This window comes from Saccopteryx bilineata, chromosome 4 (genome assembly GCF_036850765.1).
Source record: "Saccopteryx bilineata isolate mSacBil1 chromosome 4, mSacBil1_pri_phased_curated, whole genome shotgun sequence".
Classification (NCBI taxonomy): Eukaryota; Metazoa; Chordata; class Mammalia; order Chiroptera; family Emballonuridae; genus Saccopteryx; species Saccopteryx bilineata.
This window is the reverse complement of record NC_089493.1, coordinates 254,296,752-254,440,930: the sequence shown is the minus strand read 5'-3', so window position 1 is coordinate 254,440,930 and position 144,179 is coordinate 254,296,752. Positions and strand designations below refer to the sequence as shown.

The following is a 144,179-nucleotide window of genomic DNA, read 5'->3' as shown; positions in this document are numbered from 1 at the left end:
ACTATATATACTCCACAGTTTTGGAATACCAGCTCATCCTGCTGATTTGCCATTTTTCGGCTCATTGACCTGTGAATAAAGCTGAGGTTTGTCTAGAAAATTTCCTCAGTTTGATTTTTTAAAATTTTAATTTAGACTGCTTATAACTAACTACTGTTTTACATGTGTTCCCTTCTTCCTCATTATTTCAATGGACTTATTTTAATACTTAACAGATTAGGTGCTTAGAATCACAGGCTGTAGTCACCTAAATGTAGTCATAAAACGTTGCTGGGAAAGGTAAGAAAATTCTTTTAGGTCTTAAGTCTACTTTACTGATTTAAGAAGTGAAACATGCCTCTTCTGTTCTCACATGTTCCCACCAGTTTCTAATTGCTACATAATAGCCAACAAACTTGAACTTCTCTTTCAATGGAGTAAGTAGTGTCTTCTTTCTCTAGAAAGATCTTTATGAAACCTTCTAAAACTTCACTTTACCCAGGGGAAATGTTACTTTATTTGGGTAAAATTGAGAAGAACATACATATTTTAGTTCTTATTTCTTACTTGTAAGATTCAAGGAAAAAAAAATCTCAATTGTTTAAAAAGTTTTGTATCATTTTTATTTGACAGTCTATGTAATTTTGAAATATGAGAGAGAAAAAATGCCCCATTACAGTCTTAATCATGCTTTATAGTTTTAATTTTATTTATAATACTTATGGCAATATTTTCATGTAATTATTTTAAATATTTTATTTCCCATGCATCTAGAAGTTTCATGAAGGCAGAAATGTGCCTGTATTATTCACCCCCATGAAATATATTTTTCAGTTAATGCATACATTGATTTGAATAAATGAATGGGTCAGAATGACTAGCCCAATCTATAAAGAGGGAACAGAGAAACCTTTTGTGTTCTCGCTAAACACAAATTGTCCTAGCCATTTACAGGGGCTTAACCCTTAATGCATAGATCAAACATCTGATAACATTTAGAAAGGATTCTGAAAGTTGCTTTTTTGCCAACTTTCAAAAAGTTTGCAGAAATATGGATCCAAGAAGAACAGTGATGGAGTGCAGCCACTGTTGCACACACTCAGGATCTGTTTCCGAGACTTGAGAGAGCCGTGGGACACGCTGAGCAGTTTGGTATAGCATCACAGTGCTCAACACATTAAGAATCGTTGTCAGAGGTTTTGTACATTAGTATATCCTGGAAGCAGGTTGAATGTGGAACTATGTGTCAAGAACTGGGAAGGGACTGGGATTTCAACTTACATACAAATTAGCTTGTCACAGTTTGATAGGGCCGGCAGAAGACACAACACTACTGGATCAGAGACAAAAACACAGTTTATTATACTCAGCAATAGCAGTAACATTACTATGCTAGACACTGAGCTCAGTTCCCACAGGGCACTGTAAGGAGAGTCATAATAAACTCGTTCATACAGTTGGTTAGGCACCCTAAGCTCAGGGAACCTGAATCTTTTATAATGCACAGTGAGCATGCCGGCACTTTGCTCTAGAGGGAGACACTGTATATTGCATGGCTGTTCACTATATAAACATCCTAAGAAATATGGCCAAGAAGAAAGGACAGTCTCTCTTTGGCAAGATGTGCAGAAATGTGAGAGACTCATGAAGAATTGTTTCCCAACACCATGTCTCTGGAAGGTTTTCTCCTGGGACCTTTATTAAGTTAGTAGATATGCAAAGATGTACACAAAGATACCTCCAGTGTTCTGCACGGCTCACACACATGCCAACCTCAGGAAAATGGAATCAGAGTGAAGAACAAGAAAGCCACGTGTCCAGCAAAGAAGAAAGGGCAGGAGATGAATATCACTTTCATCAACTGGCTTGGGTATACCAAACAGGAGTTACAGACTGACACAGCAAACAGGGATGAAAAAAGCCTAAACATGCTGTTCTCATCTCCTGTCAGAAAATATTGTCATTTGGGGCAAGTTAAATTATTTCTTTTTCCTTTCTCCCTATTTGGAGTTTATGAAAGCCAAAATAACCTTTTCTAAACCTACCTTACCTCTGCTTAACAGGCAGCTGCTTTATTTATCCTCAAAGACCAGAGAAGACATAAGAGGAAGAGTTCAGATGTGTCAGAGGTTACCAGGGTGAAAGAAAGAAAAGAAAAGCCATTTGTCACCTGTCACGCAAGGAGCTAGCAGTGCTGACATGGAAATCCTGCAAACCTGGCTTACTCCTGCTTTTGATAATGTACTCAATCTAAAAGCGAACACGATTTCGGAGTCCTGGGGTCCAAGGGAGCCTCAGTCCAGCAGGACAATTATGCCTGCTTTTTTTATTTCTTTTTTTTTTTTTAAACCAATGTCTGCCTTTGTTCTTTAGAGCCAGAGCCCCTCCCACACCACAGGCCCTCAGGGCACACAGATAGTAAGTGTAAAGATGTTTTTTTTTTCAAGGATAATAAAAAGCTCTTGAGGATTTATAAACTGTTTCATCTGTCAGAACCTATTTATGCCGACTTGGCACTTAGAGTGAATTATTCTTATTAAGCAAAAGTTGAGAAAATTGCTTAAGTCTCACCAGAAGGTTCCTGCAGTCTATCAGAAGCTAGGACATTCTGTAAGCTGTAAACTTAAGAGAAAAGGAATTACACGTCTGTAGGGATGTCTGCAGGGAGATAAATGACCCCAAAAGAGAATGGATCTAGCTTTGCTCCTCATGCTGCTGTGCTGGGGAATTTTTCCATTCCCACCCCATAGGGAATTAGGGAGGGCATCAGAAAGGGCTACATTCCAAGGACACGTTCTCCTTTCATTTCTCCAGTGACATTTCTCTCCACACACAGTATGTCCACTGTCGTGTAACACATGCAGATCTGCTCAAGGACTTTTACAGAGTGCAAGGGATTGAGCGGAGCACTCTACATCAGGGGTCCCCAAACTTTTTACACAGGGGGCCAGTTCACTGTCCCTCAGACTGTTGGAGGGCCGGACTATAAAAAAAAACTATGAACAAATCTCTATGCACACTGCACATATCTTATTTTAAAGTAAAAAAACAAAACGGGAACAAATACAATATTTAAAATAAAGAACAAGTAAATTTAAATCAACAAACTGACCAGTATTTCAATGGGAACTATGGGCCTGCTTTTGGCTAATGAGATGGTCAATGTCCAGTTCCATATTTGTCACTGCTAGCTGTAACAAGTGATGTGATGCTCTTCCAGAGCCATGACGCGTGCCTCCTACATCACCAGAAGTAGTACTGTACGTGAGCGACGCCACACTTTGCGGCACCGCCACATACAGTACTCTCACTTTCCACCAATGAAAGAGGTCCCTTCCGAAAGTGCAGCGGGGGCCGGATAAATGGCCTCAGGGGGCCGCATGCGGCCCGCTGGGCCGCCTTAGTTTGGGGATCCCTGCTCTACATGAAGCTCTTCTTTCTAGTAGCAATCCACGAAGTACTGTTATTACCATATTTCCCCATGTATAAGACACACATTTTTTTGAAAAATTTGGGGGTCTAAAAACTGGGTGCGTCTTTTACAGTGGTTGTAGTTTTTTTACTTGCATTTCTCACTTTTTCGTGCTTATTGAGGAGTTGTATGAATTTTATGATGAATAAAACCTGAGTTCAACAACTTTATGTAATACTTTTTTTTTTTCTTTTCAAATTTTGGGCCCCAAAATTAAGGTGTGTCTTATACATGGGAGCTTCTTATACATGGGGCAATATGGTAACTTCCTTGTACAGATGTGGAACTGAGGGGTGGAGATATTGAGGAACCCAGCCTCAGCTGCATGGCGATGGTGATCTGTGATGTAAGCTCAGGCAGCCCAACTTCAGGACAGACCCTCCGCCCCACTCCATGTAATGGCTCCAACAGATGCCTCTCCGACTGGAAATTGCAGGATTGAACACCTGATTCAGCTGGTCACTCCTGAAGTTTATCAGGGAATTTTACTGAGCAACTCTTTTCCTTTTTTAAGATTTTACTTATTCATTTTTAGAGAGATAAGAGAGAGAAAAGGGAGAAGAGTATGAATCATCAACTCCCATATGTGTCTTGACCAGCCAAACCCAGGGTTTTGAACCAGTGACCTCAGCGTTACAGGTTGATGGTTTATCCACTGCACCATCACAGGTAAGGCCTGGGCAACTGTTTTAATAGTGCCACTCGATCCAAACTCCGTTCACCTAATTTACCTATTATAAGTTTCAGTTCTTTTCCAAGGCCTTTGTCTCTTTTACCTTTTCTCTCTTTTTTCTAAATTCAGAAAGCCTTACCAGTTCCAATACTTCATAAATTTGCCAAACACACTCCCATGTAGAGCTTGGCACAAGGTATAGGGGTTCAAGAAATGTTTACTGAATGAGCTCAGAGGCAGACAATTCATATCCAACTGGACTCATTAGTATCAAAACCATTCATTGCTCATATCCTCCTTCAGGAGGTCCATCTTTGTTCCTTCCAGTTGAAAATATAAATTCCCACATTTACATGTTATAACCGTGATGGCGAACCTTTTTATAAAAACTGCCCACTTTTGCAGTGCTGGTCAACCTGGTCCTTCCTGCCCACTAGTGGGCTTCCAGCTTTTATGGTGGACCAATCGCAGTGCTGTATGGTTGCTCCATTACCACCCACCATGAAAGCTGGAATGCCCACTAGTGGGTGGAAGGGACCAGGTGGACTAGCACTGCAAAAGTGAGCGATTTTTATAAAAAGGTTCGCCATCACGGTGTTATAACATCTTCATCAGTCTGGGACCACCAGCATAGCATGCCAAATTCACTTGAGCTAATAGCCTTATTATAAAAACATTTTAGAAGGATAACTTTTTTCCAAAGTTCTTATTTAAGTAATTGATTAACACTCCTAGAAGTGCTGCAATCAAAATATTGATAGTAGTATTCCAAACTTTATTGAAAACGTGTATTAGATTTGCATGTTGTTTCTGTCAAACGAGCATTATTCTAATAGCAATCAGTATCTAAGACATGATGATGATGTCTTTGTATTCCCGATATCATTAGAGCCATTTTTAGAACAATAGAGAAATAAAAAGAAAATTGGGAAAAGAGAAAATGTCTAATAATGTGGAAAAAAGATCCTAAATGATACCTAAGTTGTGTCTGAAAACATTACCACAATCAATCAACAATAGTCATCGATCAATGTTATCCGTAGCTTCTTTTTTTTATTATTTTTTTATTTTTTTTATTTTTCTGAAGCTGGAAACGGGGAGAGACAGTCAGACAGACTCCCGCATGCGCCCGACTGGGATCCACCGGCACGCCCACCAGGGGCAACGCTCTGCCCACCAGGGGGCGATGCTCTGCCCCTCCGGGGCGTCGCTCTGTTGCGACCAGAGCCACTGTAGTGCCTGGAGCAGAGGCCAAGGAGCCATCCCCAGCGCCCGGGCCATCTTTGCTCCAATGGAGCCTCACTGCGGGAGGGGAAGAGAGAGACAGAGAGGAAGGAGAGGGGGAGGGGTGGAGAAGCAGATGGGTGCTTCTCCTGTGTGCCCTGGCCGGGAATTGAACCTGGGACCTCTGCACGCCAGGCCGATGCTCTGCCACTGAGCCAACCGGCCAGGGCCCTATCCGTAGCTTCTATGTCTACTTAGCTACTATCAGCTATATTATATGCTCTGGCTCCTCTTTTTCCAGAAGACTCCTATCAGCTGGTTTTTAGTTCTGTGGCCAGCACTACCACTGGGGACTAAGACCTGACTGCTAAGAATGCCACAGCTGTGGTCACTTTTTTATTTAAGGATACATCTTTCATTCAGTAGCTCATTCCTTCATGATCCCAATTCTTTATCGTGAAAGGTCACATATGCTGAGATTTTCTTCAATAAATCTAGAGTTCAACTCTGTCTACTCCTTAAATTCATCTCTGATCAAATGATCCTATTTGCAGTGAAGCCAAGAAAGAAATTTCACTCCCTTCTATTCATTAGACTTGTAGCACAGAATCCAAAGCGGACTTCAAACTACTAGACACATTTCAGGCAAATATTCTGGGATCTGGGCACTAGAACTGGACTGAAGGGCTCCACAGACGTTGTGCAAGTGGTTTTTGCCTTTCCAAATGTAGAAGCTTTGCTTCCATCTACCCTCCATTCAATTACTAGGCAAAATCCTTCCCAGAATCCCATTTACCTCCTCAGAAGTCATTAGTGACTTTTTTTATACTCAGACAAGTCTAAGCTCCTTCTAGCTTATGTGACCCTCCATAAGTTTGTCTCAGCCTTACTATCTATTGGAGAACAGATGTGGAGGTGGAGATGGACATGCAGAGAGCGTTGGGCCAACTTTAGCAGTTGGTGCCTGTGGGGAAACGGGGACAGCAAGATTGGGCAGAGACAGATGTTAGGCTGTGATATGGTCACAACAAAAGGCTGCTGTCAATCCCATAAGGAGCTGGGACAGCCCTGCAGAACTGTCTTTTCATTAAGGCAAGAAGCCCAGTCTTTCTATCTTAGCATCAATCAATCATTGGCTATGGGTTGCCCCTGAGAAGAGAATGAGACCATGGCACAGATGGCTCTCTTCAGCTGAAGTATATTAGTATTATATAATTCTCGACAGCAAAGACCACGTTTTAAATTTTTGTGTATTACACAATGTATGAGGAGTGCTGTAAAAATGTACAGGACACACACACACACACACACACACACACACTATATAGCACTTATGTGCCAAACACTATTATAGGTAATGAAGTTTCAATGATAAATAAGATAGATAAAAATCCTCATTTCAAGATTACAGTCTGCTTATTAATTAAGAACTGGAAGTCAGTCTGCTACTTATTTTATCTTAACATTTTATTAGTCATTATCTAGAATGCACAATACTTATAAAAAAATCCTAATAGTCAAATCTTACATCTTTCTTACATAGTGAAGCTAGGCTGTGGTAATAAATTAACTTTGAAATCTTAGTGGCATAACACAGCAATTTATTTGTCACACTCCTCACGCCCCGACACGGGTTGGGTGGCTCTCTTCCATCATGGAGCTATACCTTCTGGAACATGTGGCCTCCAAGTTCACTTCATAAGGGAAAGGGTGAACTCAAAGGCACACTGGCTGTTAACCTCAATCCTGCTCCAGCTCATTGGCTATAATTAGGCACATGGCCTTAACCTAACTGCAAATTCTGGGAAATGTAACGGAAAAAATAAATAAGCATTGAACGCGAATGGTCTCTGCCGCAGTAGCCAATGTCTGTTGAGTCATTTCTATGTGACAATACTACTTTAAGTGTTTAAAGGTTCTGCACCTAGTTCTACTTGGTTGGGGTGGGAATACTACAACAATATCAATTCTCATACACCAGCCGGGTGTCCCTCAATTCAATTCAAGTCAAGTCAAGTCAATTCAATTGTGACACTCACTACCTGAAGATATATGGTCACATCCCACAGGTTAAGGGCTCAGTCCTACAAGACTGCCTCTCACACCTGCTACCCCATTTCAGACACCAATTCAAAGTCCAGGTCATCACCTATGCTTCTGACTAACCAGCTACAGACTGAAGGGTCCAACAACCCCCTCCTTGCATTAGATTAATTTGCTAGAGTTTCTCAAAGAAGTCAAAGAAACATTTTACTTACCAGATAAATAGTTTATTATAAAAGGATATAATCCAGGAACAGCCAGATGAAAACAATGAACATGGTGGGTATGGGGGGAAAAGCATGGGGCTCCCATACTCTCTCTAGGTACTTCTGCCTGCTTTACCATGCATTCACCAACCCGGAAACACCAAGCCCATCCGTTCGGGTTTTTACAGAGGCTTCGCTTCATAGGCATGAATCATTAAATCATTGGCTATTGGTGACTGATTCAACCTTTAGCTCCTCTTCTGTCTCTAGAGGTCAGGGGGTGGGACTAAAATGTCCAACCCACTAATCACGTGGTTAGTTCTGTTAGCAACTAGCCCCAATCCTTAAATTTAGTCCAATGATTGCCTCATTATCACAACAAAAGACACCTTTGTTGGCTCTCACCACTTAAAAATTTCCAAGGTTTTTGGCCCTGGCCGGTTGGCTCAGTGGTAGAGCGTCGGCCTGGCGTGCACGGGTCCCGGGTTCGATTCCCGGCCAGGGCACACAGGAGAAGCACCCATCTGCTTCTCCACCCCTCCCCCTCTCCTTCCTCTCTGTCTCTCTCTTCCCCTCCCGCAGCGAGGCTCCATTGGAGCAACGATGGCCCGGGCACTGGGGATGGCTCCTTGGCCTCTGCCCCAGGCGCTAGAGTGGCTCTGGTCGCGACAGAGCGACGCCCCGGAGGGGCAGAGCATCGCCCCCTGGTGGGCGTGCCGGTGGATCCTGGTCGGGCGCATGCGGGAGTCTGTCTGTCTCTCCCGTTTCCAGCTTCGGAAAAATACAAAAAAAAAAAAAAAAAAAATCCAAGATTTTTTTTTAGGAGCTCTATGCTAGAAGTAAAGACTAAAACGAAATATATATTTCTTGTTATAAATCACAGTGTCACAGTGCTTAACACCAATTGCTGACAATCTAATGAGGCAAATACTAATATTAATTCCATTTTATAGGTAAAGAAACTGAGGAACAGAAAAGAGTAATTTACTCAAAATCCTACAAGTAATGAGTAATGGAGGTGGGATTTGGATTTGATCTATAAGCTCCAAAGTCTATATTCTTTCTACCAAGTATACTTTACAAATCAAATTGAGACTCTAAAAGAAGGGCCTATCTTTTTTAAAAGCAAATCTTTGAGAAACACCCATTAGAATAATCTCTTCTTTTCCAGAAAATAGTAATCTTACCTAGTGTAGAAGTATCCCTTTTCCAAATCCTTCTTGTAATACTCAGTTCTCTCAGTGTTCTTTCTGAAAACACTCGGAGTTTAAAATTGTTTGCTTTTTATAACAGTCATTAGTAGTTCAAACCCTGAAATGAGCTCCCTTTGAACAAATAAGCCATACCAAACAGTGCCAAAAACCTTACTATTCAGCTGAAAACGGTCGATGATTAAAATTTTATTGTCCTCCCCCAACCAAAAAAAAAAAAATCCTTATTATGGTAACATGTACAGAGACTATTAAAACATGCATATTCTTTATGAATAGGAGTCCTCAGTGACTCAGGAAAGCAGAGTCCTCTCAAGGGCTCAGATTTTATGTACAAACTTTCATTCTTTCCCAGTCTACCCTGACTCTGCCTATTCTTGTTTCCATGACAACAAGGAGACCATAGATAATTGAGATTGGGTTTGTCTTCATGATGGTTTAAGAAGCTGGTAACTTGAAATGCCTGCACACGGAGGGGAGAGAAGAGCCTCTATTGCCACCTGCTGGGCTCCACATCCCTCAGCCTCTCTAGTCCACCATCTCCGATTCCAAATCTCTTAGCTTTGGGCTTTTTCTTGCAGGCTAAATGCCCTCTGACATTTGTCAATCTTTCTGTTTCAGTTGAGATGGAGCATTGTTATAAAAAAGAAATGAAAACTTAGCCTTCAGCATGGACTACTCTTTAAACTCAGGGTAATTCATAAACAAGGATCATACCTACCCACTTCTCCATAGCACTCAATTGCTTCCAAGTGTTTTTCATTAAACCTAAGTGAAAACACTTCCCAGGATGCAATTTTAAGGGAATATTATTAATCACATGCCTTAATTAGCCTTGCACAGGGTAATAAGCGAATTGGCTGAATACAAATGATTTTCTTCTTCTCAAATATCCTCATTTTACAAAATGGATATTGCTGAATGTTTGGGTTTCCTGAAGGCTACAATGAACTATGCAGGGTGCTTTCCCAACCGTATATTGATTTGCAATGATGGTTGACATTTAATTTCATATGGCTTTGCATTTTAACTATTTGATTACAGAGGAGCTATTGATGTAGACATCTTCAAGGTCTAATGCAGAACTCTGAAATTGTTTTCTGGAGCATTTAAGAGAATAAATAATTTAACAACATAGATTTAATAAATGAACAAGGATCTCCCAGCAGTTAGAAAATTTGTGTGAAGTTTTTATTCTCCTCAAACCCTAATTCCTAGGCATTTACTGCCCCTCAGAGTTTTCTGAAAACCCATTGTTGGGAAAAGGGAGATGCCAACAGTTCCACAAAGAAGTAGAAGACACGCAAACAGACTGTTATTGGTAAAAACAAATTACCAATGGGCGATGGAACTCAGAATGAAAGATTTGTGATTTTAAACATAAATTGCATACTGTGTTCCCGAATGAGCTCCATCTTGTACAAATGTTTGTTCTTCTTAAGAGAAATTTCAATTTGATTTAGTGTAAATCCATATCTTAGCAGAATTATTTATGTTATTTGACATGCTTCATTTTAATAGAATTCATCGAGAAGAAGAAATAAGTAGGAAGAGCCAAAACTTTCTGAAAAAGAAGCAGACTTTTGCTGTACAAGATCAAAATGTACTCTAAAGACAGAACATGTATGCAGTGGGGTGCTGTTGCAGAGACAGGAAAACAGAGCAATAGAATGGGAGGGACATCAACAATGGCCCTATTTTTAAGGCCCTGGCCGGTTGGCTCAGCGGTAGAGCGTCGGCCTGGCGTGTGGGGGACCCGGGTTCGATTCCCGGCCAGGGAACATAGGAGAAGCGCCCATTTGCTTCTCCACACCCCCCCCCCTTCTTCCTCTCTGTCTCTCTCTTCCCCTCCTGCAGCCGAGGCTCCATTGGACCAAAGATGGCCCGGGCGCTGGGGATGGCTCCTTGGCCTCTGCTCCAGGCGCTAGAGTGGCTCTGGTCGCGGCAGAGAGACGCCCCGGAGGGGCAGAGCATCGCCCCCTGGTGGGCAGAGCGTCGCCCCTGGTGAGCATGCCGGGTGGATCCCGGTTGGGCGCATGTGGGAGTCTGTCTGACTGTCTCTCCCCGTTTCCAGCTTCAGAAAAATAAAAAAGAAAAGAAAAAAAACAATGGTCCTATTTTTATATGGGATGAACTAATTAATTAATGGTACTGGCAAACTTCATTGAACATAAAATGTTAGCTCTTTACTATGCACCATATAATAGTAAAATTTCAGATGAATTAAAGACTATATATAGAAATAAAAACTTGTTAGAGGAAATTGATGGGGCTGTATAGTCTCGGTGAGGGAGAAAGCTCTCTGAGCTGGACATCATACTCAGAAAGCACAAAGGGAATTCTAATATATTTTGCCACATTCAGAATTTTTTTTAAGGTTTTATTTCTTGATTTTACAGAGGGAGGGTATAGAGCAAGAAGTATCAACTCATAGTTGCTTCACTTTAGTTGTTCATTGACTGCTGGTTATATGTCTCTTGACTAGGCAAACCCAGGGTTTTGAACCAGTGACCTCAGCATTCCAGGTCAACACTTTATCCACTGTGCAACCACAGGCCAGGCACATTCAGAAGTTTAACTGGGTGTATGGCTCTGCTAAGACACCTCTCTTTCAGATAGAGCATTGCCCACAGTGGAATTTAGGGGAGGCCCACGAAGCTCCCTTTAATCCTCCACCACACTTTATAGTGCAATCTAGAGAGGAGAGGACTGAGCGCCACACACCCCTAAACTTATGTGAGGCCCCACATTCTGGGCTAGACCCACCCACCCTTCCTGACTCACAGTACATAGTGCTCCTAGAATACTGCCTCTCTGCAGGCGTCTGCCTTAATTAGAACTGTGAGCCGTCATTCTCTAAAAGACTATCTGTACTGTCGCATTGGGAATTACAGCCCTGTGTAAACCCTACCAGAAATTCAAGCTTCCCAGAGCCTCGTAGAGACTCTTATCCATGGACAGATCTGTAAATTCTCTAGTCTGACATTACCCAAACTTCCACATATCCCTGACTTCTAGCTACAGAATTTACATAGCCTAATGTAAAATGAAGACGTGCAGCTCCTTGTTCAAAAATTAGTAAGAACTTCTTGATGGTAACAGTAAGACTTTAAACCAAGCCTGGGGCCCTTCTAAATGTGGGGCTTTTGGGTGACTACACAGGTAGTACATCCACAAGGTGCCAAGTTCCCTGCTCTAACCCTTTATGGCCTCATAATCTGTTATCAGCAAAATACCCTGTATCCTCCATTTCTTCTCTAAATGCTCAGAAGAACTCCCTACTCGGAATAAATCTTCGCTGTCCCCAAGGGCACTGTCAGACTCCCACACCCCACACCTCACAATGCCTGGGGATGGGGTAGGTGGGCCCTTTTTTTCCCATTGCCTTCCCTTTTTAGAACTTCTGTGTCTTTTTCAAAAATCCAGTTTCTTTCAAGCTCATGCCATCCACTGATACCACCCAGTGTCTCTTTCGGCTGCAGTCATCTCTGTACCTTCCTATTAGCCAGGATACGACGCCCTGTAGGTAGGTGCTCAGGAAATATGAGAAAGTTAAATGACCTGTACAATCATTTTGAAGGAAGAAAAAAAGATAGAAATCAAATTTAACTTGCCAACTGCATAGCAAGAGCAGTCATACTTTAAGCAAAGCATCCATTTTTTCTGAATCACTCACAATCTTTAGATATTTGCATTCTATATTCTGCGTAACTTTGATCAGAAAACTGACCCAAGTCTGACCTGTTATGAAGCCAGGTTGATCTCTATACCCTAAAACATTTATGGTTATTTCTTTAAAAAGTTGAGAGGAAGGGGAGGCTAAGAAGTCACTTGTGATGACATCAGGAATATGTCATGTCCCTTTTATAGTTTGTTAGTAGAGTAAACAAACAAACAAACAAACAAAAAACCGAGAACACAGTCCCTTTGCCTGTTGACGCCTGTGCCTGTCCTGTGAGAATTTCTAGCCTCATTGCTTCCGAATACTGCCCTCTTCTGGCTAGAGAGTGCATACGGCTGGAGCTGTGAGAAGTGAGCCTGCGTAAGCAGAGAAACGAGCTTGGAATAGAGACAAACACATTGTGTGAGAAAGTGAAACTTAGGAAAAGGCAAGCGTGGAACAAAATGGCAAAAGCAGATTTATACCCCTCCTAACCTTTATGTTCATTCACCCCATTTTTCCTTCAGAGGTTCTCTTATCCAATGCCCTCCCGAACAAAAGCAGGCAAGTCATAGGACCTGTCCAATTTGCTTTGGCAGCTACCACAAGTGGAGGGCTTGGTAGAATGAGCTATCTATTCTGATCTCTTCACTGTCGCCGCCCCTCGCCTTCGTCCTTGCCCCAGCTGGTCCTCTGCCTTGCTGTCCGTGTTGCTCTCCCAGAAACCATACATAAAGTGCCCTCTTTTGAACCCCAGTGGGAGCCTGGCAGGATTGCCCCAGCTGGACACAGGTTTTTCCCTCTAACCACTGGTGCCAAAGGGTTTATGTCATTGCTTTACCACCTTCTGGATCTGCGTTCTTAATCTCTCTGGGAAATAACACGCTGGTGATAGGAGTTGGGCAGAAATTATGTCAAAGAGAGAGGGAAAAATGGCAGCATTAGCTAGAGCAAGTAACTAACACATGAACTTTGATAACTTTTTTAAAAGTTGATTCAACAGTCTAAAGTGTCTGTACTCATCTTTCCCATGGTCAATGTCACTTATCAACATAAAGGATGTAGAGCCGTCCACTAAGTGCTGGGACAGCACACTGGTGTTAGCCAGGGGGGCTGCTTACAGCCAGAGGTGACCACCACAGGCCCTGGCAGACGGCTGGGTGGCCAAAGGACTAACATGTTACATCAATAATGGGCACAGAGGTTAGGAAGCTGTGGTTTAGAAAATGTGCCAGATGGAGGCCAAGTAATGGTCCTTATCAAGGTATCAGGAAATCCTGTGGACAAGCCCCAGGAAGTAGCAGAGAAAAACAAGCCAATTAGTGTGGAAACAAAACATACCCACTGCAATTCTTGGAGTAGACCACCATTCCTGAGGCTTCCTTCCCTGAGGTGTCCTTCAGTGCCCTCACTGCCTCTACCTGTCCCTTTTAGGGCCAGCTCCGACCTCGCTCTGCTAGGAGGTCTACTGAACAATGTCCGTTCTGTCATCTGCTTTGGATGCAGGAGTTAGAGGCTTACACCACTACTTGTCACAGTTACACACAGTCTTGGGATGATGACTGATGTTTAATTGGAGCATGCTTAATCAATGTCCATGTTCTCTGGTTTTCCAGAGTTGTACACCGCTTTGCCAGCCAAATAACCAATATCTAAGCCCCTATCAGATGATGTCAGAAATCCCAGTCCTCTACTCACTTTTCTGAGGATTACCGGAGGCTACGCACCTGCCGTGGCTGTTGGTGGCCATCCGTCGCTCCTAGCTGCTGCTTGGCATGCTCCGTGGCATTTCAAGTGCTCTCTCTATTTGTCCATGTGTAGACATTGACTCCCCTTTAATTTCACAACTCCACCCCACACTCCAGCACAACTAACCATAATGCAGAGTGAAAGGTTGAAGATAATATGCAGAATTAAAATGCAAGAAAGGAACCTTTAAAATTTGGTAACAGCAATCACCACTCCTAAGTCCACGAGCCTTATCTCAGTGTAGAGTTCCCTGCTTGTGGTCTCTCAACTCAGTCCGCTTGCGATGGTTTCAGTTCCTCCTCATTCAGGTGGGAGTTCCCCTTGACTTAGTACTGACTCCAACACTCCAGTTTATTTGTTTGTTTGTTTATTAATTTTTGTGTTTTTCTGAAGTGAGAAGTGGGGAGGCAGAGAGACTGACTCCCGCATGCACCCAACCGGGACCCACCCGGCATGCCCACCAGGGGGCAATGCTCTGCCCATCTGAGGCATTGCTCTGTTGCAAGCAGAGCGATTTTAGCACCTGAGGTGGAGGCCATGGAACCATTCTCAGCGCCCAGGCCAACTTTGCTCCAGTGGAGCCTTAGCTGCAGGAGGGGAAGAGAGAGATAGAGAGAAAGGAAAAGGGGATGGGTGGAGAAGCAGATGGGTGCTTCTTCTGTGTGCCCTGGCCAGGAATCAAACCTGGGACTTCCACATGCTGGGCCAATGCTCTACCACTGAGCCAACTGTCTAGGGCTTCCAATTAATTTTTTAATTGTTTTTTTATTAAGTGAGAAGTGGGGAGGCAGAAAGAAAGACTCCCACATGTGCCCTGACTGGGATCCACCTGGCAAGTCCACTAGGGGGCAATGCTCTGACCTTCTGGGCCATTGCTTCATTGCTCAGCAACTATTTTAGCACCTGAGGTGAGGCCATGGAACCATCCTCAGCTCCCAGTGTCAACCTGCTCATTCGAACCATGGCTGCAGGAGAAGGAGAGAGAGAGAGAAAGAGAGCAGAGAGCAAGAGAGAGAGAGAGAGAGAGAAAAGGAATAGAGGGAGGGATGGAGAAGAAGACAGGTGCTTCTCCTGTGTGCCCTGACTGGGAATCAAACCTGGGGCTCCCACACGCCAGGCCGACGCTCTACAGCTCAGCCAACCGGCCAGGACCCACCAATTTATTTATTTATTTCTCTATCTATTTATTTATTTATTTATACAGAGACAGTGCGAGAGATAGGAATGCAGAGAGATGAGAAGCATCAATCATCAGTTTTTCGCTGTGGTACTTTAGTTGTTCATTGATTGCTTTCTCATATGTGCCTTGACTGTGGGGCTATAGCAGGCCGAGTAACTCCTTGCTCAAGCCAGCAACCTTGGGTCTAAGCTGGTGAGCTTTGCTCAAACCAGATGAGCCCATGCTCAAGCTGGCAACCCCGGGGTCTCGAACCTGGGTCCTCCGAATCCCAGTCTGACGTTCCATCCACTGCGCCACCGCCTGGTCAAGCACCAATTTATTTTTTGACAGGCCCTAGCTAGAGGATGAGAAGCCAGTTTACTCAATTATTCCCCCAAATTGGAGTTCCACTCACTATAAAGTTAGCCATTCACGTTGTTTTGAAAAATTGTCCCTCTCCTCTTTGTTGCAGCTTCCCCTCAGGAGAATAAGCCCAGGACTAAACTTTGCATATTTAAAATGCCTTTTAAAGCATTTCCTCACACAAATAACTACAAAATAATCTCTCTTTCAAAAATTGATACTGCTATTCCTGATATGTGAAAATGGCAGCAATTTTTCAGTTTCACTTTTTTTTTTTTGTCTTATCAATTTGTCTGTTTTGATGGTAAGTATAAACAATTTTCCTCTCCTCCTGGGTTTGTGACCAAATATTGTCAATTTCCCACAAGAGAGAAAGTGGTCCCCTAACAAAAGCCAATGATAGATTTACCATTGAGGTGCATGGCAAGACTACTATGTGCTCCCCTAAATCCCATTCTCCTCTGCATCCTGCTGCTGCAGTGAGAACCAGTGTGCAGTCTCCCCTGCACTTAGGTCCACTCTCTGGCTAAGATTTAGCCAATGAGTGTGAGTGGTTTAGGCCAGGGGCCACCTCCATCGTGGCCATTCACATGCAGGTTTAGATTGAATTCAGACAGATGGTAGAGAAACAGTGGAGCCAAAAACTGGTGGGCCATACCTTTATTCTAGCCTCGCACCCAGCTGGCAAGTAAACATAAACACACAGGGCTCCAAAACCCACTCACACATTCTTCGGTTCCACAACCAGTGGAATCTTCTCTGAGTTTTCCTAGAATCAAAGGCCCCCTCCAGCCTCAGTCTCCTCTGGTTCTCCATCTCCTTCTCTCTACACAAACTCTGCAATAACATGGCTTCCTTCTTCCTCCTTTCTCCTTCTTAAAATTTTTTGGCGTGAAAACCCCTCCTCCTGCACACATCAGCATAACAAAGCCCCTTCCCAAGCAGGAAGGTAATTAGCAGTTTCACTTGGCAGCACAATTCACATGGGCAGCAGCCATTTTTAACAATAAAAGTGAGAAAAATCAAATAACACAAATTTTACAAACTTATTTTCCTAACCAATGGCATGGAGAGCATTTCTTCCAGGACTGGCCTGTACAAACCATGCTATTTTCTTCTTGTGGCTGGGCTGAAAGGAGTGAACCTCCCAGGGCAACTTTTGAGCATCACATATTGAAAGTGGCAGAGTTCATCAGCTTGGGGCCCTGAATGATCTCATGAAGGAGGGACATATCATTAAACTGTTCATGTGCTTCAGACTTTTTTTAAAATGAGAAATAAACTTCTGTGTTATTTAAGCCATTATAGTGTTTTAGGTCTGTTTGTTATAGCAGCTGGCCCACCAAAATACAAACTGTAAGGGGAGACCCATCAGAGATGTCCCGACTAGATGTGGAATGAGCACAGGGCTTTGCATGGTAATAAAGAACACTAATGATCAAGAAAAGGCCCACTCCCCATGCCTTCTTGACTTCCATTTCAACATTTTGTCTAAAATTCCACCAGGTGGGTTTCGTTACTTTGGATAAAGACATACCACTTCTAGGAAACTTCTTTTGAAACAACTGTATCACCTAAAAAGTATAACAAACCATTTTTGTCTTGCATGAACCCCTTAAACATAAATGATTTTCTTGCATTTATTTCTAATGAAATAACTAATGAAGAGTCGAGAAAGACACCAAGGCAGTCAAATGTTGAAGGGCAGCTAGAGGCATATCTGGAGAACAGAGGACTTGAGGTTTTGCTCCAAAAGAAACAGAAGTCTGGGCAGTAGGTGATGGGAAGTGGAAGAGCGGGGTCCTGGAGAAACCTTGAAGAGTGAAGAGGAAGGACAGAGGTACAAAGATGGAAGATGAAGGCATCAAAGGCAAATTTCTTCTTGATAACTTGCTGAAGGCTAGTCCTCAGATCAGGTGCTTTGACCCAGCCTTTCCCTTTAAACAAGTCATTTTAATGGCCCAGCCTACTTTAAAGATGTGTACATGGCCCCTTGGGAAGCCCTGATGAAAATCAGAACTTCGGGATTTACTCACACCATATCTACGCTTTCAGAATTGGGATGTTTTGACTATTTTTCAGTCAGTGCCTTATTCTGGGGATTCCTCTAACGGTGACCACCTACTGTTTCAGCTTCTGCAGGTATTTTTCCTTCTATAGCCAGAACAGCACAGACAGGTAGACAGGGCAAGGCCATGGGGTCATTGACACCAAAAGTCAATCTCCAAATAATTCAACCGCATTTGTTCACTTTTTATTTATAAAGCAAGTGTGTACATAAGACAGAATCCATTTTATGGTTGAAAATATTAACAGAACATTAAATATCTGCATCCAGAATTCATACATGCTGTGCAACAGCTGTGTATTCAGGGGTAGCAAATCTTGGGCTCACTGCCCCTACTGAATGTTGGCTATGGTGTCCCCTCACTAAGGCAAGCAGTAGAAGTGGCCCATGTCCCTTGTGGAGTTGAGAACTCAACTTCCCTATCAATAGAAAGTTTTATTGGTCCTACCCTACACTAAATAGATGCTTCTTTTATTAGTTGTCTGTTGCTGCCATAACAAGTTACTGCAAATTTAGTAATTTAAGCAACAAACATTTATTTTATTTCAGTTCCTGTAAGTCAGAAGTTCAACCCTGGATTCAACATATAAAAACAAGTCGTGGGCAGGGCTGCGTTTCTTTCTGGAGGCTCCGGGGAGAATCTGTTTCCTTACTCATTGAAGTTGCTGGCAGAATCCAGTTCCTTGTGGTTACAGGACTGAGGTTCCGGTTGCCTCACTGGGAGTCTGCTGGGACTGCCTGTGACTGCTAGAGGCTTCTCTCTGGTCCTTTTACAGCAGGGTTCCCCAAACTTTTTTCACAGGGGGTCAGTTCACTGTCCCTCAGACCGTTGGAGGGCCAGACTATAAAAAAAACTATGAACAAATCCCTATGCACACTGCACATATCTTAAAGTAAAAAAAAAAAACGGGAACAAATACAATATTTAAAATAAAGAACAAGTAAATTTAAATCAACAAACTGGCCAGTATTTCAATGGGAACTATGCTCCTCTCACTGACCACCAATGAAAGAGGTGCCTCTTCTGGAAGTGCGGTGGGGGCCGGATAAATGGCCTCAGGGGGCCGCATGCGGCCCGTGGGCCGTAGTTTGGGGACCCCTGTTTTACAGTTTCTTACATCTCAGAACCAACAACAGGGTATTTAATTCTTTTAATGCTGCCATCTCTCTCATCCACCCCTTTTTCTTCCAACGCTTCTTTTAAGGACTCATTACATTAGATTGGGCCCACCCAGATAATCCCAGACTCTCTTCCCATTATAAGGTCTATAACCTTACTGCATGTGCAGATCTCTTTTTATCATGTTAGGCAACATAGTCACAATTTTTGGAGACTAGGGCATCAGCATCTTAGGGGGCCATTATTTTGCCTAACACACTCTCAACTAGAATTATCTGAAAAAAACTTGGCCTGTAGGGTGATTGGTGGGAATCAATGATAGGACCTAGCCACCATGATGCCCAGATCTGGTGCGCTCTTTTTTTTTTTTTTTGTAATCACACCTGTAGTTGGTTTATATACATACTGACTTAATCTCTTGTTTCTAGACGTAGAATTAAAAGGCATTATCAGAGCACCAACACCTTTCCCTGACACCTCCATCCTCCTCTCATACCCAAAAGAGTGGTATTTGAAACTTAAACCATTCAAATTCAACCTTAGTGGGATGTCAAGAGCTAACTTTGCCTGGGCATAGAGAACGTAGGCTTTTCCCTATGAATGTATCTACATAAACCCTTTTAGAACAGAATATTAAAAGAGTTAAGCATAAAGGTGTTTCACCATCAGGTGAATTCATGGTTTTCCTGGTATACATTCTTTCTACAACACTCAATTTGGCCCCCTCTGGAAACTCGACTACTTTTCATTTGTGATGTTTCTTCCAAGTGCAGGAAAATCTCCTTTTTCATTTCTGGTCACTGTGTTCAAAGAGAGTGGGCAGGGCAGACACAGGCACAGCAGTTCATGCGGGCCAGACAGTGAGTCAGTAGGAAAGTAATAAATGATAAAAAAGAAGGCGGACTATCGCCAGAGGAGGGAATGGACCCCTCAGCATTGGGAAAGGAAAGAGCTGAACTTCCTGCCCTGACCTGATACAGGATTAAAGCCATATGAGTTGTTGGTTTAGACAAGAGTGTGAAGAAAAAAATGTTAGTAATGTCAGAAACAGGCAAGTCCAAAAAGACCAAGGGCTGTTTTAGGGTATACAGGACTTTGTATATCTGCTCTCTATCACTTTCCTGTTCACAAATGGGTCTTCTTGATGGTAGAAGCTTCTTTTTTCATGAAGGACTCGGGCCAGTATTCTTGGGAGTGAAGCATTGTTATCTGGGAGCCATTCTTGGACATACTGAGACCCCACTTGGAAACACTTCCCAGGCTGCTTGATAAGACTGCTTGAAGACCTCCCACAGGGAGCTTTAATGGATTTCCATGCTTATTCACAGCAGATCCCTTCTTTCCACTTCCCTTACCAGGACATGCTTGTTTCGTCTCCAGTGGTCCCTTCTGATGGGACATGCCCTTCACCTTTGATGTGAAGTCAATGTACAAATTAGCATCAAAAAGTCCTGGCATTCGGGGCAACACTAGAATCTAGGTAAACACAATAAATTAAAACAAAAACAAAACAAAAGAAAAAACCTGGATTTCTTCCCATAACCTTAGCTAGAGGGAAATTCAATTAAAGTTGGTGCAGCACCAGTAAACAGAGCAGTGAGGGAATTACATTGTTGTTGGTGCCTGTAATAACACTATATCCCAGATCAATAACTGCCTGGGTGAGTGTAAGAGCTCCCAGGACCTTCCTCTATGTAGTACCTGTTCTTCATCATTTAGGAGAGTATGGGAACTATTTCAAGGTTCAAACTCATGGCTCATGGTGGTGCCAACCATTGTTAACAAAATCATTATTATTTTTTTGAAAATACAAAGATCTACACAAATGTGAGCTAACTGAGGGAGAACGGGTAGCAAAGAGTACGTGAGCTCTGTCGTATTAATGGTGAGACTTGGATCATTTGCCTTGTTAATGGTGGGATTTCTTGGATTGATGTCATTACAACTGAGCTTGTTCTAGATTTCTTCTTTTTTTAAAAAAAAAATATTTTTAATTTATTATGTTGACATGGTTTCAAGCATTCCACTCAATATAATACCCTTTACACCCTGCATTGTGCCCCCATGCCCCATGCAAAGTCTCTTTCTACCCCGTTTTACCTTCTTTGCCCCCTCCCCCTAACTCCATCCCCTCTCTTCCTCTAGGAATTGCTACCGTTGTCTGTATCTATGTGTTATGTATATATAATTTGGCTAATCACTTCACCTTCTCTGGTCCTGTTCCCTCTTCCCCCTTCCCTTTGATAGCTGTCTATTTGTTCCCTGTGACCCTACCTCTGTTTCTATTTTGTTCCTCAATTTGTTGTGTTCATTAAATTCCACATATAAATGAGATTATGTGGTATTTGTCTTTCTTTGCCTGACTTATTTCACTTAGCATAATAATGTCCAGGTCAATCCATACCATCACAAAAGGTAAGATTTTATTCTTGTTCAGGGTTGCATAGTATTCCATTTGATAAATGTACTACAGTTTTTTTTATCTATTTTTCCACTGATGGGCCCTTGGGATGTTTCTAGATCTTGGCTATTGTAAGCAATGCTTCAATGAACATGGGGGTGTATATATTCTGTGTTAGTGTTTTGGGATTCTTAGGATATACAGTATTTCTAGAAGTGGGATAGCTGGGTCATAAGGCAGTTTCATTTTTAAGTTTTTGAGGAAACACCATACTGTTTTCCACAGTGGCTGCATGGGTCTGCATTCCCATTATCAGTGCAAGAGGGTTCCCTTTTCTCTACACCCTCACCAGCACTCATTTGTTGATTTGTTAATGGAAGACATTCTGGCAAGTGTGAGGTGATATCTCATTGTGGTTTTAATTTGCATCTCTCTGATGATTAATGATCTTAAGCATTTTTTCATATGCCTATTGGTCATCTGTAAGTCTTCTTTGGAGAAGTGTCTATTCAGGTCCTTTGCCTATTTTTTAATTGCATTGTTTACCTTCCTGGTGTTGAGTTTTAGAAGTTCTTTATCAATTTTGGTTATTAACCCCTTATCAGACAATGGCAAATATGTTCTCCCATAGAATGGGTTGTCTTTTTATTTTATTAATGGTGTCTTTTGCTGTGCAAAAGCTTTTTGGTTTGATATAATTCTATTTGTTTATTTTGTCCTTTATTTCTCTTGCCCAAAGAGATATATCGGTAAAAATATTGCTATGCAAGATGTCTAAGAGTCTACTACTGTCTCTGTTTCCTTCAGGGTTTTTATCTTTTCATGATTTCTATTTAAGTCTTTTATGTATTTTAAGTTTATTTTTGTGAATAGTATAAGTTGGTGGTCTAGTTTCATTTTTTTTGCATGTACCTGTTCAATTTTCCTAACACCATTTATTAAAGACCCTCTTTACTCCATTGTATACTCTTGCTTCCTGTGTCAAATATTGCCCATAAAGGCATGGTTTTATTTCTGGGTTTCTCTGTTCTGTTCCATTGATCTGTATGCCTGTTCTAATGCCAATACCAGGCTGTTTTGATTACAATGGCCTTGTAGTATAACTTGATATCAGGAAGTATGATACCTACACCACTTTGTTCTTCATGTTCAAAATTGCTGAAGCTATTTGGGTTCTTTTTGCTTCCATATAAGTTTTTAGAATATTTGTTCTAGATCTGTGAAGAATGCCATTGGTATTTTAATAAGAATTGCATTGAATCTACACATTGCTTTGGGTAATATGGACATTTTTTTTTCTTAAGTGAGAAGTGGGTAGGCAGAGAGACAGGCTCCCGCATGAGCCCTGACTGGGATCCACACAGCAAGTCCCTTATCAGGTGATGTTCTTCTCATCTGGGGCTGTTGCTCTGCTGCTTGGCAACTGAGCTATTTTAGCAGCCAATGAGGAAGCCATGGAGCCATCCTCAGTGCCTAGGGGCCAACTTGCTCCAAACAAACCATGGCTGTGGGAGAGGAAGAGAGAGAAAGAGAAGGGAGAGGGGGAGGGGTGGAGAAGCAGATGGCCGCTTCTCCTGTGTGCCCTGACTGAGAATCAAACCCAGGATATCCATATGCCAGGCTGATGCTCTACTACTGAGGCAACCAGCTAGGGCCAGTATGGACATTTTAATGATGTTAATTCTTCTTATTCATGAACATGGTATATGCTTCCATGTGTTTGTATCTTCTTTGATTTCTTTTCTCAATCTTCTTTTTATTGTTATTATTATTATTATTAGCTTCCAGGAAAGGCAGAAAGTGAAAAAACAGCAGCCCCTGTGGTGCCGGAGCCCCCAAGCAGAGATGCCAACGGGGCCTGCGGTGCTGTCTGCTCTCAGGCCCCTGCCAAACTGGAAAACACCACTGCTTTTGTACCTCTGTGACTCACCTCGGGGGCCAGCAGTCAGAAAACCCACTGGCTTTAGGTGAGTCCAAGTCAAAAATTCTGTGTAATTCTTATGTTAAAAAACATCATTAACCTCACTGGGTTGCCTGTAAGCTCTCTGTGGTCACTAGACCAGGGACTGAACCCATCTGAGACATCAGCCTCCTTCCTTCTGTCACCACTGCTTCCAAAGCAGGCAGCTACGGCCATACCACCCTGAACACGCCCTATCTCGTCTGATCTGGGAAACTAAGCAGGGCTGGGCCTGGCTAGTACTTGGAGGGAAGCTAACTCAGGATTTAATCCATCGGAACATTTGCTGGCTGCCTGAGGTGAACCTAAGGTGCAGCCCCCAGCCAGCCCTCTGAGGGACCTCAAGCTATTTCACAGTTCCTCATTGAAGTGACAATTCCTACAGAGCTCATCTTTTTCAACCACTTCAAGAACTCATAGGCTTAATAATTCCTACAGATAAAGTAGTTTTATTTTATTTTTGTTATGCTTTGAAAGCAAAGTGCCCAAGAATCTCCTTTTAAAGCCCTGAGTGGCAACTCATTTCAAGGTTGAGAACAGAACTTTTTCTTTATTTCCCTGCTATTTGACTTTGACCCTTAGAAGAATGCAGAAGTGTCTTTTGAAACACCACACTGTTCAAATGTCTGTTTTACCTCAATTTCAGATAAATCCAGACCAGCAGGCATACTGTAAGCATGCTAAGATTCCCATTTGCCTTAGTTACCAAACCTTGTACAAAACTCTCCCCTTTGTCAGGTCATTACGTTAGTCTAGTTAGTATAATAATTAATGATAATATCTAGTCTACAGATGGCAGTGGATAAGATTATCGGTTTGGAATATTCCAACAGTTCTGAGTTTGCTTTCCTGCTCCATTCCTGAACTCTAGTTCAGTATGACCCGGAGTTACTATTTAGACTAAGTATTCATTTCCTCATGTGTAAAATAAGGACAATGACATCTACATATAGGGCTGATGTGAGATGTCTGTAAATTGATGCACAGGAGGCACTAGACCCACAGTGCAATTACTACATATTAGATGCTGTTGTCACTTTTGCTAGCAAAACTAAACCATCCACCATGAGCCATTAAATACCATGTCTTTCACAAGGTGATAATGTTATTGGAGGGAATCGAACGACTTTAAGAAGTTCATCTCTTGCTTCCTTTGGAACAGGCAGGGAAAAAAAAAAAACAAATGATGAGCACCGTTATCTTAACCAAACCTTGTACGATACAGTGATGTACGACCAAAATATTAGGTAGAATATGGCTTGTACATTTTGGAGCTAATTGTGCCATGTACGGTCATGAACACAAGCTTGCAGGAACCCAGTGAACCCAGAATGGCCCTGAAATTCAGCCATACAATGAACAAAGATATCAAGCAAAACTGCTGGGAGTCCAAACGAAGCAACGCCGCCCGGGGGAGCAGAATTTCCTGGGCAGAGCAGCTCCCGGGCCCTGGCCTCTTCCCAGGAGAGCCCTGCCTCTATGAATACACATTCAAGGACTCTAAAACACAGAGCAGTTTCACAACCCACTTACTGTGCCTGGGCCTTGGGTGGGCAGGCACAGAACTTCCTGGCAGGCATTGAGAGCTCAACAATAAAACACCTATAAGCCCCTAGGAGGGCATGGAGAACTCTTGCTGGACTGGTCCTATAGAAGGGAGGGGCCTCCCCGCACTTGATGAATCACGCTGCAGCAATCTTCTGACATATGAGGCTGGTGCTGCGTCTGAAATTCCCATTGCATTTTTCACTTTTAGTGAGAGGATATGAGAGAGATATGGTTACAGGGCTATAAGCCCTCAGCCCTCTTTCGAATGTCTCTCCTGTTCAATGACGTTATAGATAAAAGAAGATTCCAAATCAATAGCTCAATTAAAAACACTTCCCTGGATCAGAGGAAGCAGGGCGTGGCATGCTATTTCAATAAGCAGAGGGATGGGAAGGAATCCAGTTTGTGTTTGTTTTTTTTTTTGGGGGGGGGGAACTAAGGAGTTGCCTGAAATCACCACCCAAAACCTCTGTTCACTGAATAATAGTCCTGGTTGTGAAGTTCAAAGTTGCACTCAGGAACACCGAATGGGAGAAAAATGTCAACAATTTCTTTGAGACAAAAATGCCAGGTCTGCGGAAGGGCAGACCACTTGTAATCCTCCCTGACAAAAGAATGACACGCATGGCCCTCAGCGTGACTATGTACAAGCCTTTGCCCACCCAGCAGCGTTCACATGCATGCCACCAAAGCACTGGGCCCAGGCTGCACGGGCTTTGATCTGTTTCACTTTTTATTGCTCCTCTCCCCGTCAACATTTCGTCCTTCCCACCATACCCTGATCTCTTCTTTCAAAGGGATTTAATTCCTGTAACACTTTGGGATGGAGAAAGGGCTTTACTTGGCAACCTTTGGTTTACAGGATCGCTGGTGAACAATCAGTCTGTCTGGCAGGAAGGTACGCCCACAAATATTGCAGGGAACCAACTGGCTCTGGGCACTGGTCCAAGCAGCTTCATTTAAGGCATCAAGATCATAGAAACCTTTGGCTGGAAAGTTAAAAAAAAAAAAAAAAAAGAAAAAGAAAGAAAGAATAAAGAACCAAAAAGAGAAAAGGAAAAGAAAATGGTAAAATGGATCGGTTTTCATTGTGGAGAACCATATTCTACTTTTTATGGAAAATATTTTCAGGAAATACCTGTTGACTGAGGCTTTTAAACAAATCATATTACTTTTATCCAAAAAAAAAAAAAAAAAGTACTTTTCACTCAAGGGTTGAATCAAGATAGCTATGAACCAGAGTGTTTTTCACTCCTTGGATTTTAAAAAGGGAAAGACATTGTTTTATGTGTTAGGATATGCATTCTTTACTAATTATTAACATCTTTGCTTACACACTATTATCTTGCAAATATAACTTTTGGCCTTCTTTCAGTTGACTCTAAATATAAACTTACAAAGGGAAAAGAAAATGTATTTGTCTTTTCCTCTTCCGTAATCCTGCAGTGGAATGTTTTTAAAGGCCAAAACTGACAGTTGAGAGTGAATTTAAGATAAATTATATCATAAAAATTTATCATTTCTTTAAGGCCATAAACTCAGAGATTCTTTAACTAATTAAAGGGAAGAATGCAAACAGAATAGTTAAACTGACGAAAAGAAGTACCCTTAGGAAAACAACGAAGACAGCTGAAAGATGTATAATCTTCATTGGCAGAGCACAGGAAAAAAGGCATATGGCTTTATTTTAGAGAACCAGTGTGGGATTTAGCTCTAATGAACTTTATTTAAATAGAGCGACTTTAGTACATTAAATTGACTATGTCTCAGAATCTCCCCAAATCGGCCCCTGAAAGTGTAGCCAGGCACTCAAAAATATGTAACATAGTTTTTATCATTTTCACAGCATAAATTTCCTTGTTAGAACCCAGGCAATTCTCATATGAATTCTGTCTAATAGTTCACACAACCATAGCAAATCTCAGATTCCTTAACATGCCCACACCTAATATTCCTTTTTTTTTAATGGCAATTATCACAATTATCATTTTCTATATAGGATATGAAAGAGTGTTTTGAGTGCTTTGAAAACTATTTCAAAAAGAATGGCACTGACTTTCTTCTTACTCATAAGTTTTAATATGGACTACAAATTCCAGGGTATTTATTTATTCTCACTTTAAGATGATTCATCACATCTCTAAAAGTGTTTGCATAGGGCTCTGACTTTGGATCTGAAGGAAGGGTTATTTGAACTCTATGACTACAGTAAGTCCATGGGGTGGAAATGGTAATGGGAATTCTCCTGGCCTAGAGATAAAGGACACGTTCAGAAATGAAAATTACCTGAGGCCAACAGGAAAATTATAAGGGGTGCAGTTATAGGACGTGCCTTTTCCATCTGTAGGCAATAACAAACAGGAGAAGGAACCCACCAGGGCTTTCAAAGTAGTTGTTTCTTTCACTTCTTCCAGACTTGTTATAATTATACTCAAGCAGAGAAGGTGATAAAGATCAGAAGTGAAGGAAATAAATTTTTGATGGCAAACAAGAATTGCTAGGAGAGAGCTCCAATGAGGCAAACAATCCCTTTGTAGACAAATGCTCTCATTTCAATGGGCGATGCTTTCATCTTGAGCTCCTTTCCCATCCATACTGAGTCCTTCTCTGAGCAAGAGCTATGAATGGTTGAATTCTAGAAGCATCTAGAACTTCATTATAACAACTTAAATTCCATTCGGTGGGATGTTAAAAACTCCCTTTGGGTGACATCTCTATTAAGAGAGCTTTGACCTAAATGATATCAAATAACCTCCAAGCTCTGCAAATCTATGGCTACATAGAATGAATGAATTGAATGACACTCCTCTTAACACCAAAGATAATATTCTTTTGAGGAGAGTTAGGGGACCAACTGGGAAAATGACAATGGTAGAAATGAGAGAGTCAGAACTTGTATAGCAAAAATATTTTCTAAACTACTTTATGCTCAAACCGTAAATGAATATGCATAAGGCTCTGTAACGAGGTCACATAAGGTAGTTTATGGAGTTCCAGTTTCATTTAGCTTGTGCAGTGCTTAACAAAGTACTAACGGTAAAAATTTAAAAATCTGGACATTTCATATGTATGCCTAGATTTTCAGTTTCCTTTGTATTTTTGAAAGGTATGACCACACTCTGCTAAATTTCTTAATGATAACAGCAGCTGGAAGTGGCAGCAATTGTCTGCTGTAGAGGGAGCTAGTGCTTTCCAGCTCACCATAGTCTTCACTGTCGCCTTCTTCATACACTGGCCACTTTATTCAATTTGGAAACCTTATTAGTGGACCCTGTAAGCATTTGAGTTTGGTACTCCTGTTCTATAAACTAAGAAGCAAGCCCTGGCTGGTTGACTCAGTAGTAGAGCATCAGCCTGGCGTGCAGGAGTCCCGGGTTTGATTCCCGGCCAGGGCACACAGGAGAAGCACCCATCTGCTTCTCCACCTCTCCCCCTCTCCTTCTTCTCTGTCTCTCTCTTCCCCTCCTGCAGCCAAGGCTCCATTGGAGCAAGGTTGGCCCAGGTGCTGAGGATGGCTCTATGGCCTCTGCTTCAAGATGCTAGAATGGCTCTGGTTGCAACAGAGCAGCCCCCCAGATGCAACAGAGCATCGCCCCCTGGTGGGCATGCTGGGTGGATCCCGGTTGGGCACATGCGGGAGTCTGTCTGACTGCCTCCCCATTTCCAACTTCAGAAAAATACAAAAAAAATAAATAAATAAAAATAAACTCTAAGCATTCATATTTGAAAACATGTCACCAGAGGTCCCCAAAGGTTTTTTAAGCTTCATGGTTTTTAAATATTATGTTTGATAATATATGAATGTAACTTTTAAGAAATATGTAAATTCCAGAGGTTGCCTCTCCTTGCACAGTGTTGCCAGGATCTAGTGTCTTTGTGTCTCAGCATCTGAGAATTTGGGAAGGCATTCCAGAACTATTTTTCCAATTCAGCTGTAGCCAAGACCATAAATATTGTGAACAAGAGAGAAAAGAATATCACTACTCTTATAAGTTTAGAGAGAAAAGTATCCCCTTATGCACTCAAGTATTTTCATCGAAAAACTTACCACTGATGGTCCTGACTTGGGGTTTTTTAGGTTCTGGTCTCCTCAACTCTTTAGGCAACAAGTTGTTTTCATTATGCCATTTTTTCAGACATTGTGGCTCATGGATGGCAATGGATTTGGTTCCATATTCATGACCACAAATGTAGCAAATAATCGTTGGTGGATGCCTAATCATTGTTGGCTGCAAATAACAAAATATATCTGTTAGATAAAGTTTCAAAAATTGTATTGTGAAACTATAAAGTTTGAAAATTATATTTTAAAATTACAATACATTCCAATTATCTAGAAAATAAAATATATATTTTAAAAAATTCCAACAAGTCCAGCAAAGTTTAACTTTTTAGAAATTAAAAGCACAAGTTATTTTATCTGAGTGATTGGGGTGAGGTTATAATGTTGGGTTGGGAGAATAGAAAATAAATATGAGCTAACCAGAATTCTACACATTGGTACTTTATAAAATATATTTTTTATTCAGTAAATATTGTCTTCTGACTATTCTCCATGATGACAGAATACAATGATAAATCAGGTATGAATTATCCTTTCAAAAATATAAGGTTTGAATATGACTGAGAAATAAAATAAGAGTTATTGGAGAGTTTATAACAGTGTTGTATGCCTGCCCACATTCCCTCATGTAAACAACTTTCTACTCCTGTGATTCTCTGCCATTTTTGACCTGGAGTAGGCTCCACCTACAGGCAAGTAGCTAATCAATTACAGATGGAAGTTGGTGTATAAATACCCAGTTTCCTCCCTAGGGTAGATTCCACACAGTCTTCCAGAAGTCCCCAGTGGGATTGTACCACAATTCCTAATTAACACACTATATAGGCTTCCTTCTCTTCCCCATCTTTCCTCTCACTATTTTACTAGGGTTTTCTGGGACCACCTCCCAAATAAACTACTTGAACTCAAATCTTACTCTTAGCATTTGTTTTTGGAAGAATGAAATCAAAGGAACAGTTAAGGATGAAATGCACTAAGGAGCTTCTGCTTCTGTCTGGGATATTGAAAGTTACCAAAAAACATTGCTTCCATTTAAACAATGAGAAAAAATCAGATAACTTACAGAATAAAAATTTTTGAGCCCATTGAAGACTCTTAGTTGCAAGATAAATTTATGAACTGAAGGGACTGCCTAAGTTTAATGGTGGATCAGCAGAACGAAGAAAAGACCTCCCACACTCCAACTTTACATGAGTGTGGACAGCAGTTGTCCACCTCAGAAAGGGCAGGGCAGCTGCCTGTGAACTCCATCCTCCCACCAACAAGGGCTTACACCCAGTAATGGAAGGTGATGGTTAACACTGGAGAGAGACAGGAGCATTGACAGAAACCATCACCAAGTCAAGAATACAGGGCCTGCCTAATCTGAGGGTAGTGCTAGAGAATTACTATATTTCCCCATGTATAAGACAAACCCTCTTTAAAAAAATTTGGGATCCAGCCCTGGCCGGTTGGCTCAGTGGTAGAGCATTGACCCAGTGTGTGGAAGTCCCAGGTTAGATTCCCAGCCAGGGCACTCAGAAGGACCCATATGCTTCTCCAACCCCCCTCTCCTTTCTCTCTCTCTCTCTCTTCCCCTCCACAGCCAAGGCTCCATTGGAGCAAAGTTGGCCTGGGTGCTGAGGATGGCTCCATGGTCTCCACCTCAGGTGCTAGAATGGCTCCAGCTGCAACGGAGCAATGCTCCAGATAGGCAGAGAATCGCTCCCTGGTGGGCATGCCGGGTGGAACCCAGTCGGGAGCATGGAGGAGTCTGTTTCCCTGCCTCCCCGCTTCTAACTTCAGGAAAATCCAAAAAAAAAAAAAAAAAAAAAGAAAAAGAAAAAAAGATATCACACACACACACACACACACACACACACACACACACAGAAATTAGGATCCACCATTGTCAGATCCTAAGTGTAACCCAATCAAAGTATGGCCAAGATTTCAGAATTATCAAGGTTTTAAATAATTATTTTAAAATAATTTTTCTAATCAATACTTAAAAATAATTACTTTAAATATTCTAATACTTAAAAATAATTATTTTTAAATAATTGTAATAACTATGTTAAAAGATGTAGAGGAAAAAGTGGGCAGCATGCATAAATATATATATGGGAAATTAGAGCTAAGAGATAAAAAACAGGTAAAGTTATTTTAGAAAACTGTTAAGCAGAGGAATAACCTATAATTGCACTTCAAGAAAGTTAGTCTGGCTGTGATGTATCTGGAAGGGCTGGCATGGCAGCTTGTCTCCGAGAGCTTGAACATTCACAGCTCTGGGGGTACGGGGCTCATGGGCCCAGTGAACACCAGTGTTTTATGGTAGGTAACCAGGCAGATGGTGATGGGACTTACCGAAAGGGGAAATCAGGAAAGGAAGGTTGGGGAAGGAGCAAAAAAATAGAACCTGTTGCGTTTAACATATTAGTAGAATTTTAAATGTGAGTAAATCCAGCCTAAATAGGAAATAGAGGCCTACAATTCAGGATTAATGAACTTCGGAGCTATTCACACAGAACAGACATCAAAACCCAAGAAAACTGCATGAGAAGAGTATATAGAGATTATTGGGAGAAAAATTATTGGGAGAGTATCTACAATAAGGAGATTGGGCAAGAAATATCACAGCCTAAAGAGATAAAGGTTCAAGTTTAGAGTTAAATAAACAGGGAATATAACCCATGTGCTCCTACTGATCAATGTCACCCCATTAAATTTAATTTCAAAATCAAAAAAATAAAAATTTTTTTAAAAAGAAAGAAACAGGGAATAGAGCCAAAGGCTCCATTCAGAATTCTGCAAATACTTCTGGTTGCCAGAGAGATGGTGTCGAATGCTACTTTGTCAAATGCTACAGAGAGAAATGGCTGTTGAAGAAGATCTTTAGATTTGGTTACCAATAGATTATAAATCAGTGACTTCTGAGAGTTCAGTTCCAGTGGAGCAGTGAGGATTAAAACCAATTTTTTTTTTTTTTTTTTTGTATTTTTCCGAAGCTAGAAACGGGGAGAGACAGACAGACTCCCACATGTGCCCGACCGGGATACACCCGGCACGCCCACCAGGGGGTGATGCTCTGCCCCTCCAAGGGGTCGCTCTGCCACGACCAGAGCCACTCTAGCACCTGGGGCAGAGGCCAAGGAGCCATCCCCAGCGCCTGACCCATCTTTGCTCCAATGGAGCCTTGGCTGCGGGAGGGGAAGAGAGAGACATAGAGGAAGGAGAGGGAGAGGGGTGGAGAAGCAGATGGGTGCTTCTCCTGTGTGCCCTGGCCGGGAATCAAACCCGGGACTTCTGTACGCCAGGCCGACGCTCTATCACTGAGCCAACCGGCCAGGGCTAAAACCAAATTTTTAGGAGTTAAACACCTGGTCAAGGAGAAGAAGAATACAAATCTAAAAAGTTTGCCGAGAGGAAATTTGAGAGATAAGTAGCATTGAAGAAAGATTTGTTTTGTTGTTGTTTTTAGGATAGGAGGGTCTTTGGCAGAAAGACTGCAGGCCTCAGAGGAGGCAGGCAGAGATATAATCAAAGGGGTAACTGGAGAGGAAAGGAAAGAAAGAGGAAATAGATGAAGTTACAGAAAGGTTGTAAAGGAAAAAGGCACTTGTGAAGTTCACATAAGATGAATTTAGTCTTCTAAGGATGGGGCACAGTGATCTTCAGAGAATAAAGAGTCAAATTCTGGGAACTGGAATAGTGAAAAATGTTGGGATTAAGCACCGCAGGGAATGTAACTGATTTGGTTAGGGAAGAACACTCATTCAATATTGAAACAGACCCAGTTAAGTTGAGCTGCGAGGAATTTTAGTGGAGTGAAGTGACCTTCTCTAATATGTTCTTAAGTAGCACTGAGTGGTATGAAAGCAGTAACAAAGTTGGTGGTGTGGTCTTTGGGGAAATAAAACATGGTAAAGTGTGTGTGTGTGTGTGTGTGTGTGTATGTGTGTGTGTATGTGTGTGTGTGTGTGTGTGTGTTACAATCAGCCTGCTTTTAACTAAGACTCTAGTTAGTTAAGACTCTCCACCAGTGTGGAGAGAGCACAGAGGAAGATTAAAATCAGAAAGAAGCACATATATGATATCTGCAAAGCCAAGCAGAAATAACAAATTCTAGATGAGCAAGTCCATACTTAATAATCAAGCAAAATAGAAAGTGCAGTTCTCACTTGAGGATCTAAGTTTGGTTTTTTTATTTTTTGCTTTTTTAAAAAGCACATTATTTGAGGTAGAATGTTTTTATTCTATTATTCTCTACTGTACCATAGCAATAGATCACAATAACTAAATAGTTGTCAGTCCTTCCTTGTTATGAGCCATGTAGCATCTAAAAAGAATGATTTTAAAAATATCAGAGGAATTCAAGACCTAAGAGAAAGGATGAAGCAGAAACAATAATTTTCAAAATATCCAAAAGTTCCTTACTATTTTTACATGTTTATTTACTTGAAACCTTAATTAAATGCAGGGTTTTTCACTTAAAAATGAGAGGTTATTCTTTTTGCTTTGAAAATAATGAATTTATTAAAATTCCATATGGGAAGTATGAACCAAATCCAGTATTTAACCAAGCATACCAGCAAAATAAATGGCATGGGTCATAAATGAAGGCATTCATGTCACACTGTCAGAGGTTTCTTTTGGAAGGAAAAATTAGAAGAAAATAGGCAGACACAGAGGCCAGAAGACGCACACAAAATAACCTAAAGGGATGTGGGAGAAAATTAATACCACAAAAAAGCTAAGATGTTCTATATTACATTTTCCAAAGCATGCTTTGTGCTCTGTACTTGCGGTTGAACTGCAGTTGAACCTACAACATATTCCATACTCCAGGTTTTGGACATCTCACTCCTCAGTGGTGCTCTGGGGAAGGACAGCCAAAGAGAAAAACGCATCCCTGTGGGTCTGAATGGAGATGAGCCCCTCTTTTACTCTTTGTTAATTTCACAATTGTCAGTCTGAAACTTCCAGGGAAAGCAGAACAATCTCCAGCTTGGGGTTATTGCCAGTACCCCAGATGCCAACGTTTGACTCTTCAGTCTCCTTGTCCAGTTTTCAGATGGAAAGGGCTGTGTCGGGGATGGAGAAGAACAGGAAGAGGAGACCATAGCCCTGGCCGAAGGGGCAGAGGCCTTTCTTGGCTCATGCGCTGATGTGACGCAGCCAAACAGAGCAAGGCTGGGGCCCTGGAAGGTCTGCCCAAGGGCCTTGTCTACACCAGGCTTTGCCAGGGCCTGCCAACTCCAGGAAAGTGTAATCAAAGGAAAGCAAAGGAAAAGGGAAGTCAATAAGCCTGAAGTTCCTGCAGAGCAAGAGATTCCATCAACAATTTACCTGTCAACATTACAGATATTTTGGGGGCGAAGCACTACTTTTCTTAACATTGGGGTAAAAGATGTTTTTAAAAGTTCATCTCTGAATTTGCATAAATGCCATTTCAGGTGTAAACTGTTTCGTGGGAAGAAGGAGACCACATGCCTACACACGAGTTTCTTAGGGATCCTCCCAGTGTTGTCTTTCTTGTCTCAGTTCTCTGGGAAAGCCTGTTTAGGCTGGATACAGACAGAGGCACTCGAACACTTCAGGGAGAGCTTTCATGTGTGCGTTTCTTTTAACTTGAATCCACTAACTTTCATATGTTTTTAATCATGTTGCTGGCCACTATTGGAATTATCATTTTAGTTTTCCATGCAGCATTTCTTTTTCCCTTTTTGTTAATGTCTTTTCTGTCTCAGAAACACCTCGTGATCAGTTCTTTAGGCCAGAACTGTGCGATGCAGAGGGAGGTGAACATTTAACAACTTTTCTTCCACTTAGTGTAGATGACCTGTCATCCATCCATTCATTTTCAGAGTTTAAAACAAACAGCTATACTATCACCACGAAAGCAAGGGGGAAAGGATAAGGAGCAAGAAAAGAGGGTGGCTTGGTGAGCAGCCTTAAGAGAGGTATTGCTGGAAGAAGAATGAACATATTTCCATAAAACTAGACTAGGATGCCTGTTTCAAATAGATCTCACTGACCTCCCTGATAGCTCGGGCTGAACGGAAACCACAGTGAACTACACAACTCAGTGGCAAATAGAGCTTATAGAGGAAGTATAACAACTGGTTAGAAGGAAAAGTGTTTTTAACATTAAATATCATTGCATGAATCTTAACAAATGTTATATTGAAACTAAAATGGAAGTCATTACCAGCAGTTTTACAGAAGACCAGAAACACTCTACATTTGGTCATTTTCTTATATTAATCCCACAATAAATACTAAGTAATAATAGTGTGAAATCATAGTTGTGCAATGTTATTTACAAGAAAGTCAGAAAAACATGAGTCAAGGATATAGCATTTTGAAGATTTGATATGAAATAGATATTAGTATGTGATATGTATGGGCAATATGTCCCTTTGAAAATCTAATGACTGCTGATTATCTCCCCAGAAAAATACACATGTATACAGAATTATGGATACAATTTTGCATGATTGGTGGACTCTACAAAACTCATCCATTAACCCCAGGAAGTGAGCTGTTGGGCCTTTAATCAGATCCAAACTTTTTTCCAAATAGGTGCTCCTTTGTGTAAGGAGCCATTTGGCACCATCTAAATGCCTCAAAGGTACTGACTTGAAGCAGGCAGGAACTTATGAAATACACCACTTCTGGCTTTAGGGTAATCTTATGCCTTGCTTTGCCTAAAACAGTACCTATTATACCCACTGTCATTTATTCTCTTAATTGTCCCTGTTTAGTCAATAAATTATATAGTCACTCTACTTTCAACCTTTTCTGAAAAACATTTATAAAATATAAACAATCGAGAGATAAAACAACAAAAAAGCTTAGAAAAAAGAAGCTGTGACCAGCCTTGGCTAGTTTGCTCAGTGGTAGAGCATCTGCCTGGCGTGTGGATGTCCCAGGTTTGATTCCCAGTCAGAGCACACAAGAGAAGTGCCCATCTGCTTCTCCATCCTTCCCACTCTCCTTTCTCTCTATCTCTCCTTCCCCTCCCGCAGCCAAGGCTCCACTGGAACAAGTTGACCTGGGTGCTGAGGATGGCACCATGGCCTCTGCCTCAGGCACTAAAATGGCTCCAGTTGCAATGGAGCAATGGCCCCAGATGGGCAAAGCATCATCCCCTAGTAACTTGCCAGGTGGATCCTGGTCAGGGCACATGTGAGAGTCTGTCTCTCTGCCTCCCCGACTTCTCACTTCAGAAAAATGAAAAAAAAAAAAAAAAAAAGAAGCTGTGATCATAAGACTGCTAATTCATTTAAATATAGAATGAGGCAAAACAACTATAGAAATTATGGTTAGAATAGAGACTATAAGAAAAATCTTGCCTGACCAGGCAATGGCACAGTGGATAGAGCATCGGACTGGAATGCAGAGGATCAGGTTCAAACCCCCAAGGTCACCAGCTTGAGTGCGGGCTCATCTGGTTTGAGGAAGGCTCACCATCTTGAACCCAAAGTCACTGGCTTGAGCAAGGGGTCACTCGGTCTGCTGTAGCCACCCAGTCAAGGCACATATGAAAAAGCAATCAATGAACAACTAAGGTGCTGCAATGAAGAATTGATGCTTCTCATCTCTCTCCCTTCCTGTCTGTCCCTATCTGTCCCTCTCTCTGTCTCTGTCACACATACACACAAAAAAGAAAAACAAATCTTAAATAAAAATGCATATAAAATTGGCATGGGAAGAAAAGGTGCTAAGATTTTAGCGATGATAAGTTCCTCAGAACTTTCGTGGCAAAAAGTCAGTTAAAACAATATAAAATTAAAACATGAAGTTAACTTTTTTCAAGTCCTTTAGTAATTTATTATTTTTTTTACTTTAGTGGGTCCTTTAAAGACTAATATTTTTTAGTGAAGAAATATTTTTCTTGAGAAAACAATCAGTGAATAACAGGTGCTGCAACTATGAATTGATGATTCTCATCTCTTTCCCTGCCTGTCTGTCTTTCTCTCTCACTAAAAACTAAAAAAATATTTTTCTGAATTTCAGCAATATAATCAATTACACTTTGGTTTCTTTTTGTCAAATCTCTGTTATTAGTAACTTGGATATGATGGCCTTCTATGAAAAAATTCTGTATGTCTATTAATTAATTTATATATGTTTGTATACATAGAGATGTACCTGTAATGATATTTACTAATGTCAAACTAATTTGGGTTAATTTATGCTAATTTTATACTTTCTTAAAGGATTGAATTTTTATAATGAACTTATGTCATTTTTATAAGAATAATAAAATAATTTTTAAAAGTAACTCCAAAATCAAAAGATTAGCAGAAATCAGTTCTAAAAGAAAAAAATCAAGTGGAGCCCAAGTAACTTTCTGAAAATTTCTTTAAAAACTAATAAAAGATAAGTCATTTTATATAATTCAGTTTAATTATAGTTAATTAGTAATTAAAATTAGAAATATTAAGGATGCATACAGCTTTGCATAACACAAAAGTAAAATGCAAAATAAAAATACACATATAGTATCTTAAGTTACATTAGTCTAATACACAATTTTATTGTGGCAACTGCATAGTTGAATATACTTCAGTCAAATGCTTGAATAATGCAATTTAATTGAAGTCCTAGAATTCTGTTCCATTACTTTAAAAAGCAGTAATAATGGCCTGGAAAAATAATCTGAGGACAGGATTTAACATGAGTCTATTTCTACCATAAGATTATCTAAATATAGCTCTTCTAAATATTTTAATTTTGTTCAGGCTTGTTTTCTTGGCTTGGTTGCATCAGTCAAAAAATAAATTCACAAATAACTAAATGGGACCATATGGTATCAGCCATCATATATTCAAAGTGGCAGCCAAAAAGATAATTGGGGGTGGCTGGATTGAACCATCCCCAGGGTCCTGTGTTGCCTGTTGTGGCTCGACTGACAAATTACCATAAATTTTCAGCCTCCTATCTGCCCTCCTCCCCTCCGCACTTGACTATGTTCTGTGCAAACTTGGCCTGTCTGTCAGGAATTTCTGTGGTTTTTCATGGCTACAGGACAAAGACAAAATACTTTTTACTGACTTCATTCATGCCCAACCTTAGCCCATGAAACAGGTCTGTTAACCACACCAAACTCAGCGCTATTCCCCAAGCTAGAGACCACAGTCCGCAGCTTTGCTGTCTCCATGACCTTACTCATCTGTTCCTTCCAGCAGCAAGCATTTAAATTGAGCATTGCACCTTCATCAAGCTGGAGGTTATGCGGAACCCCAATCCTTATAGCTTTCCTGAGTGATAAACACAAACATGCAAACTACTAATTAAATTAGAAGGCAAAAGGTGTAAGTGCCACAATAGGGAGACAGAATGCCAAAGGATGCAGAAGTAGGGAAAAAGGAGAATAGTTTTGACCAGAAGCCAGTGAAGAGGGTATTATTTGAAGTGGCTTTGTTGGATGGGTAGAAGTGTTCTGATGTGGGAGGACTCCCTCAAGCAAACAACGTGATCTATTCAACAACTGTTCAATAGTACTATATATAGTACATTGATATAAAAGCTATAAAGTCCATAGTGAAAAGACTGATTAGAGGAAGTGTGAAAGGATCCGTCTTTTCAATATGGGACTGAAACAGGGAGTGGTCAAACCTTAAGGACACAGCCAATGTTGGCACCTTTACTATGTGTCCCACCTTGGTTCTGACCCCCCAATTCTATCCTCATGTCATTAGAAGCTAGCCATTGTTTGGTATTGGGGTAGGAATTTGACCAGGGGTCCCCAAACTTTTTACACAGGGGGCCAGTTCACTGTCCCTCAGACCATTGGAGGGCCAGACTATAAAAAAACTATAAACAAATCCCTAAGCACACTGCACAGATCTTATTTTAAAGTAAAAAAAAACAAAACGGGAACAAATAAAATATTTAAAATAAAGAACAAGTAAATTTTTTTTTTTTTTTTTTTGCATTTTTCTGAAGCTGGAAACAGGGAGAGACAGTCAGACAGACTCCCACATGCGCCCAACCGGGATCCACCCGGCACGCCCACCATGGGGCGATGCTCTGCCCATCCTGGGTGTTGCCATGTTGCGACCAGAGCCACTCTAGCACCTGAGGCAGAGGCCACAGAGCCATCCCCAGTGCCCGGGCCATCTTTGCTCCAATGGAGCCTTGGCTGTGGGAGGGAAAGAGAGAGACAGAGAGGAAGGCACGGCGGAGGGGTGGAGAAGCAAATGGGTGCTTCTCCTGTGTGCCCTGGTCGGAATCGAACCAGGTCCTCCGCACGCTAGGCTGACGCTCTACCGCTGAGCCAACCGGCCAGGGCACAAGTAAATTTAAATCAACCAACTGACCAGTATTTCAATGGGAACTATGCTCTTCTCACTGACTACTAATGAAAGAGGTGCCCCTTCCGAAAGTACGGCGGGGGCCAGATAAATGGCCTCAGGGGGCCGCATGTGGCCTGCGGGCCTTAGTTTGGGGACCCCTGGATTTGACAGACAGATAGAGAAACGAATGCTTTCTCTGTCACGAGAGCTGCATCCACCACAGTAAGGTATCATGCTGTTGTGGGAGTCAGGTAGAGAGAGAGCAATGAAAAGCATGAAGCGTCTTGACCTTGTTGACACCCGAGTGTGAGGATGAGGACTTAATACCTATGATACAGAATTAGATCGAGAAATAAACTGGGGACAATTTATAATCTTCATATACTAATACGTTGATTCTTCCATACTGAAGAATTACAAACTAGTTCTACCTGCACTGAAGGAGACTCAAGTGATTATAACACTCATGCAACTGAAAGCATTGTGAAAAGATGAGGTGTAATACCACCATTCAATGGACCATTACTCCGTAGTAAAAAAAAGAACTGCTGTTACTTGCACCAGCATGGATAAAATTCAGAATCATTATGTCGAACAAAGCCACACACAAAAGAGTACATTACTGCTTGATTCCATTTATATAAAATCCAAACTAAACTGTAATGATTAAAAATCAAATCAGGGTTTGCCTGGAAGCTGGAGGTGAAAGGGGGAAAAAGGGGGATTAGGAAGCTTTGGAGGTGATGAAAATATTCTGTAGCTTGACTATAGTGGTGATTTAACAGGTATATAAAACTGTCAAAACACATTGAGTTGCATGTGGTTAATGGATGCAGTTTAGTGTTTGTATATTATTCCTCAATAAAGCTGATTGAAAACCGCTCGTGCAAACCTAGTTTGGTAAAGTGCTTTTGAATTGCCATGGTCATGCAACGCAGTCAGTTCAAGGTCAGCAGTACACATTGTCAGATGAAATTCCAAAATCAAATTATGCATTTGTGTGGCTTTTGCCAGGAACTAGAGAATATTTTTAAGGGATCTACATTCTAAACCCTTTAACTTGTTTCCCAAGAAATTTTCCAGTAGGTGGGAAAAAAAAGGGAAGAAAACTGAAGAAGAAAAAGAACTAAGGAAAATGAGAAAATGTTTTAATGAGGACTTTCCCCTCCAGGACATTAACATTTTTGCCAGAGCAAGTACATGACACAGCAATGCCATTCACATAGAGCGCTCCATCCAGAGAAGTGCAATTCCGGAGAGGCAGGGCCTGAGCCTGCAGCAGAGGTGGAGAGCTTCGACCAGCAGGCCTGTTACTCTGTGGCCACATGGGGCATAGGTCTGCTGGAAACATAACTGACACCATTTTCTCAACTTTTAGTAAGAAGAATTTCATGGCCCTTTAGTATACGAGTGAGTGTGAGTGTGTGTGTGCGCACTCCTGTGCACACAGGGGTCTCCAAACTTTTTACACAGGGGGCCAGTTCACTGTCCCTCAGACCATTGGAGGGCTGCCAAATACAGTGGTCCTCTCACTGACCATGAATGAAAGAGGTGCCCCTTCCAGAAGTGCAGTGGGGGCTGGATAAATGGCCTCAGGGGGCCGCATTGCGGCCCACGGGCCATAGTTTGGGGACGCCTGAAAGGTCAGTCACTTTCTTTAGTTGATTTCAGAAATATAGAAAGGCTTCCTTTGCCTCAAACTATTCATTCCTTGACCTTCCTCTAGCCCAGTGGTTCTCAACCTTTCTAATGCCGTGACCCCGCAATACAGTTCCTCATGTTGAGGTGACCCCAAACCAAAAAATAATTTTGGTGGCTACTTCATAACTGTAATTTTGCTACAGTTATGATTCGGAATGTAAATACCTGATATGCATTATGTATTTTCCGATGGCTTTAGGCGACCCCGCTGGGGTCGCAACCCACAGGTTGAAAACTGCTGCTCTAGTCGAAAGTGATCATTTTTAGGCTCATTGCCCTCAGGAAGAAAGAGAGCTGAGAGCTTTGGTTCTAGGTCACAAATACAATTATTGTATATATTTGCCCATGTATAAGACACACCCTAATTTTGGGGTTTGAAATTTGAAAAAAAAATGTATTACATAAAAGTTATTGAACTTGTTTTATTCATCATAAAATTCATACAACTCTTCATCCCTGTCAAAACTCCCATCCATTAGCTTGTCCTCATCTGTGTCTGGTGACAAATCACTGTCTTCATATATTGCCTTGTCTTCAGTTCCATCTATGGCATTTGAAATGCCACAACCACTGTATAAGATGCACCCAAATATTTTTTTAAAAGGGTGCGTCTTATACACGGGGAAATACGGTACACATCTGCCACCACCAGGGACGGGAGGGGAGGAGAGGAGGCCTCCCATGTTCACTCATTGGGGGCAGTAGTTACCTGGATTTATCTGCTCTCCATGACACAGTTGGCCCTTTCTTTCCGAGGAGGCCCTTTTAGTGGCCTGTGCCCCAGCAGCCATATCAAGATGTAAAAGATGCCTTTTTATAAATTACCAAATATGCACACAAATGAAGTGCCTGGCTCTTTCCCCCAGTAACATGTTTCCCATGTTATTTGGAAATGAACAAAAAATAGGGAAAGTTTAATGGTCTCTCTTTTTCTTTTCAGTTTGCACTATAACAATTCCTGCATCAAAACAGTCATATGCCCTGTGTTCATTTGGGAAAATTCATTCATCTAAGAGTCAAAGAGAAATCAAGGAACCCAGTAGTGAGAAAGCTTCTTGAGAGGAAACAGTTTTTGTTGACTTGAACCATGACTTTGAGTAAACTAGATAAAAGTGCTCCCCCTTCACACACTTCCAAACCACCTGTGGTCTCTAATCTGTACGGTACGAGTCACAGGGATACAACATTTGAAAATGGTGGTCACGGAAGAGAGACACACACGACAACCCTTCCCCCATGTCAGGGCTCGACCTGGAACCGGCCCTGCGTATTAATAGCATTTCCTGTTTCTCACACAGAGCATGCCTGGTAACCAGCACAGTAAGGCCAGTCTGTAAATATCTGGGTTGAACCCGATATTTTTCAACTTCACAGAAGCCAGCAAAGCAATGGGATTCTAAATACTGATACGCGAGTTGCACTGGGAACAGGAAGAACTCGGAGACATCTGCTGAAAACACAGCTAGGAGGGATGCGAAGATGGAGACGTGCTCTGGCCGGAAAGCAGCCAGAAGAAAGGGCTGTCTCTCAGGGCAACGGCAGTCCAGATGCGACACGGGAAGAGTGACCTGGTTCCAGGCAACATGCCGGGCACTGTGCTGGTCAGAACCGGGAACCGGCCCCCACAGTGGGCATGACCACACTTAACTCACCACCTTTATTTGGGAACCATTTCGTGCTTTTCCTCAGCTTTTTCTCTGGGACAGGGAGTCAGCTACACAGATCCCTGTCTGGCATTCACAGAGCCCGTTCCACCTCGAATCAGTCAAGAAACAGAGCTGAGTGAGGAAAGGGACCTATGAGCAGAGGAAGCATTTTCCTGACTTCTCTGCCCATGGATATATTTGAACTCACACTGATTCATTCTGAAAACTACTCTCCAGATGTGGAGCCACTCCAGGATCCTGGACTTTTCTGTGGCTCCATAAAGTCCTTAGAAGGTTTGGCTGCCAAGTGTCTGATCCCCAAGAATGGCCTCGTTGTTTTGGAGACTCCCACGGGTGACCCAAATAGGGATCAGCAGCTGGGGTGAGTTACCCTATGCCCAGGTATGAAGGGTGAGTGCTCGTGGTCTCTGCACACAACTACCGTGCAACTATGTGGGTCCCTTCATGGGTCGTCCTTCTAACCCAGGGTGTCCTCTTCAGAGCATCTCACCCAGGCTACTCACCAGAACTACTTGCCCTTTGCCTGACACTCTAGGATGTAAACTTATGAACCAACAGCCATTTTAGTCAATAGGCAGGCATATTTCTTTTGGCCAGCTCAATGTTCTTAAAAGTTTTATATGTGAATACCTTCAGGTGGGACTTCCTCTCCAGAATACCACAGGCTCACCACTCCCTATTGCCTGACACAAACCGGCCCAGGCCTGAAAACTTGAACTTGGGACTCTACACAGTCTTCTTCCCCAATCTCTCTTCCCACTCATCTCCCCATAAAAAGTATCTGCCTTATATTTCATTTGTAAGAAATGTCCAAATGTATGGCTAATTTGCATAAATGTGCCTATGGCCAAAACAGATGTATTAGCTATCTAGGGAATCTTTAGCTGGGATCTCCTACAGAGTCAGTGCTTTGAGTCAAAAAGACTGGATCTCTGACTGAGGAATTAAAACAGTTTCCCAGGTACTAGGAAAGGTACTTTATTTTATCTCTTTTTTTAAAAAAATATTTTTCCCCATTGATTTGAGAGAAGAGGTATTTTAGGAAAAAAAGTATGCAGTGAGACATTAGAGATCATCACAATGACAGGAGGCTTGAAACCCATCCGTAGGCAGCAGGACCACCTACTTTAAAGGATGAGACTGATTTTCAAGGCCACATACACACAGTGTCCATTTAGTCCTCCAGTCACTTACTTGCCTCCCTGACTCCTAGCTGGATCCCAGGCTGCCAGGGTCTAAGGGAAACGTGTGACTGTGCAGCTGTTGGAATGGGTGTCATCCCACTGATAGTGTTCTTGCCGTGTGGCAAAATTAAAGAAAGTGGGCCTTAGCTGCTGTTTTGGATTTTCCACGCTCCCAATCCATTCCATTAGGCCAAATAATTGAAATGTCTGTGGTAAGGGCACAGGGGATATCATAGAATGCAGAAATGTTTAGATGGGGAAATAGAGGAAAAATGTATCTCCCCATGCTCGAGGTAGAACGAGTAAAACTGCTTGTAGAAATCCTTGTGAATATTCCACTATTGAAAATGTTTGACCAAACAGCAACTAAGAATTACCCAGTGCCTTCTAAGTGCTGGGCCTTGTACTAAGCACTTAACATGCTTTATCTCAATAATTCTCCTAATAATCCTCTGGGTAAGACTCAGTACAACCCACTTTATAAACCAGAAAACTGAGGCACAGAGCTGTTAGTAAGGGGTGAAGCTGATTTTCACAGTTTTCTAGCAACTGTGAAGGGGGCAGGAAGGGGCTGACAAGTGATGACCTCTCAGGTACCAGCTCAGGTCCTTTGCGACATTTCTTCATTTTAACCTCACACAGTGGGACTGCTGAGGCGCGGGGGGGGGGGGGTATGTGATTTGTTCAAAGATATGTGGTTACACTGGGTATCTTTTACCTCAGGGGTCCCCAAACTTTTTACACAGGGGGCCAGTTCACTGTCCTTCAGACCGTTGGAGGGCCACCACATATAGTGCTCCTCTCACTGACCACCAATGAAAGAGGTGTCCCTTTCGGAAGTGCGGCAGGGGGCAGGATAAATGGCCTCAGGAGGCCGCATGTGGCCTGCAGGCCATAGTTTGGGACGCCTGTTTTACCTGATTCCAGGTCTGTCTGATGCCATCCAGCTGCTTCTAGAAACAGGGGTAAGGTAATCAATGGTCTGCAGAGTGTCATGCTCTACCTTATGTGTTCACAGAGTCAGCACTGGGTGGGAATTTTGAAACCAGCAAAATTCCTACACTGCTGTTACCTCAAAAATTCATTCCGTTGGGTTCAATACTGCCCTCTACCCATTCTCTTTCAAAAGGCAAATAATTCTGTTAGAGATTTTGCTATGAAGGAGTTTATCAGATCCTCCCAACCCCCTTCCAACCATTAAAAGGGATTGAGGTGGGGGTGGAGTAGGTACAGAGGTGAAGAAAGAAATAAGAGATCAGAGTATCAGGCCAGATCACCAAAGACTCATTCCCAAAGTCAGAATTTTGTCTGCAGCCATTTAAAGCACGATTTCAACATACTTGACTGAAAATGAATGTATACATTTTCATTCTTCCAAGCATATTCTGTATATGCAGAAAAAGTATAAATGACATTTTAATGTATATGAGTAAATGTATATAGTTTAATCTCAAACTCAACAATTGCAGAGTTTGATTGTCTAGAAACCACCGGTATTTCACATGTACTTCTGCTGTTTTCAAACAATACTCAAATGTCACATCTGGAAGGATCATTCTTTGAAATAAAATTGTTTTTGGAAATCACAAGATGCCACGTAAAAGAATTTTTCCAATCTAACCTATTGGCCAACTATTAGAGTCTGTTACCTCTGATTTGGAGTTTTGTTTTGCTTTTTTTAACAATAAGAAAGACTTGGCCATTCATTTGGAAATGCTATTAATAATTAAGGACCTTCATATACCTGATTTTTAAAAATAAGCTACTGAGGCCCTGGCCGGTTGGCTCAGCGGTAGAGCGTCGGCCTGGCGTGCGGGGGACCCGGGTTCGATTCCCGGCCAGGGCACATAGGAGAAGCACCCATTTGCTTCTCCACCCCCACCCCCTCCTTCCTCTCTGTCTCTCTCTTCCCCTCCCGCAGCCAAGGCTCCATTGGAGCAAAGATGGCCCGGGCGCTGGGGATGGCTCCTTGGCTTCTGCCCCAGGCACTGGAGTGGCTCTGGTCTCTACAGAGCGACGCCCCGGAGGGGCAGAGCATCACCCCCTGGTGGGCAAAGCATCGCCCCCTGGTGGGCAGAGCGTTGCCCCTGGTGGGCGTGCCGGGTGGATCCCGATCGGGCGCATGCGGGAGTCTGTCTGACTGTCTCTCCCCGTTTCCAGCTTCAGAAAAATACAAAAAAAAAAAAAAAAAAAATAAGCTACTGATATTTTGAATATCTGATTACATTTTAGTTATTTTATTGCTCATCCTGAGATACAAAGGTGGAAAATATAAGTTAAAAAACAAATTCCAAATAAGATTCTCTGTGTCTGAAAGAAATACAGTTGCTGAGCTCAAGTTATTTTGTCTTTTCTCATTTTAGAGAAAAGAAATATTTTTTCTGACCACTTGGAAGGATATTAATTGGAAAGTAAGGTGTTTAAATAAATCTCTTTGCAAATTCTTATAAGAATGAGTTTTCTTGAAAAAAAAATGGCCAGAGGATGCCCCTGGTATTTGGTTCCATTTGGCAACAGGCATGACCCTCCTGATCAGATGGTTTCCCGGTCTCAGGATGAAACACAATAACAAGGGAACAATGTGGGCAAGACAGGAAAACCCACAAATTGAGAAGACCACTCAAGTCTCCCAGCTACTACAGTTAAGAGAGAGAAAAGGCAAGCCTGGGACTTAGAAGGTGGGTATATCCAATGCCTGGTTTGTTTACAGCTTATATGCCAAAGGGCCTCCAGCTCAGGGGAAAGGCTCAGGAAAGAAAATTTCCAATAATTAAAAAAAAAATAAAAAAAAGAAAGTTATCACAGGATAGGTCAGAAAGAATTCTAACTGAAGGAGACAGTTTTTGTTTTCCTGTCAGAGTTGTTGACCTCGATCACTCCGTCTCTGCCTGGTCCCTCTGCCCGATTCCCTGAAACGTTAGGCTCAGACCAGTGCTACCTTTATGTTTGCACGTTCTCTGCTAAAACAAAGGTAACCTGGGATGTGCGAGCTCCTTGGGGACTTTAAATGACAGGATCGTGGCATATGAGCTGGTGCTTGGAGAAGGAATATTGATAATATTGAGTTCCGGGATTTATTAGGCCTTTCTTCAATTTGTAAGACATTTCTTTACATATAAGACAGCCTTACAGAGGTAATATTTGAAAGAGACAATAGAAGTGAGAAGGAGGTGAACTACATAATATAAAAGGAAAGCAGGAGATGGCATTTTAAGTCATATCCTCTCAATATTCCAGCTGGTCATAATGCTGAAATTGAGCTTCACGTTTAGTGGTGAGATTCTATTCACAGGACAGTCAACTTTGTTTCAATAGGAATTCCTTCAAGGTGGTATTGCAGTGACTTTGGTGAAGTTCTAAAAATTTTTGGAGATTTTAGTTGTTGACCTTGGAACTTGGATTTCTTAAGAACTATGTATATCCATTCAGTCATGACACAAAGATTTACCAAGCATTTATCACTAGAAAATACATAGGTGGCTATGTATTTGGGGCTGGATGCAGGGAGATGCAGGTGACAGGGAAAAGCAGGTTTATGAAGACATGAAATCATTTAAGTGAAGCTAATTCTTTGAGAGTATGACATGTTGTAGTTTGCTCATTTTAGGCCTGAATAATATCTGAATTCATAATATATGATCCTTTCCTCTCACTGAGGTTATACTCAGTATTTGTCTTTCTGGAAAAGGAGAAAGCCACACGATGGAGCCCCAATATAATGACCACCTACTTTTGCTTTGGTCTTTGGGCTCGCAGAGAGGTAGCTGTATCTTTTATGGTCTCTTCTATCATGGATATGTAATTATAACCTGAGCCTGATTTTTTTTTTTTATCTTTTTATTTTTTATTTTTTATTTATTTATTCATTTTTTTTTATTCTTTATTTATTTATTCATTTTAGAGAGGAGAGAGAGAGAGACAGAGAGAGACAGAGAGGAGAGAGAGATAGGGGGGAGGAGCTGGAAGCATCAACTCCCATATGTGCCTTGACCAGGCAAGCCCAGGGTTTCGAACCGGCGACCTCAGCATTTCCAGGTCGACGCTTTATCCACTGCGCCACCACAGGTCAGGCCCCCTGAGCCTGATTTTTAAAAATAATTCTGTTAGGCTGTAACTTGTACAGGTATTATCCTTCAATTTTTTTTTATTTTATTTTTTTTGTATTTTTCTGAAGCTGGAAATGGGGAGAGACAGTCAGACAGACTCCCGCATGCGCCCGACCGGGATCCACCCGGCATGCCCACCAGGGGCGACGCTCTGCCCACCAGGGGGCGATGCTCTGCCCCTCCGGGGCGTCACTCTGCTGTGACCAGAGCCACTCTAGCGCCTGGGGCAGAGGCCAAGGAGCCATCCCCAGCGCCTGGGCCATCTTTGCTCCAATGGAGCCTTGGCTGCGGGAGGGGAAGAGAGAGACAGAGAAGAAGGGGGGTGGAGAAGCAAATGGGCGCTTCTCCTGTGTGCCCTGGCCGGGAATCGAACCCGGGTCCCCCCCCACGCCAGGCCGACGCTCTACCGCTGAGCCAACCAGCCAGGGCCAATCCTTCAAATTTTTATATTAAGAAGCTGTACAACAATTTTGTGAGTGATACCGGAGCTCTAATATTTGTAACTTCCTCTCCCCTACCCTCAATGTACACATATCCCACCCAATAGACAGGGTGGGGCAAAGTTGGTTTACAGTTATTCACATGGAAAATAATACAATCATTAATAACAACACAAGAATAAACTCTGTTTCGCGTTCTCACAACTGTGAACCTACTGTTGCCTCACCTTGTGCATATACAGATTCTTTGGGGTTGGAGTTTAGAAACAACAGTGCAGGAGAGAACTGGTCTCGTTACCTTAGAGTTGGACTTTGTGCACCTGAGAGCGATGGGATCCTAAAATGCTGCCCTGGTGTGCGGGCATGGTTGGCACCAAGGAAAGATGCAGTGGCACATGGAGCTGGATATTAGTAGTCCAGCTGCCAGCATCATCAGGGAGCAGTTTGTGACATCAAGGCTGGTTTATGTGACATCAGCAGAGCTGAGAGGGGAACTAGGGCCACTGAAGATGATTATAAGGGTGCAAACCCCCCAAAATAATCTTCCTGGATACTCCATCACTTCCAAAGAGTTCCAAGTCATTCTTGTGTTTGGGAGTCATAGAGGCAAAGGGTTCTACCAGTGCTAGCCTTGATTTCAGGAACTCAATTTCACGGAAGGCATGAAGAAACAAAGGATTAAGTAGACTCTTAAAATTAATCTTTTCTCTCTCATTATACCTCTCTCTTTCTCACATGGATAGGCTTGGTAAAGCATGCCTGGCATTTCACTGAGAGGATAAAAGCTAACATAAAAATACTCAAAAAAGTGTCCTTTTTCCCATGTCTCCCAGTGAGCTCCAAATACTTCTTACTCGGTAGGTACACGTGCACACACAAAACTTTTCACAACGTGAGAACTTCCGTCCTGCCCTTCTGAGTCTTTCTGACTGTGTGTGACCTTCCTATTGAGAGTTTTGCCTTTAGAGAATGAGACACTTAGCCATGAAACAGAATTTATAACATGAAATCAACTATGTAATGGAAGCCCTAAAACTCTGGAGCTTTTATTACAAGAGTAACTTCTCAAATATTTTTGGAGGTAATACAAAGAGAAAAGCAATAATATTTTTGATAGTGTAGAAGACATTACTTTAAAAGAAAACACCAGATGGCAGCACCAGATGCTAAAGAGGAATCTGAAGGGACTATTCGCTCAAACTTGAGCATCTAGGATGGATGTCCAAGGTAGATTAAAACTCCATTGAGAGACAATCATTTACAGAAAAGATAGTTTCTCTAAAGAAAAAGAATGTCTACTTTGTAACATAGTGAAGGATTTCCAGGAAAGGTGTTTCGCATGTTACAAGCATAATCGTAAGGAAATAACCCCAAGTATGATCTAACCAATAAAAGATAATTAGACAAAGGCTTCACTTCAGTTTGTAGTTACATTTAATTAACTCTGTAATCTGGGTTCCATTTAGCCAGAAAAGGCCTAAAGCCAAAAAAATGAAATACCACTGGTTTCCAGGAAAGGAAATATTTTTTCCAAATATTTAATGCAAACATTAAAATTTATGCACTCATATTAAAATGGAGCAATAATGACCTCTGTTACTGTACTCCTCAGCGTCACTTAGGAAACTACTTACTGAAGTAGACATCAAAGGATCTCACTAAGTAAATATAATATTAAAATTCAAAATTCTAATCTATGATTTCCTATATTATACATCAAAATTTCACCTGGGGTTAATACCGCTATTAAAATCTTGCTGAATTGAATATTACTTATTCAGACTTTCCTACTTTCAGAGGAAAGAAAGGCAATTCAGTGCTGCTGGTGACACCATGTACTGGGAGAACCACAAGCCCAGCCAGGGCAGTCACAGCTTCTAAATAAAAATCCGCGTGGAACAGAGGTAGATTAAGGTTGGTTGAGGCTCCAGGTGCAGAAGAAAATTTTGGGCCCCTTAAAGAAAAGAAAGAGAGAATAAAAATACATGTTAACCATATTTTTAAATAAATAAAAAATATTATGTACTATCAATGTTAAAATTGCACACATGAAACCAAACTTGGTGTCATTAGAAAAAAGTGTCAAGTTGGGGTTTTGCGGGGCCCTTTCAGAAGTCGGGGCCCAGGGTGTGTGCCCGGTGCGCCCGCTGTTAACTCCGCTTCTGGTGTGGAAGGCTTTATTCCTCTTACATATTACTTAGTATACTTTACAACTTTCTTTTCAGATCAGTAGGAGTGAATGCAGCTCTGCATTTTGAATGGGAAGCAACAGGACAGCTCAAGCCTGTTTAGTGGTTACAGAGCAGAGCAGAGCTCTCCCAGAGTACCCACTGAGGCCGTGGCAGACAACTAGCCTTGGTGGCATTTGTTTATGTTTAGAAATGACTGAAAGGTGACAGAAGCATCTGTGTCATAAGAGAAGTGAGCCAGTCTATGCTGGAAGATCACTCTGCCAGCAAAACAGTCATAGTTGCCCAGCTGGAGTGAATTGTTTTCCAAGTACTGTGATCATGGTTCTGAAATTATTTTCTCACCTGAATTCACTATAAGTCCGAGCCCCTTGAGAACATCAGGCAAGATCATTGATTCTAATAGGAAGTCAGATCAAGGATGCCAGAGGGAAATTGTTCTAACGGACAAGAGAAGAAATGAAACAAACATTTGAACTGTGAAAAGAATGCGTGTGCATCATGGTCAGCCAAAAGTCGACCGTCACAGGCAGATGAAATTCTGAAATCTAATAATGCATAGGGCAGTGCTCTTTACGGAAAATGGATGATTCCCTGTACTATCTAAATTTTAAATGATATAAAGAAAGAGAAACATCAATAGACAGGATCAAATTGTAAGCAAAAGAGAAAACTACAGCACCCAGGAGAGGCTCTCTGCTGAGAGCATCGTCACATGGAAAACATCTTTTTTAGTGAAGGAATAGAGTCTCCATTGCTTCAAGAACCTTAGGCTTCTCTGAAGCCTAGGAGATTTCTCCACTGTAATTAAACCAAGCTTGCTGTAAGTCTAGCAACTAAAGGGACCTTAAATTAGATGACCTTTCTGTGACCTCCACTAAAGCCTGCATGGTCCCCAAACAGGCCAGCACACATCTGACAGCTGTGGGCGCCAGGTTCTCACTGACACGTGCCTTTTCGGGTCTGGGAGGAGGGTTAACTGTGCTTTGACACAGCCATGTCCTCTAGATGCCCTTGTTCTGCTGCGCTCCCCCTCACACTGATCTAAACGCAGGAGTCGCCGAGGGCCATCGCTGGCCTCTCCTTCTGACATTTTCCCTTCCAGACGACTGCGTGAGTCAGGAGGTGTCTTCTTGTGAAGCCGTGGGCCCAGGCCAGCCCTTGTAGCAGTCGTGACTGAGTGAGAACATGCTGTGCTCAGCCTGTTGGCTCCACTCTTGGGAGCACAAAGTATGTGTTATAACAACAAGCCCAAGAATCTCCACCACACTCTTCCTTATCTCAAGATCTGTAATGAGAGCATTTGAAGTAAATGCATACAATCAGAAAACGGGGCTGAAAGTCATACACTAACAGAGTTTCTGATTATGACCCTGAGACACGATCCTTTTGCTCTTTGAATCCAGACCTCACATGTTTTGGAAGAAAAGCAACAGCCAGAAGATGGGAAAAACAGATCATGTTTATGAGACCAGCCTGAAGTCCATGCCACACTGAAGGGCTTGGGTTTTCATTCGGCAAAGAAACCACCCATTCTTTCTTCAGTGTTCATCGGAAAACTTACGCAGCTTCTGTTAGTCTGACTTTTCAGCCTTAGGATCATTGTCTTGAAATCTTATAAACCAGTAAGTCTGAGCCCTCTGACTTGAAATCTTATAAACCAGTAAGTCCATACTAATTTCATTTTAAATATGGAAGTTAGGGAAAAGTATTATGCACTTGCCAAAATAATACAATGCAAAAAGTAAGGGGAAAAATGGATTAAAAATAAAAGATCCCCCTGCTCACTCTCCCCTCCCACATACATACTCTCTCTGGTTTAATCCTTTACAGTAGCTCGAGTAACCTTAGTTTCCCAAAAGCAGCCATTTAAAGACCCTGCAGGCAGGCATTTCAAGTGGCAAGCCACAGAGAAAAAAAACTTTGACCACTTCCTGTTTCTCACGATTTGACACTCTGTAAGGTGTGCTAGAGGCCAGCACATCCAACCCTTTGGCTTAATGGCAGGACAGAGTCCACAGATCATGCCCTGTTTTTCAGGTAGCCGCCCTCATAAGCATCCTTCCCAATCCTGGTTGATGAAGAAACTTCAGGTGAAGGCCCAACATTTCATCATATGATTGGGAACTCCTGGGTCATCCTTATTTACAGTTGCCCAAGTGGGGAGTCGGGGAGTGGTGTCCAACCTGAACACAAGGCACAGAGCAGCAGCGGGAAGTCGGCGCCTCCCAGAATCACGAACATACAACTAGCTGCTTGCGTGTCTATGCTGGGGTTAGTTCCCCACATACTACGATCATGTAACTATTAAAAGAAAACATGCTGTATTCACAGAGCATGTCTATTTCTGCAAGTGCTCCAGTGTTTAATTATTGCTAAAGTCATTTGGGGTTTTTGACACAGATTCTATTTTAGTAAGATAAACTCAGCATAACCCAGCATTGCCAAAAGTGAATTCCTAAGGTAGATGACTAAAATAAACTGGTAATAAATATTGGCTTTTGGAACAGGAATTATAGCTTTGTAATGTAGACATAGCATTAATGACTCATTTTCAAATAACAGTCTCTTCCAAGGATTATTGGTATGAGGGATCAGGGAAGAAAAAAAAAAAGTCCATCTCTCTCTCTCTCTCTCTCTCTCTCTCTCTCTCTCTCTCTCTCTCTCTCTAAGGCAGCAGAATGGAAGAGGACTAAGAACCCACCAGGCAAGGATGTTCTTATGTCTACTTTGCCAACAAAGATACAGCCCCTAGAGTTGGCCAGGGGGTCAGCTTGGACAGGCAGCATTGAGTCAGAATAAGGCACTGAAAGAAACCATTCTAGAGGTTGAGGCAGTTGATTCTAGGGCCGTTTCTCCCCTGGAAGCAGAATGTTCTCCCAGGTCCACCCAATGCACATGAATTACCTTATTGGTCACAGTGGGTGCTGTCGTGTTCCTTTGTTGCTTGACATTAGTGGACTCTTTTAGGCTACCTTTGCCCTCTAACGTCAAATTCTGAACTTGAGCGGAACTTGGAGGAGCTTTACAACTTCTCTGGTGTATGGGAAGGCGGTCAGGGGCAAAGGTCCGGCCACAATTCGGGCAGGGCACGAGCGAAGCCGGACTTGGCTCCTCCCCAGTTAGGAGGGGCGGAGGCTTCTGTGGGAGTGGGCGGCGGAGCTCCCTGGGGAGCCGGTCATTTTCCATCTTCCACTTCTCCAGGCATTTGGGCTCATGAATAGGAAGGGAGAGGGTGCCAAAGTCCCTACCACAAATGTAACAGATGACAGTCCTTGGTCGAGCTGGGGTGCCACCAGGAGCTTTCTTAAAACTGGTAAAATCATTAGAACTGTTGGGGTTTGGTGCTCCCGGCCCCTTACCCTTGGGCTTGCAGCTTCTCTGGTGAACGAGGAGACGATCTGGCAAGAAAGTGCGGCCGCAGGTGTCACAGGGCAGCAGCTGAGCCTGGGAACTCTGGAACGCGGCCTCGTTCGCCGCCTGCAGGGAATAGGACCCACTGCTGCCTAGAGGCTGTGGTTTGGAGGGCTCTGGCCTCCTCAGGTGTTTGGGCAGCTTGCTGTTTTCAATATGCCACTTCTCCAAGCACTGAGGCTCATGAATGGCTAGTGATTGGGACCCAAATTCTCGGCCGCAGATATAGCATATCCGGAATCCAGGCCTGCGAGACGGGATCACAGGTGGGCTGGGCTGGCTTTCCGACATCGTTCTCTTACTGGACTGTTTGGAGAGTATCACAGTTCCAGGTCTGTTTTTCTGAGGATTTGTCTTTGTTTTTGCACCAAGATTGACCTGCTCTATTTCTGGCAAAAGGCTAGAATCGATGTCACCTGCTAGAACAGCTTGGTTGATAAGGAAGGTAGGTTCTTTAAAACTGTGGAAAGCCTGCTGCGCTTTTTTGGAAACCCCTTTCTCCTTTCCTCTTTCCATTCACAACGAAATCCTTCTCTGGTCCTTGCTCTGATTTCAGCCCCGATTCACTTGGGGCTTCTTCCTATAGCAGAGCGGATCAGGATGGCTAGGACACTCATTGTCATCAGTACCTTAGACCTACAGACCATGACTCACAGCTTCATTGCAGGGCAGCAGTCTGGAACACTGGGAAGTCCCCAATAAACCCCAGGTGCCTCCAAGATCTGTGGGGGAAACAATTCAAGAAGTTATTACACACACACACACACACACACACACACACACTAACCCCTGTTAGATTAAAAGTTGATTAAAAAAAAAACCAGGTTTGTTTGGTTTTTTTAACCTAGTGTCTGCTTTGCCTAGCACAAATGCTAGCACATAGGATTTTTTCAGTAAATGTTAAATATGAAGAAAATCGCCATTATAAATCGCACTGTTTTTGAATTGAAACTAGTATTCTGCTCAAAGGAGGATCGACATTTGCAGCACAGCATAGACGCATAAGACATAAACCACGGGGGTGTGGTGGTGAGATCACAGCGGAGAGAACCAAACCCTGGACAGGCTGGATGACTGAAACCACGGACGATGTGAAAGACCTTCCCCACTACCTTAGGGATTCTTAACGTTCTAGTGCCAAGGGGCCCTTTGACAGCCTTTCAAGCTTACAGATAATGATTTTAAGGGTAAAAAAATAAAATTCTTACTATTACAAGTGAAACTAGTTTTTTTTTTGTTTTTTTTTTTATAATTTTATTTTTTTAATGGGGTGACATCAATAAATCAGGATACATATATTCAAAGATAACAAGTCTAGGTTATCTTGTCGTTCAATTATGTTGCATACCCACCACCCAAAGTCAGATTGTCCTCTGTCACCTTCTATCTTGTTGTCTTTGTGCCCCTCCCCACCCCCTATCCCTCTCCCATTCCCCCCTCCCCCCCGTAACCACCACACTCTTGTCAATGTCTCTTAGTTTCAGTATTATGTCCCACCTACGTATGGAATAATACAGCAAGTGAAACTAGTTTTACTGAAATAATTTATCAAATATTTTTACTTGTTATATACATTTTATGTATGAGAGAATAAGATGCCAGATGTCTTGAGTGTCCACAGGTCTAAGGTTAAGAACACCTACAGAGAAAGCAATTCAACAGTAACTGTTATGAACATATTATGAAGTATTATGAACATATTATGAAAACTCTCGGGGGGGGGGATGTAAATGTCTTAATACCTGCCAGGTGTCCACTTTGCTTTATTGCGGGAATGGAGTTTTAAAAAATTGTGGCCACAACTGTCAAACCAAGAATGCAGCTCAGGCCTGTGACCTTCCTGGTGGGATAGATGCCCCTCTTCTCTGGGACGCAGCTCAGATCTTGCTGGATGCTCTTTGTGTAGCTATCATGCTCACCATCCTATTTGGTATATGTAGATGTATCTGTCTACCTACCTATCTCCCAAATATTTTTTTATAAAAACATGGCCAGTCGTATTCCCAACCAAGCCAAAAGAAAGGACCAATAAGATCTTGTTGGGCAGATAAAATATATTATGCTCACTTTGTTAAAGACGGCGCTGCCCACGAGGAGGCCGTCGCCCAGGTGATATTAATGTGTGTCTCTGTGGGCAGGTGGAATCCTTGTAGCCTGGGGCTTGGTTTTGGGATTAGGCCTTTCCCACCCGTTTTGATGTGGGGCGGTACAATCCAATCATGCCTCAGAGAAGTGTCTTTGTATTAGAGACTTCCCTGTTTTGTATATTGGATTAAAGATTTGGATTTCTACACTATAAAATGAGGACGGAGCGGGAGCTTGCGCTTTTGGTTCCTGGGATGATTAGCATGAGAGAGCAGAGGGAGCAGAGCAGAGAGCAGAAAGAGGCCATGTGACCAGGAGAAGCAGCCAAGATGGCGGAGTGCTGAGTGAGATGCCAGTTTGTGTAGAGTTTGTATCTGGGATAAGGAAGGAAATGGGGAACTGAGGAGAATAAGGCTGGTGAGCTAGAAACCTTTGATTCTAGGAAACTCGGATAAGTCAGTGGCTTTGTGAGCACTGAATGTGACTGGGTTTTGGAGCCCAGTGTGTGTTTTTACTTGCCCACTGGGTGCAAGCTAGAATGAAAGACTATGGCCCACCAGTTTGTGGCTCCGTTGTTTCTTTACCGACTGTCCGAATCCAATGCGAACCTGCATGGGCCAGGCTGCTGTAGTGGTGGCCCTGGCCGTGCCCCCTGGCTTTACAGATCTCATTATGGGAAAAAGCCTAAGGAGTTTTTACCCTGAGGAAAGACGTGAGACTATTGTACCTGGGTCTAAATCTAACCCCACCCCAAGAAAAAGATTATTTTTTCGGAAGTCTTAGGACCAGGTTCTCTACCTGAAGGCTGACCTGGATCTGGATTAGATGCTTTGCAGTATCCGTTCCCAACCACAGACAGCTGACCGTGGCAGACGCTCGAGTTCAGGCAGAGCAAGGACGCCAGTGCTAGTAACACCAAAACTTTGTTTGGGCACTCTGCTCCATAAAGGGCCAGAAGAGCGGTGAGACCAGTGCCCGGTTCCTGCAGTTTGGTGCCAAGAAAGGTCTGCATCTTTGTAGTTAGGACTATCAGATCAGGTCTGGCACAGAAAAGGAAGTGATTTTTCATTGTGACAGATCTTAAGACAGTGGTATTAACACATGTGACAAAAGAATGTGTTGGCTCCAGAGTGGCCAGCACAGAATATGAAGCTTAGAGAAACAAAATTTATCACTGGATCAGCACCATCCAAAGGAGAAAGTGGACCTAGAGAACACAAGGTATCTGGTATTATTTCATTAGGTTTTAATGGCAAATGGCTGAAATAACCCCCCAAACCACTCTGCTTTGTTCACCCAGGATCTCCTGGTTATTTTCCCCTTTTTCTTGATACCAGGAAGTTTCAGATACCAAAAGTAGTTAAAACAGATTGGAAAAATCAATGCACTCAAATTAACTGACTTCCTTTAAATTTGTTTGCAATCTCTCTCCCTCCCTCTCTCTCTCTCCCTCTCTCCTACACACACCCTCTGTTCCCAGCAGATCCGAATACTGAGGAAGCCCCATGACTTGCCCCAACAACCCCTCTACTTCCTTTCTGATTAAGTAAGAGAACTAACATTTATTGAACACCAAACTATGCATCGGATATCGTACTAGTTTTTTATATACATAATTTAAGTCTCAAATGATTATGAGGCTGGTATTACTATTTCAATGTTATAAGTGAAGAAACTGTGACTCAGAAAAGACGAATAACTTGCCCAAGACAGTCAGTTTCTAAATGACAGTCCTGGGAATTCATCCCAGCTCTCCTTGGCCCCAGCCCTCAGCTCTTTCCATTATTCACTCTGCAGAACATTCCCCCCGCGGAGCTTCTTCTCTTTCATTTTTATCCCCGCGTTAATGGATGATTCATGTGCCCCAGGGGAAGGTATGGAACACCTCCCACCCCCAACCGCCACCAGCCTTCGGGAGAAGGAAGAGGAAAGAGGGAGGAGGGAAGAGGGCCCAGAAGAAGAGCCACCTCTGCGATGGAAAAAGCAGGAGAAACAGATTGGGGCTACTGAAGACAGTGTTTTTCTTTAAGTGACAGGGATCGTTTATTTTGCTGTTAGTAGTTTTCTACAATAGACGAAGTTTCCCTTACCCGGTGTGCAATGCAGATCCTTTTCCTGTTCTCACCAACCTTCTTAAGAGAAACCTACATTACTAACCCTGGGTAGGGAAGGACACGAGGGAGACCTGGGGTGCAGGGTGAAAGTGCAGGCTGCCCAAAGAGGCCAGCTGGTGTTGAGGGTGCAGCCGCTTCACCAGTGGGACTAGGATCAGCTCTTTATGCTGGCAGAGGTGTGTGTGCACTACAGATATGTATTTTCTTTGAAGCAAACACAATAAGCATCATAAAATTCCCAATGGAGTCTTCATCTTTTTTCTTTCTATCATCTCTTTCCTCCTCCAAAGTCCTGAAGTTTCTGTCTTATTGTGATTAAAGGTATCAAAATATTAAAGATGAGGTAGCTGGTATCGAGTGAAATTTTTGGACACTGAAACATTTATGGAGTTTCTGCCAGTGATCCTGACACAGCGCGGCATGGTCAGCTGCTCTTATTCTATAACTTAGTTCTCAAAGCAAAAATTCTAGAAAGTACAAAATACATATACTTAAATCATTTAAGAAATTGACCTGTCACCCAGACACATTGTAAATAAATGTTGCCACTTTATAATGAGAACCACTTTGCAAAGCCAGCTAGTTTTACCCTAAGCATCCATGAAGAAATGCTCACTCCAATTGGCCTGGATTATTCATTTTGACTATATTTGTACATAGAAGATTTAAAGAGTGTCTTGGAAGGCATTGTGTTTTATCAGTATAGTACCGTTTTCCATGCCCTTTGGGACTCATGGGAGGGGAGAGACAAACTCACAAAGATGAATATAATAACCATGGAAACCCAAAAGCCATCTTGGCATTAGAAGCTGTTTCTCTATAAAAGAGGGGAAAGATACATCTTTTAAAAAAATAATTTAGTCCTCTGGATTAAAATAAATATGTGATACATGAGCCCTTCCTTGTTAGTATAGAATCTAAATTCTTTAAATGGACAAATGAAGAAAAACCAAAGATGGAGTTTGGGCTAATGGTGGTTCTGAGCTAAACTCTAAGATAGATGTTTGTCTTTAATATCCTCCATCTACCCTGTGCAGCGGACTCTACTCTCTCCTGCCCAGTGCCCTCAGTATTCTTTACCTGTGGAGTCTCACTTTCAAAAAGGAGCTGAGAGATGTTTTTCACATCAAGGCTTATGATTGATGAGGTAAGATCTCTCCCAGAGTCTAGCAGAGATAGCTAGTTCCTTACTATCAGTTATTCTGCCCAACTCACTCAAATTAAGAGAGTACCAATTTATAGCTGGGCACATGATTTCCCAGCTATAGGCTGTGAAATCTATAGGCTCCTTCATATAGTATGTCCAACTTGTAAGAACTCTTCTTAAAATGTAGGAGTACAACTTATTCCTCTTTCCTACCTTCATACTGATGCTTGGAACATGGATGTGATGGCTGGAGCTTTAGCAACCATATTGGACTAGATCACATTCAAGTAATCTCAGCACAACAGAGCAGAGACGTGGATGGACTTAAGACCCTGATAAGTTTGGAACTACCATATAAGTACCTTCCTTGGGCTTTAGGTGCATACAAGAAATAAATATCTATTATATTATAGCCATTTTTAAGAGTCTTTTATTCACATGCAAACCTAATACTAATTGAGATATAGTTGTAATTTAATAATAGTTGTAATTGAAAATGAATTCTAATAGTAATATTTCAAATTTTAGGATCCTTTCTTATGAGAAAAATTTTTTTTGAGAAAGTGTAAGTTTGGGGGCAAAATTGACTTATTCAATATATTTTTTCCTGAAAACCAGAAATAAAAAACTAAACTGTTATACTGAACCAATGGTTCTTTAAAAGTTGATTCAAAATCCATCCTTTCCTAGAATTTTTTTGGAATAAATTTGAATGACATATTTTACTTCTGGAAAATCAAAACCTAGTTTTTTTCCATGATAAGCTTTTGAAGGAGCCAGCAGGCATCATTAGTTGTGCCAGGTATTAACCCATTGTCTCTATCCTCGAAGTGCTCTTTCTTTGCTCAGCTTTTCGGCACTGGCCCTGAGACTCTGCATACCCCACTTCTGCCCGCCAGCTGGCTCCGAGTTTTGCTCTGCCAGTAATGGTGATGGAGGGAGAGTGCATGGCTGGAGGAGGAAGAGAGGACTTGCTCCTTTTTAAAGGCTTGCTGTTTGCTCATGGTGCCTGTGAACACCCCCCCAATACCCCCCCCACCCCGACACTCCTTTGTCCCAGCAGAAGCACTGTATTCCTGTAGCAGCAGTTGAAACCAGTTTATAGTTCTTCAATACTTGCAAAACAGACTCACTCCCTGTCCCTAACCACATATTATCACCAGTCTGGCTGTGCCTTCTCTTGGAGATCTGATTTTCGACTCTGTAAGGCATTTCTGCAGTTTCTAAGTTTTAATAATTTAAACTTCTTCTTTATGATATTTCACCCTAGAAATGTTAGTTGTCAGCTCCTTTATATAGTATTGTTCTCTTCTTACCCTGCTAGTTACTAGGTAACAACTTGATTCCTGGTTAACAAATCTTTATATTAAATCTTCATTGTTTAAATAAGTGGCGTGGATTCTGTCTCCCGACTAACATAACCACCCTCAGAATATTAGTAATAAAAGTTTGTGATATTCAAGTTGCACATTACCTTACTATTGCAATAAATATAAACTCAAATAAATTATTTTATAATATCTTAGAGAAAATATGAGGCTTATCTTAATACTCGACCCTCAATACATCCAGACCTCTGAAAACATATTGTTGTAGTTTTTACACCACCATCATGCTTCAAGAGCTAGGAAATGTTGCTCTTCCATTTTTTAAAAAAGATTTTATTTATTAATTTTGGACAGAAGAGAGAGGGAGAAGCAGGAAAGGAGCAGGAAGCATCAACTCCCATATGTGCCTTGACCAGGCAAGCCCAGGGATTTGAACCAGCGACCTCAGCATTCCAGGCCGACATTTTATCCACTGTGCCACCACAGGTCAGGCTTACTCTTCCATTTGTGACTGAACTAAATCTTAAGGGAAGCCTGACATTTTAGGCATATTCACATTTTCCTTAATTTCATATGACATTCTTCTGCTGCTGACTGCCAAGCCATTAGGCCACCACTGCCACAGAAGGAGTCAAAATAAAGTGATCACATTCATAGATCGAGTGACCAGGAAGCACTGCGGGGAGCTGGTTCAGCTCACACTAGCTGGTTCTCTGCACGCCCTTCTGGGAACCACATGGACATGGCATTGGCAGTCCTCAGTAATTCTGGGGGAAATGGACAAAAGCCCAGGTGAGAGCAGCTGGGAATTGGAGACAATATGGTTTGGGGAAAACAGGAGCAGCATCAGAAAGTTAAAAAAAAAAAAAAAAGGAAAAACATTAGCCTCGAGGCTTATGACTTCCAGGAAAAATGGCTGTCCATATTGGCATTTCCATGCAGACTTTGAATAGACAATGAAAAATTTCCCCGCCCTGGCCGGTTGGCTCAGTGGTAGAGCGTTGGCCTGGCGTGTAGAAGTCCTGGGTTTGATTCCCGGCCAGGGCACACAGGAGAAGCGCCCATCTGCTTCTCCACCCCTCCCCCTCTCCTTCCTCTCTGTCTCTCTCTTCCCCTCCCGCAGCCAAGGCTCCATTGGAGCAAAGATGGCCCGGGCGCTGGGGATGGCTCCTTGGCCTCCGCCCCAGGCGCTAGAGTGGCTCTGGTCACAGCAGAGCGAAGCCCTGGAGGGGCAGAGCATCGCCCCCTGGTGGACAGAGCATCGCCCCTGGTGGGCGTGCGGGGTGGATCCCGGTTGGGCGCATGCGGGAGTCTGTCTGACTGTCTCTCCCCCTTTCTAGCTTAAGGAGAAAAAAAATACGAAGAAAAATTTCCCCTTCTTCATCTCTCTTTCATTGTAAAGAATTTTAAACTAACAAGTAAGTTCTTTCACTTTCGTTCAGTCTGTCAGGTACAGACATGATAGACTACAGTGTTAGGAAAGCTATGGAAATAGAAAACGGGAGACGTGCGCTCTTTATATTTCTAAGTAGAGCCTTCTGCAAGGACAGTTTAAGATGTTGAGGCTCAAAATATCATCCTATGACAGCTATTGTTAGATGGAGCCTGTAATTTTCACTCTATACTGAGTATCCAAATCACAGAGTACTCAAGAGTCATGAATGCCACACAGGTATGACCATGTAATTGTAATATTGACATTTGGCATGATAGAGAGATGGTCTTAGAAGCATCTGTATAATCACACTAGAGGCCTATAATGTACAGAAATTCAAAGAATAGATAGAAAAAAGTGGAAGAGTCAGGCCATTGAACAATAAACAAGTCTACATACCACATTTCCTGACATTTTGGATCGTTCTATTCCAATAACAGAGTTCTATTCCTCTTTCTCAAGACTTTAAAGAAAAAAAAAAAAAAAGACTTTAAAGCAGTGTTTTATAGGCCAAATCTGGCCCATAGAGTTTTGTTGTTGTTGTTCGCCATATAGTTAAAAATGTTTGAATTAGCTTCCATTACTTTAAAATTGGGATATGTCACACAAAATATAGATTTTTGGTTTCTTTTGATAAAGTAGGTCTGATCATGCAGAACCCACATTCCCATGCGGCAACATCAACAGAAGCTGATACTAAGGACTGTTTCGGTAGGTCAGACAGCCAGGCTTCACTCTTCCAAAGTTCCTCATCAGCCCTTGATCCATTAATTTATAGCATATACTTGATTCTCAGAAACATTTAAGTTTGTGACCATTTGTAACTTTTGTTTAAAATGTCCCTACCCCTCCCCATTCTTCTCTTAGAATATGTGAAACTCACTTCAGGGAGCACTTGTCCTCAGGAAACTAGGAATCTAGTTGAAGTCTTTTCTATGGGAGACAGTTACCAAAAGTATGAAATATATATTGGTAGAAATTCAGAGAGGAAATTTCCTAATAAAGTAGAGTGAGGCTGAAACACGTGATTCTAGGAGGGAAGGAGACATCCAAGGGGAGAAGAAGGAATCAGAGACCTGAGAAGCAATTTTCATACATTACTGGAGAGGCTTTGGGAATGATGCATCTAATTTCAGAATGGAAAAAAGAATTAAGCAACCAGTGTTTAGATCAGCCATAGAAAAAATGATGGAAGAATTTTTAAAAAAAGAAAGAAAGAGAGAGAGAGAGAGAAAGGAAGGAAGAGGGAGGGAGGGAGGGAGGGAGGGAGGGAGGGAGGGACAGAGAGAAAGAGAGAGAAAGGAAGAAAGGAAGGAAGGAAGGAAGGAAGGAAGGAAGGAAGGAAGGAAGGAAGGAAGGAAGGAAGGAAGACATAAGAAAGAAAGAAAGAAAGAAAGAAAGAAAGAAAGAAAGAAAGAAAGAAAGAAAGAAAGAAAGAAGAAAGAAAGAAAGAAAGAAAGAAGACAGAGAAAGAAAAGAAAGAAGACCAACAGGCAAGAAATGTGTTTTGGAGACAACCTGAACTTATTGGAGGCATTCCCATAACTATTTAGTTATCCATTAATATAATAATAACTCTTCTGCTTAAGCCAACAGTCCTTGACTTACCATTAAATGATTGCCCAGAGAAATAATAAATAATGTTGGATTTCTTAAGTTACTTGTTTTTTTTTAAAAAAAGAATCTGTCAATGAAGAGAACCCTAACCAAACTATTAACAATATATTGTTGGTTTCCCAAAATTTGGGCTGAAAATACTTTAGAAGAGAATTGTGCTTCCTTGTAGGAATTACATAATTGGTGTACTTTTTCTTTCTGCCGAGCTGACCATTTTGTCAAGGACCACTGACAAATTAAAATTAGTTTGAACTGCAAAAGTGTAAGAAATGTATACTAGTTCCTTCTCAACCTAGCATGAGATACCTGATATACATCAACTGTCTAAAATTGATATATTATCATAATCAATAATGGAGAAAAACTACAAATACCCTCATTTTAGTATTAAACTTTTTAAACTGCAAATAGATGCATGTTTACTAGCCCTCAGCATGTGATAATGCTTGCTCAGAGTTCCTACTGTCTTCACGCTCATGATTTATTGTCTCAGGGTGCTAACACAAGGCAATGTCTTTGGCATGGACTTTCAAGCAACGGAGTTATCGTATCAGAAGTGTAGTGCCTGGACCAATTCATCCAGGTGGAAACAAACAATGAAGAATGCAGCTGCCCTTGAAGGGAGCAGCTTGGCCAGGATACTTGGCACGAGAGATGGACTTTACTGTATCCTGGAGGAACCTTTTATTAACCACATCACCCACTTACCCCACAACAGCCTCAAAATTGTACCTTAGTGAGACCCATCTCCAGGAGGTCGGTGCCTCCCAGGGCCTGGCTAACACTTAAATGGATCGTCATTACTGTTCATTACAGTCATCAACAGCCTTTGTTAATAATGCTCTCTCCACCCTAAGCTGGTTCTGAGCAAAGTGCCCGGGAAGAAAGTCAAAAACAGGGCCGAGCCCATGAGGCAGGCCGGATTTCTGCAGTATATGTAATGAATGTGCCTCTGTTTTCTGATATGCTCAGCATGACTCCCCTGGTCCATACCCTGGAGACTTGGAGGTTTATGTACAAGCTGAAGGCTGTTTCTAAACATGGGCTTTTTATTGCTGTTCTCCCCACATCTCTCATCTTCCTACGTAAATAAGTCATCAAAAACCTATTGTCATTCCAGTTGATATTTGTGACTCTCGTGAACAATACACTCTTTCACAAGCCAACTGGTTTAAGCTCGCTGATGGTTCAGAATTCTCCATACTACAACCCTTCATTGCTCAGGAATCTTACACGGAAGAAAGCTTTACAGGCTGGAGAAACCACTAAAAGGAGACTCCTGGTGGAACTCATTAATTCTCCATGTCTCTACAGCCCAAGCCAAACATAAAATGTGGTAACAGCTCTTTATTTGCAAACATTCTGAGCTTATAGTTTTTCTGAGGTTTAACATTTACCAAAAGCCTCCTTCCACCCCATGCCCAATAACTATCAAATAGCAAGGAAGTCAGTGAGAGTATCAGCTGCTTCATTCTGTTTTCCTTCAGTAACAAAAGGATCCCTATATATTTTAGGATCAGAAGGATTGGGATATTTGATTAAAATAATTCAATTTAAAATCAATTCTGTGGAAGCTGATTGTTTTCTCCCTTTTTTGTGTGTGTTTCTTCTTTTTTGTGACAAAGACAGAGAGTGAGTCAGAGAGAGGGACAGACAGGCAGGATTAGAGAGAGAGATGAAAAAGCATCAATTCTTCATTGTGGCTTCTTTAGTTGTTCATTGACTGCTTTCTCATATATGCCTTGATGGGGGTAGGGGGCTACAGCAGAGCAAGTGACCCCTTGCTCAAGCCAGCGACCTTGGACTCAAGCCAGTGACCTTTGGGCTCAAGCCAGTGACCATGGGGTCACGTCTATGATCCCATGCTCAAGCCAGCGGCCTTGTGCTCAAGCTGGTGAGCCTGCACTCAAGCCTGAGACCTCGAGGTTTCGAACCTGGGTCCTTCGAGTCTCAGTAAATGCTCTATTCATTGCACGACTGCCTGGTCAGGCTCTTTTTTTGTGTTTCTGACAGACTCTTTCTCATCTTCTGTGTTTTCTTTCATTTGTTTTATTGTTTCCATTGTTTGGCAGCCTCCACTTTAAATCTAGAAGGATCTGACACAATAAGAACAAGGTGCCATTAGGAAGGGAATATATTGGCCTGGCCTGTGGTGCCACAGTAGATAAAGCATCGACCTGGAAATGCTGAGGTCGCCAGTTTGAAACCCTGGGCTTGTTTGGTCAAGGCACATAGGGAGTTGATGCTTCCAGCTCCTCCCCACCTTCTCTCTTTGTCTCTCTTCTCTATCTCTCTCCTCTCTAAATGAATAAATAAAATTTTTTAAAAAAAGGGAGTATAGAATGTGGCATCCTGTGGTTGACTCCACTGTTAACTTGCTCTGGAGACATAAGGCAAGGTCAATCAGTTCACCTCTGGAAATGTGTGCCTTATATTTTAACTCCAATAAATCCTGGAGAAAGCAGGATAAGAAGCGATGGGCCCAACGGATCATTACCTTAGAGTTCTGTAAGTCAGAAGTCCACCAAGATCTCCAGAGGCTAGAATCAAGGTACAGCCAAGCTGTGGTATCTTGCTACAGCAGTAGTAGAAGACACACCAACAGAGAGTGTTGGTTAAATGAGTTTGTAAAAGTTGTATTTTTTGAGTTTGCTCACTTTTATTGTTAAAAAACGGCGCTGGGCATCCATCTGTGTGCTTGCTTTCAGAGCAGGGCAGTTGAATGCAAACAGCGCATTGCATTCCTGCGTGGGAGGGGCCGTTGTTTTGCGAATGTTCGCTGGAGGAGGGGTCTTTGTGGGCCCAGGTATTTTGCAGGGAGAGCGGAGAGAATGCAGAGTGCTGAAGAAGAAGCCAGTTTTGCAGAGAGAGAGGGAGGTGTGCAGATTGGGAACCAGAGCTGAGGAGCTTTGGAAGTCCTGAATGAAAAGGGAAGTGTTTTCCTTCTGTGTTTACTCTGCTGGTGCAAGACTTTAATAAACAGAATGGACCACCATTTTCTGGCTCCCCTGTTTCTTTACCGTCTGCCCGAATCCAATGTGAACCTGCATGGCCATGATGGCAGCGGCCTCTGGTCATACAGTTGTGAATGCAGCTTTCTACAGCTAGTTTGCCCATACTGTGCCTAGAATCTTAATAGTCAGCTCACAGTCACCCCACTCTAGATCCTATTGGAAACACCATGAGGGGGGACTCCATCCTGGGGGCCTTGCTGAGATGCCCCAGTCAGCCCTCTAAAGTAAGAATTACAATTCACTATAGTAAAAAAGCATAAATGTTTACATGCCATGATAGAGTGGGGTCCAGTGTCTCTAGCTCTACTGAGAACCCTCCACCAGTGTGACTCAGTAAACAATCCTCTCCGGTCCTGAATTCTCCTCAGTGTAGTCTGTCCACACATCAAGTCCTTTCTCCTTTTACCTCTCTGACTGTATTCTTTGTTTTTGCATTTGTGTATTTACATCAGAGTCTTCATTGATTATTTTCTTCAGACATTTGACTTAAAGACACTCTGTTCCTGGCTAAGGGACTACATTTTTTGTTAATGAGAGTGCTGTATGCGTAACAAAGTTTTCCTTCTCTCCTTTCGACAGTTTTCTCAGGACTATGGTCAGTCTTCTTTAATTGGAGGTGGATATTTAAATGCTTCTTAAGTGTTAAGGGTCACTTCCAGTTTGGATTCCGAGCTAAGAAGACACTTCCATTTTGTAAAGTCATTTCCTCTTTGGAACTGTAGGATCTCAGAATATGTCCTGCTGGCATTAGGATTATTTTGAGCTGAGGGCAACTGAGAAAAAAATGCACATGAGAAAAGCTCTCTGCCTTCCCTCTATTTGCCGAAGAGCAGGATCTATGTTTGTATAGGTGTCTCCCTTTCCTATTCCAGGAAGGGCAGAACCCATGAAGACAACTCTAGACTCCTTTCAGTCCAGAGACAGGCACCAAGAAGAACCTATGTCACAGCATTATTAAAAGCCTTTATCTTCTATTTGTTTCCCCCATATAAGTATTTACCTTCCTATAGTTTACTGCCCTAAAAGTCTAAATTCCTTTTCCTTTGTCTTGTCACTTCTCCACAAAGTTAGTGTTCTTTGTTAAGATGCTAAATAAACCTCAAATTCTTACCACCCTTAGAGATACTCATCACTGAGTCCTCCCATGTGTATGCACAATACATTTGTTAATAAACTGTTTGTTATTCTCTTATTAACCTGTCTTTTGCCAGCTTATTTCACAGGCTCAGCCACTGAACCAAAGAGGGTAGAGAAATTTTTTTTCTCCCCTACCTACAGAATTTTAGAATAAAAAATACCCCCAACATGCTGCACCATGTCACTTTCTGTATAACCCCATTCAATGGCATCAATAGCTCATGGGCACTACTGTTTAGTCATTTGATATGTACCACTTAAACACGAGCAAAGCAAAAATGAAATTTGGAACATACTACACAAATAGCATAACACTAGAGATGTGGCTTGTCATGCTCAGAAAGAAGAGGTAGGTTTAATTTCAATACAGAGGTGAGAGTAAGTATTCTGTCTATGAGTCATAGTTGAAACTTCTCTATGGGTAGAAGAGAGCCACATAGGAAATATTATTGTGTTAGCATGATGTAGTCACCCAAAATATGGGACATCCCTTGCTGTTTTCCTTCCCGTGTGTTCCTTGACAAAAAAAGACCTTTCAGTAATTCAGCCTCAAAGTGTGCTGCTTAAAGCTTTGGTGAAGAGTTGCCTGTCATCACGTCCCCAGACTTCAGCTGTGATCATGGGATCTGTTGCTGAGCCAGGTTTCCCTGAGTCTGCACTAATGCAATTGACTCTTTGGCTCTAACTGTACAAGTTTACGTTTCCCTGGGGCAGTGGTCGGCAAACTCATTAGTCAACAGAGCCAAATATCAGTACAACGATTGAAATTCTTTTGAGAGCCAAATTTTTTAAACTTAAACTATATAGGGAAGTACATTCCTTATCAAGGTAGCGTCCACACATGCTATTTTGTGGAAGAGCCACACTCAAGAGGCCAAAGAGCCACATGAGGCTCGCGAGCCGCAGTTTGCTGACCAGGGCCCTGGGGCATTTCATCCCATTTGGTTTTATCACTTCATGATCCTTTAAAATGGATCTTGATACTCTGATATTAAGAATTAATGTTAATTTCTTTAGGTCTGATGATGACATTATAATTGTATTTTAATTGTAATTTTTATTAAGATAATTATAGATTCACTTGCAGTTCAAAGAAATAATAAAGACCCCTTATACACTTGCCCAATGGTAACAGTTTGAAAATTATAGTACAATATCCCAAACAGAATATTGATATTGATATAGCCACTTTTACCTGCACTCCTAAATGTATATACATTATGCTTTATACAGCTTTGCCACCTGTGTACATGTTCACCACTATTGTCAAGATAACGAACAGTTCGAACATCACAAGAATCTCTCATTTGGCCATTTCATGCCCACTCCTTCTCCCACTGCACCCTAATGTCCCTACCTCTTACTCCCAGAAACCACTAATCTGTCTTTCATTTCTAGATATTTTTCATTTCAAATGTTATATGAATAGAATTACACAGCAAGTAACACTTTGGGATTGGCTCTTTTCTTTTCTTTTTTTAAAAATATTTTATTTATTGATTTTTTAGAGAGAGAGGAGTGAGAGAGAGAGACAGAGAGAGAGAGAAGGGGGAGGAGCAGGAAGCATCAACTCCCATATGTGCCTTGACCAGGCAAGCCCAAGGTTTCGAACTGGCAACCTCAGTGTTACAGGTCGACGCTTTATCCCACTGCGCCACCACAGGTCAGGGATTGGCTCTTTTCTTTCAGCCCAACTCCTTGGAGAGTCATCCAATTTGTTGTATGTATTAATAATTAGTTACTTTTGCAGTAAATTATTTGATATGCCTCTTGGCAATATTTTTTTTATATATCTCCTCAAGCAAGGGAAACACAAGAAAAATAAACAGATGGGACTACGTCAAACTAAAAAGTTTTGTACAGCAAAGGAAACCATCAATGAAATGAAAATACAACCTACTGAGTGGGAAAATACATATGTGAATGATACAGCCAATAAGTGGTTAGTTAATATCTGAAATATATAAATAGTTCATACAATTAAAGAAATCCAATTAAAACATAGAAGACTTGAACAGACATTTCTCCCAAGAGGACATACAGATGGCCAACATATGACATATGAAAAGACACTTAATACCACTAATCATCAGAGAAATGCAAATTAAAACCACAATGAGATATCACTGCAGACCTGTCAGAATGGCCCTCATCAATAGCAACAAACAACAAATGTTGGCAAGGATGCGGAAAAAAGGGAACCTTCATAAGCTGTTGGTGGGTTCTAAATTAGTACATCTGCTATCAAAAACAGTATGGAGATTCCTTAAAAAATTAAAAATAGAGCTGCCATATGATTTGGCAACTCCACTTCTTATATCTATCTGAAGAAAACAAAAATACTAATTTGAAAAGATACATGCACCCCTATGTTAACTGCACCATTACTAGTAATACCCAAGATATGGAAGCAACCCAGATGTCTATCAATAGATAAATGGATAAAGAAAATGAAGTACATATATACAATGGAATATTATTCAGCAATAAATAGAATGAAATCTCACCATTTGTGACAACATGGATGGACCTAGAGGGTATTATGCTAAGTGAAATAAGTCAGACAGAGAAAGACAAATAGCATATGATTTCACTTATATGTGGAATCTAAAAAAACAACATAAATGAATAATAAAACCAAAACAGAAATCTATTCATAGATATTGAGAAAACCTGATGGTGGGGGAACCAGAATTAAAAAACTAAAAGGAAACATCAGGGAAATACTGGCTAGCCATTCAGAAAAATATTATGATTGGCTGCTTTTAATTGCTGAGGAGTATTCTGTGATATGTACCATAATTTGTTTCTCCTATTCAAGGACATTTGGGCTGATTACAGTTTGACTATTACAAATAAAGTTGCTATGAACAATTTGTGTACAAAATGACAGTGTCATTTCAGCTAGTTCTTGAAAGACAAATAGAAGTTAGAGAAGAGGGAAAGACACTTCCAGCTGACAACAGCATGTGCAGAGATGCAGGAAACCAGAAAATTGAGGGATTTGGTTTACGGCAGGAAGGACAGCTGTATATGACTTGGGTGGTGAGTGGGGGAAGGGCTTGAATGTGTGTATGCCTATGAGCAGATGGGTACTTATCTGAGTAGAAGGGTGTAAGAATAGATGAGTATGTTCATAAGTATGAGTGTGTAGATGGATATTGGTGGGTGTGCAAGAATGGATGTGAGTAGAAGGGTGGGATTATGAGTATGTTTAGTAGAGTGTGAGTATATGTATATGTGAATGTTTATATGTGGATGAGTATATGAGTGTGGGTATGTACGTGAATATGAGTGGATGGATATGTGTATATGGATAAATGAGAGTGGATAGTGTGATGTGAGTGGATGTAAATGTGTGGATGGGAATGAATTGTTAAATGTGCTGTGGATGTGGGTGTGAGTGGATTTGTGTGTGTCTGTAGTTGGGTATGAGTGATTAGGTTGTGTGTGGATAGGTATGAGTAGATAAGTATGAGTATATAGGCATGTGAGTTTATAAGTGTGACTGTGTAAATAGATGTATATATGAGTTTGTAGATAGATGTGAGTGGGTGCATACATATATGTGTACATGTGTGTGTAAAATGTGGATGAATGAGAGAGGGAAAAGAATGGTGAAAAGTTGATATAAGTAACTGCAAATGTAAATTGGAAATAAATTATAAAAGGCATTATAGCTAATCTTAGGAATTTTGAGTGCCCTATAGGAAATGAGGAATCCTTATGGATTTTCTTATAATACATATATGATTTAAAAAATATCTTGGCCTGACCGGGAAGTGGCACAGTGGATAGAGCATCGAACTGGGATGTGGAGGACCCAGGTTTGAGACCCTGAGGTCACCAGTTTGAGCGCGGGCTCATCTGATTTGAGAAAACCTCACCAGCTTGGACCCAAGGTCGCTGGCTTGAGCAAGGGGTTACTCGGTCTGCTCAAGGCACATACGAGAAAGCAATCAATGAACAACTAAGGTTTTGCAACGAAACACTGATGATTGATGCTTCTCATCTCTCTCTGTTCCTGCCTGTCTGTTCCTGTCTGTCTGTCTCTCTCTCTGCCTCTGTAAAAAAAAAAAAAAAAAAAAAAAATATATATATATATATATATATATATATATATATATATATTGAGCAATGAAATCTGGAAAACATCAGCATTTAACATTTAAGAACTATACATAGGAAGTTCTCTAGTTTCCTAAAAGGATCCATTATAGAGTTTTCTCTAAAAGCAAACTTTTGGTAGGAAAATAGATCACTCTGATTTATAAAACATAATATGTACCTAACTTCATGAGACTATGTGAACTACACAAAGCCATGCTTGTATTGCATGTTTCTTCCAAGTTTGAAATTCTGTTTAATGTTGGTGCAAACAGTTGCCTCCATGGCCCATCTTATGTTACTAGTAGCTGACATATGTCTAAATATTTTAATCAAAAATCTTGACAAATACTTCTGGACCAGAAAGCAAACTTCTACTGTAGAATTTTGCTGAATTTAGAAAAAGCTTAAAGAACAAAAGAATTTATTTCCAACAGTATCTTCTCTTTGGATGCCAAACCAATCCCCAGTCCCCTTTCTGTGTGGCATGGATCTGGTCATTTAGATCTTAATTTTGATTCTACCACATCTGGGAAAAGTGTCAAGTTCAAGTAAATGATAAAATATATTGGTAAGATCTTATTTGCAAAAAAAAAGGGCGGGGGCAGAAAAAAAGTTGGTTATAGCAAAGAATCAAGCATACCTCTCCTGTAATCTTAGACCAAGGTCAAATGCTAATTCCAAAGTGCCTATTGGTTGTGAAATCTTATCATCTCTAAGTGTCCTGTGCCTGGGCTTCATTTTATGTTTATGAGATGATGATACCTATCTTGCAGGATTATATAAGGATTAAAAGTCAGATACCATACTTAGCACACTCTGTTAGGTAATAAGTATGATCTCATAATTATTGTTATATGGTTTTAACATCTGTCTTCATCCCCATATTTTCATAAATAATCTAGCAGGCTGGAAATGTCATTAGGAGACTGACTATAGAATTTAGACATAATTCTCTCATTTGCTAAAATATTCTGAGGAATCGCAAAGTTTTCATTTTCCAACTAACTCAAATCACATTGTGTTAATAAACATTCTAACCCATAGTCCTGAAAGGGAAAGAATTACTGGAAAGTTGTGAGAAATATGAGCAAAAACCATTTTTTCAATTTATCAAATCTAATTGTACAAAACGTGACTTAATTCGCCATCCCCAATCTGAGCTGATGAGAACGAAGCTGGGCACTGCAGAAAAGGCTCTCAACCCATCGGCTCACCAGCAGTCTAGAAAAGGGCCTGGCATGAAATGATAAACTGGTCCAATCATATTCTCCTCTTAGGAAGGAGAACTGTTAGCAGTGGTTGCTAAAGCAGAGAGAACACTTGGAAAGAGTTGTGAAGTTGAGCAGCAGCGTGAAATAACATGGCAAATAAATTATGTGTAAGAAGAGGGAGAGAAAGGGACTGTGGAAGAAATAGAGTAGAGCCTGGCCACAGGCTAGTGCGGGACGCTCAGATCAAAGTCCATGAGGTGCCACTGCTATCTGGGTACAAAAGACACGTGATGCTTTTTAGTCTTCATATCTTTCTCTATGTCTAGAGAATATCTAGAGATAGCACAGAATGTCTGTGCTCCTCGGACATTCTGATATTCTTGTTAGAGAACAGAAGAAACCTTTGTCAGAGTGTCCCAAGTAAGAAATGAAAAATTGTGTTCGAGTGTTATCACTGTCAATCACGTCAGGTATAAAAGAGGAAGCAGGTCACCTTGGGTGGATAAACAGTGACCAGTCCAGTTCATAGAGCTTGGCTGGGGACAGGCCTCTTACTCCACTTCTAAAAAGGGAAGCAGAGTGGGGTCTCGAGTTCTTCTCAGACTTTTGAAACAATTCAAGAAAGGGCCCTGATGAGCACAGAGCTGGAAAGCCATGGGGGTCATACCTGGTTAACACTCTATTCAACGGAAATGAAAAGAACATGGTTGAAAAGCAACTCCGACTTTTCTCTAGAATCCTGAAACTTCCATGAGAAATTACCTATTGATTATTTTGGTGTCTGAAACAGAGAACAGAGTCTACTCAACTCCTTGGCTAGGAATTCCCCTGGAACATGTAGTTCTTGTGCTTCCTGAAGCCTGGTTGTGAGATTCCCTTGTGTTTCCATGCACATGTATCCTTATAATAAATGCTTCACTGTCTGAGGACGCTTGAGTCCAGTAAGATGGCCTGCCTAGAACTGGATTTATTTAATAATTCACTCGGCCCAGAATATTGCCTCTGGCAGTGGAGCCCAAAACACATATTTTGTGACATAATTTTTGTGTTCCCATCACCACCACCACATTATTCATTAGAGATATTTCCAAATAACCCAACCCTTCCACCCATGAGTTAACAGGCTAATGATTACAATATGTTTATTTCAGCTATGTATCTGTTAGAATTCTGTGTCACAAGACAATCCTACTTCAGTCACTTAAAGAAATAGAGGACTATCTTTCTATCAAAGTAAGAAGTCATATTTTGAAAATAAATAAAGCAAATCAGAGTCTTAACAATACCAATGCTTCCATGATGGTCTTGGACTTTCCCTCATGGATGCAACCACTACACTGCTTCTATGGTGTTGTTTAAATGACAGCAGTCTACTGTCTTCATGCAGAGTGAATGGACCAATCCTAGGGTCCTCAATCCCAGGGTCTAGTAGAGCTCTTTTCCTCTGTGGGCTTTGTGTGATGGTTTGCGGGTAGCCCAGTTCCCAGGTGAACTTTTCAGAGATTTCTGTCAGCCGCCGTCCATGGGACACCAACAATAGGCACCACGAGCAACTTTTCCTTCATTCCCCTCCATCACCTTTCCTGTCCTTTCATGCCAAGAAGGCCCGTCTACAAAGGCTGCTTTGCTAAAACACAAACATGGTCAGGAACTCCCAAGCTGATTAAAAATGTTTTCCCTTCTTTTATATCTTGAGAACAATTTCATGATCACGGATCCCAGGGTGGGAAGGCACAGATGAGAAGAGTTTAATATGTCTTCATTTGCTTTTAGTGGACTTTGGAAATTCCTCAAGTGCTTTACTTTTCTATTCACCATCCTTTACTCAACAGTTGTCTTCTTAAGTTTCCATTTAAGTGCTGTAATCTGGTTTTCATTTATTTGTTCATAGTTTTCCTAGTTTTCTCATTTTTCAAATACCAAGATATTATAATATCATGATTAAGTGAAAAAATATATGGAATAGACTAATATATTCAATATCTCAAGACATTATGGAATCAATATTTAAAAATGCATAGACTTAGGTTCTGCCCTATAAATAGCATGTGGAAGAATGACACAAGTTTAGGCTACAAATCTTGGTCCTTTTTTGATTAACTGTTAAATTCTAGTTACAACATTAACACTGACATAGATTAGTTACATTTAAGATGATTAAATTGTTGGTGAATCACAATAGGACTTACTTTATTTGGCAAGCGATTACTAGTGTCTTTTTTTTTTTTTTTTTTGAAGTTAGAAGCTGGAGGCAATCAGACAGACTCCCTCCATGTGCCCACCTGGGATCCAACCAGCATGCCCACCAGGGGGCGATGCTCTGCCCATCTGGGGCATTGCTCTGTTGCAGCCGGCACCATTCTAACTACTGAGTCGGAGGCCATGGAGCCATCCTCAGCGCCAGGGGCCAACTTTGCTCCAATGGAGCCTTGGCTGTGGGAGGGGAAGAGAGAGACAGAGAGGAAGGAGAGGGGGAGGGGTGGAGAAGCAGATGGGCGCTTCTCCTGTGTGCCCCAATCCGAAATCGAACCCGGGACTTCCACACGCTGGGCCGACGCTCTACCGCTGAGTCAACTGGCCAGGGCGCTAGTGTCTTTTTAAGTGATTTTAGCTAGAACAGTATTCCTGTGCTACTTATCAAGAAGTTTCTTCTGAGAGCCTCTGTTGAAAACTATTTGAAAACTTTTTGTCACCCATAAATACCACAGTTAAAATAATTAAACTTCACCTGATGTAGTATTTGACATAGGATATAGGCTAAATAAAAAGAAAAATGTGGTTTTAATTTTTGTGGATTAAAATGTCATGTGTTTTATATATGAGACGGTTCACTTGGAACCAGATAAAGCAATCCAACATCTATCTATTTTAATGTTGAGCAATAATTTGGTATTTTTCGAGAGGAAATGCCATGAACTGATTCAAGTAATAATGTAAATACTAATTTCTTATTACACATTTCTGATTTTAGAATGAGCTATAATATAAATAGTTTTTCACAAATTAAAGATACTTATTTCCATTCTTTCAATGAATATGTATAGTTGCTTAGCAAGAAGTTGGAATTTTATTATATTTATTATCACTTCGTTGAGCACTCTCCTACCAATTGCTCACACACAGACACACATATGCATGCACACACACACACACCCTTCTACATATCCCTCTTCATATTCCTTCTAAGTCAAGAGAATATATTGATAATCATTGTCACCATCTTCATTTAGCAATGAATCCAAACCAGAATGCCGGTCCTTCTAACACTCATTTGGTAATGATATGCTGGATTATAACCAGATCAGATGGTACTAATAAGGACACTTGTTGGCTATAAATCTCACTGAAAATTGAATTCTGAGTCTTTATCCAATTGCTTGTTTCTTTTATCTCCAATCTTCACTACTTCTCATTTTGTTCTTTGTTCCTTTCACAGTAATTTTAAAATAAACTCTGACCATATCTTTGACTTGGGAGAAGATCACACTGGTGGTGAGCCAGGCTGAGATGATCATGAGGATGTTTTCCCAGCTCTCCAACTAGGTTTTGATCTTATTGTGGGTTTGCATGGGACGTGTGGGGGTGGGGAGAAGAGAGCAAGAGGAAAGATAACATAGACTAGCAGACACTAAAATATTTAGCATCTTTTTATACCCTGTATGATTGCCTGTAATGATTTGGCAGAAAATAAACATCTTATCGTTCTCTCGTCATTTCTTTCACTTTCTTTCTGATCACGTTCTCATCTCTTCTTTCTGTGTTTTGCATCTTGATGCATCTCCTTTCCCATATTCTTGCATTCATGTTTTCACTCTACTCCTCTGATATTGGATAACCTCTTGTGATACTACACCAAGGCACTCAGGGACATTTCTTCATCTGTCATTGACAAGGCCAGTTCCCCCTTTCGGATATTTTGTCGGCACTCCTAGGTTCACAGCCAAGCAGTGAAAGGCTGGGCCTCGCCATTCACATGCTGATTCGGCCACAGTAGTGAATGACAGCTCCATTCTTTTCTGCCTCTAATCCATTCTTTTCAGAGTGGTCATCCTCAACTACTTAAGTTACAAAACAAATCCTAACCCTCCCCTGACTAAATGTTTCATGGTTGTCCCTCTACCCTCAAAACAAAATCCATACTCCTAACCCTGAAGTTGCTCTATAATCGAGGTTGGGAACCTTTTGGGCCGAGAGAGCCATGAACGCCACATATTTTAAAATGTAATTCCATACAATGACCTGTGTAGAGCCATACAATGACCCGTGTACGTTACGCATTATCCAATAAAAATTTAGTGTTGTCCCAGAGGACAGCTGTGATTGGCTCCAGCCATCTGCAACCATGAACATGAGCGGTAGGAAATGAATGATTGTAATACATGAGAATGTTTTATATTTTTAATGTTATTATTTTTTTATTAGAGATTTGTCTGCGAGCCAGATGCAGCCATCAAAAGAGCCACATCTGGCTCGCGAGCCATAGGTTCCCGACCCCTGCTCTATAACCTGGTGCCTCCTCAAGTCTCTGCCTTGGCCGGCCATTTATTCTCTCTTGTCTGCACTGTGCTTCCCCATGCTCATTTTCAAGTTCCTCAAAGAAGCTAAACTCATAACTCAGGGGGAGGTTAGGGGACCGATTGGAACGGGGCTCTGTACATGCTCCTGCCACGGCCTAGAATCTTCTCTGGTTCCTCACACAGTTTTCTCATTTTGTCCTCCAGACCTCTATTTAAATATCATCAACTCAAAGAGACTCTTCCTAACTACTCTTTCTCATGTAATTTCTCTCTCTCTCAAACAGACACACGTGTATGCATATGTGCATGCATACACACATGTGCGCACATGCACATGTGAACATACACATGCATGTAAATGCACAAGCAGTTAAATGCCATGCATACACACATCCGCATATACAGACATGAACATATGTACATGTACCACGGCTGCTACCACTATCATATTTATGTTCATTGACTTCATTTTCTTCTCAGCACTTACTGGGTATGTTTTTATCTGATTTGTTTACATATATGGCATCTGGCTCCTCCCTTTAAATGTAAACTCGAAGGTATTAGGGGCTGTTTGCTCTCTCCATGGTTATATATCCAGCACCTAGCCCAGTGCCAGGCACGCTGTAGATGTTAACAAGATATACTGAGTCTTAAATAAATTGAGCTTAGCCTGACTTTACATCACATTGTTAAACAGAAATCAAGATTATTATGTAAATAGATGGATAAAACATACCAGGACTTTTGGACAGGAAGAGGAAACAGCTAGCTGCGTGGTATTTGTTCAAGCCTGCGGGATCCCTGAGAATCCTTGTTTAGTCCTCACAATACTAACTCAAAGGATTGATGTTTGAGCTTCAGAAGTTAAAATAAGACTTGTGCCTGATGGTGAAGATTGTTTATCTAGTCATGAGCAACCCTCATTGATGGCACAGAGCTCCCCTGCCCCCCCACAGCCCTACCCCCCTGAGAATGGAGCTACACAGGCAGACAGAGACGGCTGTACGACTGGGCAGACACACGCACTGTCTGACTAGGTAGAAAGCTAAAGGAGAAGCAGAGACCTAGGCTTTCCTGAGCTGAGCTTATGCATGTATTGCTTCTCTTGATCACATGTGTTCTGAGTGCAGATGATTTCCAAAGTTTAATTCTCTTAGAAGTCATCTCTCTTCTGAAGAGAGCTCCAAAGTACACGGCACTCAGAGGAAGGTTTGAGGCCATAGACATTTACCTGTGAATGGATGATTTTGGGAAACATTTCATCAGAATTCCTTGAAGATTAGAATGAGGGTCAACAAACTACAGCTTTCTGGCCAAATCTGGCCAGCTATCTACCTTTTTTTTTTTTTTGTACATAAAGTTGTATTGATACACAGCCACCCTTATTCATTCACATATTTGTCTTTGACTCTTTTGCCCTACAACTGAGGACCATATGTCCTATAAGGCCTGAATTATTTACTATTTGAGTACTTACAGGGAAAGTTCCACAACTGAATTAGAGCATACAAATAAGGCTCCATTTTATTTTAACTGAAAAATCAACTATTAATCAATGTGAATTTACAGAATAGCACTCAGTGCAACCTGAATCCTAACCCAGCTTTGCTTGCATAGAATTCTGTCATCTTCCTGTTAAGAGTTCTCTCAGGAAAGAAAAAAAAACACTTGCCTGTATATTATACCCTGAACACTCTATTTGCAGGTTATCGTCACTATTACCCTACAGCCCACTTGCCTCCTTCACCTTCCCCCTCCCTGCTGCCCTCAGGATGGTGCGCGCCTTGTGCCAAACTTCTGTAGTGTCACATGTAAAAAATGCTTCCGTTTTTAAGACTCAACAGGAATCACTGCTGCTCCCTCCCAAAGTTGTCTCAAAATTGTTCACATTCTTAGCACTTACAGAATCTTTTTTAGAATTGTACACATTCTTGAAAATGTTTTTCATTCACCAGAGACTTTGGAAAATTGTTTTTAAAAAAATAGTAATATTACACATGCATTTAAATTATATGGACACAGAGACCAAAAAAAAAGCTATAGTAAGGTTCAGTTTGCAGATGAATTTCTCTTAGAAATAATATATAAGATTAAAATTCTAAAATAAACTGAAAATACAATGGAAAGAAATGACACTTTACATTCTCAGGCTCAAAAGAAATGGCTATTTTATGATAGTGACAGCAAACTTGGAAAACCCGAGGAATTGTCTTTCCTTAGCAAACATGTGAGTATTGATAGTTTCCTGTCAATTCATGGAATGCATGAAGCATTTAATCTAATGCTTATTTTTACCAGGCATAGGGGTTTTTTCCCCCTCTGTAATTGTGAGAAACACATTGTTCAACAAGCAATAGACTAAGGATAATAAATATTGTTTCCCTGCAGAAATAGTGAACCAAGGAATATTCTCCTTTCTTCTTTCCTTATTTAGAACGTCTGGGATATAGTAGACACTCAATACATTAATGAATAAATAAATGGATAAATGAATAAAAATTAAATTTAAGTCACATTCTATAGATGGATTTGAAAAAGGCATCTCTTTTACTGGAATTATCATTCTTGAATACATTTATTACTTTATATTTTTGGCTTTTGCTCAGTATAGAATTACTTAAAATCAAATTACTGTAGTCTACCCTTATATGAGGTATTGCTTTCTGTGGCTTCAGTTACCCTCGTTCAATTGTGGTACTAAGATATTAAATGGAAAATTCCAGAAATAAACAATTCATACGTTTTAAATGCGTGGCACTCTGAGTAACATTCTCGCATCATCCCTCTCTGTCCCCACTGTGACAGAGACGTGACTCATTCCTTCATCCAGAATATCCATCCTGTTTGCACTCCCCACCCATTAGTCACTTAGTAGCCACCTGGGTTATCAGATCTACTGTCAGGGTATCACAGTGCTTGTGTTCAAGTAACCCTCATTTTACTTAATAGCCTAAAAAGGTAAGAGTAGTGATAATGGCAATTCAAATATACCAAAGAGAAGCCATAGAGGGCTTTCCATTACTGAGAAGGTGAGTACAATAAGGTATTTTGAGAACGACCACATTCACATAACTTTTATTGCAGTATATTGTTATAATTGTTCTATTATTATTAGTCATTATTGTTAACCTTTTACTGTGCCTAATTCATAAATAAAACTTTATCACAGGTTTCCACGTATAGCAAAACGTAGTATACCTAGGGTTTGGTACTATGGATTTCAGGCATCCGTGACCAGGGGCTTTGAATGTCTCATCTTTGGAGGGGAGAACTACTATAAGGCCTAATGAAAAATTTAGACAACATGCAAGGAAAAAAATGCCCAATCTTATTCAAACTCTTATTCATGGTTTCACTGGGAAGGCGTCATGGAAGGACTCAACTTGTTTTTAATACTTCCTTTACTTCTTATAAGACAAGATAAGCTGGCTTTTTAAAAATTAGTGATGCCATCCCTGGTCGGGTGGCTTAGTGGATAAAGCATTGTCTCTCCTTGCCAAGGCCATGGGTTGGATCCCCGATGAGGGCATATATGAGTAGCAATCAATGAGTGCACAATTAAATGGAACCATTAAGTGGAATAGCAAGTTGATGTCTCTATTCCTCTCTCTCCCTCACCCCCTATTAAAAGAAAAGAATAAAGACATAGTGGTATGTCTATGGTTTTAATTTACATTTTTCTAATGACTAACAACTAATGATGTTGAGTTTTAATTCATGAGCTTATTGATTATATACTTTCTGTTGTGAGTAATCTATTCAAACTTTTGATATTAAAAGAAAAGAAAAACTAATGATGCCAATAAAGATAGATAGATTCATGTACCAGAATAGAGTCCAGAAATATATGGTTGATTCACATATGTGATCAATTCTTTTTTTTTTTTTTATTCATTATAGAGAGGGGAGAGAGAGAGAGAGAAGGGGGGAGGAGCAGGAAGCATCAACTCCCATATGTGCCTTGACCAGGCAAGCCCAGGGTTTTGAACCGGCAACCTCAGTGTTTCCAGGTTGACGCTTTATCCACTGCGCCACCACAGGTCAGGCAGATCAATTCATTTTTGACAAAGATGTCAAGGCAAGTCAATGGAGAGAGGAAAGTTTTTTGGTTTTTTTTAATGATGGTGGAACAACTGGATACATGTAAGGGGAAAGTTAATAACAACTCTTTATTTTTACCACACACAAAAATTAACTCAACATGGATCATAGAACTAAATATAAAAGCTATATAAAATATATAAATATAAAAACTATAAAGATTCTAGAAGAAAGCATAGGAGAATATCTTTATGACCTTAATATTTGTAAAGACTTCTTATACAAAATACAAAAATCACTAAACTTAAAAAGAATTTAAAATTTTCCTTCATATAAATTAGAAACTTATGCTCTTTAAAAATACCATTAAGAATTAAAAGGCAAGCCAAAGATTGGAAAGAAATGTTTGCAAAACATATGCTTGAAAAAGATTACATCATGCATATATATATATATATATGTCAAGCAGCCCAGTTTTCTTTTTTAATGGGCAAAAGTTTGAATAGATTACTCACAACAAAAAGTATATAATCAATAAGCTCATGAATTAAAACTCAACATCATTAGTCGTTAGTCATTAGAAAAATGTAAATTAAAACCATAGACATACCACTATGTACACACTAAAATAGTTACAATTAAAAAGATTGTTGGCCCTGGCCGGTTGGCTCAGTGGTAGAGCGTCGGCCTGGCGTGCAGAAGTCCCGGGTTCGATTCCCGGCCAGGGCACACAGGAGAAGCACCCATCTGCTTCTCCACCCCTCCCCCTCCCCTTCCTCTCTGTCTCTCTCTTCCCCTCCCGCAGCCGAGGCTCCACTGGAGCAAAGATGGCCCGGGCGCTGGGGATGGCTCCTTGGCCTCTGCCCCAGGCGTTAGAGTGGCTCTGGTCTCGGCAGAGCCACGCCCTGAAGGGGCAGAGCGTCGCCCCCTGGTGGGCGTGCCGGATGGATCCCGGTCGGGCACATGCGGGAGTCTATCTGACTGTCTCTCCCCGTTTCCGGCTTCAGAAAAATACAGAAAAAAAAAAAAAAAAAGATTGTTACTATTATACTGAGTGAAATAAGTAAATCAGAAAAAAATAAGAACTGTATGATTCCATACATTGGTGGGACATAAAAATGAGCCTCAGGGACATGGACAAGAGTGTGGTGGTTACGGGGGAGGGGGGGGGAGGGAAAGGGTGGGGGGAGGAGAGAGGCAGAAAGAAAACCAGATAGAAGGTGATGGAAGACAATTTGACTTTGGGTGAACGGTATGCAACAAATTAAATGTCAAAATAACCTTGAGATGTTTTCTCTGAACATATGTACCCTGATTTATTAATGTCACATCATTAAAATTTTAAAAACAAAAGATTGTTAATGCCAAGTGTTAGTGAGGATGTGGAGGAGCTGGAGCTCCCATACCCGCCTGGTGGGAACGTGAAGTAACACAACCACTCTCAGAAACTGTCAGTGTCTCACAGAGTGAAATCCATACCTGCCTGACAACACGGGCATTTTATCTCTACATAATTACACAAGAGAAGCGAGAATATGTGTTCACAAAATAACAAATACTAATGTTTATATCAGCTTTTACTCCTAGTGAAAAACTGGAGACAACATAAGTATACATCAACAGGTAAGTGAACCAATGATGACATATTCACGCATTAAAATATTTACACAATAGAAATGAACAAACTACTGATACACACAATGACATGAACCCCTCTCAAAAGTATAATGCTGAATAAAAGAGGTCGGATACAAAAGAGTCTATGCTGAATCATTCCACATATGAAATCCTAAAACAAGCAAAGCCAATAGGTAGGTCACAGAAGGTAGATTAACGATTGTTTGGTGGGTAGATGCATGGGTGAGGAATGGACTACAAAAGTTAATAGATATGTTCTTACATTGATATTGTTGGTGGTCGCATAAATGTAATCATTTGTCAAAACTCATCAAATTGTGTACTTAAAATGGGTGCACTTTATTGTATGTGAATTATAATCAATGAAAATGATCTAAAAAGAAAATCTAAATGGTTAAAAAATATAAACAGATACTTAATAAAAGAAACATACAAATCTCTAGTAGCTCATGAAAAATGCTTAATTCCATTAGTCACCAGGGATATGCAAACTAAAGCCCAATGACATATCATTTCATACCCATTATAAAGTTAAACAAACACCTACCTTATCATCCATGAATTGCAATCCAAGGACTAAACCCAAGATAAATAGAAACATATTGTTTACCAAGAGATTTGTGAAAGAATGTTTATGGAAGCTTTAGTTATAGGAGACCCAAACTGGAATCAAACAAATGCTCATCAATAGAAGAATGGATAAACAAATGTGAAATAATCCTATAATGCCATAATATTCACCAATAGAAAGAATCGAACTAGTGATAAACACAGCAACAGAGAAGAATCTCAGAAACATTCTGTGAGCCAAAGAAGCCAGATACAAGATGTATATACTGTATTATTCTCTTTACATAAAGCTCATAAACAGCCAAATTATTCCCTAGTGATAGAAATAGAAGCAGTGGCTGCTATGAAGGATCTCTTGACTAGAAGGGATGTGAGAAAACTTACTGAGTAATAGAAATGTCCTCTGTCTTGATTATGGTAATGAGTTACATGGTTGTATATATTTATCAAACTCATTGATTTTAGGAATTTGAATTTAAGTTCTTAAGCTCAGTTACATTTCAACTCATGGACATTTTATCTCAGTTAATAAAAGAAAAAACCTACAAAGTCAGTTGAGTAACTATAGACTTTATCACCTTTTTCTTTCAAGGGTCATTTGACTAATAAACATATCATCCTGGATTAATGTTAAAGACATATTTTATCTAGTTTTCTTTGAAGAAAATTATTTTTTAAATCATCCCTTCAAAAGGAATTTGATTCTTTTTTAGCCAGTGGAGCAGTCAATCCATTGTTTGCAGTATTGCCAGCATCATTCAATGAAATAAAGTATTTATTTTGTTTAGTAGTAATTGAAGTTTTTTACTATACACTGGTGAGAAAGTGGAAGAGATCAAGACGATCTCATATAAGCAACCATTATTAATTGAAAGGTAAGATTTGAGACTGATTAGCTACCAGACAACAGAGAAAGAGCACACCTTCTGAGAGCCTCACCTTGTAACATTTGCTCTTTGTCTTTCTATTTCTGCTTTTCTCATGGCCTGCTGAGCCCCTCAGGGAGGGGGCTGCTGGAGACAGGAGCAGAAGCGCTGGGAGCTCCTAGCTTCACATCTCCTCTTGCAGGAGGTCGGGTAGTATGTGAGGCTGCCTGAACAGGAACCCTTGCCTTTGTCGCCTGGACGTATCCTGGCAACCTGTCAACAAAAGGGAGAGGACTGAGTTCTCTAGTAACAGATTGGAAAAATCCAAAACAAGGGGTGAAGAAATGATCAAATAGACAGCAAAATGGCCTCAGCTTTCTGTGCAGCTGACTCCAGGAACTTTACCAATGGACTAAGCATCGAACAGTGAGAGGTGGGCGAATTTAAGTCACATGGTTCTTTTCAGCATGGAAAGAGGGTGGAAACAACTTTTTTCTATTTGAAGGAAGAAAAAGAAGCAAAATTCACTAAATGTGTTACTGAGCTTTCCTGAGACCTTTAAAAAAGGATCATCTCTACAGGAGAGCTTGGCCACATCTAAAAGAGGGAGATGGGTATACTCCATGACTCTCATGGGTGTCTAAAATGCAAGAAATTACAGGAGGCACAAGCCTATGGTTAGTTTATCTTCTAACGTGTCTTAAGATACAGCAAAGTTGTTTTTTTAAATAAGGTCAACCTTTTAAAATGTTTCCTAAATAATGTTTTGTTTGTTTGTTTTTCTTTGTTCATTTTTAGAGAGGAGAGAGAGAGGGAGAGAGAGAGACAGAGAGAGAGAAGGGGGGAGGAGCTGGAAGTATCAACTCCCATATGTGCCTTGCCCAGGGTTTCGAACCGGCGACCTCAGCATTTCCAGGTCGATGCGTTATCCACTGCGCCACCACAGGTCAGGCCCCTAAATAATGTTTTGAACCTCATATTTGAATATACTCTGAGACATTAAGCTAATTGTGGTGAATGAAATCCTCTGCAAACATTAAAGCCAATAAGGTACAAAACCCTTTATTCACATGGGGGGAAAGTCCACAGTATGTTTCTAAAAAGAGAAGCTGCCAAACAGAATAAACAGTATGATCGCATTAAACTCTGTGTATATGCACAAGTGCATGTGTGTGCTCTAAACTCAAAGAACATTTACCAAAATGTGAACAGGAGTCATTGCTGGACGATGAGATTAAGAAGCATTTTATTAAACGTTCCTTAGGGTTAGAAGTTGGGAGCAGGGGGGGAGAGCCCTAACCGGAAAGACTCCCAAACCCTATACCTTAGCCCAGATAGATGAATTGGGACATACAGGTGATTCACAGAACTGTTAGCTGTTGAAGTGATCTCAGACCACACAGTCTAAAGTCCCTGTTGGATACTGAAATTCCACATCCTAATATTCTATAATGTCCAAAAGATGGATAGATACATCCTTTACAGAGATTTCTTTTCCTCTACCGAGATTTATAGCAGAGTCAGTTATACTGCCACCTAAAATAGTTCGATGTTGAATGCTTTTCTTCTGAACCCTTCCATAAGATGACACATGTAAACAATGAGCATGTCTAAAATGACTTCAGAGCTTCTGTAAGAGTGACTAGCCATTAAGAGGAGATAAGAAAACCTAGTTTTCTATTTGGCTTTTTACCAATTTGTGGGTCCCTGGTGGACATATTTCTTACTTGACAGAAACTGCGCTTTCTTAGCCCTATTGTGAACTAAAAGAGATATTTCTCTAAAGAAACTGCCCAGTAAATAAACAGCATCCCAAATGCACCCACAGTATCCAGTCCAGTGGCTGGCTATTTGGGTCAGATGGGAGAACAGATAGGAACTGCTGGCAAACCCAGGAAAACACGGAGGGAGCAGGTATTTCCATGTTAAAATAGGTCAAAGAGTTCTTTATTTGGCCAGAAGCAACTGCTCCCAGAAGCCTGGGCCTATTCCAGCTCGGGCAGCAGTGGGCACATGGGTGAGCTGGGTAGCTAAAGGTGTGTTCGCAGCCCTCTCCTCCCTGGTGGCGCTGCCCAGTCGCCAGCTGCCTTCCTGCTGTCCTAGGAGCTGCTGCTTCTGACACTGCCCAAGAGAGGAGCCTTTGTCTTCTCTCTAATTCTAGCCCCGTTTGAAATTCATGGGTTTGTAGTTTCAGTTAAAACTGAACTCCCTGGTGTTCAAATGTACTTCCTCTTGGTAAAATAGGCCTTCCCAGGTGCCTGCGTCTCTCTTGCCTCTCTCTCTCCCCTTCTCTCTCTCTCTGCCTTTTAATGTGACCAACACTTTTAAGTGGCTTAATTTTTTTTTTTTTTTTAAAAGCAAGTTCAAAGGCATCTTGGACATTAACTAGCTCTTACAACACAACCTTTTGATGATTTAAGTGTAAATGAAGCAGAAACATATGGATTCCATTTTCCATAAATCACACACGGACCTTAAAAAAAAGCAAGGGAGAATGTGCTCAGCACGATGTATTCTGTTTGGTTGAACCCAAAACATCTGAAAAATACTTGGAGGCTGATGAATCCTAAATATTTACCCATCCTTATTTATAACATTGGGGTTGGGGGGAGTCCTTGATTCATGGCGACAGCCAAACTGCTCACATCTGCTGAGTGGTCAACCAGCAACCAGTGCGAGAGCTTCGAGATAACTGTGTTCCTTCTTCTGTTCCCACTCCAGACACTTAACTCAAGCTCAGATCAAAGACACTGCAGTCTGTACTTAAACAGAGCTGGGCTGGTTTGGTATTGCTTGGGCTTTTCTCACCTAAAACAATTGCAAGTTGTTTCACGCTATTTGATGTCCAGTCATGTTTGTGTCACTGTGGGAGGATGCCAGCCTCCACCAGTAATCCAGATCTGACCCCTTGTAGCAACAGCCCCACCACAAGGAATTCTGGCTCGTTTTCCCTTCATAAAACCACAGCTGTTGTGCCTGCACAAGCCCCTGACTTTTTCATTAAAGGAATAAATCATGGTGATTTTATGGAGCGGGCTAAAAGGCTGCTTGCTCCCTGCCAGTATCACTCATGGTCCTGCTGTCTCTTCATTGATGCAAAGCCCAAATCTTACCCTGAAAGCCACTGATAAGTTTATTTAAACTGGGCAGGGACTACATTCTGTGTGCAAGAATTTTTCTTTTTTCTTTTTTTAACAGCAGCAGCAGGAACTCAAACAGGATGTTTGTGAAGTTTGGCAAAGTAGGTCCGCTGGGAGCCTTGTTCTCTTCTACCCAGTTGTTTACTTCGCCTCACTACTTAACCCAGACGCAGCAAGTGCCAGCCACCTGACATCCCTTATCTCCAGTCCTTGAACAAGCCTACAAGGTGAGGCATCAGCATCCCTGTGTTACCAGTGATAACTCTAGGGAGTAGGGGTTTTAAACAACTTCCCCTAATTGCAAGGCTAATCCAGAGCAAATCTGGGTTTGAAATGAAGGCCTTTCTGGTGCCCAGCAGCTCCCCTTCCACAGCCTCCTGCAACACGTCGCTGTCAGAATGCCTCGCAGAACAGCCTGACCTCAAAAGACAGTCGTTTGTCAAGATACGCCTTCTGTCACAAGAAAAGTCTCTGCACACAATCAGTCATATAGACTATGTGGAATCTGAAATTTTCTAAATTGACGACATTGCGAAATGTGGCCTGGGAAGATTAGAAAGAAAAAGGGAGAATACACTTTAAATACAGACTGAAAACTCAATATATATATTTGATGTATCAGAGTCCTGACCAACACATCTTAAATCCCTGAGGGCTCCTTGCCCTAGGGTGATGTTGTGATGTTTCTCAAACTAACTTTGGTTATTGTTCCCCTTCCAAGTCTTTTACACACACACACACACACACACACACACACACACACACATGTATTTTCTAATTCCCATCAACCATGAAATTTTAATAATACAGACATATCTTATATCTGTTTATGTATTATGGCCCTTTGGTGGACCACAAAACAAAGTATTATCTAAAATTATGTCACCTCCAAAGTCCATTTTTACTGCCTTTGTGGGAACGCATGCCTAACAACTATACATCCAAAAAGCTGCCAATGTTGGCCTCAAATAATGTAAAGGTCAAGCTGATACACAGAAAACATGACCAAGAGGCCACAGAAACCATAGAAACCCTTCCAAAATTACCAAAACAAAAATGTGGAGCAAATTATCCTTTAACTGTAATCAAGGGGAAAAATGGATTTGTTTGAGAAGGGCAATAAGTATGTCATATTCTCTATGCACTTGAGTGGTTTTTATCATAAAAATGGAACATTTGGAGCTGAAGTATACCTTAAAATAGCCTCTAGTCCAGTCATCTGTCTTAAGACAAAAAGATAGTATTTGTCTAATGTTTTAAAATTGATGAGGCATCTCAGCAGAGGACACTGTTGTTTGTTTATGTGCCATAGATTTCAACTCAAACTCCAATAAAGAAAAATTCCCAAGGTCTTCCTCGCTTTCTCATTGGCATAAATTCAAACATTGCCAGGCCAATAGAAGGGTTTCTTTTTCTGCTCTCCCTTCCTATGAACGGGGCATGTTGCTTCAGTATTCTACCTAGCACTCCATGGATTATAAAACAGTTTGTATATCCTGCGTAATAAAACCTCCTGTTTCAAGGGCCTGAGATTTTAAATATCTGCTGTGAGTCTAGATAATTCATCACAAGTCTGGTTCTCCAAGCACTGCTTCCCCACCCTGCTCCTCCTCTTCCTTTTCACCACCCACTAAACCAAACCAAACACAGTACTTGTAGATAGTAGGTGCTCAGTAAATATTTGCCTACTAAGCTGGATACACACTTTTTTTGTTGTTGCTGTTAAAAGGGATAATACTAGCAACTAGCCTTGTTGAAAATGACTAAAAGTTATAAGATGTGAAGGCCAGATTAATACTTAAAGTTTCTACTTAATATAATATAAACATTTTGAAATAATTTTGCCTTTCTTTTTAGAGACTTGGCAGAAGTCCAATGCCTCGTGGCACGTGAACCATAAATGTTTAATAAATACTTGGTCACTAGTTTATTACCCACAGATTTCTAAAGCTGGTTTAAATTAGATTGTTCGTGGCTGATAACAGTCTAATATTTACCTTTTCATGTGTATTTTATGAAGGGCATTTCAATTCTTAATTGAAAACAGTAAGCTATAAGGGAATTCCCTCTTTTTCTCATTCTTTCCATAAGTCTCAGAAGAGGGATATTTCCTCTCTGGTAATTTGCTTCCCCGGTTAGTTCTTCCTCCCTAGCATCTTTCATTTCTTCTATTCTACTGTTTTCTTTCCCTCAATCTTCTTTCAGTCTCAGGTGTCCTGTCTTAAATATATAACCTACATCTGCTCTGTGCACCCACACTCTTCTTGGCAGTGGGCTGTCTGTCACTGCCTCCATGCTTCTCAGAGCTTCCTTAATTATTCACCCTCCAGGCCTTCCTCTAGACTCTATTCTTTTCTCTATCTTGAAGCATCTTCTTAGAACATCATCAATGGCATTTCAATCAACTCATGCACAAGTTCTTCCAGTTTCCATTACCCACAATAATGTTGATGAGTTTTATACTGTCACTCTTACACCTACTAGAAATCTTCTTTTTTAAATACCCATTGATTATGAAAAAAAAAGTACCATTCTTCAGTCTGACTTCAACACCTGATGAATATAAATATAATCTATCCAAGAAGGAAAGAGTTCAAAACCTATATCACAGCCCACAGTTCCTGGTGTAGAGGCTGTCGGTCACCTCATTGAGGGGGTGGGGAGAAAGACGGCCCTGGTTAGGCAGCTCTGTATTCTGAGACCTATAGAAAGAAAGAAGTTACTCTAGTCTTGTGCCAGGCAAATTGCTATTGAGTTCTCCCTGTGCTGTTCTGGGTGAAGTTTTCTGTCTCTTTTTGCTCCCTGGTTTCCTACAGATCTTCACTGGGGCAGAAACTTGGTTAGAGTAGTAACTTGTGATTGCTTTACCAAAGCCTTGGTCAACATCAACAAGCCCAAGCCTGTCTGCCTGCAGAGGCTCTCCCTGAACTCTGCACGCCTTGAGCGACTCTTGTGGAGACTATTTCCCCACCGTCCCAGGGAGCTGCCTAGTGCAGCTGGATGGTAAGGGAAACCAGAAAAGTGCAAAACAGTATTTTCCACACACCCACCCTTGTCTGACTCTGTATGAACCAGAATGAAACTTGATAGGAAACTCACCCTCTGAATCAGTAGTTCTCAACCGGAGATGATCATTCCCTGTCTAGGGTTATTTTTGTCCCATATGAGGCTCAGGGAATGTTACTGGCATGTAGACAGCAGAGTGACCTGGGGTGCTAGTGAACTTTTTTCTTTTTTTTTGTATTTTTCTGAAGTTGGAAATGGGGAAGCAGTCAGACAGACTCCCGCATGCGCCCGACCGGTATACACCCGGCATGCCCACCAGGGGGTGATGCTCTGCCCATCTGGGGCATAGCTCTGTTGCAACCAGAGCCACTCTAGCACCTGAGGCAGAGGCCATAGAGCCATCCTCAGCGCCTGGGCCATCTTTGCTCCAATGGAGCCTTGGCTGTGGGAGGGGAAGAGAGAGACAGAGAGGAAGGAGAGGGGGAGGGATGGAGAAGCAGATGGGCGTTTCTCCTGTGTGCCCTGGCCAGGGGTCAAACCCAGGACTCCTGCACGCCAGGCCAATGCTCTACCACTGAGCCAACCGGCCAGGGCCGCTAGTGGACTTCTTACAATGCCCAACACAGCAAAAAATTATCTGGTTGAAATGTCAATAGTGCCAGGGTTGAGCCTTATGCTCGGGACTCTCCATGTGTTCAAATGAGAATGCTTTCTTTCTAGAATAGGCTGTGTCAACCGGCACCTTCCAGACTCCTGACGCATAACTAAGGGATTACATTACAAATGGATCAGCAGGCACAGAGAGTCTAAGTAGCTCAGTCATACCCATTGAGGACACCTTTGAAATGTGATCACAGGCCCTGCCTGATTGACTTCTTCCAAGTGTATGTTCTTTTCCATGTCACCTACCCTGTGCAGCTAGGTGGCAGACACTCAGTTGTCTGTGACTAAAGGTGAAATCACTTAGGCAATGCAAAAGCCAGCTAGAGAAAGTGCAAGGACAGAGTCTAAGCCGAGTCTCCCCCTGTGAAGGCTGTAATGAGATTAGAGTGGGCAGGGATATAGCTAGGAGCTGTCTGAAGTGTGGGCAAGTACATACTCTGGGTGTGAGGACAGAGCCCAGCCATAGGAAGATGCGAAGACAAGGTCAGCTGGACAGCCACACTGAAGTTCACTCCTAGATAAAGCACAGACAGACAAAGACTCTTGTGAAGTGATAATCGCAGCCAGGAATTATTTTAACCAAGTTCTGCCTTTGAATGTGCTTGGTTTATCATAACCCTGCGTATTTAAGCAGCCTGTTTGCCTGACCCCCACAGAAACTTCACCCCAAGCCACCTCTCCCTATCCCTCTTAAATTCCTAATGCTCCTCCTCATAGCAGCCGCTTAGTACACAACCACTGAATTTTAAACTGTTTGGCTAATAAGATACTTCTTTTGTTATTCATATTGGTTCATATTGTTATTATTAACAATACATTATGTCTCCATCAGACTTAGAATGGAAAATGCTGTTTTCTACAATTGTGTAGTTCCTGCTTTAAAAAAATATTAGCTATTTCTGTAGTCTATACTCTCTCCCACTACATTTTAGAAAAGAAGCATCTAAGGTCCAGAGGGAGGAAATTATCCATCCAGTTTAATGTAAAGCCAAGAAAAATATGGTCCTTCTCATTCTTTCTTTTGCTATTATATTTCTTTTCCTGAATGGGATGGATAGATAGATAGATATAGATATATATAAATCAAAATGAAAACAGGGTATACATGAAAAAATAACTTCCTTGCCCACCCCTGACTCAACTCACTAGGTTCCCACTCTAGGACCCACCCTAGCAGTAACCACTGCTACCAGTTTCTTGTGCATCCTTCCAGAAAGTCTATGTACTTACACATGTATACCTATGTGTGAGCATCACCTCCTGACCTGCAGGCTGGTGCTCTTCCCATTTCTCTCTGTGACAACTGTGGCTTCTATTGCTCAAGACGAGCCATGACAAAACAGATGACACATTCAGGCTGTTGAAGGAAAACTCCGTGACTCAGACACAAATTGTTCCATACACCTTTCATCCTCATTACCAGGTAACATTGCCAAGGTCAAGTGATGACATTCTGATTTACCACTAAGTAGACTGGATACAATTCATATTTGAGAATCTGAAATTCAAATACCAAAAAGAAAAAAAAATATTTTCTTAAGGCCTCCGGTTTCGTAATTGAACTTGCTTTTTTGCTTTGTTGAAAATATTGTTTTCCTTTACTTCAATGAACGCCATCTACCTGAAAGAATAAAAACAGGCCTCCCCCCTTTCCTAAGTCCTGATTAATCACCAAATCATTAAATTTAAGATCCAGTTGTACCACAGTCCTGAAATCTCTACTTAGCATCTCAGAGAACAAGAACCAAGGACCCTACCTCACCATTTGACTAGCCAGATTAGGTTGAGCCAAACCCAGGCTTTAGGTATGAAATGCAAATTTGACTAACTGTAGCTTTGCCATTTATAAGAACCTGTGTTTGAATAAATCAGGGATACATTTCTCTTGGCTATAGAGAGCTTTTTACATAGTGACTTCAGCCCTCCTAAGGTTTTTGTCCGGGTTGCCTGAAAGTGGACAATTTTCACAAGTTTGCTTTGGCACCCATGGCATGAATTTTTATTGAAAGTCACAGTTGTTTTAGTGGGCACCACAGTCTGCCAGCAGATCTCTGTAGGAGTCTCCCAGCCAATTTCATAAGAACTACGTGCACCTAAAACATGCCAGCGTTGTAAGGAGTGACCTGTCCTCCAACTCTTTGCACAAAGTCACTGACTCATGTGCACTTTTGATCTATTCTAAGGACACACTATTGAGTGTTTCTGCAACATTTTTGAAATCAAATAGCCATCTCTATAATGAAGACTCCTCTGCTTCTTCTCTGAAAAGATTCTTTTTTCTCTAGAGTTATATCCAATTTATTCCATCACATCAAACAGGAGAGGCAACTCAAGAGAGATAGGTTCATTGGGGGCATACCTTTTCCATGGAATAATTAAACAAAATAAAGATTCGGTTGAGAAGAGATGGGAATGTTGTCTAATAACCATTGTTTCAAATAAGTGTGCAGAGGTATTTTGAGACCAAAAAAAGAAAAAAGAAAAAAGAAAGGACATCTGTTATGATAAGGCCAAAAATGAAATGGAAGAAGCATTGCTTAGAGAGTCACTTAAAACAGAGTCATGAGGCCATTGAGAAACTTTGCACATCTCTCATCCCAGATTTTGGAACTAGGGTTAAGTTGCCAACCTGTTGCTAAATTCACTTTAAGGAAGAATAACAGACATTCTGGATCCCTGATTGCTATATGGACATATGTGGACTTTACTTCCTCCTCATCATGATGACCAGACCATCTGCATCTTCACCTTGAAAGGGACCAATTTTGACAACCAGCATCCTCCATTTATATAATAGACCCAACCAATACCAACCTACCTAGCCATCATCCTTCATTTGCAGAGGACTTCAATGAGAACAACTCCTATGGTTTTTCCTTTTATACACCCTGCCTCTCTTTGTTCCCTTTGCAGCACAATTCAAGCTGCTACCTGAATCCATGTCCCAGATGGCAATCCCTCCTTGGCTCAAACTCTTTTTATGCTTTACTACAGCCTAAACTTTTTCTTGTTGTTGTTAACAGTTATTTTTATGTTTCCACACATAAATCATCACATAATCACCAGAAAGTCAAACCAAAATGGGCTTAAATTTGAGTTTACAAGGTCTCTGCTCCAAGATTGAGAAGTCCCCCACATTTTTCCTTTACTTTATTAATTTTTTATATGCCATTTTATCATTGTGTTTTGTTCCTTTGCATGATTGGCAAGCTCTTTAGAATTTCACCTTATGAAACACTTAAGAAAGCTTAGCTTATTAATGGTTCAATCTTGAAACAACACAATTCTCATTTTAAAAATCAGGCTACAATCTCCTAAAGCAAGTTATTTCATATTTATAAACAACCTTCTTATTGTACATTTTTATTTAGAAATAAAACTAATGCATAGAAGAGAGAAAAAAATAAGTACATGAAAATAGATTTTATTGGTTGCTCTAGTGAAAAAAATTTTTTTATATCAACTAAAAAAAAAACCTTGTTATTTTACAATTTTCACCTTCCTTTCAATTATACTAGCTTTAATGTTTTTCCTTTGAATTTCCCTGGGTTAGACAGTGCTCTTAAACCTCAAGATTGTAAAAACAAGAAACCTTTCCAAAATCACATGGGTAAAATTTCAACCTGCTGTTAAAAATACCACTGACGAGGCCAGCGCTCCACTCCCTGGGCAGGTTTCATAGGCTACAGGAACTTGGAGAGCCAGTGGGGAGCAGGAGCTGCAGGGAGCGTGACGTGCTGGGCCATCTGTCCTGGGAGAAATACTGGCAGAACCTGGGAGCTGTCCCATCAAGAGCCATTCCCTACCTCATTTGTCCTGTCCTGTTTCCCACTAAAGAAGCCAAACCAAGAAATGTTCATTTCCAATCCTTCCTTCTACTTGGGGATAACCGAGTTATCCAGGACTGGCTAAAAAGATACAAGAAAAAGTCTGTTAGAGCAGTGCTTCTCAATCTTCCCTGTGTATTCAAGTCACCTGGGGATCTTGTTAAAATGTGGAAACTGAATCAGTAATCATGGCGGGGCTTGAAATATTACATTTTAATAAGTTTCCAGGTGATGAACAAAGTGGGATGAGCACTGTAATTTTAATAGCAAGGTATTAGAGGGCATCTGGCAATAGTCTTTGTCCTTGATTTGGACAGAAGTGTGCAAGGAAAAAGCTGCTTCCTGTTCTTTCCTCCAGCTTCCTGCTTTAGAACAGGACTGAAGAAGGATGTGAGTGTGGGATACATTAGCCATCTTGTATCAAGGAGGCATGGAAGCCAACATGCTGAGAATAGCTGAGTAGAAAAATAGAAAGTGTCCAGATATTTAATGACATCATTATGCTACTGAAGTTAACTAATCTTGGGATCTCCTACCTCTAGGCTTTTTATTTTAATGGTATAATAAATATCATTATGTCTTAAGTCACCATTTGTCATGTTTTCTATTGCATGCAACCCAACAGTTTCTATTTATTACATGAGCTAAGGTGATCCATTCAGGACTGGGCTTATAACTAATCTGCCTAGAGGCAGATCCTATCTCTCATAGCCCATGCCCACAGAGAATCACTGGGTATAGGCAATGGTAATTCTATGGTTGCAAGGAATACGGAACACTCAGTCATGTGTTGCTGAAAAAAAATTATTCTTAAGAATGTAACAATTTATGCATGGGTTCATATAGTTCTTAATTTTTCTGATTTACTTATTTCAGGGCGAGGAAGGAGAGGGAGGGAGTGGGAGAGGGTAGGGGCACAAAGAAAATCAGATAGAAGGTGACAGAGGACGATTTGACTTTGAGTGAGGGGTATGCAGCATAATCAAAGGTCAAAATAATCTGGAGATGTTTTCTTGGAACATATGTACCCTGATTTATCAATGTCACTGCATTAAAATTAATAAAAATAAGATTAAAAAATAAATAAAATTATTTAATTATGGTTTTAAAATATATTAACTATAATAGTTATAGTTATTAATTATTAACTTGTCATTAAACACATGAGTAAATGTAACAGTTACTTTGATCTTGACAATAAATATTTTAGATTCAAAAAAAAAAGAATGTAACAATTTGGTTTTTAACCATTGGCACAAAAAATGAAGAGAGGAAAGAAAAGATGCCAAAGTGTTTCTTCTAGTGTCTTGTTCTAATGTGACTATTCTGAAGAATGAGAGAATAAGTTGTTTCCCATGATTGGGGTCATAAAGTAAAGTTAACTGTTGAAAGTCACTGGCATTCAAAAGCATTTTTTGATGTTCAATACTGAGGACATGATTACAGAATTAGAGTAAATTAACTAATGTGTATTATTTTGGAAAACTCTCACATTTGCTTCTCCAAATAGTGAATAAATACTGGTTGTGGGACATTGTCAACAATGCCTTTTTAATTTCTTTGCTTTGCCTTAAGTATCTTTTACACACAAATACTCGGATCTTCCCAATTTTGCTTAAATCTTTGGTAGCTTTCTTTTTATGGTCTCAATTTTCACTCATTCATCAGATGGCTTATGAGGGTTGTAGCTTTAACAACAGTGATTTTAAAAAAAATCCCCAGGCCCTGGCCGGTTGGCTCAGCGGTAGAGCGTTGGCCTGGCGTGCGGGGAACCCGGGTTCGATTCCCGGCCAGGGCACATAGGAGAAGCGCCCATTTGCTTCTCCACCCCCCCCTCTTTCCTCTCTGTCTCTCTCTTCCCCTCCCGCAGCCAAGGCTCCATTGGAGCAAGGATGGCTCCTTGGCCTCTGCCCCAGGCGCTAGAGTGGCTCTGGTCTCGGCAGAGCGATGCCCTGGAGGGGCAGAGCATCGCCCCCTGGTGGGCAGAGCATAGCCCCTGGTGGGCATGCCGGGTGGATCCCGGGGTCGGGCGCATGCGGGAGTCTGTCTGACTGTCTCTCCCTGTTTCCAGCTTCAGAAAAATACAAAAAAAAAAAAAAAATTAAAAAAAAATCCCCAAATATTGCACTTTAGAAACAACTGCAGGTGTTTAGTTTCTAGTGTGATATAACTTTCTCCCCTTTCTAATGATGTGCTTTTCCCCAGTAGAATGTACCTTTGTAAAGGAATCCTACAGTGGCTCCACATTATAACTATCCTCTATTTCACTCAATTCAACTCTATTTAGTTCAGTACCTTCTTACACTAACTCACGACATACTTACCAATATAATCAAAGAATCTTGACAAGCTCCCAAAGTAATTGTAGGTGAATACCCAGTTTGGGCTTAACCAATGGTCACCCTAATTTTCTGACAAGTTTGGTGAATAGATAGACTGGGTCTGAAGCAACACCTACCAGTGACATCATCTCAATGGGAGAAGGAAGCTTTTAGATACATGGATTTACTTGGAGTACTCAGCGCCTGGAAGTGGGTGAGGATGATTCTAAGAATACCACCCTGACTATCTGTCACTCTGCTTTAGCCACCATGATCTCATATTTTTACTCAGAGATGAAGAGGGCTGTAAAATATTGAATAAAAACTAATATAAATGAGATTCTTGAGAGTCCATGGCATTGGTATGTTGATGCTAGAAGTTTCCATGATAATGTGAGAGGAAATTTGTATGAACTGCAACAGTCAAAGCTTTGGTATCAGGGCCATTGACCATAGCATTGTATTTTGGCTAAGTAATTGCAGTGTTGTAACAGGAACACCTCTGATGTGCACTGTTAAAATTGCTGCTTCTTTGGTCATTACCATTGCCATAATAATTTGGAGCAAAAGAGATCACAATGCAGTCAGTCAAATGATTTGGCTTTGGAGCACAGCAAGAGTTGCCTGAGAGCTTCCACGACTACTTTGGAAGAATTTGAGGGTTTCTGGCTTTTCCTCAAAGTAGGTGGAGTGTAGCCAGAGGAATACTAATTTGTAATTATCCATTTTTCTCCTAGCTGTGCTTATTATGAGAATTTATTCTTCATTCAATAGTTTTCACAATTCTACATTTCCTAATGAGGATTGAATGAGTATCATGCAAAGCCAGCCCATTTGTTCCCATCTTCTGCTGGCATCACTTTTGTTCCCACTCCATTGGCCAAAGCAAGTCGCAGCTTAAAGGGAGGTAGGAAATGAAAATTATTACCATATGCCCAGAAGGAAGAGAATTAGAATATTTATGATAGTCAAATGACTGTCACTGTACTTAAACAATGAAAAGCAAATAACATTATGATTGAAACTAAATTATTCCATGAAATTTTGGTTCCAACACTGTATTAATCACTACCTTGGCCACTTAGTGCAACTCTTCATGACTCCCTAAGACATGGAGTGTATCTACTAAGGCATGGCCTAATAGCCAAAGAATATGAAGAAAATCACAAATCTGCTGGTGTACATTACATTGAAAAATTGGCCATGCAGTAAAAAAAAAAAAAAATAGTCACACACTTATGTTTAAAAGAAGTTACATTTCAACAGTATGTTCTCCTTCCATCTAGAATGGCTATTGTGAACAGAGCTAGGACTAGGAAAATAGGTGAATACAATATGACTTGGCACCATTTCCTCATCTTTTCGGGGTAAGACTATCTTTCCATTCTTCACCATTGCTTTCCAAGTCTTCTACAAGTCTAATATCCACATGTAAACTTTACTTTTCAAGGAGAAAGGCGTCTTAGGGGCTCTTTCTATCTCAGAGTTCACAATCAAAATTTAACTGGATTAAGATACATTCTTTAAGGACACAGCTCTGTGCTAACCAATATAAAAAAATAACTTTTTATAAAGTGTTCATGGCTGAAAGGAACAGAATTATGTAATCCTTTCCACTAGTAAATTTACAAATTAACAAGTCTTTCAATACCTTACGCCAAAACAAAGAAAAACAATAGGAATTTCAGTCTTCAGGGAAAGAATTATGGGAGATCTCTTTGAACAGAGCTTCCTTTGGGGATTTCCCTCAAATCACTCCATAAACTTTCAAATGACAGTTATAAACATAACTAATATCTTTTTTATTCTCTTACTATTAAAATAACCTAAATGATACCATCTGATGCTGGCAAGGATGCAGTGTAACTGGTCCTCTAATACACAACTTGGTGTTAGAATAGGAATAGTTTTATTGGAAAGAAAGCTTGGATTATCAACTCAGATAAATCAAGGACTAAATCTTATTGTTGATGAACGTTCAGCAAAATGCAAAAGAAACACTCAAATATTCTTACACATGATCCTGTCTCCAGGCACACTGCTTTCTTTTTTAGTTTTTTGTCCCCCACATGTGCTCCCTTGCTTCGTGGTCTTTCTTTCACGTGACATTAGCAGTGCCTGAAGGTCCCTTACCCTCCTTTCCTAGCCCACCCTGCTTCTTTGCTATTTCCTTATTCATTAGGCTTTGAAAAATATATTACTTTCTGTAGAAGTCCTACAAGGCTCTGGAATTAAGGGATTGAGCCCCATCTTTGTGTTTTCATAGAAATTCCCGCATTCATAGTGTTGGTCACTTTTGTTAACTGGTCTACACAACCCATCATAAGAAAAGCTTCATCAAGACAAGGATGATGCTTCCCTTGGCCATTGTTGTGTTCTTAGTATGTGAGGAATAGCACTTGATATAGCGTTCACGAAGCATATTTTGAGTAAATTAATTAATATATTTAATATTGTAGAAAATTGTCTCTTCCTAACTTACTAATTGGTTGCAACTTTGCCAGATGTTAGGGCTAAAATTTAATTATCCCAGTAAAGCATATAATAATTAAATAAAAACAGATATATTCCATTAGACATTGATTAGCCAGATTCATAATTACCTATAAACAGATAAATAATCCCACCACTGGGTTAAATAAACATGTAAAAAACTATAAGCAAAAAGATGCTCCTAGGAGTATTGTTTGTCAAAGTTAAATGTCAAGAGGTATTCCAAATGTTCATCAAGGGGGTGTTATTTAAATAAATTATAGAATGATATTATATTCAGAAGTACTCATTAAAATGATATTATAAAAAAAGAGGGTTGAGGAGACAATGTCACAGCATGAGAAAAGCTTACAACAAAATGTTAACTGATCACAAAATAAGACACTAAATAGTATGGACATCATCATTCTAACCATGTGGAAACAAGCATCTGAAAATAAATTAATGGTTGCATTAGAGTGGTGGATTGTGGGTTATTTTCTCCTTTAGTCCATATTTTAATTCATGTGATTATGTCACTTTTTAAACTGAACTATATTATAAAGATATTTATGACTTTAAAAGCCAATCAATCCAGTATGGGTGACAAAATACGTAAAAGTCTGACTGACCACTAGCTATGATTGAAAACTTTAAAGATAAAATGCTAAAACTAGAAACTACTAGTGTCCAAACAAAAGCAGAGATTTTACTCAGAGTGTTGAATTAACAGGAAGTAAATTGCTAGTCCAAAAACAAACATCTCTTTTGCGAACTCTTTTTACCTAACAGAATGAAGACAGCTGCACGGCTTCCCAAGCGGGAGGAAGGCACACCTGGAAGGCGGCATGCTAATCACAACAGGAAGCTCTCCAGCCTGTAGCGCTCTCCTCCGACTTTGTAAACAGAAATGCTCGGTTTTATGTGAAACACCTGAATGATTGGTTGCCAACTGCAGAAGAAACGTAAAGGTAGAACAAGCACATGGCTAAAAAGGGGAATGTTTCAGAAAGGAAATATGTCAGGCCTTGGCTTAAAAGTAAACAGTTTTCTTTTTTGTGAGGGAGTGTTCACAGCATCTATTAAATGCACACTCAATCAGAAAAAAACAAAACCCATCTGTTTAAGATTAACTTTTGTAATAAACATTTCAAAGGAAGGAATGTAGAAGGCAAATATATATTGTAAAACAAAATATACACTCTTGGGATAAAGTAATACTTCTTTTAAAAGTATCACAGTGCTCTAGAGTTTATACTTCAGAGCACAAGAAGTAACAATGAGATGCAGGGACACCACATTGAGAGGGAAGAATATGAAGCTGAAAATCAAGCATAAGATCCTATTGTATAGAAAGCCAAACTTCCTTAGAGGCAACTGACAAAAGAAAAAAAAATACATACATATACACTTTATACATGTATATATAAACCTTTCTGACACCGGTAGCAAAGAGCAGACAGAGATAAAATAAAGCTAAGAGGAAGTTTCCAAAATCAATCCTCGTTCGCAATCAAGGAATTTTCACCTTAAATTATCTCTTGCTCTTTTTAACTTAAGCCTTTTCTTTTTTTTAAGTTTTTTTTTTATTTATTCATTTTAGAGAAGAGAGTGAGAGAGAGAGAAAGAGAGAAAAAGGGGGGGGGGGAGGAGCAGAAAGCATCAACTCCCATATGTGCCTTGATCACGCAAGTGCAGGATTTTAAACCAGTGACCTCAGAGTTTCAGGTTGACGTTTCATCCACTGCGCCACCACAGGTCAGGCAACTTAAACCTTTTCTGAGCTGGATAAATAGAGAAGAATGTACACACACACACACACACACACACACGCACACATACACTATATGTGTGTGTGTGTGTATGTGTACACTCACAAATACATATTAAACTATAAATACATATTAAACTATACATATTAAACTATAAATTAGAAACAAAAATTGTATATTTTAAAACCATGATTTAGATATATTAAATCGGTTATGCTAAGAAGTTACTTGTCAGGTACTTCAACACAGAATCATGGTTTACTAATTTGTACTTGGACAATAGCATTAAATGAATGTATAAGCATATGTTTTAAAGACTATTTGAAAGAGCAAGGCTGCGGCAATAGAATAATAAAGGCTAAATTGAAAATGGTTTTTTTCTACCTTTAAAAATTTTTTATGGCTAAGTTTTATGCACATGGACACAGACCATATTCGATATTTAGTAAGTGGAAAGAAAAAAAAACTATTTCTGGTTTTTATGTTCCTGTTTTTTTTGTGTTTCTTTTTTAACTATTCCTGTTTTCATATATCTGTGTTGAGAAATACGCTTTAGTGTCTGTTCAGCTTGGAAAAAGTAGTCTTTTTCTTAGTCAGTGTCGGATGGTTTGGAGCAGTGCTATCCAATATAACAATTACTAGCCACATGTAGTTATTGAATGTAAATAAAAATTAATTAAAGTTAAGTTTGACATTTAATTCATTTCAAGTGCTCACTAGCCACATGTGGCTACCATATTGTACAGTGCCCGTTATAGAACATTTCCACCATCACAGAAAGTTCTGTTGGATAACACCAGTCTGGGGTGAGTTTGAGAGAGGAACTACTCTATAGGAGTCTTGAACTGGGGGGCCAGTAAAGCTTTAAAGAAAGGGCAAGGAGGCCTGAATGAGGGTGTGGAAGCTGCAGTGTGGGGGAGGCTTGGGTTTTGAGAAAAGATGTCCTGTTGGTTAGAGAATTTTCTGGAGTATTTTTTCAAACACGAATACCTAATATTCAGTGTGAAGTACTCCACCCCATCCCACTCATAGCCTTTGTTCCAAATAGGAAATTCTCCACACATAACCCTGGGTGTGTGGTATTTAGGGGAGTGTGAGTCAGCGTCCCATACTGTAGGTGGGTTGAAGAGTAGAGATAAGAAATTCAATAGAATTTAAGGACAGAGGTAACCAAGGAAAAAAAAAAAAAGACACCTTCCCATAACTCCAACCTATCGCACTGTAAAAATCCTCAAGAGGATTGAACTTTTATTCAAACTCATCCAAGGACAGGTGACGATGCCAGATGAATTACTTCAATTCTTCAATTAACAGAGGTTCCACGTGTGTGAAGAAAATTATGAGTTATTATTCCTTTGTCTATATTTCCTGAGAGTTAATAACATTTTCTTAGGGACAAAGAAGGGTAAAGAACTCGAATGCATTCTTCTGCATGTATCCAGAGCAGAAAAGACGTAAGTTTAAAGGAGCTACAGATAATTTTTGAGGTGGATGGTCCTTGAGTGCTGATGAGAGATTGAGTTAGGAAATTTCTTAGCGTTATCTCTCTCTGTTCTTTGCTGCCAGTTTCAGAAACTCTAAGAAGAGAAAAGGCCTCCTGCAGAGCCTACTTTTTGAGGTAGACATTCCTACTCAGAAACAAGATAAGGCTCCTGCTAGGAGAATTCTGAGGATACCAGAAAGGCCTCTAGCTCCTTGGGTTGGGACAAGAATGACTGACTGTTCTTTTGTTTTTCAAAATCCAGTAACATCCACCATGTTAAACAGGAATTTAATGTTTATTTGTGGATTTTTAAAAAAGCCTTTTGGTCAGCCCTGCAAATAATACAGACTTCCAAAATTAAAGGAATACCAAAATAACTATGGCATTTCCTCACTTGAGTATAATGGTTTCTTCAGAGCAGATTTGCTGCATAAACACTGAACATTTTCTTTCCCTCCAGGAACATCTGCGAGCAAGTTCACCGCTTGGGAAAATGAAGGACTAATAACTACGTCCAGACATGGGTGGGCACAGGTGCTTCCACACAGTTCCACAAACACGTCCCAGTTCCGACAAGTGGCCTATTTCTGACTGAGTCCTTCAGACTTCAGTCACACTGTGTGTTTGGCCTGAGAAAAGTGCAACCCACTGGCAGAGCTGTCAACATCACCATCTAAAGGGACTGACTTTTTACTGGCAAAGTGCATTCCTTGAACATATTGACTCTGCGAACACAGAACACCAGCCCAACAATTTATTAAAAGCAATTGTGTGTTTCCTAGGTCTAGCCAAACATTTGGTGCATGTTATACAACCCTGCAAGACCAAACTTCAGTTTTCCTTCTTTGAAGAAAAGCTTCCCCAGCTAGCTCAGATGATGGTGAACCTCTGATCTCCCATGGCAACCACAGTCTGGAATGTTCACTGCATATTTCACCATGTACTGCCTTCTGAGAGGTACCTCTTCCATTTGTAATAAACAGTTATTTAAAAGTTTTCTTTTGTTTTTAATTTCTCACTTAAAATGTTTGCTTTTTCCCTTTAGCTATGGTTCATGCTCTTTGATGGCAAAGATTGCCTTTTCTAGCGGTTTGCCTAATAATACTTAGTATGATCGATTATATCTAATAGGCCTTACTATGTTTTTGTTGATTTGAAAATACAACAGAAAAGGAAAATGCAGGAGTAAAGAGGAAAAAACAGAGAAGAAACTCGTGGTCAGACAGTAGTGTGGTCATTGCTGGGGGAGACGGCTGTGAGGAGGTCAAGGAGAATATAGGGAGATAAATGGTGATGGATGGGGACTTGAAAATGAAAAGAAAATACAATTTTTAAATTGCAATTTGAAATAAGCATGCACTCCCAGCCCCTTATGAAATCATTTTGGGTAGCAAGATGACATTTGTCTAGCATTCTTGTAGTATGAGAGGAAAGGAAATTAATCTCATTTTTTTTAAATTGGGGTTTGTTGGGTATGTGAGGAAGGAAGGCAGAACAGGCAATATATGCATCAGAAGTTCCAGAATAAGCTTTCAATGCACTAGTTAAAGGAAGACTATTAAAACAGTCAAGTACTTGCATGCGTAATGACCAGCGTCAAGCTAAAAATCAGACCCTCTTCTCTGCTTCCTAACATCCATTGTTCGAGGCCGATTATTTTTTAATAGTAATGTTCTGGTCATAGACATATAGTATTTTGGCTTCCCTATAAGTGGCATTTTGTACATAGTTTTAAAAATGAAAATTATGACATGTGGCTCATATAAACATTTAGAAATTTACTAAATTTTATGAGGTGACTCGTTTATTAGATACATCAGCTAAAATCTGTTTAATGTTTAGTACGTATGGTTTGCAAAATTGATGTTAGCAAATGACCTCTTCTTTAAAAGAGTTTTTACTTGGAAGAATAGAACCTAGAGAGAAGTGAACACAATCTATGCTTGAATACTCTAAAGAATAATCTGAGGAATTAGAATTATTTGGCCTAACAGCAAGTTATAAGAAGGAATTAGCTGTTTTTAGCCTTATCAACAGCATAATGGGAAATGCATAAATAAAATGTTTTTGATATCTGAATAGTAATAAGGGATCTATCTATCTTTCTCTTTACCTTTACAATGAGCAGCTTGGGGGATTTTAGTAAACCAGAGCCAAGAGGCCAGTTTTATTATAACGATGCATCAAACATGTATATAACATGTGAAACCAATACATGCTCAAGATAGTGCACAAGTTCATCACCTCTGAATGTTTCCTTGTGCCCCTTTGTGGTACAGCCTCCTATCCACTTATCTGAACCTACCGTCCCCAAACACTAATAACCTTCTGATGAATATATTAGTCTACATTTTCTAGAATTTTATATAAATGGAACCATACAGTACCTACTCTCTTTTGTTTGGTTTCTGTCACTCAACATCATGAATTTGAGATTCACCTGTGTTGGTGTGTTCATCGATAGTTCAGTTCTTTTATTGCCGAGTAGTGTTCCATTGTATGGATACACCAAATTTTGGTAATCCAGTCACCTGTTGATAGATATCTGGGCTGATTCCAGTTTCTGTTCATTACAAATAAAGCTACTATGAACATTTGTCTGTAAGTCTTTGTATCAACATACGATTCCCTTTCTCTTGAGTAAATGCCAACAAGTGGAAAAGCTGGATTATAAGGTAGGGCTGTATTTAACTTCTAAATTGCTTTCCAAAGTAGTTATATCATTTTATATTGCCAATAGAAATATGTAAAAGTTAAAGTTCTTCCACATCGCTGCCAACACATGATTAGTCCTTTGACTAATCCATGTGCAAAGAAATAAATTTCAATCCAAATTCAATACACTAACAGGTACGTAGTAGTATCTCATTATGGTTTTTCTTGAATTTCTCTAATGACTAATGATTTTTAACATCTGTTTAGGTGCTCATTTGCTATTCACAGATTTTTTTGGTGGAGAGTCTGCTAAAACAGTGTTTTTCAACCACTGGTCCACGGGCCAGTCTGCCAGAAATTTCGTGCTAGTCTGTGAAAGAGTTAACCACCCTGATGTTGTATGAAGGTTATAGACTCAGTGATCTTAATTGAATTCACTTATGCTCAGAGTGATCTCTGCCTTAGTGGTCTTCAAAATAATTCTGTGTTCATTATTCACCAAGTATAAAAAGATTGAAAACCACTGTGCTAAAACTTTATCCAATAAGAATTTTGATCACTTATCAATCATTGAATTTTGAAAGTTCCTCATACCTTTTAGATACAAGTCCTTTATCAAATATATGATTTATAAATATTTTCCCCAATCTCTGACCTGTCTTAATTATCTTAAAAGGGTCTTTTGAAGAGCAGAAATATTCACTCTTAATGGAGTCCAACTTATCAATTTTATTGTTCTGTTTTTGGTATTATATCCAAGATATATTTGCTTAAACAAGATCAAAGAATTTTTCTTCGTGTTTTCTTGTGGAAATCTTATAGTTCTAGATTTTACATTTGAGTTCATTTTGTATGTGGTATGAAATTTGGATTGAAATTTATTTCTTTGCACATGGATAGCCAGTTTTTCTAGCACCATCTGTTGAAAAGAACATCCTTTTTTAATTGAATTGCCTTTGCATTTTGTTCAAAATCAATTGACCATATACATGTGGGTCTGTTTCTTTACTTTCTATTTTGTTACATTAATCAATTTGTCAATTTTAAACCAATACAATATGGCCTTATTTTCATAATTGCTGTGACTACTTTTACTTTTTAAATTTTAATATGAATTTTAGAATCTTTTTGTCAATTTCTACAAAACAGCTTGTTTGGATTTTTTTTTTTTTTTTTTTTTTATGATTGAGTGGAACCTATATATCAGTTGGGGAGAATTAACATCTTAACAATACCTTAACATCTTCTGACCTATGAATAAGGAATGTCTCTCCATCAATGTAGGTAGGTCTTCTTTAATTTCTCTTAACACTGTTTTATATTCCCAGTGTACAAGACTTGGATATGTCATTCATATTATTTTATATTATTTAAGAACACTATTTAAAATGATATTGTTTTGTACTTTTGAATACTGATTTTTGCTGGGATACAGAAATACAATTGATTTCTGTATATTAATTCAGTATCCTGTAGCCGTGTTAAACTCACTCACTAGTTTATGAAATTTTGTAGATTCCAATAGATTTTATACACAGATAATCATGAGAATAAAGTTTTATTTCTTCCTTTCAAAGCTAGATACCTTTATTTTTTTTGTCTTGTTGAAGTGGTATAATTCCTCTAGCATAATTGTGAATAGACATAGTGAGAATGTCTTGTTTCTGATCTTTGGGGAAATATTTCATCATTAAGACATTAGCTGTATTTATTTATTTATTTATTTAATTATTTATTTGATATCCTTCCTCAGGTTGAAGAAGTTTCCTTTTATACTTGGTCTACTGAAAGTTTTAGGGGTTTTTTTGTTTTGTTTTAATTCAAAAATGGATGTTGAATTTTACAAATTCTTTTTCTTTATTGAGATTATTATATATTATTTATTTGCTTTGATGTCATTTATTTTTGTTTTACCATTTCTCTGCCTTCTTTTTTTTTTTTTTTTTAAATAATTTTATTTTTTTAATGGGGTGACATCAATAAATCAGGATACATATGTTCAAAGATAACAAGTTCAGGGTATCTTGTCGTTCAATTATGATGCATACCCGTCACCCAAAGTCAGATTGTCCTCTGTCACCTTCTATCTTGTTTTCTTTGTGCCCCTCCCCCTCCCCCTTTCCCTCCCCCATTCCCTCCTCCCCCCCGTAACCACCACACTCTTATCAATGTCTCTTAGTTTCACTTTTATGTCCCACCTACGTATGGAATAATGCAGTTCCTGGTTTTTTCTGCTTTACTTATTTCACTTCGTATCATGTTATCAAGATCCCACCATTTTGCTGTAAATGTTCCGATGTCATCATTTCTTATGGCTGAGTAGTATTCCATAGTGTATATGTGCCACATCTTCTTTATCCAGTCATCTATTGACGGGCTTTTTGGTTGTTTCCATGTCCTGGCCACTGTGAACAATGCTGCAATAAACATGGGGCTGCATGTGTCTTTACGTATCAATGTTTCTGAGTTTTTGGGGTATATACCCAGTAGAGGGATTGCTGGGTCATAAGGTAGTTCTATTTTCAGTTTTTTGAGGAACCACCATACTTTCTTCCATAATGGTTGTACTACTTTACATTCCCACCAACAGTGTATGAGGGTTCCTTTTTCTCCACAGCCTCTCCAACATTTGCTATTACCTGTCTTGCTAATAATAGCTAATCGAACAGGTGTGAGGTGGTATCTCATTGCTGTTTTGATTTGCATTTCTCTAATAGCTAAAGAAGATGAGCATCTTTTCATATATCTGTTGGCCATTTGTATTTCTTCCTGGGAGAAGTGTCTGTTCATATCCTCTTCCCATTTTTTTATGGGATTGTTTGTTTGTTTGTTGTTGAGTTTTATGAGTTCTTTGTATATTTTGGATATTAGGCCCTTATCTGAGCTGTTGTTTGAAAATATCATTTCCCATTTAGTTGGCTTTCTGTTTATTTTGTTATCAGTTTCTCTTGCTGAGCAAAACTTCTTAGTCTGATGTAGTCCCATTCATTAATTTTTGCCTTCACTTCTCTTGCCATTGGAGTCAAATTCATAAAATGCTCTTTAAAACCCAGGTCCATGAGTTGAGTACCTATGTCTTCTTCTATGTACTTAATTGTTTCAGGTCTTATGTTTAGATCTTTGATCCATTTTGAGTTAATTTTTGTACAGGGGGAGAGACTGTAGTCCAGTTTCATTCTTTTGCATGTGGCTTTCCAGTTTTCCCAGCACCATTTATTGAAGAGGCTTTCTTTTCTCCATTGTGTGTTGTTGGCCCCTTTATCAAAAATTATTTGACTATATATATGTGGTTTTATTTCTGGACTTTCTATTCTGTTCCATTGGTCTGAGTGTCTATTTTTCTGCCAATACCATGCTGTTTTGATTGTCGTGGCCCTATAATAGAGTTTGAAGTCAGGTATTGTTATGCCCCCAGCTTCATTCTTTTTCTTTAGGATTGCTTTGGCTATTCGGGGTTTTTTATAGTTCCATATAAATCTGATGATTTTTTGCTCTATTTCTTTAAAAAACATCATTGGAAGTTTGATGGGAATTGCATTGAATTTGTATATTGCTTTGGGTAATATAGCCATCTTGATTATATTTATTCATCCTAGCCAAGAACAAGGTATATTCTTCCATCTCATTATATCTTTTTCAATTTCCCTTAACAATGGTTTATAGTTTTCATTATATAAGTCCTTTACATTCTTTGTTGTGTTTATTCCTAAGTATTTTATTTTTTTTGTTGCAATCGTGAAGGGGATTATTCTTTTGAGTTCCTTCTCAGTTGTTTCATTGTTGGCATATAGAAATGCTATTGACTTCTGAATGTTAATTTTGTATCCTGCGACCTTACTGTATTGGCTTATTGTTTCTAGTAGTCTTTTTGTGGATTCTTTGGGGTTTTCGATGTATAGGATCATATCATCTGCAAAAAGTGATACCTTTACTTCTTCTTTTCCAATATGGATGCCTTTTATTTCTTTGTCTTGTCTGATTGCTGTGGCGAGAACCTCTAGTACCACATTAAATAAGAGTGGAGAGAGTGGACAACCCTGTCTTGTTCCTGATTTAAGGGGGAAAGCCTTCAGTTTAGTGCCATTTAACATGATGTTAGCTGATGGTTTATCATATATGGCCTTTATCATGTTGAGATATTTTCCTTCTATACCCATTTTGTTGAGAGTCTTAAACATAAAATTGTGTTGTATTTTATCGAAAGCCTTTTCTGCATCTATTGATAAGATCATGTGGTTTTTGTTCTTTGTTTTGTTGATATGGTGTATTACGTTAACCGTTTTACGTATGTTGAACCATCCTTGAGATTCTGGGATGAATCCCACTTGATCATGATGTATTATTTTTTTAATATGTTGTTGTATTCGATTTGCTAGTATTTTGTTTAGTATTTTAGCATCTGTATTCATTAGAGATATTGGTCTGTAGTTTTCTTTTTTTGTGCCATCCTTGCCTGGTTTTGGGATGAGGGTTATGTTGGCCTCATAAAATGTGTTTGGAAGTATTGCTTCTTCTTCAATTTTTTGGAAGACTTTGAGTAGAATAGGAACCAAGTCTTCTTTGAATGTTTGATAAAATTCGCTGGTATAGCCGTCAGGGCCTGGACTTTTATTTTTGGGGAGGTTTTTAATGGTTTTTTCTATTTCTTCTCTACTGATAGGTCTGTTTAGGCTTTCTGCTTCTTCTTGACTCAGTCTAGGAAGGTTGTATTTTTCTAGGAACTTATCCATTTCTTCTAGGTTGTTGAATTTAGTGGCATAAAGTTTTTCATAGTATTCTACAATAATTCTTTGTATATCTACGGTGTCTGTGGTGATTTCTCCTCTTTCATTTTGGATTTTGTTTATATGAATTCTTCCTCTTTTTTCCTTGGTAAGTCTTGCCAAGGGTTTGTCAATTTTATTGATCTTTTCAAAGAACCAGCTCCTTGTTCTATTAATTTTTTCTATAGTTTTTCTGTTCTCTAATTCATTTATTTCTGCTCTGATTTTTATTATCTCCTTTCTTCGGCTGCTTTTGGGTTGTCTTTGTTCTTCTAATTCTAGTTCCTTAAGGTGGGAAGTTAAGTGGTTCACTTGGGCTCTCTCTTGTTTGTTCATATATGCCTGAAGTGATATGAACTTCCCTCTTATCACTGCTTTTGCTGCATCCCATAGATTCTGATATGTCGTATTGTCATTTTCATTAGTCTGTATAAATCTTTTGATCTCTGCACTTATTTCTTCTTTGACCCATTCATTTTTTAAAAGTATGTTGTTTAGTTTCCACATTTTTTTTTCTCACAATGACATTTATTTATTTATTTTTTTTAATAAATTTTTATTAATGGTAATGGGATGACATTAATAAATCAGGGTACATATATTCAAAGAAAACATGTCTAGGTTATTTTGTCATCAAATTATGTTGCAAACCCCTCGCCCAAAGTCAGATTGTCCTCCGCCACCCTCTATCTAGTTCTCTGTGCCCCTCCCCCTCCCCCTAACTCTCTCACTCCCTCCCTCCCATGTCCTCCCTCCCCCCCCACCCTTGGTAACCACCACACTCTTGTCCATGTCTCTTAGTCTCATTTTTATGTTCCACCAATGTATGGAATCATGTAGTTCTTGTTTTTTTCTGATTTACTTATTTCACTCCTTATAATGTTATCAAGATCCCACCATTTTGCTGTAAATGATCTGATGTCATCATTTCTTATGGCTGAGTAGTATTCCATAGTGTATATGTGCCACATCTTCTTTATCCAGTCTTCTATTGAAGGGCTTTTTGGTTGTTTCCATGTCTTGGCCACTGTGAACAGTGCTGCAATGAACATGGGGCTACATGTGTCTTCACGTATCAATGTTTCTGAGGTTTTGGGGTATATACCCAGTAGAGGGATTGCTGGGTCATAAGGTAGTTCTATTTTCAGTTTTTTGAGGAACCACCATACTTTCCTCCATAATGGTTATACTACTTTACAGTCCCACCAACAGTGAATGAGGGTTCCTTTTTCTCCACAGCCTCTCCAACATTTGCTATTTCCCGTCTTGTTGATAATAGCTAATCTAACAGGAGTGAGGTGGTATCTCATTGTAGTTTTGATTTGCATTTCTCTAATAACTAATGAAGCTGAGCATCTTTTCATATATCTGTTGGCCATTTGTATCTCTTCCTGGGAGAAGTGTCTGTTCATGTCCTCTTCCCATTTTTTTATTGGATTGTTTGTTTGTTTGTTGTTGAGTTTTATGAGTTCTTTGTAAATTTTGGATATTAGGCCCTTATCTGAGCTGTCGTTTGAAAATATCAGTTCCCATATAGTTGGCTGTCTGTTTATTTTGATATCAGTTTCTCTTGCTGAGCAAAAACTTTTAATTCTGATGTAGTCCCATTCATTTATCTTTGCCTTCACTTCTCTTGCCATTGGAGTCAAGTTCATAAAATGTTCTTTAAAACCCAGGTCCATGATTTTAGTACCTATATCTTCTTCTATGTACTTTATTGTTTCAGGTCTTATATTTAGGTCTTTGATCCATTTTGAATTAATTTTAGTACACGGGGACAGGCTGTATTCGAGTTTCATTCTTTTGCATGTGGCTTTCCAGTTTTCCCAACACCATTTGTTGAAGAGGCTTTCTTTTCTCCATTGTGTGTTGTTGGCCCCTTTATCAAAGATTATTTGACCATATATATGTGGCTTTATTTCTGGGCTTTCTATTCTGTTCCATTGGTCTGAGTGTCTATTTTTCTGCCAATACCATGCTGTTTTGATTATCGTGGCCCTATAATATAGTTTAAAGTCAGGTATTGTAATGCCCCCAGCTTCATTCTTTTTCCTTAGGATTGTTTTGGCTATTCGGGGTTTTTTATAGTTCCATATAAATCTGATGATTTTTTGTTCCATTTCTTTAAAAAATCTCATAGGGATTTTGATGGGAATTGCATTAAATTTGTATATTGCTTTGGGTAATATGGCCATTTTGATTATATTTATTCTTCCTATCCAAGAACAAGGAATATTTTTCCATCTCATTGTATCTTTTTCGATTTCCCTTAACAATGCTTTGTAATTTTCATTCTATAGGTCCTTTACGTTCTTTGCTATGTTTATTCCTAGGTATTTTATTTTTTTTGTTGCAATCGTGAAGGGGATTATTTTTTTGAGTTCGTTTTCTAATATTTCATTGTTGGCATATAGAAAGGCTATGGACTTTTGTATGTTAATTTTGTATCCTGCGACCTTACTGTATTGGTTTATTGTTTCTAATAATCTTTTTGTGGAGTCCTTCGGGTTTTCGATGTATAGGATCATATCATCAGCAAAAAGTGATAGCTTTACTTCTTCTTTTCCGATATGGATGCCTTTTATTTCTTTGTCTTGTCTGATTGCTCTGGCCAGAACTTCTAGCACCACGTTGAATAAGAGTAGTTTCCACATTTTTGTGGGATTTTTTCCTCTTTTTTGCAGTTGAATTCTAGTTTCAAGGCTTTATGATCAGAAAATATGCTTGGTACAACTTCAATTTTTCTGAATTTGCTGATGTTGTTTTTGTGGCCCAACATATGGTCAATTCTTGAGAATGATCCATGTACACTGGAGAAAAATGTATACTCAGTCACTTTGGGATGAAATGTCCTGTAGATGTCTATCATATCCAGGTGCTCTAGTGTTTTGTTTAAGGCCACTATGTCTTTGTTGATTCTCTGTTTGGATGACCGATCTAGAGCCGTCAGCGTTGTATTGAGGTCTCCAAGTATGATTGTATTTTTGACAGTTTTTGTTTTAAGGTCAATAAGTAGCTGTCTTATATATTTTGGTGCTCCTTGGTTTGGTGCATATATATTAAGGATTGTTATGTCTTCTTGATTCAGTGTCCCCTTAGCCATTATGAAATGGCCATTTTTATCTCTGAGTACTTTTCCTGTCTTGTAGTCAGCATTATCCGATATGAGTATTGCTACACTTGCTTTTTTTTGGATGTTATTTGCTTGGAGTATTGTTTTCCAGCCTTTCACTTTGAATTTGTTTTTGTCCTTGTTACTTAGATGAGTTTCCTGTAGGCAGCATATAGTTGGATTTTCTTTTTTAATCCATTCTGCTACTCTGTGCCTTTTTATTGGTGAGTTTAATCCATTTACATTTAGTGTAATTATTGATACTTGTGAGTTCCCTATTGCCATTTTATATCTTGCTTTCTGTTAGTTTTGTGTCTTGTTTGATCCTTCTCTTTCGTTTTTCTATCTTTTGTTTTTATTTGGTTGTATTCCATACATCTTTCCTCTATTGCTATCTTTTTTATCTCATGTGCTTCTGTGGTGGTTTTTTCAATGGTGGTTACCTTTGAGTAATGAAAAGGGTCCCTACCCTGTTCATTGTAGCAAACTATTTTGTGAGTACTTTTGCACTCCATCGTCCTTTGCTACTGTTAATCTCCATCTTCTCCCCCTCTTTCTTTTTGTTGTTGTCACAGTTTAAATTTGGTTTTATTGTGTTCTTCTTGGAGCTTTTACTTGTGGCTCTGTTTTTTTTTTGTTCTTTGTATCTGATTGGAGAACCCCCTTTAGTAATTCCTGGAGTGGGGGTTTTCTGATGATAAATTCCCTCATCTTTTCTGTATCTGTGAATGTTTTTATTTCTCCTTCATATTTGAAGGATAGCTTTGATGGGTATAGTATTCGTGGCTGAAAGTTTCTCTCTTTCATGACTTCAAATATTGGGGTCCACTCTCTTCTAGCTTGTAGAGTTTCTGCTGAGAAATCTGATGATAATCTAATGGGCCTTCCTTTATATGTTGTATTCTTCTTTTCCCTGGCTGCCTTGAGAATTTTTTCTTTGCTGTTGGTTTGTGTCAATTTCATTATGATATGCCTTGGAGTAGGTTTGTTGGGGTTAAGAAAACTCGGTGTTCTGTTTGCTTCTTGAATTTGAGGCTTTAGTTCTTTCCACAGGCTTGGGAAGTTCTCATCTATTATTTGTTTGAGTATGTTCTCCATTCCATTTTCTCTCTCTTCTCCCTCTGATATACCTATTATTCTTATGTTATTCTTTTTAATGGAGTCAGATAATTCTTGTAGGGCTATCTCATTTTTTTTAATTTTTGAGTCTCTTTCTTCTTCTCTCTGTTGTGCCTCAAGTTGCTTGTCTTCTATTTCACTAATCCTCTCTTCTATCTGACCTGTTCTATTAGCTAAGCTTGTTACTTCGTTTTTCAGCTCGTGAATTGAGTTTTTCATCTCTGTTTGATTTGTTTTTATAGTTTCAATTTCTTTGGACATATATTCTTTGTGTTCATTGAGTTGTTTTCTGAGCTCCCTAAATTGCCTTTCTGTGTTTTCTTGTATATCTCGGAGGATTTTTAGGATTTCTATCTTGAATTCTCTGTCATTTAGCTCCAAGGTTTCCAATATATTAAATTTTTTCTCCATAGATTTTTCCTCATCTAGCTGTGTTACCTCTCTTTCTTTTGTATCCATGATATTCGATTTTCTCTTTCTTAATGGCATCTGAGGGTGGTTTTGTTGATAGTATTAATGAGATTTAATAAAGAATAAAAAGTTAAAAAAAATAAAAAATCAAAAAGAGTTGTTTTTGTTAAAAAAATTAATAATGAAATAAAGAAAAATAAAATAATAATTTTTAAAAAAAGGAAATTATTCCCCCCCTCCTTTTTTCCTCTCCTCTCCCCTTTTTCTTGAGAAAATCTTGTGGTGATCTGTGAATTATAACAAATAATGCCTGTGATGGAGGTCCTGAATTGGGGAAAAGTAATAAAGGGGCAAAAAAAAAAAAAAAAAAAGAAAAAGGGGGGCGGTATGGACCCACAAAAAGCAAATAAGGAAAAAATTTGGGTCAAGAATAAAATGATTTGCTTTTAGGTGTTGGTTGTCTAAGAGTTATGATGAGAGGAATAAGAGGAGAACAGAAAAATGGGGGGACAAATTAAAAAAATACTATTGTATTTAGTGGAACAAGAACTAGATAAAATGGAGAGCCAGGGATGGGAGCACTGCTAGTGAGTTAAAAAGGTGAAGTAAAAACCCCCAAAATGCCACAAACATAAGTTTGAGTCCCAGATAAGATAATTTGTTTGTTATTGATGTTTGAATTAGAGGAGATGTAAAGGAGAAAGGAAGAAACTAATATAGAGGGAGAAAAGAAAGAGAGAGAGAGAAAAAAAGAGGGAACCAGTAAAAGAAGAAAAAAGAAAGGAGAGAGAGAGAGTTAAGGGTTTTGGAGTGCAACCCTCATAGAGAGAAAGGAAGAGGAGAAAAAAGATAATGGGAGATGTAACACTTATGGGTAGTGTAGTTCAAGGAGAGGAGAGAGTAAGACCAGCAGAGAGTTAATCGGCCAAATTGGAGGAGGAAAAAAAATATCAAGAATGAAGATCAGAGAAACAAACGAACAAATATAATAAAATGGGATAGGTTATAAAGTCTGCAGATTATTCTTGATTTTGAGAGGTTATCTTCTTGTTTTTTCTTTTCTCTCCCTCTTCCTGGTCGGTGACTCTGTACCCCAGGTTCTGCCCCTTTGGCACGCTCAGGTAGAGGTTTGCAGTTGATAAGTCTCTATGGCAATGTCATGTATTGTGCTTTAGTCTCGTTGGGAGTCAAGGCTCATTAGCATTCATAGGCTCCGACAGTGAGAGAGTCCGTGTTCCTGGAGCCTTTCTCCTAGTCTTTCCTTCCTCAATTAGTAGCCTGATAATCCAGCTATGGGGTTGTTGCTGCCTCTGCCTGGATAGTAAGAGGTTCAAAGAGCTGGCAACTCCCTACTCTATTCCCACTCAGCACAGGGCTCTGGGTAAGGCTCAGTCAGTCAGAGCTGCTAGCATAATCAGGCGGGCTTTCCGCCCACTCAAAGACCTCTGGCTCTGCCACTCTGTCCGGTAACACAGGCGGGCACCCACTTCTGGGGTGCTTGGAGGAAACTCTCATTCACTATCTGCGCGCGCAGACCAGGATATCCGGCCAGTAGTCTCACGCTCTGAGTGAAACCCCCAACCGCATGGAAATTTGCAGCGCTGGAATTCACTCTCGCTCCGTCCCCGTGCGCGGCTTTTGAAAGGCGCTGGGGCGGCCCGAGATTCCGCTTTTGCCCACACAAAGGCCCCTGACTCTGCCCCTCTGTGCGATAACCTGGGCGCGCCCTGCCGAGGCACTCGGAGGAATCGCTCACTACCTATCTGCGCGCGCACACCAGGATATGAGGCCGGCCGCGTTTCCCTGAGTGAAACCCTTACCAGCACGGAAAATTTCCACCGTTGGAATTAGTTCTCGCTTCCTCCCGTGCGCGGCTTTCCCAGGGTGCTGGAGCTGCCCAGAGATTCTGCTTTCGGCCCACAGAAAGGCCTCTGACCCTGCCTCTCTGTGGGGCAACACGGACACCCACTTCTGGGGCTTAGGAATAGATCTCTCGCCCACTAACTGCACACCAACCAGGAGAACGGGTAAAATGGCTGCCCCGCTTGTCTGTCTTTGTTTGGGTTTGGCGCGAGTGTTAGCTTGTATTGCCCGGCTTGCCACAGGAACAGTTTTTCCTCCGCTAGGATCTCCGTGCCACAGCCTGGTTCGGCCTTTTGTGCGCGGCCTGGATGTATTCACCCCCTTTGCCCGCCTCAGTTTCTATATTCACAATTACCAGAGAAAGCCGCCCTGTTTAGGTTAGTGAGGAAAGCGGAGCATTTCTTACTCCCTATTTCCTTCAGGATTTGGTTATATATTTAGCCAATTTTTCACTCGACCATACCTTTGGGTGTATTGTGAAGCATCTGGAGGCTCCAAGTATAGGTTTTTCTGTTTCTGGTTGAAGATCTTGTTGAGTTTTGGGGGAGATTTATCGGTATCGCTTCCTACTCCGCCATTACTCTGACGTCATCTCTGCCTTCTTTAGAATTAAGTATTTTTATGCTTCCAATTTTAACCTCCATTTGTAACTTTTTGTTTATTTATGTTAGTTGTTTCAGGTTGATAGTATACATCTTTTACTTACTATGGTCTACTGTTCAGTGATATTATACTACTTCATGTACAGCTTAATAACTTTCCAATAAAATATTTCAGTTTTTCTCTGTGGTCTTTATACTACAGTTTTCATACATTTTTCTTTCATATTAATATATATGTTTAAATAATCATTATCTTTAATAAAATTTAAATAATAAAAAACCCCTATATATGTGCTCATACATATTTTCACCTTTTCTGATGTCCTTCTTTTGTGTGTGTGCATATTTCCACTGCTAGTATTTTTTTTTCCTAAGGGACTTCCTTTAAAATTTCATAGCATGTTGATCTGTTGGTGATGAATTCTTCCAGCTTTTGTATGTCTTAGAAAGTCTTTATTCTGCCTTCGCTTTTTTTGGGAAAACTATTTAAACTAGGTATAGAATTCTAAGTTGACAGATTTTTTTTTACAGTATTTTAAAGATGTTTCATTGTCTTCTCGCTTGCATTGTTTCATTAAGAAATCTTATATAATTCTTACTTTTGTTCTTTTGTAGGTAAGTTGTTTTCTTTATTTCTTTTGGTTCTTAAAAATATTTTTTATCATAGGTTTTATAGAATTAGGTTATGATTACAATTAGGTTTTCATCAGAATTTTTGTGGTTTACTTTGTTGAGTTTCTTAGACCTATTGATTTATTTATAATTTTAATCAAAGCATCATTTCTTTAAATATTTTTTCCTGTTTTCCCTCTTCCATTAAAGATTCTAATCATGCATATATTAGGTTGCTTAACAAACAAAAATAAAATAATAATTTAAAAATAGAAATAAAAATGAAATAAAAAAGAAAACAAAAACAACAAAAAAGAGGAAAAAAGGCTAATTGAAGTTTGTTCATAGCCATTTCATGCTCACTTTATATATAACTTTTCCCCTCTGTTTTATTTTGGATTGTTTTTATTGCTATGTCTTCAACTTCACTAATTTTTTTTTCTTCTGTACTCCTTTTGGCTCCACCTCTAAAAAGCTGTGATAAGTCATTATTAAGTATCCCAGCAGGATGCATCAAGTGTTTTTTAATCAGAGTAGAGCCTCTATAATATGAAGAAAACTTTCTTGATTGTGTTGATCACCTTTCAGAGCAAAATTTCTGTGTTATTATCCAAATAATCATATATCTTAATTTTTTTTTTTTTTTTTGCATTTTTCTGAAGCTGGAAACAGGGAGAGACAGTCAGACAGACTCCCGCATGCACCTGACCGGGATCCACCCGGCATGCCCACCAGGGGCGATGCTCTGCCCACCAGAGGGCAATGCTCTGCCCATCCTGGGCGTCGCCATGTTGCGACCAGAGCCACTTTAGCGCCTGGGGCAGAGGCCACAGAGCCATCCCCAGCGCCCGGGCCATCTTTGCTCCAATGGAGCCTTGGCTGCGGGAGGGAAAGAGAGAGACAGAGAGGAAGGCACGGCGGAGGGGTGGAGAAGCAAATGGGCGCTTCTCCTGTGTGCCCTGGCCGGGAATTGAACCCGAGTCCTCCGCATGCTAGGCCGACGCTCTACCGCTGAGCCAACCGGCCAGGGCATATATCCTAATTTGACTGTGACATTCCTGTTAATGCCCATTGTTTTTAGCTCATTTTTTAAACATGATTTTAAAAATTTTTTAGATTTTATTTATTGATTTTTAGAGAGAGAACAAGGGAGAGAGAGAAAGGAGGGGGGCAGAAATGGGAAGCATTAACTTGTAATAGTTGCTTCATGTATATGCCTTGGCCAGGCAAGCCCAGGGTTTTGAACTGGTGACCTCCGTGTTCCAGGCTGATGCTTTATGCACTGCAACACCACAGGCTAGGCTGAGCTCATTATTAATATACTATCTTTCACTCTTAAAAATCTCCCAGTTTAAAAATAAAGTATATAGTCACCTTCACTATTATTCTAAGGAAATCCCAGTCCCTTTACTTTCATTTATTAGTAAACCTCTCAGTAATAGGAAATATGTAAGCAGAAGTTCTTCATCATCCTGTCTGCTTCCTTTTGTGTGTGTAGTTGAGAGCAAGCTGGCTTTCCAGTGCTTCTGTCAATTTCTCTTTGGAAAAAACCCAATGGAAGGGCTGTCATATTAAATAAGGAAACTGCCCTCTGTGATACTGTGTTCTTTATGTCTGTACAGGAAGTCCCAGGGTGACAAATGAGATAGGTTCTGTAGATTTGAAAATGTTTAAGTGTTTATATGCACAGAAAGGTAAAAATAGATACAATGTTAAATATTGTACAATGCTAAAAATAGCAACATCTGTCTAAATTGCATTTAATAGGCAAATGTACCTGTTCCAACTTATGTACAAATGCAACTTAAAAACAAACCTGTAGAACCTATCTTGTAACCTGGGGACTGCCTGTACTTTAATGGGCAAAGGAGACCCAGAAAATGTTATTAAAGTTGCTTTGTGTTTGATCCGTAGGAGAGATGCATGGGGTGGGCAAGGGGCACACTGAAAATCAAGGGTCCTGTCCTCCTGTTTCCCCGTCTTAGAACTAGAGGCTGTGTGAGTGCTATCTCTCTCAGAAGCCACCAGCTGTGAAAGACATTGACTAGATCCTGCCTTTTCGTGTTTTTATTACTTTCTTTTTATATATTTTTTTAGTTTACCCAGTTTCCCAGGGCCCTTTTATTGCTATCCTTGCATCAGAGCAAGAAATGACTTTGGGTAGACGCATCCCAATTTAAACAGCAGGACTGGCAGGAGGCAGAGGGGGACAGTTCTCCCGGGAAGAATACATCTAATGAGAATTGAAGAAATACTACTTAATGTGCTTTCCCTCACAATAACCCAGTTTCCTCCTCCACTGTCACCTTTCAGCAAATAATGCTAGCCCTAGGGTTTCACTGTCCCAGGGCACAAGTAGTAGGTAGATATTCCCTAGATTAAAAATGCCATTGCTGCGATTTGAGTCTAAAAGCAGACCATTTTGATCCTTGGTGAAATAATAGCACCGAAATCCAGACCTTGTTGAAACAGAGAGTTTTAAAAAATAAATCTAAACTTCTCTTTATGTAATCAAGAACAAAACATGAGGGTGTGAACCAGTGGTGGGATTCAGCTGGTTCTCTCCGGTTTGGCAGAATCGATACTTAAATTTTTGTTGAGTTCGGCAAACTGGGTGTTAAAATGGCACTTGTAATCAGGGTTCTCTCTAAGGTGGGCATCTGGGCAGCTGCCCAAAGTGGAAATCACAAATTTACATTCCTTACTCTTTTTTTAACGTTCAACTGCACAACAGCGTATTCTAAGCACCCGGAGCGATGTTCATTCCGTCCATAGGTGGAAATTATTACAAGTGAGGATGCCAATCAAGAAGCCATATGGAAATAGCTTAAATAACAGTTTTGTTGTCAGGTATTATTTATTATTTTTTATTAATACTTTAAAACTCATAACAATCTAGTTTTGTATACCTCATTTATTGTTCTTATTTAAGTATTTAATACATGAAATAATAAACTACCCTTCAGTATATCTCTTTTCATACTTAAAACAGTCATTATGGCAGAGAACCAGTTGTTAAATTATTTGCACCCCACCACTGCCTTGAACATATTTATTGTAAGTCATAGTAAAGGGAAGAACAAAGCTATGATGTAAGGAAAGACTCCATTCACTAGGAATAAGGAAAGATGCTTCCAATTGCTGTGAAACAGCCAAGAAGGGTGAGAGTTGGGCAAGTGGTCAGTTGCAAGTATTCTAGCTCCTCTCTCAGGGCCACGTCCCTGGGGTAAAATGACGGCAAGTATCGAACGAGATAAGGGATGTTGCAAGAGCACTGGAGCGAGTGGTCCATAGCCACAAAACCAGGCAGGGAGACTACATTTCCTCAGCAAGTCTCCAGACCTAGTTTGGTGCTGGCGTGATAGGACTCAAATGAGCAGAATAGCCATGGCTGATGTAGGAGCCTCAAGCCGCTTCATGCAGTCCTGCACCCTGCGCCCGCAGAACAATGTGGAGAGGGCAGGCGAAGATTCTGGAGCTCCCCAGGGGGCTCTCATGTACAGGCCTAGAGATTCTATGGCACGGGGGGCACTGTACATAAAAACAATGGCTAAACCCATGATCACTGACTTGTAAACGCCAGCGTGACACCACAGCACCAGTTCAGACAAGACCAGTCACAACTCAGCAGGCCCAGCGCAGCTCTCCCGGAACAAGGCACTTTAAGACAAGGTCAGCCAAGGCTGGGGAGGGAGAAACCGCCTTCACCCGACGCTTGGGCTGCGTTAGCTTCTCCTGACAGCTAGATGCCAGTCTGGACAGAAAGAAAGGGACTAAAAGTCTTGAAAGTAAAAATTAACCCCAGTAAGAAATGTAAATTTTAAGAGAATAACTTGCATTTAATTAGCAAGTGTAATTCTTTTTCTTCCCGCAGTGGGAAGAGTGTTTCCAAGACAAGATGATGGTTTTAAAGGAAAAGGAAACTACGTTTTGTTGTAGATTTGAATCCTGTTGTGTATCCTTTCAACCCCTTCCTTCACTGCACGGCACATGGCTACACGTTAGCAGTCATCCCGCGGGCAGAACTCTCCAGGGAGAGCCTCGTCCCACGGGCTGCTGCTGCTGCCCCCAGACTCCTGGGTTCAGAGCCCAGAGCACCAGGGTTACTCCTCTCGCTATGCAACTGATGCTGCTGCCCCCAGACTCCTGGGTTCAGAGCCCAGAGCACCAGGGCTACTCCTCTCGCTATGCAACTGATGCTGCTGCCCCCAGACTCCTGGGTTCAGAGCCCAGAGCACCAGGGCTACTCCTCTCGCTATGCAACTGATGCTGCTGCCCCCAGACTCCTGGACTCAGAGCCCAGAGCACCAGGGCTACTCCTCTCGCTATGCAGCTGATGCTGCTGCCCCCAGACTCCTGGGTTCAGAGCCCAGAGCACCAGGGCTACTCCTCTCGCTATGCAGCTGATGCTGCTGCCCCCAGACTCCTGGACTCAGAGCCCAGAGCACCAGGGCTACTCCTCTCGCTATGCAGCTGATGCTGCTGCCCCCAGACTCCTGGGTTCAGATCCCAGAGCACCAGGGCTACTCCTCTCGCTATGCAACTGATGCTGCTGCCCCCAGACTCCTGGGTTCAGAGCCCAGAGCACCAGGGCTACTCCTCTTGCTATGCAGCTGATGCTGCTGCCCCCAGACTCCTGGACTCAGAGCCCAGAGCACCAGGGCTACTCCTCTCGCTATGCAACTGATGCTGCTGCCCCCAGACTCCTGGACTCAGAGCCCAGAGCACCAGGGCTACTCCTCTTGCTATGCAACTGATGCTGCTGCCCCCAGACTCCTGGGTTCAGAGCCCAGAGCACCAGGGCTACTCCTCTTGCTATGCAGCTGATGCTGCTGCCCCCAGACTCCTGGGTTCAGAGCCCAGAGCACCAGGGCTACTCCTCTCGCTATGCAGCTGATGCTGCTGCCCCCAGACTCCTGGACTCAGAGCCCAGAGCACCAGGGCTACTCCTCTCGCTATGCAGCTGATGCTGCTGCCCCCAGACTCCTGGGTTCAGAGCCCAGAGCACCAGGGCTACTCCTCTCGCTATGCAGCTGATGCTGCTGCCCTGTGCACAAGAATGTCCCGGAACAAGCATCACAGAGAGGGATGCTTTGTTGGGTCAGTTCACCTTCTTCTCGAACTCTCTCTCATGTCCCCCTGACTTTTTTTTTTACATAAATAAATTTTTATTTTAATGGGGTGACATCAATAAATCAGGGTACATACATTCAAAGAAAACATTTCCAGGTTATCTTGTCATTTAGTTCTGTTGCATACCCATCACCCGAAGAGAGATCGTCCTCCGCCACCCTCCATCCAGTTCTCTCTGTACCCCTCCCCCTCCCCCTCTCCCTCCTTCCCTCCCCCCCCACCACCACCACATTCCTGTCCATGCCTCTTAGTCTCGCTTTTATGTCCCACCAATGTATGGAATCCTGCAGTTCCTGTTTTTTCTGATTCACTTATTTCACCCCGCACAATGCTACCAAGACTCCACCATTCCGCTATAAGTGATCCGATGTCATCATTTCTCCTATCTGAATAGTATACCATGGTGTATATGTGCCCCATCTTCTTCAGTCCCCCTGACTCTTATTTTGACTCTTCTTCAAACATGAATGTGTACATGAGAGAGACATACAAGAAAGTTTGTACAAATCTATTATTCTAGTCCGTTAGTCTTATATATAGTTCAGTATAGAATATTTATGAAAAAACAGAATCCATACTTAACTTTTAAATTTCTAATTGGTTCTAACAGGCTTATAATAGTAGAAATCCTGATGCAATCTGAATCAATTATTGATGTTTAATCATAAAATTTGCTAAGCAGTTACTCATAAAAACAAAACTTACTTTTAACTTTTTATTTCAACTTAAAAGTACACATGTATTTACCATTATGCAAATGAATACACATTTATTTCAGTCTTTTGATGTATAGCCAATAGTCAAATGATTGAATGCATGCTGATTTAAAAAAAAGTCATCATGCATTCTCTAATTTCTGATTTTTTTTTCTTTAAAGTGAACTGAGATTTTGAAGATACTTATAAAACAATCTGAGTGTAAAATCCTCTTAGATTAAAATAACTCTCCCCTCTGCCAATTTTTTTTACACTAATTGTCCATATATAATTCAATAGCAATTTTAGGGATTTATTTTTATCAATTTAATTTTCATAGAAACAACCACTATCTTACCTTTTATCATTCATACTTCATTATTTTTTGTAATAATTTGCAAACTTGAAGTTGTAAGCACAAGTGGTGCAAACAGGTTTGAGAGCAAACAACGCTGAGTATGACACGGGCAAACACGCGCCTCGCCTGGGAGCCGCGCGGCAGACCGGGGAACAGCCTGCCCGCCAAGCGTGTTCACCGAGCTGCGGGAACCGGTCCGTGTGCTGTACAGAGACGAATGGGAGAGGCTGGTTAGCATGGCAGATTGATGAAGTCGTCACAAGTTAATGGAGTTTCTTATGAAACCTTTCCCCGTAAATGCGTATCACAGGACAGAGCCCTGTTTCCACGGTGCCGTCCAGCAGCGTCCTTGACCAACAGTCCACTCAGCGTTCAGTTACTCGCTCTGCACTGTTAGTGCAGCAACTCTATGTACTCTCCTTGTGATTTTTTATTATTGTCTGTATAATCTATTTTCCACTGGTCTTGCTCACTCTGAGTAAGTTTTGTTTGTTTTATGCACACAGGAGCTCTCAGCCAGGCTTCCTCGCTATCTCCAACTTGCTTTTCTAAGACTGTCCCTTACTTTCCTGACACTGTTGGCTCCAACTTTTGTCTACCTCCTGTTTCAATTCTGTACCGTCTTCTGAACAAGAGTCTTTCAACATGTCTACCCGTCAGTAAGACGGGCATCTACTTGTCTTTCTCTGACTGGCTTATCTCACTTAGCACGATGCTCTCCAGGTCCATCCATGCTGTTGCAAAGGGTAAGGTTTCCCTCATTTTTAAGGCCAAGTGGTATACAGTTGTTTAAATGTGCCACAGATTTTTTCACTCAACTCAGATTCGGGAGGCTGCCTAATGACAGAACTTGGTCATTCAGGGTCTCTGCTGTGCTAAATTTTAACCTTTTATGTGCTAGATCATGGAATGATCCAGGTAGCCTAAGCAGCTAGAACATAGTCAGTAGGCTTAGAAGAGCTATTGTATACCAATAAGTAACTTATTATTTTAGAAAGTACAGCTGAACATGTGTGTGCTGACTGAATATGAAGCTAGGAACTACAGAATTCGTTCACAATTCCTAGGAATTTCACTGTGTGTACACAAACATGTAAATACATACCTATACTAACGTAACTCTCAAGAATTGTTTCCATTGCCACAGTTTCACATCAGGAGTTATTTTTAAAACTCAATATAACTATTTTAATAGAGATAAATAATTATTTTTTTTAGTCTGTCCACCATAGAAGTCAAGTGTTAAAAATTTCACCCTGAAAGTGGTGGTAACTGGAAAATATTCTTCTGATGGCAAACTTTAAATAAAGATGAAATGATTTTATTTACTTCTTTTATTAGCCTGGATCTAGTTAAATCAGCAATACATTCCATATTCAATGACACAAATTTAAAAGAACAGAAAAAAAAAAGGCAAGGAGAGCTTTAAAATATGTGTCTGCTTCAGTGGAAGTTAGAGCTGATCATACTGAAGACAGAAAAGTATTTTTAAGGGAGAAATAGCACTTCTGGCCATGTTTTGCTTTGACTGTCAATAAGTAATAAGTTTATGACAATCATCTATCCTTTCTGAAAAATATTTATTTTTATTAAAAATGTGCTTGTTCTCAAGTATTTATATATAAATAGAAATGGCCTCATGAATTTGTTTCAAAAAGACTCCAGCGGAGGACTGAGGGAGTAGGGACAGCAGATGAAATGAGTTTAGTTGTATTTGATAATTGATTGCTGACGCTGGGCGCTGGGCACCTGGTGGCTCATTATATTATTCTCTCTACTTTCATTTATGTTTGAAATTGACAATAAAAAACTTTTTTTTTTTGCTTTAGGTTTATTATACTTATGTTTGTAATTTACTTTTTAATAGAAAAGAAAATATCATTGGAGCAGCATGCATGCAATGAAAATAAAACCAATCTTAAAAATAATGCACCCTTTCCCATGACCATTCTAGTCATTATTTGTAATTTACTGATGACAGTCATTTTTTTTTTTTTTGTATTTTTCTGAAGCTGGAAACGGGGAGAGACAGTCAGACAGACTCCCGCATGCGCCCGACCGGGATCCACCGGGCACGCCCACCAAGTGCGAAGCTCTGCCCACCAGGGGGCGATGCTCTGCCCCTCCGGGGCGTCACTCTGCCGCGACCAGAGCCACTCTAGCGCCTGGGGCAGAGGCCAAGGAGCCATCCCCAGCGCCTGAGCCATCTTTGCTCCAATGGAGCCTTGGCTGCGAAAGGGGAAGAGAGAGACAGAGAGGAAGGAGGGGGAGTGGTGGTGGAGAAGCAAATGGGCGCTTCTCCTATGTGCCTTGGCCGGGAATTGAACCCGGGTCCCCCGCACACCAGGCCAACACTCTACCGCTGAGCCAACCAGCCAGGGCTTGATGACAGTCATTTTTATGGGGACATTATTTTTGGTTCAACAGCAAAAGTTAACAGAATTTAGAGTATTTCTGCTTATTAATTCATTTAACAAGTATGAATTGAACACCTCCTATGTACCAGGAACAGCATGGTAAGACTAGAGTTATCTGTGGCAAATGAATAGATACATATTCAAAGTCTTAGTGCAAGAAACAGCTATCAAATCTGTGCTGGATTTTAGCCATTTTCCTGTTTGGAAGAGCACAGTATACAGTATGCCTTATTAAAAAAATTGCTTTCTGATAAGAAATATACTGTTTGTAAGATTAACATATTTTCACATTGCATTTTTTTCTACTGACTGATTTCTATGAATAGCTTATCATCAAAGCAGAAGAGATCAATAGGATACATTAGTTATAACATAAATATTATAATGTATCTTTATAACTCATAAAGAAGGTAAAAATATTAATTGTAGAATGGCATAGTGAAAAAATATGTACAATTTCATGGGGAGGCCATTTTCAGGTGTGGGACTTGGTTTTACCCTACTTACAAACTAATAAATTAGCCCGTTACTCTTTCTTGTGTGTGCTGGTTGAAGACATGAGACGCCCGAGTCAGAAACACGGGACTCCATTATTCATGGCACAGCAAGCGCATGAGCAGCAGCACAGTCACATTGGTTCTTCCTGTCCCCAAGTCCCACCAGCATGACCCAATATATTCAGATGGACTCAATGCACGAGTGGGTTGCATCACAGCTACAGAACACTTAACCCACTGCTATTTTAACAAACGGTAAGCAAGCCTGTTCTTTGTCTGGGGAACACGCTTACCTCATTCTGTCAGAAGAGATAGAAGGTTCAGGTATATCCTAGACTAAAAACTGGACAGGGAGACATCTGCTGTCTCCCTCAACTCTGGTGTACTAAGCTATATAATTAAAAATTGTATTTTCCTCCTGACCAGACAGTGGCACAGGGGATACAGCATCGGACTGGGGCGCACAGGACCCAAGTTTGAGATCCAAGGTCACTAGCTCGAGTGTGGGCTGATGGACATGACCCCATGGTTGCTGGCTTGAGCTCAGGATCGCTGGCTTGAGCAAGGGGTCATTCATTTGCTGGAGCCTCCCAGTCAAAGCACATAAGAGCAATCAATGAAAAAACTAAAGGGCCTCACAAAGAATTGATGCTTCTCATCTCTCTCTCTTCCAGCCTGTCTGTCTCTATCTCTCTCGCTAAAAAAAAATTTTAAATTGTATTTTCCTATTGAAATCATGAGGCCTGAGAATTCCTAATCCAATGACACTTTTTAAATAGGCTAATGAAGCTATCATTTGTAAGTAATAAATTTCATGTCATTTCTGGTTCTGAGGTCTTCATTCTACCTGGTGCCAAAAACTAAGGTAAAATGAGTAAAATTCAGTGATTGCACAGATACTTAGGTTTGACACTCAATCACATTGGGGTGCCCCCTTACCCCAGGCTTTGGTGCTCCTGGGGCTCACACCAATGCTACAGTGCTGTGCGTGAGCGTGAGAGAGTCAGGAGATGTTCACTTACGATCTGCTCAGGTCCCTGGCTGGCTCCTGGTTCCACACGTCACTCCTGTTGTGTACCAACGGGCCATATGTAGGATACCCTTGGATTGATGGTGAAGTCACAAGAAAAAGAGAACAGCAGTTAACAAACACAAAGTATTATCCCACTATACAAGGCTAATAAAACACTACTTGATGCTCAAAAGTGCTAAAGTGAAGGAGGGACATGATATGCCAACTCTTGTAAAGTTAAAAGTCACTCATCTTTAGGTTTCTTTCAGGAAGCCTAGCAAAGGGTACAGGTGCAGTTGCACATACTACGTTTTGAAGCAAAGCATAATTACTCAAAGTGACCAGCAGAGGGCACCTAGCACAAAAGAATAAAATGATTACACCAACATCAGGTTCTAAAGATTTTTCTTTGACTCTTCTATTTACACTTTACAGATCAATTTATTTTATGTGTCCATTACAAACCCCTTTTGATCCGAGGATAACGGTGGTTACATATTCTCCTTGAGAACAGTCCTGTACTCTATGCTATCCCACGTGGCTGAGGTACTGATTTACAGGACACGATGAATAAGAAAAATTTCAGAGGAAAAGAGTTTATTTGTGTAGACAATTTCCCAAAATGAACACTTGAGAGGAATCAAAATATGTTCAAGCAATTGTTCAGAAGAGGAGAAACTCCTCTGTTTATTGAAATGTTCCTGTAAGAAAGAACTTCTAACTTGTTCTCCTTCCTCCATTTCTTACACAAGTTTGTGGTTTGGTTCAAATTGTGAGCTCAAAGAATTCAAGATCAAAGAATTCATGCTCAAGGAATTCATTTTTATACACACTAAATCAGGGGAAAGAATATTATTCTATCATCAAACAAAATGGGTCACTATATTTCCCAGAAAAAGAAAAAACACAAAAAAACTTCAATTCTATGTATTTCCTTTCAGGACTAACACAGACATAAACAACAATTAATTGGCCAACCATATTCTTCAGGCATATAATTTTCTTTCTTCCCAAAGTGGACACTCCCTGGGAAAATACAAATAACTTCCAATTTCAAAGCCCTTCAGCACAAAAAGAAAATAGGCCACCTTGACCAAAGCATAAAATAATCTTTTCCAACAGCTTGAATGAGCACATTATCCAAGGAAAAAATACAAAATAAGATTTTTTACTACTTTATTTTGTTTCATTTTTAAGTACTTTTTATAGCCACAAAGAAAAAAAACATATTGATGAATTGATTTTTCCAAAATAAAACCATGATGTGTTTAATTTAGCCTAAAAATGGCTCCCCGTGTCCAGTATTTCAGAAAGAACAACACTGTGGCACAAGGCGGCTGCGACTTGTTCAGGGACACACAATGTTCCCAAGCTTGGGGTAGGATTTCCACCCACAAGGCATTGATTTTTATGCTAGAAAGTCACCTACAAGTCCCAAACTGTTTCTGTCCTACTAGATATAAAGACATTTCTATAATTCAAATAGATTATAGTTTCATTTACATGGCAGTCATTTAATCAGCTTTGGTGCAGAACCTAATTATTCCCATTCAAAGGAAGTACATTTTGCTCTCAGCTGACAATTTATTTTCCATGTCATTCATAATAATAAACAGTGCCACTATAGAGTGATTGCTATGTGCCTTGAGCCTTTCCACTATCTTCCAAGATAGTTCTTTTTTTTTAATTTATTCATTTTAGAGAGCAGAGGGAGAGACAGAGAAAGAGAGAGAGAGAGAGAGAGAGAGGAGAGACAGAGAGGGAGAAGAGGGGGAGGAGCTGGAAGCACCAACTCCCATATGTGCCTTGACCAGGCAAGCCCAGGGTTTCAAACCGACGACCTCAGCATTTCCAGGTCGACGCTTTATCCACTGCGCCACCACAGGTCAGGCCAAGATAGTTCTTATTATCTCCATTTTGCAGAAGAAAAGAGGGCTCAGAGTTGTCAAGTAACTGTCCCTAAATGCAGAGTGACTCATGGCAGAAGCAAATTTCCTACCAGCTGTGTCTGACTCCTACCCGCCCTTGCCATCTCCACTCTGCCTCACTTCTTCTTAATTGCATTAATTAATTTACCAACTTTCTGTCAATAGTGACCATGACTCTTTCCTAATTTTATTTCTTTTCTCCTAAGACTCTATTTTTTTAATTTGGAGCAAAAAGGGGTTGCAAAGCAAATTACCTTTCTATTGCGCTTCATCAACAACACTACGAATTTCTACTATAGAAAGTACATTTGGGTTACTAGGCTGAGTATACATTACCATTCCAGATGATTCCTAAGAGATCTTGTTATCAATCAATATTAAGGCATTTTGTCAACTTATTTCATTTTAAACCCAATAAAAAAATCTTGTTAGATAAAACACTTAATGATCCACTAATCACGTTTTTGAAACAACAATATATAGTTACTTGCAATAAAAATATAAATCTCAGGAGTTCAAAGTCGATGCTCTCAAAAATCTGTCCACGCACTTACTCAGAGGCCCACGGAACTTTTAAATTGCTTTCACGCACTTTATCAAGTTCAAACTAGGTGACATACATAACATGCTTTAGAAAATCTAGGGCTTATTTTTAAAAAATTAGGTACATAAAATCTCAGCAGTGCATACAATCCTTTTGAACAGTTGCCATGTTCCTGAGAGCCACCCGTGTCCAAACAACAGACAAGGTTTTTCATGTGGTCACTGGCTGCCTGCACCATTGACTGGCAGGAACACTCAAGAACAGCTGAGCCTTGGGAAGAGTACCCAGAAGATGAAGAGACAGAAGATAGAATTCCAGGGGGGCTCCAAGCCGACTCAGACAAGACCTGGCCTCTGGCCCCTTCCGTCACTGTCAGGGTGCGCCCGTGAGACCACAACTGGATCCGTGGGTCTGAGGAGTCCACGTAGAGAGCTCCTGTGCAGCTCGGAGTGCTAGTGTGCCGAGACAAAGGAAAGTGCAGGCTCCTCCTATATAGTTCTGCCTTCTTGTAGACCTGGATGAAATTCTGGTCTTGCAGCCAGGAGCTGGTCCAAGGCTGCCTTGCTGTTGGAAACGGTGGATTCTTGTGTTCCCTTGACCAGCTGGTCCACTTGTTCTCTTTACATAAGCCACCCCATCACCTCTCTCCACCTTCTGTCCCGCTGTACCCTCCCCAGTCTGTCCTCCACACTCGGGTTGCCCCTGGGGCAGCAGCAAGAAACAGCAGGCTGTGTGGAGATGCCCCCTAGAAGGACCTACAGCCCAGGATGAAAGTCACCTGAGCGCAGGTTTCCCTTGTCCGCTCACCCTCTGTCCACCCCAGCCTGCCCACCTCTGAGGCCACGGGTCCCTGAGGCCCCAACCACAGCCTCCAGCTGTCCCCCCTTCTGTGGGTCATCAGGGAGTGCTGTTCCAGCCCCTGCTTCCTCCCCTGTGTGACAGTGGACATCACCTCACCCCTCCGAGGCTGAGATTCATGTTTCATGCATTATGTAAACTGACATGTAGCATCATGTATGTTTAAGGTGCACAACATGTATCAACTCAATATGTGATGAGTCTTAAACTTCCACAATGTTATATGCCAGTTGTATCTCAATAAAAATCAGTAAATAAATTAAGAAACAAACAAGGGCCCACTCTGAGGAACCAGGTTGCAAGGCAAACAAATTCCTGGACCTTGAGACACGTGTGGCAGATGGAACTGTGATGACGTCATCCTTGAGAACCCTCTCAAGAAGGCGACTCCACATCCATAAAATGGGAAGTTTTGTTGTCTGGAAAGGAAAATAAGGTAGGATCCCTGTTTCACTCTTTAAACCAAAAAAAAACAAAAACAAAAACAAAAAAAACCCCCATCTTTTAAAATATATCAGCAAAATCCATGAACAAACTGAAAATAAAAAGCTGCCTAGAATAACAAACAGTATGTAAAGAAAGGAGAATTCTATTTGCACCACACAGAAAACCGTTTAAAAGCCTATTTTGTTAATATATAATTAACCGCCTGAGCTGGTGGTGGCGCAGTGGATAGGGCGTCGGACTGGGATGTGGAAGGACCCAGGTTCGAGACCCCAAGGTCGCCAGCTTCAGTGCGGGCTCATCTGGTTTGAGCGAGGCCCGCCAGCTTGAGCCCAAGGTCGCTGGCTCCAGCAAGGGGTTGCTCGGTCTGCTGAAGGCCCGCAGTCAAGGCACATGTGAGAAAGCAATCAATGAACAACTAAGGTGTTGCAACGCACAATGAAAAACTAATGACTGATGCTTCTCATCTCTCTCTGTTCCTGTCTGTCTGTCCCTGTCTATCCTCTCTCTGACTCACTCTCTGTCTCTGTAAAAAATAAATAAATAAATAAATAAAATTTAATATATAATTAACCACCATAGATCACATTGAAATGACTAACAGTCCATAACAAAAATACTATGAACACTTAAACAGGACTAGAAACACAAGTTAATCTTATACTTAAAAAAAGAAGGGCTGCTCTTGTTCCCGGATGGGCTTGCCCGGTGGATCCCAGTCTGGGCACATGCAGGAGTCTATCTCTCTAGCTCCCCTCATCTCACTTAAAAAAAAAGAAAAAAGAAAAACAAAGACATGCTCAAAATCACCCAAAATAAAAGAAATGCAAATTAAAACTAAATGAAAATAACCGTTTCCGTGTGTCAGGTAAATATAGATCAAAATGTTTGCTAACACCCTGAGTGGAGGCAGACGCAGTTAGGTGCTTTCCCAGACAGCCGATGGGTCTGCACCCTGAATCACTCCTCCTGGAAGCAATTTGGCCATGATGAGCAAGCACACATACTTTTATTCAAAAATTCCATTTCTAGGAATAGGAATATATCCTGCATATCCTCTTGCATATGAGCTAAAAGCTGCATATACAAAAGAATATTCATTACAGCAGGGTTTTTTTTCTTTCTTTCTCTTTTTTTTTTTTTTTGTATTTTTCCGAAGCTGGAAACGGGGGTAGACAGTCAGACAGACTCCCGCATGCGCCCGACTGGGATCCACCTGGCACGCCCACCAGGGGCGATGCTCTGCCCACCAGGGAGCGATGCTCTGCCCACCAGGGGGCGATGCTCTGCCCCTCCAGGGCGTCGCTCTGCCGCGACCAGAGCCACTCTAGCGCCTGGGGCAGAGGCCAAGGAGCCATCCCCAGCGCCCGGGCCATCTTTGCTCCAATGGAGCCTCGGCCGCTGGAGGGGAAGAGAGAGACAGAGAGGAAGGAGGGGGTGGGGGTGGAGAAGCAAATGGGCACTTCTCCTATGTGCCCTGGCCGGGAATCGAACCTGGGTCCCCCGCACGCCAGGCCGACACTCTACCGCTGAGCCAACCGGCCAGGGCTCATTACAGCAGTTTTTATAATAGTAAAAGATTGGAAAGAACTTAAGGGTCTGTAAGTAAGACTAGTTATACAAAGAAAACTCTATAAAGACAACAAACACTGTGTAGATATTAGCAAAATAAATAAAAACACTCTACTTGTACTCATGTAATCACTGTCAAGATAGGTAAATGAATATATTAAAAAAAATAAAATATTCCCTGACCAGGCGGTGACGCAGTGGATAGAGCGTCAGACTGGGATGCGGAGGACCCAGGTTCGAGACCCTGAGGTCACCAGCTTGAGTGCGGGTTCATCTGGCTTGAGCAAGGTTCACCAGCTTGGACCCAAGTTTGCTGGCTCGAGCAAGGGGTTACTTGGTCTGCTGTAGCCCCCTGGTCAAGGCACATATGAGAAAGCAATCAATGAACAACTAAGGTGCCTCACGAAAGAATTGATGCTTCTCATCTCTCTCCCTTCCTGCTGCCTGTCTGTCTTTGTCCCTCTCTCTGACTCTGTCTCTGTCAACCCCCCCCAAAAATATTTTGTGTTTCTAGGCTATTTATTTCTGCTTGTATATGCGTATACATATCGTATTTCTCCATGTATAAGACACACTTTTTTCCAAAAAAATTTGGGGTCTAATAGCTGGGTGCGTCTTCTACAGTGGTTGTAGATTATTTTTGCTTGCATTTCCTGCTTTTTCGTGCTTGTTTTTGTGCTCATTGTTGAAGACAGTGATTCATTATCAGATACAGATGAGGAAGCTAATGAATGGGAGTTTTGACAGTGATGAGGAGTTGTGTGAATTTGATGATGAATAAAATTTGAATTCAATAACTTCATATAATATATATTTTTCAAATTTTGGGCCCCAAAATTAAGGTGCGTCTTATACATAAGAGCATCTTATATATGGGGAAATATGATATACATATATGGGATACACAAGAAATCGGTAACAGTACCCAGGTAAACTGATATCTAAGGGGAGGGGCAATTGCAAAATGGAACTTAATTTTTCACTATACGTCTCTTAACTGTACCTTTTGAATTATATAGCATGTGTGTGATTTACTTACTTTTTTTTTTCTTAATTTGAAGAGTAGGGGCTTTGTGATCAAATAGCTCTGTATCAAGTCCCGCTTCTATCACTCTAGACAGGTTAGTTAACTTCTCATATTTACAATGAGGATAATGCCCTAAGCAGAAAGTGTTTGCATTTTTAAAAGGACATATCTTAAACAACAGTAATGGCTTGCTTGTGTAGATTTTTCAGGCATTTTGATGGTACATAGGATACTCAGGGCAATGACGTCTCCTAGGTGATGCAACAGCTGTTTTGCTACCCAGCATTCCTTTTGCATCTTCTGACAATCACTGTAAATACTCCTTTAGAGCAGTGGTCCCCAACCTTTTTGGGCCATGGACCGGTTTAATGTCAGAAAATATTTTCACGGACCGGCCTTTAGGGTGGGACGGATAAATGCACAAAAGAAAATTATGCGACCGGCGTAAAAACTGTGGTATTTTTAAATATAATTGTCAAACTTATGATATTTATTGGGCTAAGTTAAAGAAGGAACAAGCATGTCCTCATTATTCAGGCTGTATTTAAATTTGTTATTCTGACAACGTTTCATGTCTGACATCAATATGTAATATGATAGGTTCAGGCTCGCTACCAATCATGAACCTACGACAATAAAAATAAACATAAATCCACTGTGTACTCTTATGCAACTTTATTAGAAGCGCCCTCTTAACATTGCACCAACATAACACAAGTAATATCCTTTCTGCCTCCAAACACTTTCCAGTCGCTATGGTAACGTTTAAACATGCCTTAAAAATAAGATACAACACAAAAACAAATATAAAGTGCATGAAAAATACAACTCATCATTGTTATGAATATTGTAAGTTAAGGGTTATTTATTATAATGTTTATATAGAATGAGAGATAGTAGCCTATCTCTCAACAACCATAACGCTAAATCAGTGGGAGCTCTGAGCTTGTTTCTCTGCAATGAGACGGTCCCATCTAGGGGTAATGGAAGACAATGACACCTGAAGTGTGTTGCTTATGTCCAGTCTATTCCGTAATTTTGTTTTGGTTGCTGTCACTGCAGAAAATCCCGCTTCACAAAAATAGGATGTCGGAAATGGCAACAGGGTTTTTAGTGCTTTTGTGGCGATCTCGGGGTATTCTGCCTGACTTTAATCCAGAACACCGGCAGAGTTGTAGTCTTGAACATATTTTTAAGGCCGTCGTTATTTGCGATCTCCAGTAGTTGATCCTCTTCTTGCATAGACACGCTGGATTCACCTGGTTTGTTGGCAAATGGATCGCGGATTCATTCCTTGGCAATTCGTGGGTTTTTTGTGGTTGAGAAGTAGCGTTCAAACTCTTTTAAAAGCAAATACAGGTGATCGTGCACCAGCTGGGACAATGAAGGCTTGGGCTCAGTCTCTTCCAAAATTCCCGCGAATGTTTGAAACATGTCAAATATACCCCTGTTCACGCGTCGTCCCCACAAATCCAGTTTGGCTTTAAATGCAGCTACTTTATCTGCCAACTTGAAGACAGTTGTCATTTTCCCCTGAAGTGACCGATTGAGTTCATTGAGGAGGTTAAATATGTCACACAAGTAAGCGAGTTTTGCGACCCATTCCTCATCACTGAAATGTGCTGCTAGCAGTGACTTTTTTTCTGAGAGAAATCTCTGCAGTGGCTCTCGTAATTCAAATACTCTGGCCAGGGACCTCCCTCGGGATAACCATCTTATTTCTGTGTATAAGAGAAGGTGTCTGTGCTCCGCGTTCATTTCCTCACAAAGCTGCTTGAACAGGTGCGAGTGAAAGGCATGAGCTTTGATGTGGTTAATAACTTTAATGACATCATTCAATACGCTGTTAAGTTCCGGTGATATATTTCGGCTAGCCAGCATTTCCCTGTGAATGACACAATGTGTAGACTCGCATTCAGGTGCAACCTCCTTAATCCGAGTAGTTAAACCAGACATCCTTCCGGTCATGGCAGCAGCTCCATCTGTGCATATGCTGACACAAAAAGACCATTTCAGTTTCCTAATATATAGTCATCCAGTGATTTAAATAGTTCTGTGGCTTTGGTTTTGGTTGGCAATGATAGTGCACATAACATATCCTCATGCACATCCTCTTGATAAAGATAATGCACGTAAACAAGTAGCATTGCCTTGTTGTCAATATCTGTAGATATGTCAACCTGGAGAGCGTACCACGGTGATTTATTTATCCTTTCCAACAGCTGTGATTCAATGTCCTCTGCTATTTCCTCAATGCGCCATGTGACGGTGGTAACAGAAAGAGGCATCTGTGCTATCTTTTTAACCGTAGCCTCTCCTAGAAGTTCATGACAAATGTCTTTAGTGGCTGGAAGGATCAATTCTTCACCAATGGTGAATGGCTTCTTAGCCTTAGCAATATGATTAGCCACCAAGTATAATGCTCTCAGTGCACTCGCATTTATTGATGTAGTGGCCACCGGTAATTGTTTCTGTCCTTCTTGTTCATGTTTTTTTCTTTCGAAATACTCAGAAGGCTTGTCTTTTAAAGTAGGGTGCTTGGTCTCCAAGTGGCGAAGCAGTTTTGAAGGCTTCATTGCCTCATTACTTAGCCGGTCACCACATATTATGCAGAACGGCCTTGGTGCACGAGGATCACCAGTTGTGATAAATCCATACTTCAAGTAGGACTCCTGGTATTGTCTGTTAAATGAAGCCTTCTTTTTCTTCGAGGTCGTAGGTTCTTCTTCTGTCTCCTCACTGGCCCTTTTCCACTTCGCAAAAAAACTTTCTATGGAATTTTGTTTTTCACTCATTTTGCTAGTTTATGGGTTTAATTTTAGTGGCAACGTATCACGTGACCGAGACAAGCATCAAGAGTGAGTCTTAGATGGATGTAACAGAGGGAATCTGGTCATTTTTAAAAAATAAAACATCGTTCAGACTTAAATATAAATAAAACAGAAGTAATGTAAATTACTTATTCTTTCTCTGCGGACCCGTACCAAATGGCCCACGGACCGGTACCGGTCTGCGGCCGGGGGGTTGGGGACCACTGCTTTAGAGAACTACCCTACCATCTTCCAAGTTCTTAAACCATTTGTTTTGAGTGGATCTGAAGCTTGGTACTGGGGGTTGACATTGCACTCAGCCCGTGGGAGTTTTGCACCTCCTGGTCACAGGAAGATAGAAAGCAAGTTTTCCAAGACCGTCACCCACATATGGTAACAGTGAGTTCTATTCACAGTCGCACCTCTTCCTGTCCAGACCCATGGATACACTGGTCACTGGTAGAGAACACATTTCATCTTCTATGTGGACCCCGAATCACAGGCAGTTGACTTCCAGCTAGCATCACAAGTGCTGTCTTCAGCTTCCATTACATTTTGCTATGAGGTCAGCTGCTCCTGTGCAATGAGGTACATAGTAAGAGCTACAAATATTGTGAGAATCACACATTTCTTTACTTCTTTCAGTAAAAATTTGTAGAGTTTTGAAGTGCAAAGTATTTTCCTTTCAGGTGTGGCTTTGTAACTGGTCCCCCATGGTATCAGATTCTACTTAATAGGTCTGAAAGAAATATTGTAAGTAGGATAGAACACAAAGCAAATTAGCCTCCCCAGGAAAGGACTACATCAGCAAAGCTCGCAGCGGGTTTATAAAGCAAGGAAAGACTAGAACACGGGGTAGAAGGGACTACTTCTGCTGTCATGAGAAGGTCAACGGGTGTAGTGTGGGGTAAGCAGAGTTTTCCAAATCCTCCCAAAGATCACTTCTCCCAATCTCAGAATCTTGTTTTTTCCCAAGCAGTGCATTTTCACATAAACCTGGCCAGTCTTTAAATTCAATCTGTGTTGTAATTTAACAAGCCAGAGGCCCAGACTCTGTGATTGATTTCTGGTTACCAACAGCCACAAGAAAGAAGATTCTTTTAAGGCTAAAAATTCCCTGGTTCTCTCACCACACTGAGTGGATAATTTAAAGCCCTGCATTTCTCATTTCTTTTTGGACTCTCTCTAGTGCAGTTTGCAGCATTACCTATTTGTCATGTCCTCATACCAGGCCATGGTTTTTACCACTCAGTTAATAAAGCCATGTTTTCTATCGCACTTCATACCAGGTAACACAAGTAGTTTACCGGCAGCTTCCACAGATGATTACTATACCATCATTTAATAGCAAGTCAGTGCTCACTTCTTTCAATCCCAAGTAGGTTTAAATACCTAACCTATCGCACAAACACTACTATCAACCAGGATTCAGTCACAGATAACAGGAAACACTGTTTTAAGATGAAAGTAATTTAAATCAAGAATTTTGTCCTTATAAAATCATTGACAAAGAGAGAGAACTGGATTCGAAACTGGCCTCTAGAAAGAATTTCAGACCAATTCTGTGACACTGGACACCAAGGGAGCTGCTCCCTCAACCACATTTAGGGACACTGGGAATCTGGATCCCCTGGAAGGCTGCTCTGGGAACACTTGGCTTCGCTGCAGTCCAGGGCACCTGAAGGGGCAACTGTGAGCTCCAGAGCCATCCTGTGTCCCCAGGCTCTGCACTAAACCCTAGCCACGCAATGCTATTCTAAACAACCAGGGGTGGGGGGCTCTTCTGCTGCCGGGAATGTCAATTCCTGCATAATTACACCTGCCAGCAAAATTGGCAGAAACTAAAGGGTAATTTCAAATTTTGTGCCCCAGCATTTGATTGCAGAACCTAATCTAGAACCCTAGATTCAGAGGTTTCTGAGAGATCTAGATTTTAACTTTACTATTTCTATAGTTCAGGAAGTCACATGAGGTGAACTACATCTCCCATTAAACCCCAAAGGAGGCCCTGGCCGGTTGGCTCAGTAGTAGAGCATTAGCCTGGCGTGCAGGAGTCCTGGGTTCGATTCCTGGCCAGGGCACACAGGAGAGGCGCCCAACTGCTTCTCCACCCCCCCCCCCTCCTTCTTCTCTGTCTCTCTCTTCCCCTCCCGCAGCCGAGGCTCCATTGGAGCAAAAGATGACCCGGGTGCTGAGGATGGCTCTGTGGCCTCTGCCCCAGGTGCTAGAGTGGTTCTGGTTGCAACAGAGCAATGCCCCGGATGGGCAGAGCATTGCCCCCTGGTGGGCGTGCCAGGTGGATCTCGGTCGGGCGCATGCGGGAGTCTGTCTGACTGCCTCCCCATTTCTGGCTTCGGAAAAATACAAAAAAAAAAAAAAAAAACAAACTCCAAAGGAAAATTCTAACGAGCTTGAAACAAATAACCTCACTTACTCTTAAATTTGCGATAAATATGGTTCTTGGATATTTCCTATTATAAAATGTTAATAAGCTACATTCTGAGTCTAAACTCAGACTAAGCACAATGTTTGTTGTAGTTGACTCCCAATGAGTGGGGCCTGGCCCTGGCCAGGTAGCTCAGTTGGTTAGAGCGTTGTCCTGATATGCCAAGGTTGTGGGTTCCATCCCCTGTCAGGGCATATCCAAAAATCAACCAATGAATGCATAAGTAAGTGGAACAACAAATTGATGTTTCTTTTTTTCTCTCTCCTTTTTCCTCTCTCTATATTAAAATAATAATAATAATAATAATAATAATAATTAAAGACAATGAGTTGGACCTGTACTAGCTCTTGAACTTCCTTCTCCATGTGGTCAGTCAAGGGCTGAATTCCAAGCAAAGCAAATTAACTTCCAGGGATTTGTGAACGGATTCTATAACTATCCCTTTAAATAATGCTCAAGTTTACTTAAAGAAATTTTGGGGCAAAGTTTCATTTATCTCAGTGGAAAGAACAAGGAAATATTTCAGGTACTATAGATATAACAGAGGAATATTATCTACTTTAAGTAGTTTTTAAAATGTGTGTCTTAGACAAATGTACAGGTCTTTTTCTTTAGCTAACAAAGAAGGCAAATTATTTCATGATTAGGTAATTTTCCAAAACAATGAATATTAAAGTGACTATGCAAGGGTATAGAAGAGTCCATGAGAACCCCAAGGCATGCTGGAAACCCACCCAGCAGCAAGGCCACTTGTAAATAAAGTCGCGTATCAATCAGTAGGCTCCCGGGTGAGATTTGCAGAGCCTCATCTCAGGGGTTAGTAGTTTTAAAGATATGGACTAATCAAAGAGGAAAAAGACTATACTTTTTAACCATTTATGTTAATTGTTTGATTGTCTTTTAATTTTTTTTTAATTTTATTTATTCATTTTAGAGAGGAGAGAGAGATGGGGGGGGAGAGAGAGAGAGAGAGAGAGAGAGACACAGGGGGGAGGAGCTGGAAGCATCAACTCCCATATGTGCCTTGACCAGGCAAGCCCAGGGTTTCGAAGCGGCGACCTCAGCATTTCCAGGTCGACGCTTTATCCACTGCACCACCACAGGTCAGGCTGATTCTCTTTTAAAAGATTTTATTTATTGATTTTACAGAGAGAGGAGAGAGTGGTGGAGTGAGAAGTATTAACTCATAGTTGCTTCACTTTAGTTGTTCATTGCTTCCTGTATGTGTTTCGACCAGGCAAGCCCAGGGTTTTGAACCAGCGACCTCTGCGTTCCAGGTCGATACTTTATCCACTGCACCACCAAAGGCCAGGCAATGATTTGATTTTTAAAAGCAAAAATGAATTGTGTACAACTATGTTCAATGAACTGAAATAAAAACGGGGAGAAAACTAAAAGTATTATAATCATTTTCAGGACCTAATAAATGTGCAGCTGGGAAAATCTATTTAAAATTTTTAATTGTTTTTGAATTGATATCTACATTTGGGCACATCTTTAATACTTTGGAGATAAACCAGCTCATTTACAAGTGAATTTATTACTATTTTTATATAGGAGAGAGAGGGTAGGAAGGGAGAGTAGGTGGGGGAGAGATGAGAAGCATTAATTGGTAGCTGCTTCCCTCTCTTCCTCTCTCCCTTCCCTCCTTCCCTCCTTCCCTCCTTCCCTCCTTCCCTCCTCCCTTCCCCCATCCACCTCCCTTCCCCTCCCTCCCTCCCTCCTTCCCTCCCTCCCTCTCTCCTTCCCTCCCCTCCTTCCCCTCCCTCCCTCCCTCCCTCCCTCCCTCCCTCCCTCCCTCCCTCCCTCCCTTCCTTCCTTCCTTCCTTCCTTCCTTCCTTCCTTCCTTCCTTCCTTCGATTGTTTCTCATATGTGCCTTGACTGGGGTTTGAGGGGTTGGGACTCAAGCTGAGTCAGTGAGCCCTTGCTCAAGTCAGTGACCTTGGGCTCAAGCCAGTGACCTTGGGATCATGTCGATCAAACCAGCAACACAGTGCTCAAGCCCATGAGCCTGTGCTTTGGCCAGCAACCTTGAAGTTTCAAACTGGGGCTTTTAGTGTCCCAGGCTGATGTTCAATCCACTGCGCCACCACCAATAAGACTACAAATTAAGATTTTAAAATTAATCTTGGAATTTAGGGTACACCATTTACAATTTATTTGCATTCACTCATACTCTGCACTTTTATAAATTTGTCTGCACATCACCAACTTGGAAAGAACAAGGAAATTCAGTTTCAATTCAAATTCACTAAGGAAGAAAGTCAAAGCCCAGATCTGGACAACGTGGCTGAGAACTGTGGGTTCAGCATCCCTGGCCGAGCAGTGACACTGTGGCCCTGCGGTCTGTGTCATCATCACCTCAGTTACTCATAGCTTTGTGGTTGTTTCCAGTCTGTCTGTGTTCTTAAATAAATTCATCTTTTTATTTTATTTTTTAATTTTTTCCATTGATTTTTGAGAGAGAGGAGAAGGACAAGAGGAAGAGAGAGAGAAGCATCGCTCAGTGTCCCACTTAGTTGTTATGTTTAGTTGTGCACTCACTGATTGTTTCTTGTACCTGACCTGACTGGGATCAAACCCGTGACCTTGGCACACCAGGACGATGCTCTATAAACTGAGCCACAAGGCCAGGGCCCTGACTTCATCGTCTTAATATGACTTGAGTGTTCTTTGTACTTATATACCCAAGAGTATAATTTAATAAATGGTTCATTATAATAGTATAAAGAACAAAAAAAAAAGCAAGAGAAATAAGAAAAAAAGAAGTAAACAGTCTGACAGGAGAAAAAGGTACCCAACATTTTCTTCAATGTTCAGTCTGAAGAAAACATACACCTTGTTTCTTGAATCTGCTGAGTGACTCCACTGAAAAATCTCATCTTCCAGCATATGGCTTGAACTAACCCACCAACCTTCCAACAGACTAATGTCTCCACCCAACTACTCATTCCAGGGTGATAGTTATTAAGTCAAATGCCTTGGCCATTCTAAGAAAATTCCACAAGTAACAATTACTGTACTTGGCAGGAAGCCTGGTAATACCCGCCTGGAACTTTATTATTTTGTTGATTTAAAAATACATTTCTAAAATATCTTCAGATTTATTTTACTTAGGAAAGTGTATGATCAAAATATAAAGTGAAGACAGAGTTAAAGTAATTTATAAGTAGATAATAATATTCCAAATCAGTATACTATTGAATTATAATCTGAATATAATTGAGTCCCTGTCCCCAAATGGCCTATTCATAAAGTAAATAAAAGCAATTGGAATCTTTTAAAAAATTTTTTTTCATTGATGAGAGGGAGAGAGAAAGAGAAGCATCAACTCATTGCTGCACTTAGTTGTGTACTCATTGACAGCTTTTCATATGTGCCCTTACCAGGGTTGGACCCACGACCTCAGTGTGCCAGGATAACGCTCTATCCACTGAGCCATCTGGCCTGGGCTAACAATTGGAATCTTTACTAAGTCCCTTGATGGGGAAAGATGCTTAAAAACAAATATAGTATTATTAATATAAGCCACGACTTAACGTTCTTCTTCTTCCTCTTCCTCTTCTTCCTCCTCCTCCTCCTCCTCCTCTTCTTCTTTTTAAATAGTTTTCTTAGTCCTTATCTCTTTACAATATGCAACGCAGTCCTTTAACATGGTCTTCCCATTGCCTCCCTCTCTCTCCTCTACCTCCTTCCAGAAGAGGGATCCTTTTAACAGTCCCTTAGCAATGGTTCCAGCTGCTGACAGAGACTTTCTGTGCGGCAAGCAGCCCTCTGTCAAGTTTATTCTCACTTTGTGCTATGACTGTTTTTCTCATAAGAATGACCCCATCACCCAAAATTTGCATAGAAGACGAGATTCAATTTGTAAGAATGTTTTCTCCTTGGAAGAAAACAGA

At 40.7% G+C, this 144,179-nt stretch overlaps 1 protein-coding gene across 3 annotated transcripts; it reads right to left on the bottom strand.

The window, feature by feature from the left end:
- Positions 1-25,566: 25,566 nt before the first annotated feature.
- LOC136336355 (zinc finger protein 474-like) lies at positions 25,567-84,877 on the bottom strand. Of its 3 annotated transcripts, none has more exons than XM_066277941.1 (4): positions 84,791-84,877; positions 53,381-54,609; positions 28,886-29,066; positions 25,567-25,826 (listed from the first exon to the last, which is right to left on the bottom strand). In XM_066277941.1, the coding sequence occupies exons 2-4, from the start codon at positions 54,401-54,403 to the stop codon at positions 25,675-25,677; spliced, it is 1,356 nt and encodes a 451-aa protein (XP_066134038.1). In that variant the 5' UTR covers positions 54,404-54,609; positions 84,791-84,877; the 3' UTR covers positions 25,567-25,674. The 3 variants fall into 3 exon arrangements, 2 of the variants coding, with proteins under 2 accessions (XP_066134038.1, XP_066134039.1); XR_010731433.1 differs by lacking the exons at positions 25,567-25,826; positions 28,886-29,066 and adding exons at positions 49,563-50,238; positions 50,819-50,913; XM_066277942.1 differs by lacking the exons at positions 25,567-25,826; positions 28,886-29,066 and adding an exon at positions 49,563-50,238.
- Between the last annotated feature and the right edge of the window lie 59,302 nt (positions 84,878-144,179).

What these genes read in the sequence shown, in the direction of transcription:
- LOC136336355 (XM_066277941.1), bottom strand. Translation starts at nt 54,403, where the DNA reads ATGGAAAGAGGAAAGGAGAAAGGGGTTTCCAAAAAAGCGCAGCAGGCT. An exon ending in CACCCACTGTGACCAATAAG is followed by an intron (nt 29,067 to 53,380) that starts GTAATTCATGTG and finishes TGTTATTTGCAG; the next exon opens with CCAACAATGATTAGGCATCC. An exon ending in CCAAGTCAGGACCATCAGTG is followed by an intron (nt 25,827 to 28,885) that starts GTAAGTTTTTCG and finishes TTAACTTTCCAG; the next exon opens with CCAAAGGTTTCTATGATCTT.